At 46.4% G+C, this 141,481-nt stretch overlaps 1 protein-coding gene across 1 annotated transcript; it reads right to left on the bottom strand.

Annotated features, from left to right (window-relative positions):
• Positions 1-22,823: 22,823 nt before the first annotated feature.
• Positions 22,824-134,210, bottom strand: PRKCH (protein kinase C eta). Its single transcript, XM_085061120.1, has 14 exons — positions 133,589-134,210; positions 107,368-107,431; positions 88,882-89,032; positions 88,032-88,066; positions 86,985-87,073; positions 85,228-85,357; positions 84,220-84,347; positions 82,125-82,268; positions 81,196-81,369; positions 67,597-67,751; positions 42,509-42,647; positions 41,393-41,581; positions 25,234-25,377; positions 22,824-23,828 (listed from the first exon to the last, which is right to left on the bottom strand). Exons 1-14 carry the CDS (start codon positions 133,946-133,948, stop codon positions 23,682-23,684), a joined length of 2,049 nt encoding a protein of 682 aa, XP_084917246.1. The 5' UTR covers positions 133,949-134,210; the 3' UTR covers positions 22,824-23,681.
• Positions 134,211-141,481: the final 7,271 nt, after the last annotated feature.

Here is a 141,481-nt window from a genome sequence, read left to right as displayed (position 1 = left end):
GAAGTCAGAACCATCGCTGTTGGGCTCTGAAGCACCATGTGTTTGTACACGGAAGCCTGGTTTTGGTTCAGCTGCTGTTAGGGTTATTCCAGCATCTCTAAAGATGGATTAGCTCTGGATATTTCCAGGCATAGGGGTTTGGCACTGGAAACCCTAGAAAAAGTACTTTAGTTAAGGCAATGGTGGGGATTTTTTACATTAATATTATTATTTTGTTTTCCTTGTTACAGCTCCAGGAAAGGGAGCATGCATGGCATGAAGGCAGAGTTGATCTGCAGAAAATGAATGACAGCAAAGCAGCAACTTCTGCTGGGCACAGAGAAGATTCACCCACCTTCAGCACAATGTGATAGCCAGGAATCCCTGGAAAGCTCATTTTCTGCTACAAAAGGGAAAGAAGAGATTAGAAAAGAAAAATTACTCTAAGAGCTGCTGTCAAAACTCTGGTAGCAGATTGAAATGTAATCTCTGATTACTTCTTCACTTCCACAGCTCAGCTCAAATTCCTCCTGAGTGTTTCCTTTACATCAAAGACACAGAAACTTGAAAAAAATAATAATAATCAAAGCAGCAAACAAATCATGAAGGAAAAAGGGCTTCTTAAAGCAGTGAGTGAGCCAGGCCTCCATTTGCCTAAGGAGAGCCCACAGACAGAACCTTGCAGTTGCTTACTAAAATATGGGGTCACATGGGAAGGCTCTTGGCTAAATCCTGTGCCCCAAAACCCACATCTAGGCTCAGGTGAGCCTGGTTTAAAGCCTGGCTTCCAAACCGGGCTGCTTGCACTGAAAAACAGCTGGGGGCACAGGAGAAAATCAGGAGTGATTGCCAGGGGCTGGGAAAGGGGTCAGGCACCTTGCCAGGGGTTCCCAGAGGCCCAACCTCACCTACAGTTCCCCAATTAGCCTGATGGGAAATATGAGTTTCCATAAACAGAATCCAGGGTGGGAGGATGTCACTGTGTCACAGCTTTGAATCATCTGCTCAATAGAGGGTCACAGCATCAGCCAAGAATAAATATTTCCATCCTCATCTGAGATCTGCTGTCATTGGAGGCTGATGTGAGTGCATGAGGACCCACAGCCATCTAACATAGGATCACAGAATCACAGGATGGTTTGGGTTGGAAGGGACATTTAAGATCATCCAGTTCAAATGCCCTGCCATGGGCACGGACACCTTCCTCTAGACCAGGTTGCTCCAAGCCCCATCCAGCCTGGCCTGGAGCACTCCTAGAGATGGGAAGTCCACAACCTCTTTGGAAAACCTGTGCTAGTACCTCACCACCCTCACAGTCAAGAATTTCCTCTTAATTTCTAGTCTCACCCTGCCCTCTTTCAGTTTTAAAGCCATTCCCCCTTGTCCTGTCACTTCATGTCCTTCTCAAAAGTCCCTCTCCATCTGACAAGCTCCCTTGTCAGCCCCCTTTAGGCACTGAAAGGTGCAATAATATCTCCCCAAAACCTTCTATTCTCCAGGCTGAAAAACCCCAACCCTCTCAGCCTGTCAATACGGGGCACAGGAGGTTTTTTTCCCAGATGGCCTAGTGGGAAGCAGCCCTCAGAATGTGTGGGTAATTCATTACCCAGCCCACAGTATTAAATGCTGCACAGCGTTTGCGCTCCTGACGTGGGACTGATGGATCTGGCAGCGAGCAGTGCACTCCTGGGGAGTTTCCTTTGCATTAAGTGCTTTTGACACTAATGTTGGTGCCTAAGCAAACACATTAGGATGACTAAAACACCCGGGCTGCTAGCAATCACAGAGCACACAAGCTGGAAATGCATTGGCAGACCTGGAGCGAGAGGAAAGCAATGTGCTTTTGTTTTTAAGGCTGGCCTTTGCACGGGTGTGTTGGGTTCCATGAGGTGCCTGTGGGTGAGACAACGACACTTCCTTGCAGCACTCCTTTGCTATTTATGAAGCAGACCTAAATATTCTGCATTAAAAAGTCACATATGTGGATTATGCTCATGTGAAGAGTAATTGGATTTGATTGTGCTCTTCGTAGATACAGGAGGTAAACCCACAGCCTGCACTCAGTAGAATTAGTGTTGTAAGTACTGCTAAAAGGAGAAGGAATTCAGCTTCATTACCCATATTCCTCAGTGCTGCCACACAGCACTAAAGGTTTTGTTGCTCAGATCTGCAGCCCAGATATTCCCATTTGGAAGAACCTGAGATTCAGGGGATTATAAAGGATGCGTGGGAGTACTAGGCAGATCTCCATGCTGAAGATGAAAAAGACTCTCACAGAAATACTTAATGGCCTTTGAAACAAGAATAAAGCACGCAGGATATTTTTAGCAGCCAGCCTGCACTTGCCAACACCTGCATCTGCTGATGGCAGAGGCTCCCCAGGATCAACACTCAGCACCTCTCATTGCCACTCCGCTCCAGAGAGTGATACAAGAAAAGTGGGAAACACATCCTTGGCTGAAACAGGGAGTGAACCCTGACTAAAGCATCCCAGAAAAATAACCTCCAAAAAATGTCAAGGACTTTGGCTCCCCTTCTGCTAACCAAGAACCTGCTTGTGCTTCAAAAATGCCATCCTGGAGCACTGGAGGTTGCATGGTGGGAATATCCCATGGAGCTTGAGAAGGACCAAGGTGGGATTTGTCCATCAAAACACTCCACAAGCTCCCTCTTTCACCTGCCTCTTCTCTTGATTAAGGACACAGTATCTCCAACTAAATCCTCAGTTTTGGGCTTCTTTCTGGAAAGCCCAATGGTGGCTGTTGCCCCAAGACACCAGCACTACCCAGCTATGGAAATGATGAAGTGATGCGAGTTAAAATTTCTTTGGAGCTCACACTTCAAAGCATCATAAAAATACAGAGTGGTTCAGTGTTTTGCATGTTTGCCTACCACTCCAAAGAGTGGTTAGGAGCAGGTTGAAAAGTGGGGCTTTGTAATTATCCTGTGTGTTTTACCTCTCACCCCATCTGCCATTATTTTCCTTAGAAACAGACACACACACTGGAGTGAAGCATTTTCCCATGAAAAACTACCAACACCAGATTGTGTATGTTTTTAGGAAATTACTTGGTTTTACTTGTTTGGTTTTTTTGACATTAAAAATTTGTAGTGTCTGAATTTTCCAGCAATAGAAACTTAATCTTATTGTATAAGAATTATCCCAGGCCAGTAATAACATTTCTGAAGGAACCAGTCATGGAGAACATGTTTCTCAGAACTGTTCTCAGGACGAGAAATTTCCTAGGCAAATCTAAAACTCACAAAAAAAAAAAAAAAAGGAAAATGGAAGCCAAGGGGTTTGGGATAGAGGGATGGCTGGAACTGCTGTTTAAGATTGATAAATGGGAAATGAGTATGTTTCTGGTCTTAATAAGAGAATTTTCCTGCTTCAGCATGGTGGCCAACCATTGTGGTTTAGATTACAAAGGGTCATCTCAAATGGGAATAAAACTATCAGTTTTTAGGGGCTGTGCCATGCAAATCCACACACCAGTGTTCATCACCTTTCAGGCTTGATGAGAAAGTCCAGGATGATTTTCCTGGTTGCCCAGAGAAGCTGTGGATGATCAGTCCCCAGAATTGTTCAAGGCCAGGTTGGGTGGGACTTGGAGCAACCTGAGATAGTGGAAGGTGTCCCTGCCCATGGCAGGGGGTTGAAACTGGATGATCCCTTCCAACCCACCCCACTCTGTGATTTTATGACATCCAGCATCCCCAAGGGCTGGCTGTGCCCTGCTCTGGGTGGGCACTGACACAGACCCTGTCCCCAGACCTCCCCTTGCTCACCAAGTGTAGCTGCAGGGATGGGCTATTCTCCGCCCAGAGCCTCACACAGAAAACACATTTTGCTGACAAAGTCATACTTCTCAGTTCTCCTGTTAGAAGGGGAGACATGAGTTTTGTCTCTGCTGAGGCTTGTGTGTGCAGCTAAAGCCCTTCTATCAACAGGCACCAAGGAAACAAGCTGGCTGCATCCCAACTAAACCATTCAAGATCCAATCTACACCTCGCAGCCTGTTGGATTATTGCCTGCCTGAGCTGAGGGCATTCAGCTGGAGCAGGGTCTGCGACCAGGGCTCAGGGAAGAAAGGAGCCACGTCACCCTCAAGCCCTCTTTTGGGTTTGCCTTTGCTTCTGCTGCTGTGCTGTGTACTCACTGTGCTCTTTTCCATGGAGAGAGGACATCCCTCCTCTCCATCAGGGCATCCTCACTCTGAACTCTGATTATCCAGAGAAAGTTTGGCCACACAAGAGGGAGAAAAATTTTTAAAAAATTAAAAAATTTTTCATACCCACCAAGGAGTGTAAAGAGCAGCATCAACTTGATAAATACTGTTCACTAGTAGCAGCAATGATTTATTGATTTTTTCAGGAAACAGATTAATTTAGAGCCAGTCTGACACAGATCTGTGTTTTCCCTGTATTTATTGCTGCTGCTCAGAGTCTCTCACTGTGATCTGTGGACATGTTGTGGGGATGAGCACTGCAATAAGCATGGCTGTCCTGGATTATTCACTCACCAAGGAGGATCTTTGTAACAGGAGGCCAAGGGCAATTCCAATCCCATTCTGAAAAGCTGCATTTTGTTCGGGCATCCTTTGAGGTGCAGAGTTTCTCCATCATCTGAAGCTATTGCCTTATTCTAAATTGTTGGTTCAATTGCTTTCCATGAATTTAGCACTTAAAGGGATTAGGGCAAAAAAAGCTTTAATTTTCCTTCTGACCTTTTAACATCACCAAATGAAAGTCGGGACATCAGTAAAGGGATTTTAAGTCAATAATTGTTTTGTAGTGACTATATTTGTGAGCCAAAAGCTATCCCTGCCCTAATCCTTGCTCCCTGTATGGAGCAGAGTCATCTGCTCTAGTCTTCTGGGTTTGGCTTCACAGCAGCCTTGCCAACAGGACAGAACTTGCAAACAAGGCAAGAGAGCAGTGATCCAAATAAAAATTGCAGAGATGAGGCTGCTCTGCTGGAGCCCCAGCAAGTTCTCTAAATGGGCTGTTGCTGAAATCCTGACCTTGTTTGCTCTTGGGCTGCCTGAGCTGCTGCCTACCCTGTAGCCAAGATTAATTAATTCTCATATTGATGTGTCGAGCAACTGCCATGAAATCATGGAATAGGCAGAAAGCTGTCAGCATCCTGTAAAACTTGAGGAGGAGACAGGGAATCAACACGTAGAGATTTACAGAGCAGCCTGCCAAGCTAGCACAGCTTTAATCTCAGGTTGTGTTGCCTGAAAAGAGGCAGATCAGGTACCTCATTCTGTGCTGTTACCTTGGGCAAGAGTTAATGGATTTACACAGGCAGAAAGCAGGCACAAGTGAAAGGACAGTAGCTGAGGAAACCAGATCCTTTTTCCTTTGATGTTTCTCCTCTTACACCAGGTAAAAAGCTGAACTGAGAAGGCTGCCTTTGGCAGACAGGTTTAGTTACAGTGATGGGCTGTAGGTTTAGATTTCCTTTTGGCCCCTGGTCTCCTCCCTGGCCCTGTGTTGGCTTCCAGTTTTGTCACTTCATACAGTTGCAGTGACGTTGCTGGAGTTACAGCAACTATTTCAGAGGGGTGTGGTTCGTGCTCATGGAGGGGGTAGAGAGGAGAGCAAAGCAGCTGGGCAAGAAACAGCGAGGCTGGAAGGAGGAGTGGCAGGAGCCTCTCATCCTCATCCCCTCAAAGAAGGTCCATGGGGGTTGTGCAGCTCGTGGCTATGCTGGGGTCAGGGAAGGTGGCTCTAGCCACAGTGGGGCTGTGACAAGGACCCACAGGCTGCCCACAGGGCCAACTCCCCTTCCTTCTCTCTGCTTTTGCAGGTCTGTTCTCTGTCCCCTCAGGAGGGAAATAGCTCTTGCGACATCCCTGCACTTCCCAGCACAATGAGCCCCTGTCAGGAGCCTTCACTTGCTCCAGCACCAAAGCACAAGGAAACCACAGACAAGAACCATGGTGTTGCAACACCATTGTGCTGTCACAAGTCATCTCAGCTAAAAATAATCTGCCGCTAAACAACCTTCACACTCGCTTTCCCCAAATGCCGTAAGGAAGACGCCCATCAAGAGCACCAACTCAGGGCACAAATAGCTTCAAAAACTCTGAGGAGTTTAATTTTTTGCCTCTCTTCTGAGGATAAGTCCCCCCAGGGCCCTCTCCTGCTCCTCTCTCCCGATCAAGTACCCTGGAGCACCTGTGGCTTCTCCACAAGCTCTTCAGTGTGAAGAGTTTTTTCCCTGCTCTCCTCACTTCAGGATACTCATGGAGCCCCAGGAGGGCAAATCCCCACTTGGGGACAGGAACAACCTCACCTTTGCTTTAGGCTCAGTTGAAGTGCCCTGAGAGCTCTGCTTCTTAGCTCACCCTGCCACGTTTTGCGGTGATATGCAAGTTTTGCACAAGTTTGCAGGGAGTGAGGAACCAGCCTTGCGGAAAACTGCCACCAGACAAAAGCTGGCAACAAAGCCCAGTGAGCTGTTTTGTCTGAGCCAGGACTGCTCTGCCTCCAGCTTTTGCTGGTACTGGCAGCAGTGGAAAGCCAGGCTAGTTTTCTCAGCTGATCTTGCTTTAGTTTTAGCAGGTTATCTGAAGTTCAGCTCTCCCCCTGTGTGAGCATGGTGTGTGATACCTGCCCTGAATCACAGCCACACATTGTCCTGCTGCTTCAAAAGCTGTGCTAGGCAGGCTCCTGTCAGCTCCTCACCTTTTGAAACAAGCTGGAGAGAGTGAAACTGTCCCATGATGCTCCTGAGGACACTTTTGCCGAGCAGTTCAATGTACATCAGATGGAGTCCCACAGCAGCAGCTGCTTCCCCTGTGACCAAGACAACAGCTCTCCAGTGTATCTCACACAAGGTTTTCCTTCCCTGTCCCACACACTTTCCATTATTTTCCAGCTCTGTGTGGAAGATGAAGAGCCTGAAAATAAAAAGTGTGATCTTTTTTCCCTCCCTCACTTCCAAATGCAGAGGTGGGCTGTAGCCCCACAAGACCCACCAGCTCAGTGGGAAGCCTACAATCCACCTTCAGCATCTCCTCAGTCCTGCCATCCTACATTCCTGCATAAGATACCTGGATGTGGTCTGGAAAGTCCTGGGATTTCACCAGTCTAAAATTGGTGAGGGGACAGCACAGCCCCTTCATCAACCCCAGCTCCACCACACCCCCATGATCCCCATCCATGGCACCCATTACCTCCCACCCTGTCTGCTTTGTCTCAAAATAGCCACAGGTGCTTAACCCATGGTGTCACTGAGCCATGCCAGGAGGAAATTCCCCACCCTTTATCCTCCTGCTTTGCCTTTTGGCCTTTTAAGAAGACTTGGACTAAGTAAGGGGACAGGACAGGGAGCTGGAGGGCAGGTCAGGCTGCCTTCCCACAGCACCCAGGCACTCCTGCTCCATGGGGAGGTGACATTCACTCCTCATCTGGACCCTGTGGAGGGTGTCTTGTCCTCAAAACTGGCTGCAGAATTATGGGCTGGCTTGTGCTGGTAGGACATGGGGAGGGCTGGAAGAGGAAATGCCCACTGGCTTTTCTGCCCTCAAGCAACATGTCCCTGTCACCAGCACGGAGCAGCAGTGGGATATACACTGGTGGGAGATGCCCAGGGCTCAGCACAGGCTCATCAGGAAGATTTACACAATGTGCCCAGTTTCAAACAGGACCAAGTCATGGAAAGGTTTTGATTCAGAGACACAAAACTACTTCCAAACTACAGCAAATGCATCTTTGATGCTCCTTCATCCAAGGGTTAAATTTTTAGCCTGGCTCAGCTTGACACCTCACTGGGACACTGCTGAGTGAGGGCAAAGTGTTTTCTAGTGCACAGGGCACTTTTTCTAGTGAGGCAGGGCTTTGGTGCTGCTGTGGGATCATTTGCTGCTTTGCCTAAAGACTTCATCTCCAGAGCTCCTCTCAGGATGGCTTAACAGGGAGCAGCACTGGGCTGAGGAGTGCAGTGCCAGAATGGGGCCAGACTACCTCCAAACACTGCTGCCCACAGAATCACAGTTGGAGCAGGCACAGGCATGAGTTGAGCCCATGTTAACAAAAAAGAAAAGGATTTTGACTGGGGCCTAGTGAATGGCAAGAGCAGGATGCACCCCAACTCCTCATATAAACCATTTCAGCTTCAACCCTGTGGAAAGATTTGTGCACACAGAAATCACTGAAAAGCCCTAGGCAGAGAAATCTCTGGGCAGGTCAACATGATCAGCGTGCTTTGACACTCCTTTCCTCAAGTTATTAGCAGATATAATGAGAATATTAAAAATACCTCAGCCCTGGTGGGGGAGATTTGGGACTGTGCCCTGCCTTGCTCAGACCCTGGGAAAGGCAGAGGTGAGGAGGGTGCAGGAGCAGAGTCCTCTCTCCCTGTGCATGGCTCAGGCTGCAGCCAGTCTGAGAGGCAGAGCAGACTATAAAGCCACACACAGCTGATTATGCCTTTTGCTCACCTTCATCTGCTGGTTGTAAGGCCTGGGAGGAGCGAGTCAAACAGTGCAACTAAAGCAGCTACAGGTTGTAAGAGATGCAAAGCAGAGATGCAACTCTCCAGCCTCTCAGCCTGATTTTCCCTGTTTCTGCATAAATGCTTAACATTCTTCTGAAATGGACTCTTAAAATTTTCCATTTTGAATAAAATCTGAAGGGTAAAAGAATAAAAAAGAATTTTTTTTTAAAAAAGCTGCATGTGGCCAAAACAGCCAAAATTTCCTGTATAGAGGATTTGTGCTGAATCATTGTTATATTTGGCTCTTCCTAATATCAATAGCCCCTGTGCTTTTAAGGCTCCATTAAAAACATAAAAAAAGGACCCAGACAAGGACAAGGACAGTTTGGGCCAAACTTTGGTACCATTGAATTGGTCAAATATACAAAGCAGCTGCTTTAAAGTCCAGAATCAATATTTTCACATCAGAGAGCTGCACAAAACACAAACCAGAGAAATTGGGGAGGTTTTGACAGGATTTTCTTTGGAAAGTCCTGGCTGGGCTGAGGCTGGGCTGGCAAGGAGTCAAGGCTGCAGGAAGCCTTTACAGGACCTTTGTGCAGGGAAACATCCAAGTCTTTTATGGCTTTGCAGCTGTATGGGCTGAAGTGGAATTTGCTGGGCTACAACTATTTTCCACTGGATCTACTGGGAGCTGTAGCTGCTATTCTGCAGGATAAATTTGGTTATGTGGTGACGTGAATTTCCTCACATGAAGGAAAACATTTCCCTGCCTAGTTTATGTGTCCTGAAATATACCAAGAAGGGGAAAGCCATGCCAGATGGTGCAGAGCAGATAGGAACCCCATGGTTTGCACCCCATAATATCTTCCTGGCTGATTGTGCTGCTGAATAAATGGTGCTGCAGGGAGGATAAGTTGGGATGCTGCTGCTTGGAGAGTAAATTACTGCTTTGTGAGTGAAAGCAGCAAGGTCTGTTCATCAGATATAACTTGTTCCTATTAGGGTGAAAAAGCTCAAGCCAAGGAGCTTCTCTCCACAAAAGCAACATTTGTGAAGCAATTCATGCCAGGGAGTCATTACTTTTCTGATCAAAGAGTGTTTAGGATTAATAGAGGCTCCCTCTGCATACAACATGTATATGCACATGAATACCATGTCTCAACTGCTGCGTAGCTCCAGGAGATGGGAAGGTGGGGCAGCAGTAAGAAAAGCTGGATTCATCCAGACAGCACACAGACAGCTGGCTTCTGAGGAGGAAAGAAAGAAAGGAAGTCGTTGAAAGAAAATGCTTAGTGTGGTGAGGCTCTGGCACAGGTTCCCCACAGAAGCTTTGGGTGCCTCATCCCTGGAAGTGTTCAAGGGCAGGCTGGATGTGGGTCTGAGCAACCTGAGGTGTCCCTGCCCATGGCAAGGTGTTTGAAATTAAATGGTGTTTAAGGTCCTTTCCAACCAAAACCATTCTGTGATTCTATGAAAACTCCAAATAAAACCAGTATTAAAACAAAAAAAAAATCCTGAGATGTGAAAGGGATGCACAGTGATGCAGTGCTTGGCTGGGTTTGTCTTTCCTTGTTTGAGATCCTCTCTCATTAGTTCAAATTACAAACTGAGAGAAGTCCTTGAAAATAAACCTGGAGTGAACTCCAAGAGCAAAGCTCACTGACCATGGCTTTCCAGGGTTTGATTTTGCTGGACATGCAGAGCCAGGCTCTCCAGCTGCTTCAGTTCTCCTTGCCAGGGAGGGAAGACACCATTAAGTCAGGGACAGAACAAATCCCTCCAGGCCACTGCTGGCCACTACAAACTGCCCCTGGAAATCACCACTCCGTGAAGGTGATCCAGGGGCTCAGGCAGTGTGAGGAAGGCAGGAGTGAGCCACAAATACACCCCAGCTATTCTCCAACAAGGCTGAGGAGCCCACCTCCCCAGCCTGTGACACCCCAGCACCTCCTATTTGTATACCCTGCATCCCATAATTGCCTCACTTGGAGCTTTAATCAGGCACAACACAAAAACCTGAGTGCAATGAGCTGCAAGGAGGGAGCTTCACCCTGCTCAGGCTCCCTGATGGCCCTGTGGGGTTTCCAACACTGTGATGTGGGGCAGGGGAAGAGCTGTGGCCCCTCACCAGATCCAGGCCCTGATGGTGGTTTTTGGATGCTGCAGGGGTGTGAGCACAGCTCTGGAAACATCTGCTGCACACCCCAACCTCAGCATGGCAGGGCAATGGCTGCACCCTCCCAGCTGGTGTGGTGTGGCCTGGTTTAGGGCCACATCCAAAATTTGGGCCTGCTCCTGCTGGGATGGCCTGTGAATCTGAGGAGGGCAACCATGAACCATTCTCCTGAGGACTCCATCCCTCCTGACCAGCAGAGGGGAGGAAAATGAGGCCCTGGGCATGCCCAAATACATGGTGTTTAAGGCTCATTTTAGGGTGGCTTGAGCTTCTGGGATATTTTCTCCTCACACCCCAGAGCACACTGGGGACCATCCAGGATGCTGTGTAGAGCCAAACTGTCCCAGGAGAGATTTAATGGGGTGGGCAGGTGTCAGAAATGTGCAGCTAAATCTTCCTAGGACAGTGAGATAGAGCCCTTAATCAGCCCTGACACATGCCTGGGAAGGCAGTGGGGATGCTGAAGGGAAGGCAGTGGGGATGCTGAGCCTGCCTGGTTCACAGGGCTCAGATGGAAACCCTGGCAGTTTGGAAACAGAGCTAGGAAATGCCTGGCAGGTCAGGAGATGAACCCTGGAGTGCCAGGAAGTGGAAGGGTGAAGTAGTAAAAAGCTCTGATAAGAAGAGCCATGTAACCAGAACAAATATTGAGTGATTCAGCAGCAACTCACCCAGGAAGGAGTAAAGGGCACTCCTTGCAATGTTTGACTTGTTGGCTGTGATGGCACAACAGCCTCAGACCAGGAGAAGCAGCAAAGGCAGCAAGCAGGCTGCTCCTCCAATCCTCAGCACCTGCTTGGCTTCTGCAGCTGGGACCCCAAAAAAACAACATCTGGGCTTCCCTCAGCTGGAAAGATGCCTCCTCCTGTTGGGCTTGGGTCTCCATCCCACAGGCATGGCAGCAGTCCTCGGTATCAGCTGCCAGGCAGGAGGCCAGGACTCACAGCCAGGTTGTTTGCTGCATGTGCCAGAAGGCAAACAGTGCCACAGCCCCTGTTCCTGCACTGGGGATGCTGTGAGGAACACAGTTCCTTCCCAGCCAAGCCTTGCTAGCTGTCAAGAGACAACTAAATATCCCCACAGCTTGTGTTACCTGTGACTTGAGAGCAGGTCTGCCTTTAGCCCTCATTTCTCAGTGTCAGGATGAACATCCCCACAATGTGCACACCACCTCAGCTCTGGGCTCAGTGGTTGGGTCAGTGCCCAGCATGGCTCTCGCCCTTTTTTTCTCCCTAAATCCCTGCAGAGGTAGGCAGGAGAGGGGTCACTCACTCTCTTCCCATGGGATGCATTCAGAGGGGTCACACAATGGGCTCAGTCTTTTGAAAGGTGATGATGTTTCAGGTCACAGGCAGGTTTTCCATTGCTGTCAATACAGGCTTGGAGTCCAGGCTGAGCATCCCCCTTCAGAAATTCAGGCCTTTTGATGAGACTTAGAGGTGCAATGGAAAACAGGAAAATGCCAACCCAAGCACCTCCCAAAACCATGACCCAAAGTTTACTTCTGAAAATCCAGGCTCTCACCCCATATCTAACCCACAGGTGTGCTTCCTGCTGGCTCCTCCCTCTCACCCAGGGCATGGCTGTTCCACAATACCCAGCTGGCAGAGAAATCTTCATCTTTCCAAGCTGTGAGAGACAGATGCCAGCTGGGGGTCTCTGACAGCAGGACCCCCACAGTTTCAGCCCCTTTGTGCTTGGCTAACACAGATGAGCTATGGATCAGAGGAAGGCTGGCAGGACAGATGTGCTTCCTGTGGAAAACTGGCAAAGTTCATGGGGAAAAACAGGCAACAAAAATGGTGGTGAATCCTATGGGGAAGAGTAGGAACAACTGTTCCCCGTGCTGGGAGGGAAAAGGAGAGCTTTTCCATTTCCATGGAAAAGGAGAGTGTGTCCAGCCTCACTGTTGTGTTGAGCGAGGGGAAGCACTGCCCTCCCCACCAGTGACAGAGAGGTGGCCATGCCACCTCCAGAGCTGGCCTTCAAACCAATGGCAACACTGCTCACACAGCACAGACCCACAGCAAAGACATCTCTACCCAGCTGGGCAGAGCTGTGCTTATTTTCACCACCCCCAAGCACTGACTGAGCACTGGAGTAGTTCAGCAAGCTGGGTGAATGAACAACAAACAAAACACAGGGACAAACAGTGATAAAATCAACTCTTCAGAGGTCACATTTACAGTTTCTCCTTGGTACAGTGCTGTTCCTTCCCAAATGGGGAGCTGAAATGGCACTGGAGGATCACAGATGGGCAAAAAGACAAAAGGAGGAGGATGAACAAGACAATGCAGAGATCCTGCAGGTACAGAGCGAGGTGTGTCTGTGGGCTGGCTTGGCTGAACGTGGATTTGCAAAGACTTGTCCAGTGGTTGACCAACCTACAAGTGCAGAGGTGCAGCTGACCATGACCTGCTAACAAGGCCAGATGGAAAGTCACTCCAAGACCTGCAGATACTGGCTAAAAATTAGGGAAAGAAAACCAAACAGAAGATTTTACTGCTGCTGGAGAGCACAGTTCATGGGACAAAAATGCTTCCCTGTGAGCATAAGTGAAATATTATTGGGGTTGGATGGGGCTTGGAGCAACTTGGTCTAGTGGAAGGTGTCCCTACCTATGGCATGGGGGGTTGGAACCAGATGATCCTTAAAGTCCCTTCCAACCCAAACCATTCTATAATTCCATGAAAACATTTGTCACAGGCTTCTTGCCATGGGCACTTGCTGCTAATGTAACTCTACATCAAGATTCTGTGCTCCATCTAGAGTCCCTCGCCCTTGGGAACGCAGGTAGTGACACACCAGGGACCTGCCAAGAAAATCAATAGTTCTGGCAGCCCCCCCAGAGCCTGGTGAGGAGTTCCTGCCATGTCCCACCACCCTGACCACCCAATGATGGCTCCAGAGACCACAGACACTTTCCCTGCCCGCGCCTGAGCTCCGGCGGTGCAAGAGCTGCGGCTCATTGCATCATCCTCACTCCTCCTCCCTGGGGCATGCTCTCCATCAGCCCCAAACCTGACAGCTTGCCCAGGGGAACCTTCACCAGCTGGGCCCAGCCAGCTGAGAGGAGCTGGGGCAATGCTTGCCCTGTGTCCCAGAAAATACCTAAAATTTCAAATAATTTCCTGGTCCCAGGACATGCCCAAAATTAAGACCTTTTCCAGTACCTGGTGAGCAGCACCAGTTCTCGGTATTCTCCTGAGATGGAATCCTAGAATCCCTGCTCCAAGCCCTCTGTGCCAGCTCCAGCCAGCTTGCAAAGACTTGTCCCAGAGGGATGGGGTTGATGGAAGTGCCTGGAAAGGGCTGTCATGGGCATGTATTCAGCTTTACCCACCACAAGCACGACAGTCAGACTCCTGGGAGACCAGAAATGAAGGCAGAAATTGAAACCTTTGAGGAAAGGATAGAGAGGGGAAGGTTTAAGGGCAGGGTGGTTGTTTTTCAGCCTCAAGCCTGCCAGAGCTCAATAAGTGTTTGGACAAGGCTTTCAGGCACATGGTGAGATTCTTGGGGCTGTCCTGTGCAGGGCCAAGAGTGGGACTTGGATGATCCTTGTGGGTCCCTCCCAACTCAGAATATTCCATTATTCCATGGAAGTGGAGCCTGAGTGCTCCCAGGAATGCCTCAGTAACACTGTCAGAGAAAAGCTACTCCAGAAAAGCTGCTCCCCTTGGGCTGGAGAGCAACCACAGTCATTGCACCCCCACTTCCATGGCCACCCCTGCCTTTCTCCCAGGCTGGGAGGCACTTGGAAGCTCCCTGTTCTCCTGCCCCCTGCAGCAGATGCAACTGCATATTAACATAAATTCATCAAGAGCTTTTGGCCTGAGGGATCCATGAAATCTGTAGAGAAGGGGCCAATGCCAGAGGCTGCTGAGGGCCTTGGACACTCACCTGAGTCTCAGGGTGTGGGGAGGGAGGGAGTGAAGCCGTCTCTGGGTATCACACCCACAGTTTTTCAGGCCTTCCTTTGTGGGCTTTTCTATTTTTGACCTTCTGCCTAATCGCATAAGCTGCTTTCCAGAGCAACTACAGCATTTGCAGCTTTTATTGACTTCCTCTGAGAGCACAACTGAGGGTTGCCAGGAGGGAGATTCTAGAGCCACACTCACTTTGACGTGGTTTATTCACCTGGATTGTTGTGGGCTTCAAATAATGCCAGGCAGGCAGCTGGGCAAGTGAAGGGCTGGCAGTGCCCAGCTGGCATCTTCAGACTCAGAAGCAAAATACATGTTAAAAGGCAGAGCTGTTTGCTTACAGCTCTCTCCACGCAGCAGAGACTGAGCTGGAAAGCCAAATCACCCTGCACTCCACAATAAACAGTGGGTGTTGGGTTTTAAGGAGCATCTCCCCGTGACCTCAGTGGCCCATTTTATGCGTGGTGGCATGGAAGGGAGCCCAAAGGTGAAAAGGCTTAATTAGTAATACTTGAAGCTGATTACCATGGCCCATATATAGGGTGACCTGCATCTACTATCACTTAGCATGGTAATGACTAAGTACAGTATGTGGTTTAAATATCTCCCTAACTCTAAAGCTAAATGCATCTATAGCCCTAACCCTCTAATTGACTGATTCTAAATATGACAGATTAGCTTTCCATCTCATTATATGTATCTAATCAGGGGATGAGGGCTCCTATACCCTTGGACACTTGGTTTTTCATCTCTACTGTCCTACAACAGCAATGAAAAGAAAATTACTTTTCTGCTCAGGCTTGTTGCAGGCTTATCTCATACCCTGTCTCAGGAAGATGCTGGATTTAGTTTATGATGATCACAAAAAACAGCTGCAGAACCCTGCTTTCTATCTTGGTGGACACCAAGATTTAGAAGCTTAGATGTTGTCTGTGTGACCTTTTCCTGATGACCCTAAATCAGCACGAGGTTCCTGCTGCCTGTGGTCATCACTCAGTAAACAACCAGCTCAGGGGCAGCAGTGACAGTGGGAAAGGCTGGAAGCAAGGAGCAGGGCAGACACCACCAACATCTTAGGCTTCAATCACCCTTTCTCACCTGCAATGCTCATTATTGTCTAAATGAGGGTGGTCCTCTTCAGGGCCAGGAGTTGGACTTGATCCTTGTAGGTCCGTCCAATTCAGGATATTCTGTGATTCTACACTTAAGAAGTTTCCTGATTCCAATCCCAGGTGCCTTTTCCTGCATTGCTCAAGCCCAAGGTCCTGCACACCAGGCAGGCTCCACTCCCCAGGGGCTGCTCACCATGGCCCCAGCCTGAGTGCATGGGTGGGTGGAGGACTAAGGCAAAGTCCCTGAGTGACCTCAAGTGCCTCTTCCAGCCCAGCTGAGCACTAATAAGCTTTCTGCATTAAGGCTTTCACTCCAGGCCTGGATAGCTCCAGGCAATTCCTTGCTCATGCCTTGTCTCTGCCTAGGAACCAAACGTCCATGGCAGGATGCTGTGGCCACATGCCTGGTGCTGAACTCCAGGTGCTCCAAACCCATTTTTTGGGGCTCAGGAGTCCTTGGGATACAATCACACTCCACCAAAACTGTGAGACACCTACATCAAGTCACCCTGAAAATTTGGCCACCACCACCAGGCTCCCTGGAACCTCCCTCTGACCCAGGAGACACATCCCCTCTTGCTGAGAGGAGAAAGCATCCATCCATCCCTCTGCCCAGGCCTGGCTAAATGGGAGGGAAGAGGAGATCAGTGGCTCTTTGCCCAAGATGCTCTCAGAGGAACTGAGAACCACTCCCCTCTAACAATTGTTAGGCCATGGGTGCTTTGTTTCCCCTATGTTTAACCCAGTGCAGAGGCCATGGAGCCAAAACAAAGGCTGGATACCTTCAGAGTCACCCTGGCTGCTCCAGACTATGTGTAGGCACAGAGTAATTGACCACCAGGAGATGAACCATGTTGTAATTTTGTCATTTTCCACTCAAGCGTCCTGGGCACTGATTGCAGCTTGGGGATTTTCCATGTCAGACAAATTACCAGATTCACCAAAATAGCTGAGAGACAGCCTCATTTTGGGTTACAACATCTTCACCAGATGGGCACCAGCAGAACTCCCCTCAGTGTGTGCAGGAGACTCGGGGCCATGGTAAATTGGTGCAGGGCAAGGAAAATTAAAGGAGTCAGGGCAACAGATGACAGAAGACATCCCAAGCTGGCAGAGGAAAGTCTTGCTCATTGTAAGGAGAAACAAAGAGCTTTCAGTTGCCAGGGTGTAATTTAGGCACAGGCTCTATGTGGCAATTTCCATGGGTCTGCAGGGAGCCCTAGTGAAACCTGGGGATGAAGGTTCCCACAAGTGCAGGGATTTTGTTGAAGTCCAGGCCTAGCTGATCATGCTTAAAGGTCATACTTGCCCTTTTTTCTCCAGTTAAAATTGGATTTTAAGCTACTGAGATTAGCATTTGAAAGGGAACACTATGCTGTGACATAGAGCTGACTTGACCTGATTCCTCAGGCAGCTGGAGACAGGTTTTCCCCACCTTCCAGGGAAGAGGCAGAAGCACCAAGCAGAACAAAACCTCCACCCAGCCTTCCCCTTGGACAAAGGGTTGGCAATGAGTGAGAATAAAGGGCCCAAGAAGAAGCAAGCAGAAAGGATGCCCCAAGGAGAGCAACATGTCCAGATATGTCTGTCAGATAACAATAGTGGAGCACAAGCCCTTCACAGGGCTTAAAAATAATGGTGACTCAGTTCCAGGTGAAATACTCACCTGTAATGCTGCCCTCCTGCCTCAGTCAGGTTCGAGCTACTGATGGTGCTGCCTTTGTTCCAAATTTGGGAGACACCAACACCCCAGAAGTTGGAGGACACACTGGCCAGAGGTGTCATTTGCAAACCCAACAACCCCATTCTTGGGGTAAACATGACAGTTTCAGTTCAGAAGAAAACTGTGGTTAGCACTGATCTCTAACAAAGATCTTGACATCCTGTTTCTTCCAGACAGCATTTGGGAAAGGAAAGCCAGACCTCTGTGCAGGAGGCATCTCTGGGCAGCAGACAGGCCTGGAATGACTGGGAGGTCTGGAACTGCTTCCCGTCTGGGTCTAGAAGCAGATAAGATGGAGATACATGAAATTGCCTCTCGCTCCCAGCTGAACTACAGCACACCTTGGCCAGCCTCCAGAAAGGGCTCATTAACAACCCTTGCAAGATTCTTCTCCTGGCAGATGTGGTGCTTATAGTGGTGGTGGTGAAGTCGTTGCAGTGGTTTGAAGATCTGGAGATCTTGTTCCTGGAATCAAGTGAGGTTCCACTTAAGAAGAATGGCAGTTTTAGTTGTCGCTGTTGTAGGAAAACTGAGGCTCTGACCCCAGTCCACATTAAAGGGTTGGAAATGAGAAACCAGGTGATGAATACACCTCATCTGAAGGAGGGGGAAGGAGGCACTGGAGGAACTGAGTCACCAGTTTTGAGCAATCCTGAACTCACTACTAAAATCTCTCAACTCCATTTTTACAAGACCTGCTGCCAACAACAGCCGTGGGAGCTCAGAGCTGGAGCAGAACTGACACCACGGGCAAGTTAAAACTGTTTCAGGGCTAAAACCTTCACACTGACACATAACCTGGGGGAGCCCACACAGGGAAGGCTTTGTCTTTGTCTGACCCACGCTTGTTTCAAGCTTCCTTCTTAGGATTAAAGGGTTTGGAGATGTTCCTTGGCAATTCTGCCCAGCAGCCTTTTGCCACAATGCCTTCTAACTCCCACATCCCTGAGACCTGCAGTCCCCAAGTCTCCTTGATCAAACTGCACTCATGGAGGGTCTTCCCCAGTGTGGATGGGACAGAGATTGATGATGATGATTGATGATGATGATGATTCTTGCATACCTTCAGTACCTGCAAGTGGCCTGAGGCACTTCCAAAATCCAGTGCATCCTCTCAGTCACAACCCAGAGCCGTGACCCCATTTCTTGAGGACACTGCTCTGTCTCCTCTCTATTTCAGCTTCTATTAAAGGCATGAGAGGGGACACAGCCTGACCTTCTTCCTCAGCTTCCACTCATGTATAGGGACATCACTGGGACACTGGTTGGAACAAAGTCCCCACGAGAAGATGCCATGGTTGCCAAACACCACCACCACTCCTTTTCCTCCACTTTTTTTGACTTCCTGCTCTTCCTTCAGGCCTGGCTCCATCAGCAGGACACTTCCAGCCCATGGCAGCCTGAGGGATGATGCCAAGTGCAGTGCCCAGGGGAAGGCAGGATGGGCAGGGTGGGATGCAGAAGGTGACAGGCTTGGGCAAGGGCTGATGCACGAGGTCAGAAATGCTGCTGGACAAGCCCTGCACAGTGACTACACAGCACATAAATGCCTGCCCCAGCCTTCCTCTCTTTTCCTTCCTCACTCCCCTGCCTCCTGTGTGCCCTGCTCTGTGGGTTTGGAGACAGGCAGGCAAGGGACCACAGTGTGGTGATTGTACATAAACAATAGGAAGAGATGGAAAAATACATAAACCTTCACAGTTTTATCACCCACCTCTTTGTGTTTGGCATTTTTCTCCATGCTCCAATGCCTGGCTTCACATCAATTCACAGACCCCAGCTTTCATCTAAAAAAAACTTATAATTACACGACATTCCAGCTCCTATTGATGTGGAGAAGTGCAAGTCAGGATCAAAAATATTCATAATACAGATGTTTAAAAATATAAAAAAAAAAAGAAGAAGGAAAAAAGAAAGATAGAAAAAGACTTTGACATTTATTATTTCGGAAAGCTCTTGATTCCTGAGTGAGCTGTGATTTTCAGACAACCTGACTCATCATTTCTGAATGCTTTGGTTTGGCAGCCCTGTATATATTTAGTAATACAAACCCTGACTTGCAGCTTCCAATGAGAATCCTAATGGCATGATAAGACAGATTTTCATCTCATTCACGTCATTTCCAAATATCAGGACATTTACTTAGCGGGAAGAGTTGTAAAAGCTGTGAAATGGTCTCCCTGGGGAGGAGCAGAAACCTTCTGGCCACACGCTTGAGCAGCTGAACAAACCAAGGGAGAGCAGGCAGCAGTGAACAGCTCTTTCCTTTCTGGCCAAGGGACAGAGCAGATGATCCCAGACATGTTTTCCTCTTCACTGCTCCTGGCTCTGGGCATTGCTAATCAAGTCCATTGCCATACCACAGCCACTGGAGCCTCTCTCCAATCCAACTGGAGAAAGAGCAGCTTCTGTAGGAAGAGCAGGCAGCTCCAAGGGAAAAACTATTGTTGCAAACCATTCAGGACTTCACAAGGAGTGAAGGAACCTGTGCCAGTCCTTGAGAATGCATTCAAAGCATCCTCAGCCAGCAGTCAGAATTGAATTTTTTACTATAAAATCCCTTGGGCACTGGAAGTGTCTGTGAGATTTTTTCCATTGCCTATCAAGCAGCGGTATTAAAAACGATGTTTTTGGCAGCACAGCCAGCATGAGTAGATGTGAGATGATTTTCATCTCTTCATTCCACGCCATCTGCTTCTTACCCTCAACTTTCAAAGGCCTTGAAGGAGACATAGGCCACTGAATTTTATAGCTGGATTTCATGAACCTCTTTGAAAATGAAAGGATTGCACCAAACACAAATTTGCAGACATCAAAGGGATTTCTTCTTTTCATGCAAGCACTAAAAGCAGTGCAAAGGGAACTAATTACAATTTGCTCAATTGCCAGTTTTCACACTGCAGCGAATACAAGCATTTTATGTTTTAAACCTCACAAACTTGTGGCTGCCAGTTTAATACGCTTCTCAAGCCAGAACCAAATTAACAGACTAAAACCATCTAGCACCCACTGAGGCAAGCAACAAAGCCAAAAGAGCTTGCAGGGTACCTCCTGGAAAACTCCTATTTTTTTTTTTTTTTAACCCCTGCCCTTTTTTAAAAAATACATCAATATTTCTTTCAATATCCGATGGCAGTACAAACCCTAATCCAGCTTTCTCAAAAGCAAAGCGATTGCATAGATATTTTTTATTGAGCTGATCTTCATCCATCCTGCTGACAGAATCTCAGAGAACACAACTGAAATGGCAGCTCCTCATAAAAAGTATGGGAGAGTTCAGGGATCTTGGCCAAATGTGGCTGACTCAGGATCTGCTGACTCCAGTGGCTGAAATCATCACACAGACATATGAGCTCCAGACAGGCAGTGGAGGGGAAGAGCTGCCCTAAATTATAATGCAGGGTCCAGGTGAAAATTGCAAAAATCAAGAAAAATCCCATATAGCAGAACCTTAGGCTTCCAAGTCCAAACACAGATCTGTCCATGAGTTTGCACCGAGGGTGATGGAAGGGTGGAGTGACCCTGATGCCACTTAAAATCAATGAAAAGTGAAGCTGGGGAAGAAACTCCTTTTGTCATTTGAACCCTTGCCCATCAAGCCAACAAGTCCTGGGCCACAGCAGGTACTTGCTGGCCACAGTGGGAGCTTCCCTGCTCCCCAGAATACCACCTTATATCCTCCAGAGATCTACAAGCTTTCTGGTTTGCAGTTCAGAACACCTCCAGAGGTGAATTAGTTTCCCCTCCCCAAGTTTTCAGGACACAGATTGGTGGGTATTGACATGAAATATGATACGTTATTGTCACACCAACAAAGGTCTCCAAAGGTGACTACTGCATATTTTTCATTATGTCAGTGATGTTAACACTCAGATCCCAGGGCCATGGAGATGGGATCACATTTTGAGGCTGAAGGCAACACTGTGACAGTAGCTTCTCCAGCAGGAATGATTCTATAAGGTCTCCAGAGCCCCAAAGAATAACACAACCAATGAAACCCTGGGATGATCCCACTGTGCTGGTAAAAAATGGTGTATCACTTACTGCTCTCCAGCCCTGACCTCCAGGGAGAAAAGGAGAGGTTGCTCACAATCCTTGACAGTGGGGGAGTCAAAAAGCTGCCAACACAAAATTCACAGTTTTGGGGTTCCCACTCTTGGTGGCCAACTTAGCTGCACTTCCCCCTTGCCAAGAGACCACTGCTGCAGTTGTAATGCCAGGAAACCAAGTGGGAAGTTGAGTGAGGAACTGCCTTGGGTCATGTCTGCAGCAGACAGGTGAACACCACCCATCATTCATGTGGTGTCAACAAGATGCCATATGAAATGCATCCATCCCTGCCCTGTTTCTTCCTGTGTGAGAAAGCAACTCAAGCCAGCCTGCACGACTGTTTCTTGGATCATTTTTCTGGAAATCTGCTCTTTTTCTCCCACTTATACAACACAACCTGTCTTTCTGCCTCTCTTGCCCCACTTTGGAGGAGCTGGGTATCTACAGACCAGCAAAAGATGGACTGCAGCGTGGCCAGAAGGTGCCCATGGGAGGGAAGGGAGAGCAGAGGATTAAGCTGTGCTTAGGTGGAAGAGGAGACACAGGAAAGAAAGAGAACTGCTGGAATACACAAACACACAAAGACAAGGAGACTCCAAGGGTAACTGAGCCTCTGCCCCACCTGTCAGACAGTTCAGCCATGCTTTAGAGGTAGAAGTGACTCAGCCAAATAGAAAGGACAGGAGTGGGAAGGATTAATTCTTGCATGTAGATCTCAGCTTTGATTTTGTATTTCTAACTTGGTCCCAGGGCAGGTGAGCATGCCCAGAGCAGGGGGTCTGTGCTGTGATGGGGTTGTGCCTGTGCAATTTCAATGCCAAAGGCTCCTGCTCTCCTTCACCACCTCCACAGCTGCAGTGGGGCAAGGGCTGTGCAGAACTGTCCCTCTCTGCTGCACCTCACCCTTCTCTCAAGCTAAAACATGTGAGGAGCCCTATACAAACATCTTCAGTTTTGCAAGAGGATAGAAATCCTGTTCTTTCTCCAGCAATTCATATCTGCCCAAGGAAGAGGCCATAAACCTGTCATACAGCTTCAAGCCCAGCAAGGAGTGCAAAGGTGTGCCAAGGAGCTACAGAAAAATCATCCAACTTCTAGGAGAGCAGGGAAAGCACAGAACTGTCTCCCAGAGCATCTGGTTTCCAAAATCTGCACTGAAAATTCATCTCAGTCTGCCTGCAGCGGAGGCTTGAGGATGCAACTGATAAGAAGTGCCCTGTGAGTAATGAGCCCTTAAATCCAAACCAAACCAAGTCACTCTGTATCTTAGATAATGTTTATCACTCTCATGGGAGAAAAGTTGTCCTTTTGTGTTACCTGTTGGTTGACAACTCTGCTTTCAAGCAGCTTGCCAGCTCTGTGGCTCGCATCGCAATAATGCTACAAATAATTTAAGTGCTACCACTTTGGATCAAAATTTTAATGAGGCACTAAACCCACAAAAGGGGCTCTGTATAACATAATTAAATAGAATGGGCCTAAATAAACAGTACAACAAGCTACATTATAGTTGAAAACAGCTGGGAGGCAAAGAAAGGAGCATTGAAGATGCATGATGTAAAAAGGCATTTCACAGAATGCAAACACTAAAACTTTTCAATGCACACAAACAGTAAAACACTACGAGCGCATGACTTCCCTTTGATTTGGAAGAATCTGTGTGGGGCACAGGGCATTTGTTTTTTTTTCCTTCTGCTAGTCAGCACAATGAAATATTTCACATGGGAACTCAAACAGGGTCAAAGAGCCATTTGTGCTTCAGAAAGAAATAAATACTGCAGGAAACAGGTAAAGTCAGTAGGAGCATCTGGTTCAGTCAGGCCATGGGATGCTGGATCACATCTCCAAAATGCTGGACAGTGCTGGGACTCCTCAAAAGAGTCTTGCAAACAATCAGCAATGTAACAAGTCTGTTTGGCTCAGGGCTGCAAGACACTTGTTTCATGCTCATGTCGACTCCTCGAATCCACTGCAAGTGGTGACATTCAGGCTGAGCCAAGCAGCTCAGCGTTCAATGCTCTGTCTGCATCAGCTATTTACAATATCATGTTTGTTCCACCCCTGTCAATATTTGATCCAAGAGCTGCAGAAGTCCTACAAACACAGGAAGGTTTCAATTTCACATTAAGGTAACATTGACAGTGGTGCTGCTGTATCGTTCAAGTCAGTGCACTGTTACTCCTTGAGAATGAAATTACTGGTAAACTTGGTTTTCATTTAATTTCCTCCCAGTCCTCTCAGCAACCTTTCTCCAGAGCCATAGCTATTGCTGCAGTTCTGGGCTGGTGAATGAAAAGTTTCTAAATTCATCTTGGTTTATCATTGGAAGGATCCCTTCTTCAATGGGAGTCAGGATGGGCTCCTCTTTTATAAAATCTGGATCAAAGTTGCTCACATCATCTTTGGATTTCTGTCAAACGGAAAAGACAAAGGAAAGACATGTCAAAAGTATGTATCATCAGCTTGATCCTTGCTCTGCATCTGAGTGCATTGAGCCAACACTTCCATCATCCAGGCTGAGCTGACTGAGAGCTTTTTCTGGGGCTGGATTGGAAGCAGCTGCCCCCACAGAGCCTCTTACAGAGCAAAGCCTTTTCCAGGCTCTGCAGGTTTCTGACAGGGAACCTCCTTTCAGATTTAACTGACAGCACCTCTGGGGGGCTTCTCTGGCCAGACAGGGCAGGGCAGGGCACATAAATCAGTCCCTCCCCTCAAGTGGCAGCACAGACCCTGTGCAGTTATCAGCTGTGCTCCCAACTGGCTGACTCCACACAGTCCCTCCTTATCTGCAGAGGGTTTTGGGGAGGGGGTGGAGGACACTCCTCCTTGTACCAGCCATTAAACTCACACAATAATGAATTACTGGGCTGTGGGAAGACAAATGGCTGGCCTCCAGGTGCTGGATTCCTTGCTGTGTGCCACAGAGTGGGGCTGTTCAGAATGCACACACACAAACTGGATTTGTTGCACATTTTCATGAGGCGTGTGTTTTTCCTGCACCCAGGGCTAGATGTTTTATTGACACTGAAGTCAATAAAATTTATTGACATTGAAGTCTAACATTCCCAGATCCTACCAGCTCGTGTGAGAATGAGCAGGCTCCCTTGGCTTTTGAGTCAGGCTAAGGGACAACTCAGGATTCTGCTTTTGAGCTGTCACACCTTCCCCAAGCACCTGGTCCTGCACCCAGTGTTCAGGGAGCAGGGCTGGGTGGACCATTGTCCCTGAGAGCTTACACAGTGACCACAGCATGAGACAAGCCACTCCAGGCAATTATTTCGAAGACAAGGAAGCCACAGAGACAACTTTGGAAAGGCTGTCCATGGGGAGCCTACTCTCACAGAGCACCCTTAGGGCTGTGGGCAGCACTGGGGACAGGGGCAGCATGGCATCCTCTGCAGCCTCTGTGCCACTGGAAGCACTCACTGACAGTGGCCTGAGCAGGGAGCACTGTGCTGGGTGCTGAACAGACACAGAGAGACAAGGGAGAGACAGCCCTGCTGGGAAGGGGTAGGTGGGCTGAGCAGGATGAGGATTACTTACCCTGTTTTATCTTTGGGGCAGGGCAAAGGGTAATGGGGGTTCTTTAACCTGCTGTTTGCTTTTACAAATCTGCACCTTTTCACCGAGCTGCCTTTGAAAACCCAGCATGGAAGGGATCAGAGGTGGCTAACCAAGTGACCAACCAGCAGCCATGCCAGGGCCAGAACACTCCCTTCCCCTCTTTCCTGTCTCACGGGAATAAATCTGCTGATAGAGCCAAAAAGAGGCAAACCCCCCCCCCCCAGGGATCCCCTTCCCTCCTCCCCACGTACAATCCTGGGCCGGAAGGGGGGCTCCATCTGCCGCTGGTTCAGCAGCTCCCAGTCCAGCTCTTTGAAGTAGGGGTGCCGCAGGATCGCGCTCTCGCCGCCCAGCCCGGCGCTGCCCAGCCGCATCGTGGGGTTCTTTGTCATGAACTGCAAAACAGAAAGGGCTGTTTGTTCCCTCCCATCCGGCACGGCCACGGGAGAGGGACCCATTAGCAGGCACACAAAAGCTTGTCCTCAGCTTTCCTGTTGAACCCAGTTGCTCGCCAGACTTCTCAAGTTCCGCGTAATGGAACCGCGTGCAAGGAACTTGACTCACTCCCCAGAGGAAGAAGTCAGGGTGTATTGCTCCCTGGTCCTTTTGCTTTTGGTGAAATCCTTGATTACCACAGTAAGAAAAGAAAGTTGAATTGCATCATTTGCAGCATTACAAACATTGCCCAGTGGGTTTGGTCGTTATTTGTTTCTGTATTAATTACTCAGGACTATGAGCCTGCTCTCAAATGCCACTGAGCAGCCAGCCAGGCTTTGGCCTGGAGTCAGTCCTGAGCTGTGCCTTTTTCCTAAACCTCACCCTGCTGAAGCACTGCCAGATGCCTACGCTTTCCTTCCTGTCATCTCTGGAGACAGAAGAAAACGGGCAAGCTGCTGGCTTTTGGAGCACCCCGACCCTGAGCTGATGGGAGCAGATAGGTGACTGTCTCCTCTCTCGCTGCAGAAACGCCAATTAAAGATTTCATTTTGCAGCACTTTTATTCTGCTGCCAGCGAAAGGAAATCTCAAACCTCAGCCAAAGTGGCCTGACTTGCCAGGGAGCAATGAGGAAAGCCATAGATCACACAGATGGTGTGAGAGGGCCTGGTGGGTGCCCTTTAGGTCCTGATGGAAATGATGAAGTGCGAGTGCTGTGGATATTCTTAAAGGGGAGGAGGAGAATCCTTTCCCCAGGAAGGAAAAGAGCTGCTTGGCTTGTTTTAATTTAGGATCACAGGTCTTGAAAATTCAGTAATAAACAATCTTTCCCCTCCCCTCGAGTATTTCCAATCCACTGGAGGAATCAGGTTATGTTTAAACTGGGAAAATAGCTGCTTTTATTTGCCTATTGAAACAGCAGCATAAAGCAAGCTGCACTCTGGTGGAGGTGTCCAGACGATTTCCTGGAAGATGAAAGAGCATTATGTTTAGCAAACAGCTGAACCAGCCAAACCAGACAATCGGTCACTGTTTCAGGAATGGCCAAGTCTGCTGCATCTCAGCAATGGGGAAATGAAAAGAAGGGGAGGTGCAGCAAGAGAGCAACTTCATTCTGACTGCAGGAGCCTTTCACAAGGTACAAATTCTCCTAGGACGAGTGGATAAAAGGTCTAGTCATTCCCCACCTAGAGAGAAAGTGGGGAGGAGAAAAATGACTGCCTGGTTCAGAGAATTCTCCCCAACACCCATTCTGAGGGGGCTTCAGGGACAAAGCAAATGGGGCATCTGCAGCTGAGACCCTGCAGGACCCCAGACTCTGCTGGCATCAGCACAAACCCCCCAGCTCCACCCTAACCCCCTGAGCCCTTCGAGGACATGTGCTGCTACAGGATTCCCTACAGCAGAACCATTTTCCAGCATTCCACCCAAAATATCAGCAGGAAGAGCTGCAGAGTGCACCCAGATGTGTAAGAGCAGTCACCAGGACAGAAGCAAAGCCAGCATGGCTGTCTCAGCTGGGCTCTTCCATGCTCCCTTGGCTCAGCCCCTGGCAGTGCAGCTTTCCAGGGTCAGGCCAAGGATAAACAGAACTTCTGCATCCCTCCAACCCTTCAAGCTTGTTCTCCCTTTCTACCAGCAGAACTTCAACACGATTTGTTTCCCAAGAGAATGCCCCAACATTTCTGTGGGATACTAATCCCCAGACACAGCTTGGTTTCCAAACAAGAAATGGGTCAAGCCAAAATCTCTGAGAGACCTGGTTCAGACAAGCCTTTGCAAGTGTTGAACTAGGCTTCTTTGTTTTGCAAAACAGGCCAGAAACCTCCTGGCAGCCTTGTCTTTTTCTAGAAATTCATTCTTTGTCCCCACAGATGGATATCTGCACCTCACTAGCTCTTATTTGCATTGCTGGAACACCTAGAAAGCTCAAACAAGACCAGAGCTCACTGGTGCTGGGAGTGGTATGGACCAAAACAGTCCAAACAGACAAGAAAAAAAAGGAAAAAAGATCTGGGAGTACATCACATGTCTCCTGGCTCCTGCCCTAGTGCCACCTTCATCACACCAGGAACCTTCTGTTAAATGTGGAAAGGGAAAAAATAATCATGAAAGAAAATAAACTCTGAAAAGGACTGGCAACACACTTTGCTTGGGTTCCCATTCATGCCCAACCATATAAGACCAAAACCTGAACCCAACTGCCCATTTCCAGACCAGTTCAGAGCCCTGGGATATAAAAGGGTGTTTACATTCCCATTTGCTTGATTTATTCCATGTGATGCCAAAACTGCACCAAGCAAAGGCATCCAATGCAACAAGTCAAGAGCCAACATAAATTAATTCCTGGCTGCTTAGAACACCCTTTTTGTTGGGACAATCAGGATTAGGCAAAGGCCATCCCTTAAGGTGGGCTGCTGTGAGGTCTAAGAAAGTAAAACAACACTCAAAACAAAACTGCTCAAATTTGAGCTGCCAGATCCAGTTTGTCCATTAGACCCAGAGATTGGGAAACCTCAGCTGGGTCACTCTAGGCACCATCCACCCCACAATGGGTGCCTGAAGGAGGCAGGAGGAGAGTGATCATCCACTGCTGGAGTACACTCCCCTGGTTGGCTGCTGAAATTGATGCCAGGCTCCCACAAAACCCCTCTTGAATTATTCCTTGCCTCCAACAGGAATGAGCTGATCTGTGCTCAGTGCTGCTGCCTTTCTGGCTCTGTAAACAGGGCTGTGAAGCACAAAGGGGTGCAGTGACCCCACAGCATCATAAACCACTCTGGAGAGGATTCTCTAAGCCTGTTTCCCAGGTACTGGAAGCACCTAATGCAAGCTAGCAGGACATTGAAAGTGAATTAGAGACCTTGCACTCTACCAAGAGTATCAACACAAGGTGAAGAGGCTCCCCTTTCATGGCAGCCAAACTCACACTGGTCTGCTTCAGAAAAATGTGGAACAGGTTGCTGAGAGGAGCTGTGGATGCCTCATCCCTGGAAGGATTCAGGGTCAGGCTGGATGGGGCTCTGAGCAATCTGGTCTAGTGGAAGGTATCCCTGCCCGTGGCGGGGGCTTGGAACCAGATGGTTTTTAATCCAAACCATTCTATAATTCCATGGTATCATTTCAAAGCACAATCAGTCTCTTATCATTAACTTACAACCCTGATAAGCACCCTGTACGCTGTGCTGAGACCTCTCTAATGCACCAGGAAATGGCAACTGGCCCTGAAATGTTGCCTTTGAACAGCACCATGTGGCACATGAACAGCACGTGAAGCACAGCCCTGTACTCCAGGCAGGGCAGCACCCTGGCAGCTCACCCAGCATGTGGATGAACACAACCTCTGCACCCAGGGGCTGGGATGGAAAACCACAGCCTGGCCATGGTTTGCTCCTGCCTTCCATAAAATCTCCTGCATTTTGGAGGCAGCAGGTCTGTCACAGCCTGGTGAAGGGGATGTGTTTCTCTGGGAAGAGGCTCCAGCCTTTATTTGGGCTGAAAAGCAGGAGTGCAAATGATGACTCCAACAGAGACAGCACTGATGTTCTGCATTGGAACAGTTGCCTGCTTTGCTGTAAGAGGTATGTAAAATGACAGAATGGAATTTTTGAAGCTTGTTTTCACTAAAATGAATAGCAAACCCTCTCAAACACTATTTGAATTTACCAGAAAATATTGCACTGACACAGAAATGGATGAATTTTCAGTTTGTGTTGCCCAGTAGGCAGGAAAACCCCAAAGACTCTAATGACCTCTCAAAGGCCCCAAAATCCACGAATCCTGCTTCCTCCCTGCCTTAGGCAGCACTGACATTTCTCTGCTGCAGCAGGGCAGCATCTGGCAGCCCATCTCGTGCTGCCCCTGCTGTCTGATGGCACTTCTAGCAAAGCAAAGAGCTCAAGATTTCTGAAGAACTTAATTACAAGCTCAGCCTCCCTCTCTGAAATGACTATCTGGAGCCCAAACCCCTGTCCTGACCATGGAAGAGGCTCTTGTGCAGCAGGAGGAGTAAAGCTGAGTGCCCAGACTGACAGACATTGCCCTCTGCACACACAGGGGAAAGGTTTTCAGAAGTGCAGCTCCTCTTCCCCATGATCCCCTTGGCTGCACTCAGAAACAGCTGGAGAATGTCTTACAGAGTGTTGGCTGTTCCTGGCATTCCTGGGAAGGGCAGAATTTGACACTTGCTTCACAGGTTTGATAGCCCTCAGTGTCCTTCCAGGGACAACCCTCCAGTGCAGGTGACGAGAGATGTTCAGCAGAAAGTTTTTCATGGAAAGATGTAATCTCCTAATGTTTAATTGAGTATCTCTAATTTTCCACAAGAGCCACGAATCCAGCATAAACCTCAACCTCTGGCACACAGATGAAGAAATGAAGAAATACAAAGAAAAAAAATTTAATGGTAACAACAACAAGGCAAACCATAGATGCTCCTGAGCAAAAAGAAACCCAAATCCAAGATGCCTGCCAGCAAAACCAATAGCAACACTATCAAGCTCAAACCTGAACCAGGCTGTCAAGCCCTTGCTCTGTGACCACATCCAGCCATGGGAAATTATCCCATTCCCAGGGTAAGGAGCCCCTTGGGAACATCCCCAGACTGGGATCCTTTGGGCTACACCAGTTTGCCGAGCAGAAAACTCGAGCAAGGTTTTCTCTGACCTCAGCTAACCCTTCCAGCAGCATCACAGCCAAAACCAGCAGCTGGCATGAGCCAAAACCATGACTTCACGAGATCATTTGAAAACCTTTACTGAGAGAAAATGCAGCAAGCCATGACAAGAAATTAGAAGCTGGGGATTAGTCCACAGAGGGCCCATGAAGTTACAAGGAAAAAAATGCTGCCAAAACGGTGCCAACCATTGGGGGAAAATCTGTGTCAGCCCTGGGAGCTCAGCCTGCAGCAGGTGAGGGGGATGTGTGCTGGTCCTCCCTGTAACCCACAGCTTGGACCATGCTGGGAAGGGTTCCAGGACTCCTGGTACACTGGGCAAGGCTGTAGTGGACTCTTCCAGTGCTGCTCACATGCAGCATTGCAATTCTGTCCCCAGAGGCTGAGTCTGCAAATCAGTCTAACGGCCCAGGAGTCACTGCAGGGATGTTTGCACTAAGCGGCCGTTTCCTTGCATTGATTTCCTTGAATTACAAGTCTCCTTTCTCAATCCTGGAATCCCTGATCGGTTTTACGTAACTGCTGTATGTGTTATTTGCATCAGGACTATTAATTTCATGAGTAATATCACAGATTACCAAAGATTGCATCATGTTCTAGGCTCAATCCTGTCATAGGAGTACTGCACTTCAGGAAGAGGAACACAACTTTCTGCTCAGCCAGTCCCTTCCCATTACCAGGCATCTGGACAAGGAAGAAATCACTCTTTCTTGTACTAAAGAACATTTTAGACACACCAGTTCCCACCAGGACTCTGGTGTATTTACCCTGTAAGGAAAAGCCTGTGCCCCAGCAGCTCACCTTTCAAAGACAAGCACACAGCAGAGATGGAGAATATTCCCAATCATTCAGGCAGGGAACAGAGACCCAGGAAAACTCATCATTTTGTTTTGCCAGGAGCCCAAGGGCAGCCTGCCACAGGTAGGATTGCAGTGCCTCAGTCTCACCTCCTCTGCACCCCACCACATGCCTCAGAGGGCTCTCCTCAGACTGGGGCAGTGTAACAGTCAAGTCAAACTGTTAAAGGAATGAAAGATTTCCCTGTTCATGCTTTTAAAATTTGCCTGTTGGTGTTTCTCCCGCATTGCTACCAAAGTAAAGAGCAGCAGCACAGGAGATTAATGCCCCACAGCCTCCCCTCCAGTAATGAGGGAGAGAGGAGATCAGGAGATACCCAAGGTGCTTCTCTTCATTAAGATTCATGAGCTAAACTAACAGGGCAGAAATTAACTCGAAAGGAAATAAGATTTCTCAAAGATCCATTTGATCTCAGACAAAAGGGAATCATTATATAAATAGAGCAATTACTCTAATTAAGGCTTCCCTCCATGCATCTCTCGACTGAATGCTGCAGTTGCTGAAAACAGTTTGGCTGCTTATTATGTAAGGCAAACAAACCCACGGTCTGGGGTGTCATTAGCCCTCAAACAAAGGAGAAGAAAGATTGTTCTATGGCTCTGTCTGTTAATGCCTGTATTATTTTTAATGACTGGAAGCCAGGAATCTTTTTTTTTTTTAAATAAAAAGCTTCTCATTTTGAGCCAGAATTGTCTCTAGCTCAGAGGCCATGTGGTAGTTCTGCTCCTCTCCAGCACACAGAGGGATCAATTGCTGAATGCCCTGATTCCTACCAGTGCAATTCATGGTGGTGCTGAGCCAGGATGTGACCCCACAGGGTGTGGTACCCCCACACTGCAGCCCTGGCTACACAAAAGTGGGAGCAGGTGAAATCCTTCAGTGCAGAGAAGGTCCAGCAAGCACACTGACAGGGTTCAGAAGTACAAGACTGCCCTGAAAGCATTTTAAGGAGGGGCAAAATGGGGGGAGGAAGAGACAGAGTGTGAAATATCTGTTATCTCCTTTACCAGATAAAAAGGGGAAGGGAGGTAAAAATAAGTCTTCAGCTCAGCTCCCTAAAAGCCAGAAGACTGTAACAATAAGCATGACAGCAGTCACATGTCCAGTGTGCCAGCCCCAGGCAAGAAGGACAAAATGTCAGTGCAGTGGGTATTAAGCAGATAAATTTGATCTTGCTTTCCCCTGGTGCAGACATGGCTGCTCGATGCTGCCCAGCCAGAGCTCGAGGGAACAAGAAGGATTAACTGGATTGCAAACAGTGCTGAGCAAGAGAATAGCAAAATAAATAAACCCAGGTGGATAGAGCAACTCCCATGTGGGACAGACACATCTGGCTCTGGATCTCCTGGCGATGTAAACTGATGTGACTTTGCTGACTATCATGATGAAATGTTGTCTGAATAGCCACAAACTTCCTTGATGTGCTAAAATCTACCTGTTTCCCTGCCTCTCCCCACTCATCAACAAATAACTCATCAACATTGACGTAGAATAAAAAGGCCACAAGTATCAAATGCATTGGCCCCTGAGGATAGGTAGTGATTTTTGACACTTCTGTTTTCAGTACTTCTGTAATAAGTAATAATAAGGAAAAATTAACTTCAGTCATTAGATACATGGAATATTTGACATAGGTTTTGGTCAAGATGTCACTCCAGAAAGCTGTGCTTTCAGAAGTGAGGAGTCACCCCCAGTTCCCACACGGGTCACCAGCTGCAGGGGCTGCTCAGACAGTATCAAAATCCTGCTGCTGCTGCTTTTCAATTACCACAGTCAGGCTAGAGGTACAACATGGGGATATGCAGGTCCATTACTAAATCAATACATCAATCAGAGCAGCACAAACATGAAGGCAGAATGAGCATCACACTTATTAATAGAGTGGGACTATGATCAAGCTCCCATTTTAAGCAGGAGTAAAATCTCCCTTGGGTTGCATGGAAAACAATTAATCCTTTTCTGATAGTCCTGTCAAGAGGAACTGGGAATCTGTTACACAACCCTGGGTGGTCTATTTACATAGGGTCAAGTACAAAGGGGACTAAAGTGCACCAGGCAAACCTGCAAAGGCCAATTAAGAAAAAAAAAGTACTTCAAAGGAGCCTTTTTTGTAGTCCTGGTTATATTTCAATTCTTTTAATTTTAAAGTTCCTGAAAAGACACAGCATGTCATAAAGTTCAAAGCTGGAGGGATGAGTAAGACCTAAATCCCTGAATGGCTCAGACAGTCAGAGTTTTGTTACCTCTGTCACAGTGCAGAGACCTCCCAGTTGGATGGACTGACCCCCTCTGCCAGGGGCTGCACAGCCAGACCTGGCCCCATCATCCAGCAACCATTCCCAAATCCAGGCTGGACCCACGTTCTCTCTTTGGGCTTTTCCCCAAGACTGGATTTTAATGAACTTCACCAAACCCCTTTCATGGGTCTGTAGTATCAGTTTAGCTGTGGCAGAGCTGAGGAGGGAGCCTGAGCCACAAGCCTTAGGCTCAGACATGGGAATTGCTCCTTCCTGAGCACCAAGGAGTGAGCAGGAAAAAAAGACAATGTTGGCACAATGAATACACCTTCATTTTTCTCCACCCCTATCAGCAAAGAGGAAGATGAGTCACACAATAGGCTGTGTTAGGAGCTTTTTTTGAAGGAAATCTGAGCTTGCACACTTAAATGAGAAGCTAATTTCAGCCTGCTGGAAAGGGAACGGTGAAAGACCTAATGACAATTTCAGGATGAATTTGGCCTTGGCAAGCTCTACACAGATATCTTTAGTTTTCTTTCAGAGTGAATTATTCACAAGCATAGGACTATTCCTGTGGGGAAGAGGAGCCCTTGAGAAAGAGGTGTGATCAATCAACAGCAGAGATTAAAATCACTGGGGAAAGCTGTTTGCTGTTTGAGAATTAGGAGGGAAAGAATAAGAGACAGCAGGTTACAGATATGGATGTGCAAGCTCAGGAAAAAGAGGTAAGAAGGCAACCTGTGGTGGGGCACAGTCCTGTCACCTCACCACGGTGTGTGTTCATGGCAGAAATGGTCAGAGATCATTCAAAACTGCAGAACTCCTTCCCAGCTGGGAAACAACAGGCTCCAGAGTCCTGCTTTTCCAGCAGTGGCTTTGGAGCCAACCAGGAAATGCAAGATGAAAGCTTTTTTGAACAACAAAATAAAGGAAAAATGTGCACACAGATCCAGCACGGAGCTTCACAGAGAGATTTAAATATCAGCCTCATGCTGAAAGCCAAAGCTTAATCAAATGGTGCAAGAGAATTTATGGAGACTGCCAACTCTGAAGAGATGCCAAGGAGAATAATTTACTGGCATATTTGAAGGCACTTTTAATATCTATCTGCCTGTGTTAGCAGGCTCCTCAGCTCTGAGGATAAAGCAATGAGCTCATCCTGCTCCCTCTTTGATTTCAGTGGGTCCACCATTGTGCTGTCCCTTTTCCTTTTGAACTTTGCCTAAAAAATACATCTGGTTCATTCAGAAACAAGTTCATTCTGGCTGTTCCAGCACTGAATGTGAAACAGATTATCTGCCTTTTTCTGTCTCTTGGAAAGGAAGAACCTGGCCCAGATCTGCAGGATACAAGTGAGAAGGCACATGCTTTTTGCAGAGTGACAGAAGGCAAACACAGGCAAACCTGCACCATCAGCTTCTGGCTGCCTCCTTCCACTCCTTGGAGGTGTTCAGGAGAGGGGTGGGAAGCACAAACACAGGGGTTTGGTCTGGTGTACACAGTGGCCAAACTGACTGCCCAGGACTTGGGGAAAAGGTGAGGCAAGGAGGCAGCAGAAATCACCTGTGTTATAATGAGTGAAGTGCTGAGGGAGGGTGCAGACACTCCTGTGCTATCTGAGCTGGTGACAGCTACCTCTGACCTTCCCATTTCCAGAAGTGTTTGACCACAAACAACTGCAGAGTATGAACAGAATAACTCCTCCAAAGTCCAGAGGACCTCACCCTCCTGCTGATGTCAGGGGTGAGCAGCTGCAGTAAGTAGGCAGCTTAGGTCACCCACACCTCTCCTGAGCTCAGACATCCTCATCAGCAGGTTGGAAACAGCCCTTTCCCTTCCACTCCTCTGTCACAGCAGACTGTTTGCTTTGATTACGTTTAAAAATCTGCCTCTAAGTCTTTCTGCTGTAAAATCTCTGTGCATTTTCCTCCTCTCCTCATTAAACGCATTTTCAATTTGCCCACAGTGGTGGGGCCAGTCTGGGTCAGAGAACTCATCATCCTCAAAGCCTTTAACAGAATCAGGGGTCCTCCCCAAGGGTTTGGGCACTCAGGGTGGCACCCTCAGGGGGGGCACTGCTCAGTTTCTCACTTTGCTTTCTCTCCTTTAGCAAACCCTGGATGTCCTAGGCAATTTTATTTTGTATCTGTATGTGGACACTTCCAGCACTTAAAAGGAGCTTATAAAAAAGAGGGAGAGAAACTTTTCCCACAGGCAGATAGAGACAGGACAAGGGGAAAAGTTTTAAACTGAGAGGACAGATATAGACTAGATATAAGGAAGAAATTTTTGACTGTGGGGTGGTGAGGCACTGGCACAGGTTGCCCAGAGAAGCTGTGAATGTTCCTTGGAAGTGTTCAAGGCCAGACTGGACAGGGCTTGGAGCAGTCTGGTCTGCTGGAAGGTGTCCCTGCCCATGGCAGGGGGTTGGAACTGGATAGTGTTTAAAGTCCCTTCCAGCCCAAAGCATTCTGTGGTCCCTTCAATCTTCTTCCTTCTCAGGCCATGATGGTAAGTGACTGCACAGCCTGAGTCTCCAAGGGCTCTGCTGGAGCTGTTATCCTGCCAAGCTGGACTGTCCTGTGCCCCAGCCATGTGGGACATGATGAGCTCCTCAGCATTTCTTTGGAATGATAACTTGTACTCCCCAGGGAGTCCTGGATTCAATTCACACACACCAACACAGTAATAAAATTTATCTCACTTTATAATCACTTAGGATTCCTGGAAAATGATGGGAAACACTGCTCCTTTTCACCACAAGGAGGGACAGAGGAAAGTACCCTTCAAATACAGTTCTTCCTCACCTAGCACCAGATGCAAATTTAGGGAAGAAGAAAACCCTAACATACACACACACACACACACACACACACACACACACACACACACACACTTTCCCACCTTCCACCAAACTTTTTTCTGTGCATGCACTGGGTACACATAGGAAATCCCAGCTCCCTCACCCTGTCTGACAGCCAGAAACAAATCCATAAAATACAGATCATCAGAGCAGGACCCAGCTCCTGCTGAACCCCAGAGCACCATTATTGCTGCAGGTGAGTCTGAAGTACCACTCCCAGACAGGACAGCCCCTTGGAGTTACCCTGACTGTGCAAAGGGGATTTTACACAATTCTGCAAAAACAAAATCTCAGTGGTATCTGGAAGGGGGGAAAGGAGCTCAGTGACACAAAGCAGGAGTGACCTCACTCAACCAGACCATTTGCCTTTTGAGTCAGCCTCACTTCCAGGCTGCTGTTCTCCAGAAAAACAGATCAACTTCAAGTTGGCACTGTAATGATGATGCAATTTTTCTCAGGCTTGCTCTCTAGCTAGCTCCCTCACTTTCCCACCCTTCTCACTCTTCACACTAATCCAGGTGCATTTGGACTCCCCAGTGCTGTTCCACCTGTGCTGAGTGAGATCACAGGCTGCTAAAACCACAGCAAATTTCCTCTGCACCTTCCTCTTTTCTTGTCCGGTGTTCATTTTTCACACAAAAACCACTTGGAGGCAGATACAACCACTTCTGCCCACTCTCTCAACTCCAGTAGTGTTTTTCTAAAAATGCAGGTGTTTAACCTGTTGGAGGAAGAACAGGCTTTAGTCTCATTTGTGTCCCTGAAATATAAAGCTACAGGCAAGGCTGCCTAAGCCTCGCTTTTGGAAGGAGCATTTCAGCTAAGCCAGAAGTGTTTCAGGGCTCTCACTAACACTGGGGGTTAGCATAAAAACGCCAAGAGACATCCTTGGCTTCGGCAAACTCAGCTGTGACAGGAGTTTGGAAATCCAGGGTGCAGAAGGCAGAGCAGTACTAACACTTCCCCAGGGAGATGCTGCTTTCCAGCCCCTGCTGTTACCAGGCTCTGAGGGTGAAAACATCTAAGCTGCAATTGCTCATCCAAATTTCCAAACCTTTGGGCCAAGCATTGCTACTTGAGATCACCAGTCCATGGAGAGACTCAATAGGCTTAGCCCTTCTCTCCTCATCTGAAAAACCACGCTCAGAAAGGAAAATCCCTGCAGCTTTCCCTGGGAATTTGCTTCCCATTACGCCATCGACTTCTGAGACCTGATTTTCACTGTGTCCCTCCATTCTGCCCTCCAGCTAAGCTGCCTGTGAGCAAGGCAGTGTGGCTGAATTGCATCTGAGAAAGCCATACATGAGGCAAGCGAACACACTGCCAAAAACCCACCCTGCTTATGGGAAGCAAGAGGATTGTATTTCATTTTGCAGTTCACTCAGCTGAATCTCAAAGCTTTTGGCTGCCTGGAAAGCTCCCCTCTCTGCTCCAGCAGTTTTTGCTGGTGACAATTAACAAATTCAGAATATTGATATGCTGTAACAAAGCTGCATTCTCACCATAAGAGATCTGGTGCAGCAGTCTCTGCTCTCTGCATGCTCACACAGTTTCTCCTCACAGTTTCTCCATCATCAAACACTGGTGACTGCTCTGTTAGCTGACAGCAAAGAGTATTTGAAAGAATTTATTTTACACACACAAACCCAATAGGTCCTGTGGCATAAACCCCTTGTGACTGCATTCAGGTAGGGTGATGGAGAAATCTTTTTCCTTTAGAAATTAAAATCAAAGCAAAACTTAAGTCCAGAATAAGCTGAAGTGGTCTGAATCCATGCAGCAGCAACTCTCCTCCTCAGCAATTTTATTACTTCTACAAGGAAATCCACGCCCACACAAGCAGAGGACTCACACAAGCAGAGGAGACCCCAGTTTGAGTCCTCTCCTCCTGCCTTGAAGCATCAGTACCTGAATTCCCCAGTGACACATTCAGACAGAGCAGGATACACAAGTAAGATGTTCAGCTTTCCTCCTCTGGGTGTATTGACTCCATCAAACCCTGCTGATTCACCTCTGACCCACCCACTCCCTCCCCAGCTCTTCAGGGAAAATTTCAAGGACAAAAAAACATTACAAAGGGAAACAGAGAAAAAGTTTCTTTTCTGAAGCACAAATATATTTCTGCTTTCAATTCTATACGAAGTCCCAGGGCACTTTGTTAGTTTTGTTTTCCTTGGTATCAGTGCTCACAAAACTTCCAGGAACACCCAGTGACGTAAATGAGGTCCTAAGGACGTAGTTTTGTTATTATCTAGAAATTGCAAAGATGAACAGGGTGCAATCTTCAGAAATTGTGTGGTTTCTGATGGGGGGAAATTGTTGAAATGCAATTACGCAAAATGAAAGCAAATCAAGGCAACAGCATTTGTGAAATGAGTCCTAAAAGTTACTAAAAACCTTGTTTGAAATGAAACTCTTCACAAAGGCAAATGGATCAAGTGCTTTCTAAACCTAGATATATCTATTTGTAGAACATCTCTAAGAATCTACACCTAAGCACACCCTCCTGGCAGAAGAATTTGGTTTTCATTTCAAAGCTTTGTACCATTCAGTGAATTCTCACTAGTCCTGTTCAAGGTTAGAGGCCAGAACTTTTAGCAAGGGGATAACCCAGTTATTAAGGCTATTAAGGCTTTAGCCTGCAATACAAGAGAACCCAGGTTTAATTCCCTGATCTTCTGCAGGCTTCTCATGCCATGTAATTACTTATAATCATTTATGTCACTGCAGTAGTTGGATGCTGATTCTCCAGAGCTCTTAGCATCATGGTTAGAAAGCACTGTCACAGCATTAAATCAGGGAGCTCAAGTGCATGTTTTGTTGGAGAAAAACAAAATAGCAATTAGTAGATGCTTATTTAGCCATAATGCTGTATCTAAGAGAAATATTAGCATCAGAAGTCTGTGTAAGAGAAAATATACATATTTAGAAGCTAGAAAATCTACTATCTTCCTCAAAAAAAACCCCAAAAAACCCAGGTTTACTACTCTGTGTTATACCAACACCTAAAAATACTGACCAGACATTATCAGTGCACTGCAAATGTAACACCTCAGCAGTGATAACATTTGTTATCACTTGAAAGAAATCAAAGTGTGTGTGTGTGGTTTCCATTGTAAGCTAGAGCCCCAGACAACTGCACGACAGGATGTTTCCTCCCCACTAGAGCAAACATGCTCTGATGCCTCTAAAAACCCAGCATAAGAAAGAAATTAGGAAAGAAGGAGCTCTTCCAGTGAACAGCTCTGGGGCTCAAAAGCAGCTACTGTGCAGCTGCACAAATTCAGGCTGTAGCCAACTATCACCAGAATGTGAAATAAGATGCTAAAGTCACTTCCAGGTAGCAGCCACCCAGGGAGCAGAAAAACTGAAGAACTGAAGGTCCAGTAAACATTTCAGTTCTAACTTCCCACTAGTTAATCACAAGACTCCTGGTGAATGCCCTAAATTTCAGCCTTTTTCCCCAGAGCAGACACAGTGCTTCTCTGGAGCAATGCATGTGCATTTCAGAGAGGCAGTTTTGCTTTCATTTGTGTGTCACCAGCAACACATAATACAGCAGACAAGCAGAAGGACTGGAGAGGAGACTTTTTCAGGCAAGGAAACAGCAGTTACTAAGCTGACTGTGTTTTGGAGATGCTCAATTGTTCTCTATTTAAATTCTCATCTCCCTCCTCAGTTCTGGCTCTCTTTCTCCAGTGCCCCTCATCCTGTTCCTTGCCTGTTAACCACAGAAGGGACCTTAAGCTGTTAAAATTTGGACTCTGAACACAAGCTAGAGCAGCCTGGGGTGATTGCAGCTTGCACTGGCTGTTTCTGGGAGGCCCTAGCAGTGTGAGGAAAACACTCATTTCATCAAGAGGCTGAAACACAAATCATATTTTATTACACCCTGAGGTTCCTGTTATGATGAGCATCTATACATTTTACCTCCATCTCTTAATTATGCAAGATACCTGCAACAAACCCACTCTGCCATTACTTGTCACTGCAGAAGAGCAATTGGTACTTTAGAGGTACTTAGGAGTCCCCATCCAACCACATGAATGCTGCTGCAGAAGCTGCAATGAGTCTGAACTTCACATATTTACGTTTTAAATATGTAGTGAGTTATTTCCAGAACCCAAAAGGGCCTCAAGCATGACAAACAGTCAATTCTGAGCACAACTGGTGATTTTAAAGCTCCTCTGACTCCTCCAGGAGTGGATTTTATTGTCAGTTGATTTCTGTGGAATTTATCAGATGTGTTTTCAGCTACAGGAAGTAGTTGCTTAACTCATATACAACAGAAACACTTCAGCAGAAAATTTCCAGATTTTCACTACTAAAAAGCCCATGAAAACAAACTCTCCTCTTTCCCTTAAATGATCTCATCACAGATTACCCCATTTCTTTGGATAAGTTCTCCACAAGTTTCTATAAATTACTACCTTATCCAATTATTTCTTAGATCCTCTATTACCACAATATTTACTGAGATCCATTCTTAAATGTATCTTTGTCCACAGTGCATTTGCAAGAACACTCTGATCCTTTTCTTTCCAAAAGGTTCTTAAATATATTTAGTGATTTGATGAGGGCCAGGAAGAAGTCAGTAGCAGAACAGCCAAGTTAGATCTCCCAATTTGTAATTTAACACTCTTGTCATAAAATCACCTTTAGACTCATTACAGAAAAGCCAGACAGTCCCAGTGCACTAGTCTCACACACAGCCCAAAATCTTAAAAGCTTAATTCCCATGTCACAGGCAAAGATGTGAGGCATGTGGATAAAAGAACTCATGGAAAAAGTCAGGAATATATGTGGCTGGACAAGGACAAAGTGTCACCAGCAACAAAGTGTCACAGCTCTCCCCGAATTTTGTGCTGTACAGCCCAGTTTTTTTCCTCCCAAACACACAAAAATCAAACCCCTGTCTTTGCATGAAGATAGGCAGCAATCCTGGGGGATGTCAGTGTTACCAGGGAGGATTACCAGGAAGCCTTCACTCCTTGGCCATATGGTTGCTACTGATTAAACTCTGTGTTTACCTGCTGCTTCTGTTCTGGAGGACGAGCACACACTGTCAATCATTAAGCAAGCAGGGGAATGCCCAGACACACAGACAGCTCACACTGTGCTTGCCAAGTTGGCTACTGAACCATGCAAAGGCCATAACTATGCAAACACACCTAAGTGTGGCAGGATGTTTTTTCTGTTTACCCTTCAATCTGAGATAAGAAGAGGGTCAGGGTCAGGGTAACTGTGATTTCTGCATGCCAATACCCTGGCCCTGCTCTCTTTTGCTGGAATAAGGCTGGAGAAAGCCAGGACAGAGAGCAAACAGCCAAAGGAACTCACTGCCTTGAGGATTGCCACTGCATCCTGCTGGAGCCACGTTGGGTAGACGACTTCATCGTTCAGAATGGCCTCAAAGAGGTCATCCTCGTTCTCGGCCTCGAAGGGCGCGTGGCCACACAGCATCTCGTACAGCAGCACTCCCATGGCCCACCAGTCCACATCAGGGCCATACAGCATCTCCTGCAGGATCTGCAGAACACGTGGGAAAGAAATGTCAACCTTGGAGCTGTGTGACTGAGCAGGGGAGGGAAAAGGGATTTGGAAACATTAATGCAGAAGGTCTTGCTGTGCCCTAGCAGCGCTCTCTGTTAGGCTGGTGGATGTCCAGGAACATAAAGTGATCTCACTCTGGGAACCACCAGATCAGCAAAAGGTACATCAGATGCTTTCAGCAAGGGCTGAATTACCTTGGCTGGGTCACCTGGAAAGGCCTTAGAATGAGGCTGGAGCTGAGCTGGAGAAGGGGCACTTCAGCAAAACTGGCTGAGCCTCAGAAGCAGCAGAGCAGCCATGTGTGGGAGCTGACATCACCTCCTCCTTGCCCTTGGGAAGAAAACTCTTACCTGGCCCCAACTGCAAGGCTTTCAGCTGGAGAGGGGAAGCAGTGCAAGTGTGTGGGAATGGTGCAAACATCGACCACAGACAGCAATTCAATTGTGCTGAAGGATCTGAAATCCTGCCAGAACATCTGGCAGCATCTGGAGGGGAGCTGTTCCTTAAAGAGGTGTTTATTAATTTTGTAGTGAGATTAGGGAATGACAGGGAGTGTGAGGAGGTAGAAAAAGAAACTGAATAATGAAGGAGAATTCAATCTCCTTTCAAATCAAGTTGGGACAGCATCTCTATGTGCCTCTCAAGATTTCTGCAGCTGTATTTCCATTTTCCACCTCACATTTTCTAAAGAAAAATGAAGACTTATTTTGGTGCATACAGCAGCCTGAAGATTTACTCATGGCTTACTTCACAAGGGGCTGATAATACATCCAGGAGAAAACCTTGAGCTCAGCAATCAAATAAGGCACAGCCAAAGACACCAGGGAGTGCACTGGCTATTCCAAAGCTAACCTACACTTCACATGGTGGACATTTTCCCAGTCAAAGAAAGGTTTCCTGTACCTCTGGAGCGATGTAGTCTGGCGTGCCACAGAAGGTGGCTGTGGTGATGCCATCGTGAATGCCCTCTTTGCACATTCCAAAGTCTGCCAGCTTGCAGTGCCCCTCGTAGTCCAGCAGAACATTGTCCAGCTTCAAGTCCCTGCAACAAGAATCATTCAGAGTCACCTCAGGCTTGCAGCATCTCCACACAGATGAAGGCAGCAACCTGCAACCTGGACAAGCCTCATCATCATAAAAAAATAAACAGAAGTCATGCAGGAGGGGTTTTCTTTTGCTTAATCTCTCACAAAAGGGAGGGAGGGACAAGCATCATTCTGCAGGTGCTGCAGGAGTTCGCCCACATGGCTTTCCAAACACACCACAAGCCTGGCTGGCAGGGCTCCTGTTCATTTAGCTCTGGGACTTACTGGAGCAGAGGTTGCCAGAGCTGTCAGATTGTGTAAGGATGTTATGATGCAGCAAAATGCTCTGCATGGGCCACACTCTGATTCAGCAAAGCTGAGGAGCTGGGTAGCAGAGCAAGGTCTCTGCAGAGGGGCAGCACATCCCCTATTCTCCTGAGGTGTTGGGGCTTCAGTCCCAGATTTCATTGTAATCAACCTGACTGATAAACCCCATCTGGAGTGTTATCTCAGCTGAGAAGAAAAGAAACTCCCTGCCGACTTCACTCCACAGGGACAGGGGGGATCTTCGGGCAGCATGGGATGCCTCCATCACAAGGAAAGGTCTTAAAGTCCTCCCAGCTGTATCAGCTCCAGCAGAGCACTAATCTAAGTAGTGAACATCCCCCACAGTGCTCACTGGAGTGGGGACTGCCTTGTCACTGTCACAGCAGACCTGCAGCCCAACAAACCCAACAAGCTGGAGGGACACTTTTTCCAATACGTCACCTCTGACAGCCTGGGAGCTCCTCATGGAAAGCAGAGCTGCCAAAATGACAGAGCCCTAACAAAGCTTATCAGCCTGCCCGACCTTGAGATTGCCCACAGGAATAGCCTGCAGCCAGAAGCACTGTCAGGAACACGACCAGAAAGCAGAGGGTCATCTGCAGACTTAGGCAATGCCTGCCTAAAAATACACCAGCTCATTGCACCTCTGCTTTGCAGCTGCCAGAGGAGCTCCAGGCACCACTGCAGATGCAGGAGAGGAGCTGCTCTGTGCAGCACAAAGAGGTTACAGTTCATTTATTGAACCATCTCAGGTGTTGGCCCAAGAGTTGCCCAGAGCCCTCACAGCAGCTTTGTGACAGGGCAGGGGCAAGACAAAGCCACCTTCAAAGTCATTCTGATGTCCACATCAAGATCAAAAAACTAAATGCATTTGAGTGTCTCAGGGTCCTTTCACAAAATCCATGCTGGATCTTGATCTATTTTGCCCTTTGGTTGGATATCTATTTCCCTGGGAAGGGGGAGCAATAGGGAGGGTCCTAACATCTCCATATCAATACAAAAACCTGTGTTGGAGCTGAAATCTGAATCCATCTTGATCCTGTTCATCCTCCATCTCTGATCCTAAAGTGAAAATCAGCGGGTTGATGGCTCTGTTGTGCACTGGCATTTCCACAGCCCACGGGACTGCAGACAGCCCTCCCTCAGCTAGACTGCAGCAGTGGAAAGATCAAGGACACATTGTGTAAGACAATCGGAGCCACATCCTCTCCTGGAGAGATAAGGGAAAGTATTCTTAGCCTCTTTTGAATGGATGGGAAAGCAAAGGATAGGAGTTCAGAAATTTGCCCATGTCCCCCAGAGACAAGGCTGAACACCAGCTTCCTGAATCCCAGCTCTGGATCTTAATCACAAGATCACACATCCTCTCTCTTCAACTTTAACACAGCTTGGCAACACAAGACAGCAAAAAGCCTTCCTGCTGCCCTTCCCAGCAGGCCCATGAGCTAGCCAGTGGCCACAGAAATTTGGATGCCAAGGACAGTGCCCATGCCTGTCTCATGCTGCAGTGTTTGCTCTGGGTGGGATGCTCAGCAGGAGACACTTATTTTTTCCCTTCTGAGAATCACAAATGATGGCTGAGGCATGTGGGCAAAGGCTTGTCCTGGAAAGGCTTTAGGCGAGCACAGGGAGAGGTTTGTGTGTGGTGGCCCATGACAGCTCGTCTTCAGCAGCACTTTGCAGCCAAAGCTCCTGTTGCTCTTCCCTGTGGTTCCTGGCAGAGCAAGGAAGCCCTCCAAGCATGAAGGCAGGCCTTGTTTTCAGGAATCTGCCACGGTGGGGTTGAAATGCACAGTTTATTCTTAGCTGGGGTTTAAATGCAGCAAGCACCTTCTCAGTCCTGGGCAGTGCTGGCTGTTGAGGTGTGCCCCTAAAGGTACAATTGGAAGGGTAATTTTGGTGAACTCGCTTGGAGATCCCCCTAGCAAACCTGCCCCTGTTCCCAGAAACATCCACCACATCCTGGCATGCTCTAGGAATACCTCAAAATACAGCATCCTTCCATCTGAGCCAGCAGAAACACAGTCACGTACATGGAAGAGCAGAGGCAAGACACAGCTATGGGGCTGGGCCAGCTCTGCTGACCACATCACCAGGGCATGCTGCCACTTCCCAGCCTCTGCCCCACAGGACATGCTGCAGGAACCCCCAGATCCCTGCTGGCTGTGGAATGCACCATGGTCATCCCAACTCTGAGATGGCAGGAGTCCTGCAGGTGCGAGAGCACTGCTCTGGCTGTGTCCTCCCAGAGAGCCTCTATCTCTGTAATTGCCATTAAATTTGAACTGTCTGCCTCTCGCTGGGTAAGCATAGTTTTAACCACACGAGGCAGAGCTCCAGCCCTTGGCTCCTCCACACTGCACGTTAAACCCATTAACAGTGTCTGTTGTCTCCTCCTGACTCCTGTCCAGCAGTGTGAAACCCAACACTTGTATTTTCTATTTTCACATAGCCCGTAATGTGACGTTACTCTGGCTCTCACTTGCTCAGGCCCTTGGCTACGTGCAGATCATTTCAGAAGAGGACCTCCCGTGACCACAGAAGGCTGCTCAATGCTTTTTGCTCAGCAAAGTGACCGAGATCATCCCACATGTCCCTCTCAGGGCAAGTCTCATGGGCCAGCACAGTGGCAGGCTCAGCCTGGAGCCTGCTCTCTCCAGCTGCCCCATAAGATAATTCCCTGGGAAAGCTGTGGTTTGAGCATTTGTCTCAAGCTATCCCAGCAGCTGTGAGCTCTGAACTCACTGCTTGATGTTGACAGGTCTCCCCATGCACCAAACCCTGTAAACCAGCACGGCCACATGAGAGGAAAAACACTGACAGTTCCCTGAGATTTACAAGGAGCTCTTCATTTTCACTGCAAGGATTCCGGGAAGCTGATGAAACTGGAAGCCATCCAGCTCAGAAAGGCCAAATCTACCTCATTTCCTTAATACTTGCATTTTCCATTCAATATTTTTAGCAGTTCCATGAAGCAGTAACGGCAGAAAGGTTTTCTGAGGCTGCGTTTCTAAGGTCCGGCTGAGATTCTGCCTTCCACTGGCAAACCTGCCCTGGAAAACAGGCTTCATCCTGACTCAGAAAAGGCTGTCTTTGTCCTCACCCTCAGCTATGGCACATTGGCTTAATGGCCTTGTTTAGTCTAGACCCAGAAGAAATGACAAAATGAGCTGCTTCAGCGTCACTCACTAGAAGAGGTGTTCTTTGCACAGCTGCTGCTCGAGTTTGACATTCGTAAAAAAACCCCCAAAATTACAATTGCAGATGATCTGGTCCTTTTCCGAAGCATCTGTCAAATGCAATTTCCCTGCACCAGGGAGTTTTGCCAGGAAAAGTGTGCTATACACGTATCTGCCACTTGCTCTACTCTGACCATCTCACTAATAATGTAGAAACTGTATTTGAAAGGATGAAGTTTGAGGTTTTTTCCCTTATCCCTGTTGTGGTAAGGACTGTACATGTAGTAAGGATCTTCAGAGGAGAAAGGGTGGCAGACACTGGCTTCCTGCCTCTGTTCAAGGTTATCCCAGGTTTGCTGATCTCAAAGGTCCAGTTTAAAGCTCATTAAAGCCTGGTGTTCCCATCTCAGTGCAAATCATTCAGTCACGAAAGCTGTGGGTGCAGAGCAGTGGGAACCAGACACAGAGGCAGGTGTGACTAACGTGGAACTCCAGGCAAAGAGTTTTCAAAAAATACACAATGAAAAACAAAATCCCCAAACCCGAAATTAGCTAAATGAGTAACTTTGGCATTTCTGAAGGGGAAAAACTTTCCCTTTAGACACTCCTTGGAAACACTTTTGGGTGAGCAAATCTGCATTCAAGTCCCTTAGCAAGCAGGGGTGATATTTTAATTTTTCTCTACCTCTTCTGCTGAAGTCATTTTATTTCACAGAAATACTGCAATCTCCATCATGATGCAGAAAAATGCATTTCTATTGCCTGCTCTCGTAGCCAAAGCAATACACATTTCCAACTCCTGCTCCAATGACATTGTAATTTTTGTTTTAAATTAAGCAATTTCAACAGAGAAGAATGAAAGATGTACAACCTGTAGAACAGCACAGTTGGTAAGATGCTTAAGGAAAAGGTAGTATTTTTCAAGTTGAAGGCTTTGCTCCAAATACAGTGGACTACAGATTTAAGCCCATACTTTGATTAAATAAGGAGGAGAACAGATGGAGGCCTCAGTTTTATGTAAATCCCTAAATACTCATGTGAAGCTGATACTGTTTCCCATTTTCCTTTGCATTCATTAGGAACATCCAGACTAAAATATTTTATTTTACCTGAAACCAACACTCTCTTGACTTTTAAGAAAACGTAATTGCTTTTAAAAAGCCTTAACATTTACTTTGGGCCCACAAAATTATTTTCTATCTTTCTTTCCATACCAAATTTTGGGGACTCAGTTAGGAAACACAGAGAAAATAATTATTTTCATTAATCTATTCCCACCAGCTTTGGACCAGGGACCCCCACATTTTGTCCTCAAGATTTTATACCACTTTGGGAATCAAGGCTACTTCTGCTGTATGTCTTGGGCTGTAGAGAACTCACTTATAAATTTCTTTACAGAAGATGGTTCACAAGTCCCACATTTTTCTAATAGTCATCAAATATTATTTATCTGTATGATCAAGTAAGCTTTTATAACCAGAAACTCATATCCTCACAGCCCAAAGGAAGAGTTATCCATATGTCCCAGGCAGTGGTAAAGCTGAGTGGCAGCAGTAAACACAGGCTGAAGCTGACACCTGCAACAGAGCTACGACATAAAAACCCAGGCTGAGCTGCTGGTATTTGCTTAGGTACATCTTCAGGGTAAGAGGAAGCACTGGAATCACAAATGAACCACCACGTTACTGGCCTTTGATAAAGGGAGCCACAAAGCAGAGATCAGAAAAAGATCAAGCTGCACTGAGCTGGAGAAAAAGTTGAAATCCTGAGGTTTGCTGCCAAATAAAAAGACGAGCTGCTGCTCCCTGCCAGCCTCAGAGGCTTCATTTAATCTGACTCCTGTTGTACTTTACAGGGGGATATGTTCAGCTGGAGTGACCCCCCGTGCTTACAGAGGGACCCTCGTGGGCACAGCACCAAGGGAAAAAACAGAGGCAGGACAGTGCTGTTACACAGTGCATAACCACTGTGTAGGCATTTACACACACTCCTGCTTGGGCACTGCAGGCTGAGATGGAAAGTGCTGCTTTACACACCTACAGCTTCCCAGCACAATCCCTAAAATCCCATGGGATTTAGTCTGTGCACCCCATCCTTCCCAGCACTGCGTGAAGTAATGTCAAAGCACAGCACAGGGACTGCAAAATGCGACTTCAACTCTCTATTTCCTTGAAAAACATTCCTTTGGGTAAAGAAAACATCTCTTCTGGTTTCCAAACAAACCTCTGAGGTGCAAACACACCCAGGCCAGCATCAGCCACACAGACAGCCTGGCTACAGCAGACTGCAACCTGCAGTGCAGCTTAACAGGACAGAAATGAAGGGAAGATCTCTCCAGCTATTTGTAATTTGTAATTTCCAGAAAGCAGGAATGAAATATAGCAAGTGCCCTTCTGCACTGGTCTAACAGCCAGAAGGTGTTTTCAAAAGCTGACCGTATTTAAGTGTTTAGGGACCATAAATACAGCCACCATGGCTCCAGGCTGACCTTCTCGTTTCTCACAAACAAAGTGATAGCAGAAATGTGATATAATGATTCAAGGATCCAGCTCAGACTCAGGGTAAGTGGCACAAGTAAGTGAAACTCCACAGAAAATCCGCATTCATTGCTGGGCCATTTAACAGGAGACAGCTGCCTGTCCTTGCTGGCTGCTTAGGGCAGCCTGGGGAGGCAGGGGAGGCTTGTGGGGAAGGTGGATCCTGCAGGCACCTCAGCACCTGAGCAGTACTCCAGCCAGGAGGAGCCCAGCACCATTCCTGGGGGTTTTACAGCCTCATCCCACCACAGCACATCCTGCAGAATCTGCAGAGAGCTAGGGAGGGGAACGTGGCAGAACACAAGAGCCTCCTGGTTTGTCTGTGCTTAGCCCAACCTGCCCTGCCAGCACACAGAGCACAGACCTTTGGAAATGCTCTGCACCCATGGGTTAGGATAAAGGTGTGATGGATTAGGGATACTCAGCCTCCAAAGCAGGCTCCACCTCTCTTGCAACACAAATGTTATAGACTGATGCAACACGGACTCGAGTTCGGGGTCAGACACAACACCAGAACATTCTGAAAACTCTCACCACAGCACAGGGCCAAGGACTGCCCTGAGGGCAAGGTCAGGGGGTGTGAATTAGCTCAAGACAGATCCTCACACCTGAGTCTGTGCTCTTCAGGATGGCCAAAGGCACTAGGTATCAGTCTCACGCACTCACTGTGGTAAGTCTGATTAAACTTTAAAATATATTCTTGCTCTGTTGCTTGGGCTTCAGACTAAACTCAGACTGGCAAGCACTGTATCCAGAAGTGCTCTGTTATTACTTTAATCTTAAAGTCAAGCAGCCCTTCAAGCACAAGGACAAGTCTCTGCAAGCAATCTGCCTGCATTTAGGCAGCACCATGGGGTTTTTGGCAGAGATGGGCTGGAACCCAGTGCTGCTGGCTGTCCATCTTCCTGACCCCTTCCTGCTGGCAAGGGCTCCCTGGCAGCAATTCCCCAGCCCACATCAGAGCATCAACCCTCTCCCGCCAACCCCTGGGCTGCTGCTCCAAAGACAAAGCAGTGCCCAAGGCACTGCCTTCTCCTACAGGAGATAGCATTGCCCGGCATCCAAGACCTCTCCAGTGGTTTGAAGCACCAGCACTCCAACCTCCCCTCCCTCTGGGCACTTCAGAAGAGCGCCTGTGGAAGCTTAGCACAATTACTCACACAGGATTTCATTGCTGCTGAGACGAGCAGGCGTGATTCATCCTCCAGTTAAAACAAGAGTGGTAGGCTCAAGTATAAATGCAGAGACTAAAAACCCTGGGCATACCACAAGAGATAATCACAGAGCTTCCCCCACACTGGTGGGTCTGAACCTGTGGTGCAGATCCAGTGGGACCTCACGGGTGCCCTGAGTCCCTCTGGGGTCAGGCACACCTACAAGCTTCCCCTTTATTACACCCACGGCAGCTGTGAGAGAGCTGATGACAGTGTGCAAAGGCAGCTTTACAAGGGCAAGAAGACACTCTTGTGAAATGGGGCAGCCACGAGCCAGAGCCATTACTGGTGAAGCACAGACGCGCTGGAGATTGCCACAGTGGAGTAATCCCAAAGATGGCACAATCCCCGTAATGTATTTATACATCCAAATTGGTGTGCGTGCATTTTTTATAGATACTTACATGTAATCTATGTGTTACTTGCTGCACTTTCATGTGGGACTCTAATCAGGAAAGAGGAGCTACACTTGAGATATTTCCCTGAATTCCAGAGCAAATGTACACCCATTTACTGCAGGAAGGGGAGAGGTGCACAGAGAAAGGCTTCGTGTCCAGCTTTTGGTATGCACACCACGCTTTCCCTCTCCGGATGAGCTGCCAGCCTAGTCCTGTGATAGACTCCTCAGTCCCACTGGGCAGCAATACTGGAATTTGCTGGCCCTGAAACATTACTTGCTGAGTTGCTCCCAACAGAGCTCCTATTTTACCGTTGCCAGAAAAAGAGGGAAAAAGGAAAAAAAAGAAAAAAGAAAAAAAAGAAACAACCACAATGCTTCTTTCTGTGCATCCCATTGCCTGAAGTCTTCAGAGGAGGCACACAACAGACTCAAGACTCAAATGCAGGAACAAGAATCAGGTGACTGATGGAGCCAGGAGAGGTTAAAAAGTATAAGCCTGTTGTGTCACTTTGACAAAAATAGATCAATGTTGATTTGAAGCCTGATATGGAAATTAAAATGAAATCCAGTTTGTGCCCGCAGCTCAGCGTGGTCTCAACACTGCAAGATGGAGTGAGAGTTATCCAAGATTAGTCACCACCAACTGCCCAAAGCCCACCACAGGGCTGCTGAAGTCCCTGTCCCAGCTCCAGGATGTCCTGTAGGATCAGGGTAGGACTGTGCTGCTGAAAAGGCTCCTCCTTCCATGGCACACAGCGACAGGTCCCCATTTCACCACCCTGTGCCACTAAGCCTGCCCTGGGGGAACGAGCCAGTAACCCACACCAGAGCAACTCTCCTGCTCACCCCACAGCTGCCATGGAATCCACCCTCCCCACACTCCAGTCTTAGGAGGAATATTTTGCTCCCAGAAATATAAAAGAAAATAAAAATCAAGGTGTCCCTCTCCATCAGGTTGATGTGTGCAGACTGCCTCTGGCCACGGCTTGGGCAGCAAACCAACCCATGCTGGTGCTGGCAATGCCAACAGGGCTCTGTGGGAAGGACACTCCTGCCTGCAACCTGCAAATCTGGTCAGGCAGACTTCTCCACATTCATCTGATGCAGGTAAGATCCACTGTGCTCTGAGCCTGACTTGGAATCCAGGGAAATCAGTGGGAAAAAAAAAAACTCCTGTCAAGTTCACTCATATTTGAAACAGGCCCTGAGGAAAAAAAATTTACTTAACCTTATTAAGGCTCTGAATTACAGATCCAGATTTATAAAGCTAAGGCTATAGGTGCTAATCTCCTTTCTATAATGGAATAAACAAAGCTGAAGGCAGAAGTACTGTATTTTTAGACAGGATTTTTAAAAGCACCTTGCTTTGGCCTGTAGATTTCCACTGCCAAACTTACTATTAACTTTTGAGGAAGCATCCGTGCTGGCCCAGTGTGGATGCTTTTGAAAATCTCACCATCTGCACTGAATTTTTATGCACAGAGCAAAAGAACAGTCTCCCTGCTGGTGACACATTGTGGGCACAAAGCACACAGCCACCCCAGTGCTGCACAGGAGGGGGTACGGCCTGGTTCCTTTTGGAACAAAGTTTAAATGAATTTCCTGGGAAATGCTGTCTTGAGGGTTTCTTAAAAAAACAAACTGACAGCATCATTGATATAATTGGCTCTTCTTTTTTTTTAAGACTCCAGGGAATATTTGGGCAAACAAAGTGCTTTCTTGACTGCTCTGATCTCCCTGCTTTTGGCCACAACAATCACTTAAATATAAGATGGAAGAGGTATTTGTAGGAGCCTAGCAGATGGCTCATTATCCCAAGATTTAGTTTCTCATTTTATGTGAATTACTGTTGTTATTCACTCATTACAGGTGATTCACCCAGTGCTGTGTGAAGCCCAAGGATCCTGGATAAGCAGGGCAGAGCCAGGTGGAATTCCTGGCTGGGCATGCTGAGATCTCTGCAGTCCTGCTCTGACTCCTCCCAAGCTGCCTGCGTGCAGGAGACAGTGACACTGACCTTTGTGCCAGGCCAGCAGGGACAGACTGGGTCCCATGTGTCACCCCAAATGCCACACAGCATCAAACAGACCCCATGAACGAGGCTGGATGGTGTTGTCCCCACGTCACACCAAGTGCTTAACCCACAAGTCACATTGGTCTGGGCTCCCTCTCCAGCTGGCACAGGGAGACATGTGCTTTCCCAAGACACTTCAGCCCCTCTAAAATCTGACTCACCAGCTGACAAGGCTGCCAAAGTTCCCAAATTAGGTGCCTTAGGTGGCTGCCTGATTGCTAATGAAGCAGAAGTAACTCAGAGCAGGAGTCAAGTGATGCTCACCTGACATGGCTACCACACACAAAGAGCTGCCAACTCCCCTGTTCCTGTTCTTTGTGAAACAAATGAATCACAAAATGAAATAAGGACTGTCCCCACTTCTCAAGAAAAAGAAGAGAAACAGAACACAAATGAGTAAAGTCTGTTTTTACACTGCTCAGCCCTTGAATTTTTAGCACTTTGATACGTCAAGTCCTTGCAAGTCCCTTTGGCTTCTGCAACATGTGACCACAGAGAAGGATACCCAGGGTACTGTGTGTCTGTGTACCTGGGAATATGCCTCTTGGCATATTCAGATTTTACTGATTTAGCAGTGGAAGATCTGAAGCTCTCAGGTCCCTCTTGCTTACACAGGCTTTTGCTATATGTCTTGCTTATAAATCCCTTTGGTCAGGAAGAAGACATCACAAATCCCCACTGAAACTTATTTCTAGTCTAGGGAGACAAGAAACATCAGGAAAAAATCTTGGTACCTCTTGCTGAGGCGCCACATCAGAACAAAGCTCAGAATTACAGATCTTCCATCAAGACCTCCCATGTTTACAACACAGGCCAGAATTGCACAACTATACACATTTTCCATCATAATACAAAAGTTTGTCAACTTGAAGGCAAGATGATTTTCAAAAAGCTCCTTGTCTGTGCTCACTAAAGTTACACCCAGGTGACATCTAAAGTGCATTGGTTTTTAGCTCATGTCCTCAAAGTTTTGCACTCTCCACCTACAAGGCTGTATTTTCATTTTGTGGCAGGAAAGCAGTTCTTAATGCTATTGACAATTCCAGTGGGTTCAGCCATCAAGTACTTCAAACTCATCTACACAGCCAACTACTGCTGCTCTCAGGCTGGACTGCTGCTTTCTCTCATGAATAAGTAATTGATTGAGGACTAATGGAAGACCATGGAGGCTCAGGGAAAGCAGAATGCCTGTACTGTCCTGAGAAAAAGGAATAAAAAGGGCATTATTTTAGTAATAACCTGCTGAAATGTATCACCCACAATAGACACATTAAAGCTAATGAACCCCTGGAACTTTTCTAGATGGATTTGCAGACATGGAGCAATAGATGATGTGTGTCCTCTCTGCACTTTGGGAACATCATTTTTAAGTGGTTAACCTGTCCTCCATCTCTGTTCTCAAGCAGACTCCACAACACTTTACTTCACAAATGGTTTGCAAACTTCGTGATTTTGCATGAGGAATGATTTCACAGTACCTGAAATGATCCCATGGCTGTGAGAGCACAGAACATTGTGGTGGTGTGGGTGCTTCATGCCAGACTGTTAACAGGAAAGCAACCACACCACGACACAGCAGCTGCTTTCCCATCAAGGATACATCCCAGAGCATTTGGAATCAGCTTTCAAACACTGGGTTACTTTCACTTCCCACCTCCCATTGTCCCTGGGGTGACTTGGGAAGCACCACAATGATACAAATGCAAACCCATCCTGCTTCCTCTCCAGCCAATCCCTCAATTTTGCTTTGCAGGTTTGGAATCCCTGAGATTCCTTTGCATCCCCACAGCCCCCTGGAACTCGACCCTCGGCTATTTGGTTTGCTGCCCACACCCCAAGCGCTTGCTGGCACTCCTGGCACCACCACCAACCATCACCATGGTGGGGATGACTCAAACCAGAGAACACCCAACAGGATGACAACGTTTATCAACAGCCTTTCATCCCTCCACAGCAACCAGGGCGGCTCTGCCCAGGCACGGAACAGGAGCAGCCGGCACCCAGGGTGATGTTCAGATGCAGGGATCAGGCAGAAACACTTTTCCTGCACATCCCCAGGTGAGCCTGCCCGGCAGAATTCTTTGCCAAGTGTTTCTCCACCTCAAGGAGAAGCCCTGCACAGCCTGCCGGCTGCAGTGGCCAAACGGCACCTTCACAGCACAGGAGTCAGAGCCGCGGCGCTGGTGACACATGACTCAAACACGCGGTGAACTGCCCTTAATCCCTGCAGCAGGGAGAGCACAGCTCCCCTCTGTCCTCAGCTGCCCTTTTCTGGGCAGCTGCAGCTTTTCCTGGCACCTGACTAGAAAGCCTGTGGCTTTTACCTCATGTGCACGAGGTGAAACAGGGATTTGGGCTTACAGCCTTCCTGCACCTTGAAAGGGAAGTGTTTGGGTTTAGCACTGTCCAGCTGCTAAGGTGGCATCAGGGATGCTTTTTAGAACCTAGGGACAGCAAGGTCCTTTTTTCTGGTGATTTAAGCCTCCTCCTCCAGCAGCATAGCCACACTGCTCTCTAGCCTGGACCTGCCCTTTCATACCCTGTCCCATTCATGCTTTTCAGGGCAGCGAGGGTGCTGCATGCCTGGCAGGGAGCTGCAGTGATGGAGGGGGAACCCAGTGCTTCCCCACACCCTACAAAACCTCAGAGGCAAGAGGAAGGCTCTGTGTGTGGCACAGCTGCAGGCTCAGCCCCGGGCAGAGGACAGCACTTGGTGTTACTCATGTTACAAGCACTTACAGGAACTGAGACATTTCCCGGGTGGCTCTGGCCAAGCTCCCACCACGGCTCTGAGTGGTGCCACACAGGACTTCAGGGATTCACAGAACAGAATCACAGAACACCTGGGGTTAGAAGGGACCTAAAGATTATCTCCTTCCAGCCCAGTTGCCATGGGCAAGGACAGCTTCCCCTGGAGCACATTGCTCCAAGCCTCACCCAGCCTGGCCTTGAACATTTCCAGGGATGGGGCAGCCACACCTTCTCTGGGCAGCCTGTTCAGGTGTCTCAGTGACTTCAGCTGGCCCCTCTCTCCCCTGTCACACACCCCAAATTCTGCCAGACCCAGCTTGCATCACACTCCACTTCTCCGCAGCACTGTCCCCTAATGTGGGCTGAGACATTCCTAGGACCAAGCTGAACCATTCCTAGCATCAAGTACCACTCCGATGAGTGAGACTGGAAAAATCTCACTCCTCCTCCACACGAGTCCTACATTGGCCTGTTGTTGGTATAAACCACAAGTTACTTCATGACTTTCTGGCACCCACAACCAGCATCATCAGCCAGCGAGTGGGATGGGCTGTACATGCATGAAGGCAAAACCACAGAGGGGTTAACCCTGCAGTGGGCTGGAGAAAACCCATGGTACTGAGAGCTCTCAGAGCAGCCAGAGCCAGAGGCTGTGACTCACCAGGAGAGGCTGCACAAAAATAGGGCTTTCAGCAAGGCCCACAGGAATTTCTGCAGGGAGATTCTTCCCCTAGAGACAGGCAAGGGAACTCGCCTCACCTTTCCCATCAGGGAGCAGATCCGATGACTGCTCTGCCAGGAGAGGAATTCACTATTGTCCGGCTGGTTGTTTCCAGTCTGGCTAAAAATGGGATCACAGGAGACTAATGGCTTCACTGGAGAAAAAAAAAAGAACCAGTCTGGAGTGATGGAATTATTTTGTAGACTGTTGTTGTTTGGGTTTGTTTCCATCCTGGCTTAACAAGCATTAATGACTTCAGATGGGAGGGAGGAAAGCCATTAGGGAGAACCTGATCCACACAGATATCCCTGGCCCAGCACACACTTCTGTCCCAGCCAACCTCTACAGCCCTGATGGCAACAGAGCTGCATCTGCCCATCCATCCCTCCCTCCTTCAGCCCTTCAGAATGGAGGAAGGTGGCTGAGAGCAAAGGGAAATGTTAATTTTTCCCTTTTAATTGCCCTGACTGGAAGTGCCAGCCTCCCTGCAGCTCAAATATTTGAGCATGTTAGCTATGCTTGGCAGCACCTCCAGAAAAACTGCTGTCCCTCCTCAGTGGCAGAGAAACAAAGGGAAAATCCAGAAGAATGGATGCTCCTGGCAAAAAGCAGCAGAGCCCAGAGCCTGTGAAATAAAGTTTGTTTGTTTTGTTTGCAGAAGCCACGCTCAGTCTTCTGAGACTCACTCTGGTGTCTGGAGAGACAGAATGAAACCCAGAGCCAAGACAGGTAATTAATGTTGAAATTCCTCCTTATGTAACAGTGCTGGGACAGACACTCACTTGGCCAGTGCTGTGCATAGCTGTGCCAGCACAGCCCAAAGAAAGCCTGGGAGCAAGCAGTGCCTGTGCTACACCCAGTGGCTCCAGGCACCTTGCCATACTCACTGTGGGCTTCAGGGAAATAGGGATTATACTGGAATGGTGGGCTTATTTCTATAATCCAACTATTGAAGGACAGTTGTCTTTTTACAGGGAAATAAGGATCATAAGGGAATGGTGGGCTTATTTCTATAATCCAACTATTGAAGGACAGTTGTCTTTTTACAGGGAAATAAGGATCATAAGGGAATGGTGGGCTTATTTCTATAATCCAACTATTGAAGGACAGTTGTCTTTTTACTGTGTCCCCCAGAGAATGGGAGAACAACTTGAACTACCCCAAACCACAGCAAGGTCTCAAGGAAAACACAGGCAGAGCAAAGACTGGGAAATATGAGGAGCTTCCCTGAACAAGAGGTGGAGAATTTCAGCATGAGCCTGGCTGTAATAAAGTGAAGAGAAAGCAGGGAAGGCTCTTCAGGCAGTCAAACAGGGACTTCTGTCCTTCTGGACAGGGCAGAACGTGAGACACCCAATACTCCATGCTACATTTAACTCATGCAGAGGCAACATTCAGGCCTCCAAAGATCATCCCCTCTCTTCCACGTCAGCTTACTGGCAATATCTGGCATTTGCTGCCTTGCTTGCTGGCTAGCAGGGATCCAGAGATGCCACTGGCTGATGCTGGGAAGCAGCATCCAACAGCTCTGGCAGGAATTTCTGCTGACTGTCCCATGGCTTGGGAAAACTGTCAGTCCTGAAGGACCCCAAGGCAGCTCTGAGTGGAGATGATGATGTGCAGTAAATAGGGTAAGCTGCAAGATAGTTTCCCATTAATTTTATTACACCAAATACCTGTCTTTCCCCCTGGGGCTATCCCTGTCAGGGCAGTCACCAGTTTGAGTGAGCAGGGCAATTTTGCAAGATCAAAAGGGTGTAGGGGGATCTGTGACATAGAGACTTTCCACTCATGAATCCAACTTCAGCCCACTCAAGCCACAGATGACTTGTGGCTTTAGGGGTTTGAAAGCCAGCCTCCCTTTGCTCTGGCTCATTTCCAAAACCTCATAAGAGTTCCAAGAAGCAGCACAGTTCAGTATTGCCTTTTTTGAAAGCAGACAGGGAACTATGTTTCAAGTGGCTGTCACTGATAAAAGCTGTTTATTTAACAGATATGGTGCCACAAAAGCTTATTTGGGCATTTTCTCTTTGTGTAGGGATAGGGGAAAAAACCATAATTTCAGATAGAAGTTTTACTAGTGCCATCTCAAACCCACCACCAGCAGATCAACTGCCTTCCACTGGCCACCCCAACCTCAAAATTAGCTCTGCAGTGCAAGGCATGAGCTGACTGCCTGAATCTCCCCTGGCTTGCTGCATCCCAAGGACACTGAGAGCTGCCACCCTCCCACTGGGGTTGGCCCTAGCCCCAAAGAGACCCCAGCAGGAGCAGGACTGGCAGGAGCAGCTTTGGCTCCACGCTCTGTGCTGCTGCAAGGGTACAGTGGCCGGGCAGTGCCGCCTTCTGACCTTCCCAGAGCGTGGACTATCTCTTTGGGAGCTTGGCCAGCTGGCAGGAGTCAGAATGTCTCCTTGGCTTTCTCATTTATCAAGGCTGGGCAGAGCAGCAAGAAGCAGGAGTCACTGCCAAGGTTTTTGCTCCCTCTGTGCTCAACAGGGTCTGAAGGTAGAAATTCTGGCTGCAAAGCTGCTGTTTGGGCACCAAGTTTCAAGCTGCTACTCAAAATGTATAAGAAATTATATGAGTAATAGTGGAATGCAGAGTTCCAACTAGGAAGACTGGTTATATAAAGTCAAAGAAAAAAGATAAGAGAAGGTGCAGGAAATGTCAAAGGTTACATTAAGTTGATAAGATTGTGTCAAAATCCCCAAAGCATAGATAAGCACACAATTCCTCAACTTATGGTTAAGAGATACTGACAAACAGAAATACAAAGCACAACTAACTCAGCTTTTAGGCACAAGTCAACAAAGACATGGAACCCTACCACATTTTCATACCCAGGTAAATGTCAAAAGGAACGTAACAAGATCCAGAGAAGGGAGGAGAAAACCCGAAGCCTGCTTGCTAAATGTCACACAGCAGCTCAGACTCTTAGCACAAGTGCCACAGAGTCTGGGCACTGAGACACACTGCAGCCTCTCTACCAAAGCCCACACTGGCTGAAGTGAATGTCCTTGGAGAGTCTGCAGGAAGCACTGCCTACTGCCCCTGCTACCACACAGGTTTGCACATGGCATAATTTCCCCCTGCTACCTTGCCCAGCTAACCCTGCTTTTCCCAGTTTATCCCCTCCTCCATCCCCTTTCCTTTTCCAGCACAACAACTGAAGATGGCATGACCCACTCTGGCCAGGCACCATGACAAGAATGCTTCAGATCAGAAAGGCTTCAGATGTGGATACACACATCCTATTGGATAGACTTAGCCATGGCAGTGTGCCTGGATCAGGGATTTAGCTAGTAAATAACCTCTCCTACTTGGAAGTAATTTTCCTGATTCATGAGCACTCCTCTACCACGCTGCAGAGAGATTTGTGAAAGCAGCTCTGGATGTTAATAATAAATAGTGCTTGTGAAACTTTAATTGATTCAGGAGAAATCAGCTCAGAGCGTGGAGGATCTCCATGGCTTTGAATATATCACATTTGTACACGGTTGAGACTTGAAGGCTTGCTCCCCTTTCCATTGTTGTCAGCTGGAAAACTGCCACTGCTTCAGTGGAATAATAACCAGGTAATACAATTCCAAGATTAAACTGTGCCCTTAGGCACAGCCTCATAAAAGGGGAGGATCTCCATCCTATTAACAGCAAAGGTGCCATGACTCAGAGGCCAAATGATGAGCAATGCTTTCCTCTTGCTCCATGGGAACCAGCCCCACAACCTGCATCCTGGCCTGCACCAGCAGCTAAGGACAAGCCCCAGCACCAGTTCAGCTGGCACTCAGAGGGCAGAAACAAAGCTGTGCCCACCATCCTGCCCAGGGTACCACTGGCCGAGAAGGGAATTCTCTCCCACAGGAATTCTGAACTGTAAAACAGACAGTTATTACTGCAGCACTACCATGTAATAGTTGATATCTTCCATTGTGTTATCATTTTTAGTTTATATTTGTATCATTACAGGCAGCTCTGAACTAGAATCTGCAGACAAGGTGTGACAGTGGTGCACCATTGATACTAAAAGTTGCTGGGTGGCTTTACCAAATTCCTCTGTTTGCATAAAAGCAGAGTAACCCAGCTGCTCCCTGGCATAAAGAACGAGATCTAAACGTTGGGATTATTGACCAAGGAAACATCAAATGCCAGTCTTGCTAAAGGAGTAAGTCAAATTCTCCCAGGATAGCTATGGCTGTTGCTGCAGGCCAAATATTTCAACACTGAGTCTCTCACTGTGTTCCTTACAAACACAGGAATTTCACTCACTGCAACATGTTGTGATGCAAGAAATCTTCCATTTCGGCAAGTCAGAGGAGCAGATGCAACAGCATTTTGTCAGCATAATCCTTGTTTCAGAAAGTTGTACGCAACATTTATTAAGGTTGACAGGGAGACCTTTTCCTCAGCTATATATATCAGCCTCCCTAATGCCAACCCAGGGCTCATGTTCTCTGACAGTGACACTGAAAGCTTCCTCATTTTAAGATGGGTACAAAGATCAGTAAAATTACTGGATTAAAGCTGGGCAATTCTGGAGATCTCAGAGCAAATGTTTTCAAAATTCATAAAATCATAAACCTGAATGCTCTTGGAATCAGGGAACATGTTAATAGTCAGATAAGCAGTTCTGGCTAAAAACATAGCAGCAATATTTAGGGGCAGTTTTAAAAATAAATTTTAAATAACATCAAATGTATTTTATTTTTTTTCTCCTTCTCATGACCTTTATGCCTTTAAAATAGGAAAAAGAAAGCAGGAAACACAGAAAGCCAGTAGTTTTGTAGAAAAGTTTCTTAGTTTCAAATGTTCTAATTGAAATAATCCCAGGTGCTATGGGACTTAAAGATTGAGCCTAATTCTGGATTCTGAGTCTCCTTTTTTCATGAACTTGTCTGTAATTGTTACACATAGCTATTTCTTAATTGCATCTGCATGCTCTTTAATTGTGAAATGCCTCCATGAGAATGTATTAGTCACAAAAGGAATGCCAGAGCACAACTCACATCTAATCACTTATCCCCTCCACAGACAAGCAGCACTGCTTATTTTTATTGCATCAGCACCAGAATTCTCAAACAGCACTGAGCTCTCATTGCAGGCATTCAGTAAATAAATCTGTGCCTGTAAGAGTTCACAAGTTTTTATATGCAAATGCAGCAGCTACACCAAAAGAGAAGAGTGAAAATATGAGAGACTTGCATTCAGGTAAAGGTTCTCCAGCCTTGGGGCAGGTGGATGAACTACACAAACTCCTGAGGCCCCTCTGAGCTTGGCTTTTTAATGATTTATACAAACTCATTATGTGCAGGGTTTGCAGGTTTCAAATCAATCCCTTTAAATAACCATAAAGGAAAAGTAGACACCAGCAGAGCCAACAACTTCTGTAGGCTATTCAGTAGTCCTTAGTCATGTGGAAAGTTCCACCAAAGTTCACAGACGATATACAGTGGAGTCAATGGGGCACAGAGATCTGATATGTGGATCTCAAAACAGGACTGCTCTTCGTAAGCATAACTGTAAATCAGGACTAAACTGTCCTGCACTCTGACTGATTAAACATGACACGGAAACGTGAGAGGCTGGGGTTTTTTTTCTCTCTGCACTTTCCATTTGATCAAGTGCAAAGAAACAGCCCTTTAAGCACTGTATGCCAGAGGCTGTAAAAGAGCCCATCTCAAAAGCATGCAACAACCACATCTGAGTGGAAAACTATGTGGAAGATGCACTGTCTAGAAGCACAAATCAGTCTGCACGAGCTGTTGACTGTCAGATAAGATAGCCACAGACATCACTACACTCCTGACCCTCAGAGACATCCCTTTATGTTTTCTAAAGCTGAATGAAGCGTTTCCAGAGACTGCAGCACTAGAATTCCTCCTCTACACTAAGCAGTTATTGTAGGGGTGGGACTGCTGATATGCTATTCTGTGCCAGTTTGCAGCTTGTAGCTGATTTGCTTCACTCATTCACCAGATAATCAGCTTATATTTCATCCCTTCTGCTGCTCTCAGAATGCACAGCACATCCTTCATTTTGCTCTGCTTACATATGACCACTCTGGTGGTCAGGGCCTCAATCCCACACAGCCCCGAGCCTCAAATAGAGATTCTTGAGGTGACAGCAAGCAGATCCCACAGCTGAGGTCATGGAGACTCACACCCATTTTGGCACTGCCTGAGTTGTTTCCTACCCTTTCCTCTCAGATGCAAACAACTCTACCCACACAGCCAAATCCATGGTGAAGAGGGAGGCATAAAATACATCCAATCATACTACAGAGGCATCGACTGCAGCACATTCAAGCAAAAACTTTCACCCGAAACAGTCTGGGTTGGAAGGGACCTTAAAAGATCATCTCGTTCCAACCCCCCTGCCATGGGCAGGGACACCTTTCCTGTCCTACCTGGCCTTAAATACTTCCAGGGATGGAGCATCCACAGCTTCTCTGGGCAGCCTTTCCCAGGGCCTCAGCACCCTCACAGTAAGGAATTTATTTCTAATACCTAATCTAAATCTATCATTCTTCAGCTTAAGGCCATTCCCCCTTGTCTTATCACTGCATACCCTTACAAAAAGTCTCTCTCCAGCCTTCTTGTAAACCCCTTTTAGGTATTAGAAGGCTGCTATCAGGTCTCCAGGCTCCTATAATGTCTTTCTCTTTCAGAAAAGCTTAAAAACACCTCATGGAACCAAAGGTTTATCTTTATTTGCCAAGACAACAAAGCTGTGCACAGCACCTAAGCAAACCAGCAGTAATCCCTGGATAGCCCCCACCCAGCCAGTTTGCCTTGCAGAGCACTGCTGCTGTCACTCACAGATCCAGTTCAACTGCTCATTTACCTCCCTGGGGAAAGCCCCTTGACTTCAGGGAAACAAGATCTGGCTCCAGATGTGAAAAAGGGCATGGGATGAGAATAAACAAAACCACCAGTTGCAAAAAAACCACCAAACAAAAAACCAACAACTGAAAAACAACAGAGAGGAATCTCATGGCCACACTGTCTTGACCCATGGAAAAAGCAAATAGCACACTAATAAAAGTTGCTCTTTTAACAGTGGCTGTATGTAATTAGGAAAGGCATTCAGCTTCTGTTTTCAGCATAATAATTTTTAATTGATTTTGCTGAAAGAAACCCTAGTGTTGTTTCAGTTAACAGGAGTCTTTCCAGCAAAACTGGTCTCCATAAAAGGCTTATGTAAAGTTTCCTTCAGGTGTCACAAGCTCATTGTTTGAACTGGAAGGGAATTAACCTGTTGCAAAAAGCCCATTCCCTATAAAAGCCAACAGTCATGAGACACACAGCTGCAGACCTGATGGGTCTCCTTTTCTAAGGAAGGGGGATGATTTCAGAGACCTGGCCAGCATCCAGCAATCTTGCCAGATCCCAGAGGACAAAGTTTTTTCCCTGTCACAGGGAGTAGCACACACACGAAGGAAATGCTCCCAGGTAACACACAGAGGTGTATACACTTCCTGTTAATATGCTTATCTTATTTTCCCCAAGAGCTGGAGTTCAGCCCCAAGACCAGACCATGTTCTTATCTGGATAATTGCTTTTTTTTTTTTTTTTTGCCTTCCAAAGGGATCACTCATGCTATTAAACACCACCAAGTCACAGGACCTACTTAATGGCGGCTGGTGCCACACCAGAGCACAGGGATTCCCTGCACACCATCCCACATCCAGAGGTGTGATGGGGCACCTGCAGAGCCCCAACATCTGCAGATGGGTTGGTTGCATAGAAACATCAATAAAGGCACAAAGGAAGTGGAATGAGCTGACTAGCATGAGCCCTCAGGATAAAAAAAAAAAGTTCTTCAGCCAGCCAACAACCAATCATTCTCTCCAGCCTTTCAGCTCCTCTGGGTCCTGGTCAACCACATTACTTCCATGCTACACTACCTACAGCCTCAATCTCTAAGCCCCCTCCTCCAAAAAGCCCGACCCCATAACAACCAAATTTAAGGGAATATTTGCATTTGCCCTCAGTATGCAACTAGGTGACCTTGGCATGCAGATCCATCCACTCCCAAAGCTGTCCATGGGCCTGTGCCAAGGTCTGAATTTGAGGGCAGCAGGGCAGACCAGCCATTTTTACAGCAGCTACCCAGAAGGAAATATCCTGCTTTCAAAATAAGCCCTTATAATCATTCACTATCTCTGCTTTCTAGCAGACTGAGTGGACCAGCTCACCTGCACTGAGTAAGCCACAGTTCAACCTAATTCTGCCAAAATATGCTGGGGTTTTTTTGCTTCTGGCACACACAGAAGCCAAAATATGCTTCCCCTACCCTGGGAACTGCTGAACTGGAAAGGGAAAGTTGGGAAGAGCTGCCTCAAGACAAACAGCACATACAGCCATAAGATAAAATGACAAAACCAACCTGCCTATCTGCAACAGAACCCAGCACACTAATTTTCTTTAGAAATAAGCTTAGAGAGAGCAGCAGTGCACAAATATTGCCCTGTGAGCAAAGATTTTATTTACAGTAACCATGATTATTACCTAACATTTTCTTGACAACATCCAGCATGAGCTGATCCCAAACATGGTCTTGTCCTCCTCTGTTGTTAGGAGTGTACAATATACTGTGATGTGACACATTAAAATATTGTTTTCATGTCTAGATGCATTCCCCTGTATGATGGGATAAGGAACCCCACTGTACTTGCTGATTTTTTTTTCAGGAAGCAACTATAAATAGGTGCTGCTAAGTTGACAGCTGAACCTGAGCTCAGGGCAAGACAGAAATCTTTCCTTGATAAGGCCAGAAAGCCATCTCTCCTTTGTAGTGCTGCAAATGAAGAGAAGAAATAAAGGGTTTTGAAACTGAAAGCTCTCTTTTGAAGAGCCCCAAATACATACTATGTATGCTTATGCTTTCTATTCTAGCCATAGCTTAGTAACAAAAAAGGAGTTTCCTCAAAGTGAGGAGCAAACTCACTGGGAATTTCAGTTGAACCATGAAAACCATCCTGTGAGAGCACCAATCCAGCTGTAAGCCCAATTTTAACATTAAAAATCACACATAACTAAAATGCGTCATCTGCCTCAGCAACCCCATTCTCAGGGATTTACAGTAGCAACTGCAGAAATATTGCACTACAGCTATTTCAAATTGCTTGTGTGTGGCTGAAAAAGGAATCAGGGAATATCTGATTTTAGCAGCCCCCAGCACCATCCTGCCAGGCCACAGTGACATGTTTCAGCAACTTCTTGATGAATTTTCAGTGCTGGCTCTCAAACCTCTCTGGCATTTCAAAGAAGAGAAAACTCAGCTTTTGGCAGCTATCATGACAAATGCAACTTGATTTACCAGAACACTCATTGCATTGGTAAATGCAGATTCTCTCCTGAACTGCTCAATCTTGAAGGGGGCAAGTAAAAATACACTAAGTTTAGCCCAGAAGGAAAACAAATGACCCAGGGTATTTTAGGCCAGCAACTCTCTTCCTCCACTGACACTGGAAATCCAGAAAGGAGAGACACCATGGAGAGCTTGTGGCAAAACCCTTTCTGGTCAGGCTATTTCTGGTGTCTCTGCTCCCTGCTTCCTAGGCAAGCACTCACATTCTGATCATATAACCTGATTCCAAACTCACTTACATAAGTGCAGTGATTCCATTCTGAGTATCCCCTTTCCATCCTGCACACTCCCTCCCAGAGCCTGCTGTTTGTGACCCAACAGAAGCCACCCCAGCTCAGTACAGCCCCAGCCAGCAGCTCTCTCCTCTTGCATCTCCCAGAACCCCAACTAATTATAAGACACCAAGTCACCCCTCTGCAGATCTGCCCCATGCAGCTGAAGCTACCTGACTCCACAGCTTAACCAGTTTCTCAACAAGATCAAAGCCTGTGCAGCTGTTCGAGAAGCTTTTCAATTACTCCTCCAGTTTCTATCATGAATTACAGCAGCACTTGAAGAGTGCCAAAACCCAGAGGGATCAGTTACTGCTGCCCTGTGACAGGCAGCAGGCTGGGGCAGACAGCACTAGCTGTAAGCACATGGCATTACATTATGCACAGACCCAGTTTGGCTGCTGAATGATTGACAATAACTACTGGATGTCACTATTTCAAGGATAATGTCATTTGCGTAATTATCTGGCAGGGTCTCTCCTCAGAGGCTGGCATTATTCACTAGGGAAGAATTAAGACTGAAATCCAGCTGTAGAGTAAGGAGATTTGCTATTCTATACCGACAATCACTGTGCTTTAGGAGCCTGATACATAGGGTATATATCACCAGTCATTTTCATACTCTCAGGACCTGGAGAATATTAAAATGACACTGCTTCTCTATTTCACTGTGCCATATATGCCATATGAGTTCATACTTAAAAATATGTTAATATTCTCTGTCCTCACCTGACCATCTGTTCCTTACTGGAGCTCAAGCTAGGAAGAGACAGAGAAGCTGCTTTTACTTGACTGATCCTATCATCTCACCATCAGATAGGAAAGTGCCCCTCACACAGCCCCCTGAACTTCGGTCATTTTAGTCCTCAGCTATTCTGGTTTTAGCGAGCTCAAACCTTGGCTTATCTGCCACGGGAGGATGCCCTACAGCCTGGGACAAACTATGTAAAGTTCCAAATCAGACAGCATTTGTCCCAACCCACAGAAATGGCACTAACAGAGCTGAACTGGGATTGGAACTGGTCCCATCCTACACCAAACTCTGGGTCCCAGCAGTTCAATTACAACCAAGAGGCAAAAAAGAGAGACCTGATATTATTCTTCGCAGTGCTGGCATGCCACAAGTGGGACTGAGCAGGGCCACAGCAGACCACGCTCAAAAATGCTACTGGATTCCAGGTAACAGCATTCCAAATAAACAATTGTCTGCTCCTCCTTCTCAGTGCTCTGGGCACAGGGATGTCAGAGGTGTTCTGTGAAGTATGGCAGAAAGAAACCTTTCTGTACAACCAGACTGCCTCAGTGCTGACACGTCCCTGCTCCAGCTGTCCTACTCCACCCCAGAAGAGTCCTTGCTCTGCCTCAGGAGCATAAGGGAGGATGCTGGTCAAATGGCCATGCTGGCCAGGGAGGGCTCTGCACAGCAGCCTGGCTCTGATCCATGCTGGCTGCTCTATGCCTTTATGCTTGAGCTGACAGGGGAGCACTTCAGTGGCACAGAAAGGAAAAAATATAAGCAAACTGCCCCCCTGAGTACAGAAAAATGATAAATAACAAAGGAGAGCTATGTATGGGAAATAGTTTCCTGAGAACAGCCTTGAGACTTGGAGCAGAGGCTGACACACGGAGCCAACGATGCTCTGATCCTGTTGCAAATACAAAGACGCCAGACATGGACAGGAAGCAAAAACTCCTCCTGTAGGACCATGGCAGGAATGAAAACACTTTTAGTGGATGAGATGAGTGGCACTGGGTAGATATGTGAAATAGGTAGGGTTTAAACACAGTAGCTGCTGCAGGGAAGCAGAGGCCTTGTTGTGACCAATGCATATTAGCCTTGAAACAGCATGGCACAGTATGGCAAAAGCAACAGATCCTTACATTCACCTCCCAGAAAATCTAGGAAGGGTTCATTTAATGCCTGTCCAGAAATTTCACTCCCTCCTGGAAAGTGGTGCACCTTGGCCAATGTGAGGGGGAATGCTGAGGTACTGTTATCCCAGCTGACAACTTGTTCCTGGTGGGCAGCAAGTGGCACTTCTTTATTCAAGCAGAAAACTCCAGCTCTCACCTCAGCCGTGGGGCTCAGACAAAGAGCAGAAATGAAAGCAAAGCTTACCTGTAAATGATGCCTCTCTCATGGAGAAACATGAGGGCTGAAATAATTTCTGCGGCGTAGAAACGAGCCCGATCCTCGTCGAAGCGCCGCGACTTCTGGATGTGGAACATCAAGTCCCCGCCGTTGACGAACTCCATCACAAAGAACAGGCGATCCTGAACATAGGCAAACACAGCAAACATGAACAGCATGAATCACATCCTCAGCCAGCCTTAGAAAAGTCTTAGGAAAACTGTTATCTCCCAAACAAAAAGATATTTAGTAAGCATGAGACAGTGCGTGGGGGGAAAGGCTGATTTCTTTCAGGAAAAGTCAATACCAGGAGGATCTAGCAGTACCTGCTTACCCTGCACTCCCCCCAAAAGTTTTGACCCCAGTTGTGAAACAAATTCCTGTTCACATGTGGACTGGCATGTTAGTAGGTGTGTGCTCATCACTAATCAGGCCCCATTGGGTTTCTCTGAATTATCCTTAGCCTCGATCAGCAGGGAATGATACCCCTCCACCAACACTCTCTGAGCTGAGTGGCACAAGAGAAATCTGCAAAAAAATCATTCACCCCCTAGTAAACACCTCAGATCTCTGGGGAAAGCTGCTCCATAACAATGTACATAACCAGACTACAGCTCTGCCACAACAGCACAACACTGTCTCGAGGATATCCCAGCATTATTTCTGGAGAATGTGTGTTGTTTTCCAGGATGGGATTTCCTGCCACACACTTGCATGGCAGCTGCTTTTTGAGCCCTCAGGTTCCAGCTTTCCTCTCATTAACCTGCAGAGACCTCTAGGCGATAGAGGAACTGATAAGGAGGAAGTATAAATAAAAGTTTCTGCCGAGCAGAAAAGCAACTTGTTTGATAAAGTTCAGTTTATGAACCACAGCTGTTGGTCTCTGAGGTTTCTCTTTTGGCTTTGTTCTGGCTTTTGCAAAAGCCTACAGATAGGGAGGCACTTGCTTAAGCTGAGTGCTCAGCAGTGAGTAGGGGTTTCATTCGTGTTCACTTGATTGTGACAGGAAGGACAGAGATATTTGCCACAAAAATAAACCCTAGAATTGTTGCAGTCTAGTTCAAAAATTTCTCTTAGCAATGGTTTCAGGACATTCAGTGTTTATTGTTTCAGTTTTACTCTGAATATCAGAAAAAAGTACATTGGAAAACAGGCATAGAATTCAACTGAGACCAGCCAGGCTTTTAATGGTAATATTTGCCCTTTTTTCCCCACAAGCCTCTTCCCAGGTCTGATATTAATTATCTACGAGCTACTTTTAAACCCTCTTGGAGTTTAAGAGGATAAGCATTGTTGTTTTCCACTTTCTGGCAGCCAGCCAGCTTGAAATGACTACTGGTATTAACATCTTGAGATGCACGTGGCAGAAGAAAAGCAACCAGAAATTCCCTCATTTCTCAATGGACATGAGGTGGAAAGCAAATGGCTTGTGACACAAGGACAGCTTGCTTCTCATTGCTCTGCCCAACAGTTCCTTCTGGGCTCCTTCCAGAAGGTAAAGATCATTAAATCATAGAATCATCTGGGTTGGAAAAGACCTTTAGAGACCATCAACCACTAACTCAACTCTGCCAAGCCCACTACTAAACCATGTCCCCAAGTGCCATACATCTGCATGTCTTTTAGATACCTCCAAGGATGGTGACTCCACCCCACCTCAGCCATTTGGCAGACTGTTCCAGGCAGCTTGACCACCCTTTCGGTGAAGAAATTGTTCCTAATATGAAATCTAAATTTTTCCTGGTGCAACTTCAGACCATTTCCTCTCACCCTGTCCCTTGTTCCCTGGGAGCAGAGCCAGACCCCCCATGGCTGCACCCTCCTGTCATGGAGTTGTGGAGAGTGAGAAGGTGTCCCCTGAGCCTCCTTTTCTCCAGGCTGAGTCCCCCCAGCTCCCTCAGCTGCTGCTCATCAGACTTGTGCTCCAGACCCTTCCCCAGCTCCACTGTCCTTCCCTGGACACACTCCAACCCCTCAATGCCTCAATGCCCTTCTTGCAGTCAGCATCCTAAAACTGAATCCAGAATTCTCACAACTCTACTGCAGCACCAAGGCCATGTGTCAAATGCTATCTCCAGTCCACATAAACAACACCACCTCATTTTTTCACTCTATCTTTATTACAGGACACTGAAAGACACCCAAGCTGGCTTGTCTAGGGCAGCACTCAGCCACAGCAGCACAGACTGTGCAAACCCACCAGCAGCCCTGGCTCTTCAGCCCACAGCAGCCCTCTAATGCCACATCTTCAGTGCAGCTGGTTAAGCTCAACGTGGCTGTGCTGTGCTTGCCTGCTCCTCAGCTGCAGCACAGGTATCACCTCTGCCTCGCCAGTCAGGCTGGCTTTTACATCTCCTTGTCATTCCTTCCCGCCTCCTTCCTTGCTGATCTCTCCACATGACACACACTTATCTAGCCCAGCTTGCCCAGGCATCTCCTCAAGCCCTTACTTAAAGAAGAAATCCCTCTTGCCAGATCCCCAACAGGAAGCAATTTAATTTACCAGCAGCCTGGTGAGGGATGGGGTGAGTGTGTATTTTTGTAAGTGATCTATATGCTTGTATAAACACGCAGGCACTTAGGTGAACACATGGATTTTCTACTCCTTCCTTAAAGGTGACCTTCAGGGAAACAAAGTTAACTCTTCCTGTCTTAAAACATATCTGTTTAGTGTCTCCAGTGCAGGCAAAGCTTCACAGCCTACCTCAGACTTCTGGTTGTACTCATCTCAACTGTGATGCTTAAAGGAAGACACTACTTCTTTTTCAGATTTTCAGGTGAGCACCAAAACAGCTGATTTTAAAATTCACATCACTGCTGGCATGGAATTAGCAGCTTTTTGCTATTAACTGCTCTTGCCTCAGACTAACTGCAAACCTGAGCAAGTATCATTGCACGTGTTATACAGTCACACCCACCCATGGGCTCATTTCACTGGTCAAGCATAAATACAGAACTTTGGGCTACCCCACTTTTTAAATTTTTTTTTTTTCAATTTATTTTAAGGAGGTCCAGCTTATTGTCTGCCCAATTTCCTAACACTTATAAGTCCCATAGGGCTGCTGAAGAAAAGAGCAGGATGGGTGTTACAACTGGTTTATAATGCAGCATTTGTGGACTGGTCTGCTAAATGCCTGGAAACAAGCATTAGGAAAATCAGCGCTAATGATCACCCTTTGGGGAAAAGCACCTAAAGCCAGGAAAGGCCTCCCATTTTTATTCTTTAGGAAGACCATCAGCTTGCCAAGCTGCAAAGACCAACCACTGTCCCAGGAATCATTAAGAAATAAAATAAACAGTGGAATCCCATTCAAAAAAAAATTAAAAAAGGAAAAAAGAGCAGGAAAAGGAAAGGGGGGGAAGGAAAAGAGAAGGGGGGAAAGGAAAAGAGAGGAAGAGAAGGAGGGAGAAGGAGGAAGGGGGGAATGGGGAGAAGAGAGAGGGAGAGAGGGAGGGAGGGAGAAAGAGGAAGGGAAAAAAAGAGGAAAGAAGAAAAATGAAAGAAGGCAATTTGCAGCCGGAGGAGTAAGCCTGAGTAAATAACTTTAAAAAGGGCAAGGAAAAAGTAAATCTTAAAACAGCAGATAGTTGCAGACACTTGTAAATTTGACATAAGAATCCGTTATGTGTCTCCTTTCTTGAGGACTACCAGTGGGAATTAGGAGGAGTTGAAAGCTGGATTGTTTTTCACAGGTCCCAATGCTGAACTCCTCACATGTCTATTTTTCTATTGTGCATTGCCCAGAAATCTCCCTGATCTGGTGTCTCTGTTTGACGTAGTAAGAAAGGAGCATTTGAGTCAACAGGAAACAGTGACACGAAAGGCTTCACAGCAAGTGGCAGCCACAGGAGGAAATCACATTGCACCACTCCTGGGCTGGGAACAAGATGAATGAAGTCTCAGAGCAATTGTTACTGTAAATTAAAGAAACACTTGGAGGAAACAGTCCATGGGATCAGGTGGGCTCATTTCAAGGCTGGCCTACACCTAGGGATTAACCCTGACAATTTCCCTGCAAGAGAGCTGTCTTCTTTTTTTTTTTTTCTTTAAAAAAATTGTTTCTTTTAATTTCAGTTTTCCATCCCTATTTCTTCACCTATTAGCAAGGCAGGGACTGTTGGAAGCAGAGCAGAGTTTGACAGCAGTTTCATTTACCCATTACATTTGTTCACTGTCTTAGGGGAGGTTTGGTGGGGCTTGAAGAAAGTCGCTGACTGCAAAAGCCACGAGAAGGATAATCCACAAACTGGTTAACTGCCCCTTTCAAACGCTGAAATCCAACTCAAGCATCACTTTAGTGTGGCTAGCACAGGTTTTTCCCATGAGAAGTTTTCTTGTGTTTTGTAAATAAAGATAAAGTTTGGATGTTGTTGGAACAGTGTCCCAGAACTTGGGCAGTGCAGGCCTGGCCAATCAGGCCTGGGGGAAGGCTTCTGACTGACCAATCTGGGTGACTTTTGAGAACTCTATATATGTGATGAAATCAAAACAATAAAGGTCATTCCTTCTTGCCACTGAGAACTGATGCATTCATTACTCTGCTAGCTGCTCAACAGCAACACTTTAGCCCTTTGTCCTCACCAGCTCCACCAAGCTATTTTGGATCCTCACACCCTTCTTCTTTGTCACCACAGGGGAAGAAAAAAAAAATCCACGTTATTAGAAGGGAATCCTTTCTCTCCCTGTGCCCAAAAAGGACAGTGTGATGGCCAGCTTCTACCCTCTTTTAGTTAAAAGCCATAGCTGATGTCTATGTACAACCCATGCAAGACCAAAGACTTCTGAAGGCAGCTTGGGACCTTATCTACAATCACAAGGGTCCAATTTCTCACCCCACCCCCCTAAAAAACATCAGCCTGGCTCAGGAATTCCACTTAGTTTGCATTTCATCTTTTTTGCAAATAATTCATGCACACAACTCCTTAGGAAATCAGCTTTGGGCCTAATCTGAGTTCACTGAAGCCAAAGGGCTTCCCCAAGAAAACAGTCATTTTTCCCTGTTTTGGCAGTTTATGCTTTGCAGAGCAGAAGGCAGGCTTTCCAAATCATCCCCAAACAGAGACAGCTGTGTCACTGCTTCCCAGAGAAACTTTATTGTTTCCAAAAAGAGTAGCAGGGCTTAGGGAGCTTGCAAGCAAATTATTACAAGATAATTACAAGAGCTGGCAGGCTCTCTCAGTGCTCCCAATGTTCTCCTTTCGTGGTCCACAACCCCCACACAAAGCAAATCTGCCCTAGGTCTTGCTGGGAGCAAGCAAATAAACCCTGATTTCTCAGCACTGGGCTCCAGAAAGCCACATGTCCAACTCCCCAGCAGTGCAAGTGGCCATCTGTATCTGGGTCAAGGCACTGCAAAGCACAGGATCCAGAGGAGGAACAAGAAACAGATTTGTAAATGAATATTTATCTTTGTAGGACTAGCAGAGCCATGCCTCACTCTCTGCTCTGTGAGGAAATGCCCATCCTCTATACCCAGTCCTCCACAGATTCTATGAATTCCTGCTGGAAATGCTTCCCCTCCCTCATTGTGGTCTTCAGCATCCTCATGAGGGGAAGCAGAGAGGCAGGCACTGATCTCTGCTCTGTGGTGACCAGAGACAGGAGTGAGGGAATGGCCTGAAGTTGTGTCAGGGGAGGTTTAGGCTGGATGTTAGAAAAAGATTCTTCTAACCCAGAGGGTGGTTGGGCATTGAGGGAAGTGGTCACAGCACTAAGCCTGACAGAACTCAGGGATGTTTGGCAATGCTTTCAGGGTGGGACTGTTGGGGATGGTGCAGTGCAGGGCCAGGAGCTGGACTCAGTGATCCTTGTGGGTCACTCCCAACTCAGCATATTCTATGATTCTATAATTCCATGCCCAGCCCTTCACAGAATCCAGAGATTATATGAATTCCTGTTGGAAATGCCTCCCCTCCATATCCTGCCCCTGGACCAAGGCAGTGCTGCACCCTCATGAGCTGCCTGCTGCTCCAAGGGTTAAGGAGAGCAGCCTGTCCAGGGGGGTTACACATGATTTCAAACCCAGGGAGGATCACAGGTGTCTTGTGAACAGACTCACCACAAAGCAGTCACTCCAACAACCCTTGTACAAATGAGTGTGAGCAAAAGAGCACATCTGATGAACTTAGCCCCAGATTTCCAGACAATGCCACTCTCGCCTGACTGCAATGGAGCAAGGCAGTGACTGATGCCCAGTGAAGATTTGGTCCTTTGATTTCAGATCAGAGCAACTATCAAGGAACATTTCTGCCCCATGCTGGCTCAACTGGAGCCCCACACATGTGATAGATGATGGCCACGCTGTGGCTCAGCAGAGAGGCAGCAGGTTTTACAGCCATCTGCTCACTGAGCTGTGCTGCTCTGTTGAGCTGCTCTTCCTCCCTGCTTCAGTGGCTGCAGAAGTGCCTGCCAGCCCCAGGAACCACTTCTGCCTCAGGGAACCAAGCCACAGACAGCACATCCAGCCCTGGAGCTACCCAGATGAGGGATCACGGTGTGATGCAGCTGAGAGGCTGAGAAAGGGAAGGTTTCTTTCTTCTGCTGGTTTTGGGTGTTATTTTAAGCTGAAAGGAGATGCAGAGAAAATGAAGCCAACTCAGAATGGGCATAAGGTGCATGTGGTGTCTCCTCCAGGCTGGGTAGCTGGTGAACACATTTCTGAGAAGCTCAGGTCACTTCCCCACACCAGGCTCGTTTTTAGCTCCTTGAACAGAGTCACCAACCACTGTCACAACCACGTGCACGGGGCAGTTCTCACCAGTGATCACCCACCATGCTCTGATGCTGCTGGCAGTGGGCACCACCAGGCTCCCAGGGAGGTCACTGCAGCGAGGCACAAGCACACTGCCCAGAGAATCATAAATTGGCTCTTGCTATTTGCATAAATAAACTCTGCAGGGTCCCTCGGGGTGAAGGCAGCCTCAGCCCTCGGGTGCACAGTGCAGCATCAGTGCTGAGCTCATTCCAGAGGAGCTCAACAACGACAGCCACAAGCCAGGGCGAGCTGAAGGGAGTTGTGGGGTTGCCACTTGCCCCAGGGAGAAAATAAAACAAAACAACTCAAATCTGACTCAAATCTAACTAACTAAATTTAAAAAACCTAACTGAATCCTCCAAACTCCTGCCCCTATTTTCTTAGTCACTTGACTGAAATTTCAAGCTTATAAGCTGGAGAGTTTTTTGTAACAGGCAAATTCAGTCATTTGTCTGGAACAATGCATGTTCTGGGGTATTCAAGTGAACCATACAAACATCCTTCCTCCTCATCCCCTCCCTGCAAGACAGTCTAATTCACAGCAGCATTACATTATCAGCTCATCTTTTCAGTAGAAACTTTGACACAGCATATGAGCAAAAAGATGATTATTTTTTTTTTATCTGTATCTGTATCTGTTCCACTTGAAACAAAACCAGACCCAAACTAGAAAAAAACCCAAAACTCAGATAAGCCAACCAAATAAATTATGTACAAAAATGTCTGTTTTTTTAATCCAAATTAAAAGACATTTCAAGCATCATTAAAATAAAATATTAAAAGGATACAAAACAAACTGAAAGATGAAGCAAAACAAAATCTTCCCCTCCAGATCTTTTAAAATGGCATCAAAAATACATAAACACTCCTTCCCACCTGAAAGCTTAAAAAAATTCAAAGGACTTTCTGAACTTATTGGGGAATAAATTGAGAAATAAGGAACTAGGGTATATCACACTACAGACATTACCTGGCAATCAAAGATTTATAGGACATCTGCACCCCTCAGCTGGCTGCTGGCATCTTGGTGTCTCAGAAGAGAATAGCCCTGTAAATACCATGCTTTTTTTACAGCCCCCAGTTCAGAAAAAGGCTACTGAAATTGGTGTTTTCTGTTTGGAGCGACCAACCTGCAGCAGCTCTGTCCTGTTTTACAAAATACTGAGCTCTGCAATATCTGCTGTTTCAGGCAGGGCTGGGGAAGGCTAGAGACCTCTACAAGCTCAGCCAAAGGTGTTCAGGAAAATTAAGAGTGCCAAAACACCCAAAAGAGACTTGTAAACAGCTTGCTGTGAGGGTTTGTGGATCACCTTCTCACCTTAAATATCACCTGGAAAGCAATATGGATTCAAAGAGACTGAAACCTAAAGCACCACTGCCTCACACTTCAGTTAGTTACCTCTTCTCTGAACTTTGCCTTTGTTTTTTCCTTCCCCTTCCTCCTCAATACTGGCTGGCACCTGCTTGCTCAGGCTGCTTGAGAGCTGCTTCCATTGTGATCCCTTTTTATGCCACAATTTCCTTGATTTTAAGGCCAAAAACCATCAGTTTCACATACTGTGGCTAACCATAGGCAACACACTTGGCTACCACTGAGCTGGATGATTTGTCCAAGCTACAGTCTTTCCCCTACACCACTGCAGATGGAGACAGGCATTTATATCAGCTTCATGCAAATGCAAGTATCCAAAGTCCCTCAACCATCTGGGGTCAGCAAGTGACACTGGGGAGCTACGACACCACGATGGCAGCTGACCCTTCCAACCCTCCAGCTCATGTTTACAAAACCTCAGCTTGCACGGTCTCAGCATGCAGCCCAAGTGTGGACACCCAGCAAAGTTCACAGACTAGAGTCAGAAATGTCAGTCTGATCCTGTTTCACCTCCTGCCTGCAAAAAAACCCCGGCCTTGAATGCTCCTGCAACGAAGTGACCACTGCGAGGTGTCACTGCACACGCCAAGGAAAGCAGAGCCTCGTGTGTCTGTTTTACTGACAGCTGGAACCAACAAACACATCAGGGGATTTTGGTGGATGTGAAAACACAGAAAGATGCACTTTTGACCAGCCTGCTTTTATTCAGTACTAGGCAGGACAGGAGGCAGAAGAAAGCAGAATCCAGCCATCCCTGCTGTGGTCACAAAGCACCACAGCACACAGGAGCTGCACTGGAGAGCAGAGGGGAAGAGAGGAAATTCCTCTGTACCTCCCTGTCCAAGAGCCTCCCAAAAACCAACCTGCCACCCTAGGTAAAGCACAACTCAAGCTCCTTCAAACCTGACTTGCAGAGCCTTCCAGCAGAGGGGTTTGGGGCTAACATGGGTCTCAACGCTCAAGAATAACAGAAAAAGTCTCCATGCCTGTAGAAAAGCACCCAAGAAGTGCATTTGGCTGTCACATGAATGCACGCATGGAGCTGTGCCTCCACGACATGCCAGAGAGGGAATGCTGGGGGTTCAGAGCCTGGGAGTGGATCAAAGCCATCCTCCCTGCTCCCAAAGGGCTCCCTCTCAAAGAGAACATCAAAGAGGCCTCACTGCTTCCTGAACGCCCACCAGCACACTCCAAAGTCTGTGTCAGGGCACTTGCTCATCTCCCAGAGCCCCAGGAGGCTGCTGCTGCCTCTCCAGCCTCCCTCACCTCCACCACACCAGGCTCTGCCCTCTCTTCTACCCTTCTGGTGACACTGGAGTGGCTGGTGGACAACCAGGCTGATGGTGGAGATCTCCTGGAGGGATCAAGATCAAGGACTCCCCTGGACATACAAGGGCACTTACACCTCCTTTGTGGCACTCGTGGGCCCTCACTTGAAAACAATGCCCCTGCTGAAGGCTCCAGGTCAGCTCTAACACTCCTAGGAAGTGAAATACAGGCTCATCTCTCTAAACAACTGCATGACCCACAACAAGATGCCCATGCTGACCCTGGAAGAGCTGCCTGAGTGCCCCAAGAGTCAGAGGGGATGCAGAGAAACCTTTCCCTTCCATGCTGAGGGCACAACACCAGTAAAGGGGACAAAAATCTGCGTGCCAAACAGCAGGCTGTCCTCATAAAATGGGACCAGTTCCATGATTATACTGTCCTGGAGTCCCAGGCCAGCCCTGCCTGGCTTCAATAGCACCCCTGCTCATTATTATCTTGAAGGACGCTCGTTATAGAAAATCATATCCCTCTGCCAAGTTCTTGTGTCTCACTATTTTTGGAACAAGAGGGGCAGGCTCTGAGCCTCAGCAACTGTCAGCAGAGCCAGAGGGAAAGCAAATCCATATAACGATCAGGCTGGCTGACGGGGACAGTGCTGGGAACAGCATGGCCTGGGGGACAGTCCCCTGGAAGGACCCTTTGGTCATGAGAAAAGGGATAAGGGCAATAAACATAAAACCCAGGAGCTATTCGACACCATTTGCATGGGAAGCTGATCTCCCCCAGCCCTTTTCATTATCATGCATATGAGTGGAGACAAAAGGATTTAAAAGCAAACCACCTGTGCAGGAAGGATGGCTCCTAAAGCCCAAAGAAGACAGGACCTACTTACTGCAAACTGATTTTAATTAAAACATTCCAGGATTCGCATTCCCCAGGATTACATTACTGACTTAGCTATTTATACATATAGCCTCTTTCACCCCTTCTAGGTCTGTATTGTTGAGGTGTTTGATGACACCAGGTCAAAAGAAACAAACAGTTTTTGGTGCTTGGGACCCTTAATGCAGGATCCACAATTATCCACAGGTCCCAGCACCTGTCAGCAACTCACAGATTACTGGAGCAGAAGCATAATCCCCTGATACTAAAGAATTATTCTAAAGCCCTAGAAAAAGCAGAGGTAAATGGCTTAGGCAAGGCCATCAATTAAAAAAAAAAAAATTACAAAGCAAAGGTGGTGAGCAAGATCTCCCACAGATGCAGCTAGAGCAGGACTTAAATTGGCCCCCTGTAATGCAGCAGTTGGACTCTTTCCTTGCCTTTCACAGCAAAGAAATCCAGAGGCGGAAGTCCAAAACTGCCTAGCCCAATGCTGGGCACACAGATGGCTGTGTCCAGCCCCAGCCAGCCTGCTGAGCAGCTGATATTTCATCTTTAGGCTCTGAAAACTGTGACCCACACCAGGCAGAGCCAGCCCTTGCAGCTCCTACCACCTAGTGGCTGCAGGATTCAGCCCTGGTGGAGCGAGGAGCTCGCCTGGAGGTCAGGCAGTCTCAGCCCACCCTGGGCAAATAGAGCTGCCCTCGCTGGTGGGAATCACTCACACTGCAGCTGAGACTAATGCAGGCTCACACTGAGCACAAAGGCAGCACAAGAGGACAGAAAACCTTTCTGAGAACCATCAGTGGCTAATGTAAGCTCAGAAAAACCTCAGCCAGCTCTAAAATAGGCAAGCAGAAGTAGCAGCAGAACAGATGAGCTGGGGTAATGCATTGCTGTTTCAGGTCCTTGTGCCAGCTCAGCTAATCATACAATCACAGAACAGTTTGGGTTGGAAGGGATGTTAAAGGTCATATACTTCTAACCCTCTTTTTAGATAGATAATGTTTTATATTTTTTTTTTTTTTTCTGCCAACTTCTTGTTAATAGAGGGGTTATCCCCATGCCATACAAAGAATAGGCAGAAACCCCAAGTTTGTAACCCTGGTTAAGCCCTCCTGGAAGGATTCTGTCCACTCAAGAGCTTGATGTTGCAATCATTTGTCTACTATAGCAAAAGGGTTTAATACTGCTTTTATAAGCAATTTAAATCTGGTTATTCTGGATTGAAGTGGGTGTCACTGAGTGCAGACCATGGGCAAAAGACGTCATGAACCACCTTAATTTGAAATCTATATTTTTTTTGTAAACACTTCCCTTTTTGGTGTTGTTTATCTTCAGAGGGAAGTGGTTTTTCTGTTACAGACAATCCAGACAATGAAGCAAAGTGGGATTCAAGTAAAAGAGGAACCCAGGAAAGACTGGAAATAGCAAGGTTCTGCTACACAAGCACCACTCCCTTGGCACCATTTCAAGGACTGACCAGCTCTGAGTTCAGGGCACCAAAGGCTGAGGGGTTCTTCCCTCTGATCCTCTGATGACAAGCTGGTCCAGAAATTCCTGTTCTAGGCTGCTCTACTGTTTAGAAACTCCTTTTCATTTCCAGTCTAACTGTACTCATGGCCAGTCTAGACTTACTTAATCTAAGCCAGCATCTTGACAGCTTTGTTTCCCTCCTCAGTGTTTGACATCTGCAGACATCAATCAGATCCTCTTTTTGCTTTCAATTTGCTAGTCTAAACAGGCTGAGTTCTCCCCTTTTCTTCCTCTTTGTAAAAGACTCTGCAATTACTTCACCAGCCCTGTAGACCTTGTCTGCACCCACAGCAGATCGCATTCAGTTTTTCTGAACATGACAAATGATGATCACACAGTGACCTTGAGTCTTCCCTAAGCTCATGGGAAACACTCTGCACAGCCCAGGAACTCACTTTGTTGATGTTTTCACATCTACAGGGCAAATTCAGTCAGCAAAGCCATAGCAACGAGTGGCAAAACCCACATTTGACCCCAAACAGAACACATCAATACTGGACATTTCTGATATTTCATGAAAGCCATTACAAGTTGAAATATCATTAAATAAAAGTTTTCTTGGTTATTAGTGACAGCAGTAAGCTTTAAGTTTCAATTCTGCTATACAGCACAGCTGCTCTGTGAACCATGTGAGCTGTGTATTAAATAAAAACCCAACACAAACCATCTCATTTCTATTAGGTGAGTCTACTCAAGGGCTCCACCCTAAATGAGCACAATTCTTCACCTCCACAGCCGGCTGTTGCATCACCCCAGTGAAAAGAGAAATGGGTGGGTGGCAGAATACATTTGTCTGCTCTTTTTTTTTCTGTTTTTTTAAAGTATTTTGGGTTTATGTAGGAGGAGCGAAGCTGCAATTAGAAGGGCAAGTTTCTCCTGCCTCAGTTCTAAGAGCAAAACAAGCTCTACTGCCCTTTAACAAAGAACAAAATGCAACTGGAAAGGAGCCCAGGCAGTTTTGAAGAGCTCCACTGCAGAAAATGCTTTGGTCCTATTAACAGCTTAGCTGAGGGACTCCCAAATTCACCTTCCATACATGGCTGTGGCCACTGCCTCCATCTCAGCCAGTCCTGCCTTCCCCAGCTGCACCAGCAAGAGGCTCCCAGACACCAGCACACCCCAAATGAGGCTCCCAGCCAGGCACTCAGCCCATGTCAGTCCTACACTGTCCTTCACACAGGGCACAAGTGACAGCAATGCTGCCATTTGGCTTCTCTACACAAAGAGAAATACCAGCTGTACATGGATGTGACTCAGTGTCCACCCATGTCAGGCAGATCTTTTCTGGTAAACCCAGAAGGATCTTTTGTTCACTTCTGAGCACTCTACAAAGGTTGGCAGAGACAGGAGGCTACAGCTGGTTCCAAGTGCAAATCTTTAAGTTTGCAGAAAATTCAGTGCAAATACAGTCCTGTTAAAAATTAAGGCAGCAACAGAGCTGAGCCTGAGATCCCACAGCAACCAGAGGACACTGCAGGTGTGTAGACATTTGCACTTGGAAACATTCAATAGCATGGAGATGTTTCTAGGGAAGACACAAAGAAAGGCTTTGTGCCTTACCAATTTGTTAGGGAGCTTAGAGAACGCCAGGATTTTGTTTGTCAAATGCCCAGCAGATGTCAGAGGTGGAATACAGTGCTCTGTTCATCCTCGAGCACAGAGGTTTCTCCTGGGTCTGAGGTGGACATTTATAACAGGCCAGGGGCCAAATACACAGCAGGGCTCCTCATGCCAGCCAGTGTCAGGAGGAAGGCTGGCCTGGGCTGTACTTACAGGGGTCTGGAAGCAGCAGTAGAGCTTGGTGAGGAAGGGGTGGTTCCGTGCTAAGGAGAGGATGCGTTTCTCAGTCATGGTGCACTCGACATCGTCATCCTGGAGAATGACATCCTTCTTCAGCACCTTCACTGCATACAGCTGCCCACTCTCTTTCATCTTGGCAAGCATCACCTGAACCAAAAGGGAGTGTGAATGGCAAGGGCTGAGCCCTGTCTCTGAGCAGCACAGAGCCTCTCACACCTTCCCAGGCTGCAAAGGTCACCTATCTCATGACCAGGCTTGTGGACCAAAGTGAGTCAGCCTCTTAGCATGGGCATCAGTGTACAATCAATGACACACACTACTGCCTGCAGCAGCCTGCTCAGGACAGAAATACCCACACAGGCTGCTCCAGTGGCTGGCACAGGGCTGGCTGGTCAAATGTCACCCACTGTGCCAGGACAAACTGCCTGAGCAGTGCCATTCATCCCACCTCCTTCCTCAGTTACAAAACTCAAACTCTTTCCCATCAGGCTCATGGCAAAGCAGAGATACAAAACTACCATCTCACCATATTTGAAACCACTGCCTTGTTGCCTTTAAAGGAAAAGTCTTTACATGCTCCAAGAAATGCTGCCCAAACGAGTGTTAATGCACACACTTGCAGCTCCTGGTATGGGCCCTGGCATGCAGCTGTTCCTTCAGGTATTAACTTCTTTCTTTTTTGTGATATCCAAATCTTCACTTTGCTGTCAGCTTTCTTCCTCTTCCCTTCTCTCCCTGCTCTCTGTAACCAACTTTGTTGCACAAAGCAAGTACCACTCAGCACTTGCTCTGGAGTACCACTGGACAGCCTGTGTGCCATGTTATGAAATCACTTCACCTATCTTGAGGCTTCTTAAACAAGGAATGTGGTTTCTCACAACAGAGCCATGAGTAACTCTCACCTTTCCAAAGCTTCCCTTTCCCAACACACGAAGGAAGGTTAAGTCTTTGATCCCAAGTTTGCTTTCTGAACTTTCACTAATGTTGTTGCCATCCTTCAGGCTGCCTTTTCCCTGGTGTTTCAACGTTGATCTCGAGACCAGTTTCTGTGGAAGAAAGCAAAGAAGTGTCAGTCTGCATAGGAATTGTACTTCTACCTCAGAGGTGCTCACAGGTGGTCAACCCACCAACCAGGGCATTTGGAGTCTGTTCAGGAGCGCTTTGTGGCTCCTGGGACAGAAGAGTGTGTTGGTAGCATCACACAGCTGCCATGTGTGGCCACCTGAACTTGGCATGTCAGCACCAGCTCCTGACCAGGGAATTTTGGGGTGTGAACCCACTGCTCAGCAGATCATAGATCATCCCAGAATATGCTGAGTTGGAAGGAACCCACAAGGATCATCAAGTTCAACTCCTGGACCTGCACAGGACTATTCCCAAGAGCCCAGAGGCAAGGCTGACTCTCCTCATCCTTATTTCCCACAAAAAAAAAAGGAGAACGAGTGAGGAAATCTGAGTCTCCTACCTAACAGCAAAGCAAGGAGGACTGCTTAATTTCTGCAACAGGCAAAGTGCTGGTGAGATCTTGAACCCTGTCAGATTATATCTGAATTTTTCACATTTCTACCTGATTTTAAAACTCTTACTTGAAGTCCAGTGGGACCCCAACTTCAAAACATGCTTCTTTCTCACAGATGGCCTTGCTCCACTGCTCTAAATTTGATGGAAAGCTGTTCATTCCCATTCTAGCAGTGAGGTGCTGCATGTTCAGGAGTTGTACCAGTATTAGCACACATTTCTAGAGATCGTCATTTTGAAGTACACACAGATCAAGCCAACCTCCAGTGCCCTCTGCTCGCAGCCCTCCAGGTGTGCATGTGCATACAGAGGAGCACTTTTACTCAGTTTATTGGTCTGAACAAAGTCTCACGGACTTCGTGAGCTCCATCTTGTGACTGCTGTGGTGTACAGCAAAGTTCCTCCTGCACAGGAGAGTTGTCACCGTGGGCAAAGCAAGAACAGTCACAGAGGCACAGAATGGTTCTGGTTGCAATGAACCTTCAAGACCATCGAGTTCCAACTCCCTGCCATGGGCAGGGACACCTTCCACTGTCCCAGGTTGTTCCAAGCCCCATCCAAACAGACCTGGAACACTTCCAGGGGTGGGACAATCACAGCTTCTCCAGGCAACCTGTGCCAGGGTCTCAACAGCCCTATAGTAAAGAATTTCTTCCTGATATATTATCTAAATTCACCCTCATTCAGCTTAAAGCCATTCAGGGCTGTCCCACAGCACAGTCTGAATACTTTCCTTTAGCTCTCAAATAACAAGAAGAGATCATTAAACACCAAGCAGAGATTTGTTTGTTTGTTTGTTTGTTTTTTCATTTGTTTTTTGGTTTTCGTTTTTTTTTTTGTTTTCATCTCCTTTTGATGTGCAGATAATGAAAACAACCAATGTGAACAAGTGCTGATTTTTGCAGAACGGAGAAGGGAGTATGGGATTTCCCTGTAATTCCCAGGATAACTGTCCCCCTGAACTGCTACAGAGAGAAGAGCAAAGGTAAGGGTCTGCTATGAACCAACTGAAATCAAAAGCAGCAGCACAGCCTAATGAGCCTGCTAGGCTGATATGGCTGATCAGTGTAGCTGGATAATTGTATGAGAAGATTTAGCACCTCTAGAAATTATGGTTTGGGTTTTAAGATTTTCTTTTTGTTGCATTGACAGGGACCACAGATTTTTGGCCAGGGATGTAGTGAAGAGTGAAATGGATACCCCAAAATCCCACAGAAAAACACTGATGAAGCTGGGAAGAGAAATAAGCTTCTTCACAAGCTCTTTACGCAGAGAGCATTTACACTTGCAGTAAAAAATAAAAAAATGCATGGCATGAATTATATTGATCACTAATTAGGGTGTCTTTTTCTGCTCTCGTTTGTGACAAGCAGATAAAAGAATGTCCTATGGGAAGTCTCTGCCCTCTCCTGCACCCATATAAAAACTCAGTTGTAAATGTTTTAGATAGAGAAGAAGGAAAAAAAATGAAAGACTCACCGAATTTGGGGAGATGCTTCCTGGTTGCAGACCCATGCAGGCCAAGGTTTTTGCAAGTTCTGCTGAGTTCACCCCACAGTTTGGAGCAACATTTGCTTGGCATCGGATGTGGACGTTCATTTTACAGACTGATAAGGGATGGAAATTAAAAGCAAAGTAACAGTTAAAATTACTTGGAGGGATTTACTGCTGAGAAACAATTTAGCAATTCTGCTTCAGGAAATACAGCCATCTGGATCCTCTGTGTATCTTTAAACTAGTGGGATTTTTGCCACTGATCTCAGTAGAAGCAAAATTGGGACTCTTGTAAGAGAATGACCTCCTGAAAACCAGGAATAGATCCCCAACTCTCCAAGCAGGATGCCACATTGCCTAAAGCTTTTCATAAGCATGTATTTTTGAGCTACATGACTACCATTGCAGCTATACCTGTAAGTACAATTAGCATTTATAATGCCAGGGAATTCACAATAAGTGTCCCCTGCCTTTTCATGTATCTCATTTTAAAGACAGTGTTCAGTGGGAAACCAAAATCATTCTTGCTCTAACTCATAGGCACACACACACCCTCTTGTGGGAGGTGAAGGCAAAGATTTTACAGTTTGGATCACTGAAACAAAAACGAAACACCATGACATGCTTAGTCATCAATTAACAGACAGGGTAGTCAGCCTAAAGCAATGACCTTTTTTTCCCCTCAGACGTCTTTTCACCGCCTTATCTCATTAGCTGAGGAAAAACCTTCAGGTAAAGGGAAAATATGAATGCAGGAAGCAGAATACTTTTAATAATGCAAGTTAAACAAAGCTGTGCTGAGAGTGCAAAGTAGAGTCTTTCCGGCAGCCAGAGATTAAAAAGGAGATCAGCACTTTTTTTTAACCCTTACAGAGGTGAATATTCATCGCTCAGCTTTCTCCTGAAGGTTGCACAAATCAAGCCCACATGGGTGCATCAAGAGTCTGAAAATAAATGCAGTTTGTGAAAAGGCAACAGTGGGAAGCTGCTCACTTTTACACTGCAGACCCTGTCTCATGATCCCCCAGAGCAAGGAGCCGCAGTGGTCACAGAACGTCGGGACTTTGTAGTTGTGGACGCTGAATTTATGAGGAATGTTGATCCCAAATCTCTGTTCAGTCACCTGAGGCACCAAAAGGAAAGCACAGGTTTAAAATTCGAATAAAGATATATAAGCTGGTGGTCATTTACATACAGGCATTTAAGTGCAAACCTAAGAAATAATTTCAATTTAGAAAATGTCCTGATCCACCACCTCACTGAGGTTTACTGCAAGTGAATATTGAATTAACAGCCTCACCTGCTGTGAGCCAGCCCTGCTCTCCTTGCTGCCCAGGCCAGACTACCTGGGAAAGCAGATTTTAAAATAAGGGCTGCCTAGCCAATTTTAACTTCTAAAAGACAAGTTAGTATTGAACTATATAGAAGTGTGGATCACCTCAAAACAAACCAATCCCACTGCAGTGTGAGCTACAGCATTTTGTAATCACACAGTTTTGAAATTACTGACTTACATACTATGTGCAAAAATATGTAGCTTCAGGTCAAACTGTTGATTCTATTAAATTTAATATAGAATAGCTTTCACAGCTCCTCCTAAAATTCTCATTCCTCTTCTCACCCTCCTTGTTGTTAACAGGCTTTCCTTCAGTCACATATTTCACTTTATCACTTGTACATCCCCTTTTTAACCTTGTTCTTTTCCAATTGTAAATCATTCCTATCTCAAGGACACCTTTAAAAAAATGTTCCAGTGATGGAAGAAATCAGTCCCCATTTAGTAAATTCATCACTTTTTACTTTGTTTCTCAACATGCAGATCCTGGAAAGCTGAGGTGGAGCCCTTAACTGTATTAAAGAAAAGTCAGGGGTGTGACTGGAACAAGAAGTTTAATGTGAGAGGTGCCTCCTCACCTTTGGCTTCTTTTAAAGTAGTTTAAATGTGTTATAAAACCTTCATAATCCCGAGAGAGGGGTGAGGACATTCATTATTTAACTTGCACTTTACCCTTAGGCTTTTTAACTTATTTTCATCTGACTTGTCAGGGAGTCATTTTAAGGAGTTCAGCCCAGCAGTTGGGAAGCAAGAAATAACAAAGGCAATTGCATGGCACATAACACAGAGCTGCCTCGTGAATAAACAGATTTGGTTTGATTTTTCCTCCAACAGTTATTGAACCATTTCCAGCTCCAGAAATGAGACATGCAATGCACAGGGCAGTGTTAGGTGGGGATGTTACTCCCATCAAACACAGCCAAAACTAGCAAGAAGGAAAACCTTCAGAAACACAAGTTATGCAAGGGTTCTTTATTACAACATATTTCATAGAGCAAAGGTGTGGAGAGACAACTAAATGGGGTCTTCAGGCAATCAGAAAAGAAAAAAGAGGCAGAACAAAAAACAGTGGTTGGCCAGGGATATCCCAATTAAGAACTGGGCACCAAATTTTGATTGCACCACAGTTAACCATGCAAGAAAATTACCAAGAAAACAAGTGGATTTGCTAGTTTTTGATGTTTCCCAGTGAAGATATCCTGACTTCTTAAACCATGTGCTAGTCCAAACAGTTAATGGGATCGACAGAAGAACAACTGGATGACATTGCATGGCCTTCATCCATGTCCCTATCACTCTTTACCACTTTTAAACCCATGAAAAAAAAAAAAAAACATAGAGTAAATTCTGCTATAGGACAACCCCAGCAACCCAGACAAAGTATGATGACCCAAAATAAGCAACATGACTTTACCTTGAGATCGTTCTTGTTAGTATTGTTTTGGCACGTGCAAGCTGTGACAATGAGGTGATGGCAGCGCTTGTGTACAACACAGGTGCACACTAGGAAATAAAAGAGGCAGGCTGAAAAGAGCCCTTGGAAGACTCAGAACACATCAACCCAACAGCTGGGTTCCTTAAGGGTCAGCTGCATCATCAGCACACAGTAAAGATGGGAAAAATAATTGGTGGCTCGGAGTTAACAACAGATCTGGAGATGTATCTTCAATCCACTGCACTGGATCATTCACACAGCCTGGAAAACAGCTGCCTGCATCAAATATGAGTGATAGAAGCAACAGTGTAGCTTCTCAAACTGCTCAAACAATGCTGTTGAAATAATTATCCAGTGGAGAGTGTTTCACACAGCAATACCCATCCTGTTCACATGCAGCTTCCTTTCACAGGAGGACACCATGCTATATTGCACTGCATGAGAACAGGCTGTGTTAGGCTATACTGAATGACCAGGGGAAGCAGGCAATTCTGGGGAAAAGGGAAAGGCAAAAAAAAAAAAGGTAGAACAATAATTTAATGCAAACAAGCACCACATACATCTCTACAGCAAATCAGCCAAACCATGCACTTGGACATAATGCCAACCCATGAGGCTGCCCTTGGACGTCACTAACTCCCTAATTTTACTCTGTTGAACTTCATAGGAGAGAAAGGAAGATGGGTTGGCCATTCCAGCAGGGTACTTTCATCCCAACACCAGCTGAGCACTGTCCTGAAGGGACCCTGTGTGCCTCAAGCCTGGCTGGGTGTTGCATGGAGCCAGCAGCTCAGTGGACTTGGACAGGACCAAACAGCAACTCAACACCAGGTGTTTGCAGGAATGTCAGTGGCTGCTCCTGCAGCCATGCAAACCTGACAGGAGCTCAAAAGCACAAGTCTGCCTGCCTGGGGAGGAAGACGAATGACTCCAGAGCAGCTCTGAGCTGCAGGATGTCCCAGCAGCATGGGAAAGCATTCCCAAAACAGCACATCTTACACACACAGCACACAGGAGAGGACTTACCTTGGCACTGGTATCCCTGCTTTCCAAACACGCCCCTGGCCAAGACAAAACATGGACACAACTTAACAGCAGAAGGACTGGTGTCTTGCAGATTGTTTACAGCAGACAGAGGCAAAATGCAGGAGGATCCCAAATTATCGGATCCTATGGCAGAGCTGCCCAGCAGCAGTGGTGCAATCCAGCACAGGGGTGTGAGAGCACAGGAGAGCACTGCACAGGCCATGGCTCACAAGGCAGGCTGCCATCATGCATGTATTCCCCATATTCCCCCTCACTCTCGTTTCTCAAATACCTCACTTCATTTCAACACACACCACACACATTAGGCTGATCCCAGCAGCCCACACCCTGTTATTATCTCTCCCACTCCATGTTCTTTTGAGACATATCTACGTTTTTCTCCCTGCTCTGCCTACTCCTCCACGTGCATCACCCCACACCTCACACCTCTCTGATGGCTGCTCTGTTCTCAGGAATCTTCTCTAAACTTTCAAGCAATTGTTTTTTTCTCAGCGTAATCTCAATGCTCCAACGAGTGAGGTCTTTCTTCAGATTGCCTCGTTACTTTTTTGTCCCTTGAAATAACATCTGTGGTCACGAGGGAGGCACACTGCCCTATCCCCACACCAACCCAGTTTGCTTCCAGCATCCAAGGTACACATCACCTCTGGCCTGTCTGCAGCAGAGTCCAGTTTGCAGCATAGATGTTCCCTGGCAAACCTGATGACCAAGGGGCGTGACACCAGTGGCCCTGGGTAAAGCGCTAAGTGACCGATTCAGGATTGGGGGTGATTGTCCCCAGAACACTAAGCTGGGAAGCTCCAGGACAGGGTGTTTGAGCTGCTCTTACCAGATGAACTCCCTGCAGTGAGAGCAGTAGGTGGGCTGGCGCAGGTAGGTGGCCATGAACTTGTGCCCATTCACCTGGTGCACTCTCCTCCGCATCGCCCGCTGCCGCTTCCGAGTGAGGTTCTTAAAGATCCGATCCCTCTGCAGAGTCCCTGTGTGGGGGAGAAGGAGAGAAAAGGACAACAAAATGTTAAATCATCCCATGCTGTTATTACTCCTGGTTTTGCTGCGGCCTTCAGTCTGGGGCCCTGACATAAGGAGGATGTGGAGCCAGGCTGGGAGAGCTGGGACTGCTCAGCCTGCAGAAGAGAAGGCTCTGGGGAGACCTTAGAGCCCCTTCCAGTACCTTCACAGGCTACAAGAGAGCTGGAGAGGGACTTTTGACTAGGGCATGGAGTGACAGGACAAGGGGGAATGGCTTCTCACTGAAAGAGAGGAGGCTTAGATTGGGTATTTTGAAGGAATTAATGACTGTGAGGGTGGTGAGGTCCCAGCACAGGGTTCCTAGAGAAGCTGTGGATGCCCCATCCCTGGAAGTGCTCCAGGCCAGGCTGGATGTGGCTTGGAGAAACCTGGCCGGGTGCAAGGTGTCCCTGCCCATGGCACAGGGGTGGAATTAGATGATCTTTAAGGTCCCTTCCAGCACAAACTGTTCTATGATTCTATGATAAAATGCGTTCAAAATCCACAATTACATCCCTGGTTTATAAGTCAGGGGACTGTGGTCTAGAACAAGGATGGCATCTGGGACAGGTACAGAACTTCACTGCAATGGCCTCTTCAGCTCAAAATTACATTTTTCATCTAGAAATATCTGCCTTTTCCCCTTCTTCTCACAACTCTCCCATGCTGAGACATGTCACTAAGCTATTAATTTACAAGCTGTAAATAGACCAGAAGCTCAGAGCTAATTAGTTGTTATAACTCACAGCTTTTTGGGCAATAACTCCTGAAGCCATGACTACATGTAACCAACTGACCAGCACCCCACTTGGTGAGAGAAAGCAGTGCCTTGCTTGGTGAACAGTGCTCATCCACCTTTGGTGTTCTCATGCTACACTTCTGTATCACTATTTGCAGCATTTTTTCTTCCTGTAATGGAGAAAAAAACTCCACAGTCTACTTTTTCAATAATAATTAGTTGTTTGATATGTGCCATGTTCTGCTTTCTTTAAAGGGTTCATTTTCCAAAGGTTAGATAATAGTTGATGGTTCTGGAAAGCAGGGACCCAGAAACTACTGACATTCAAATCTGAATTGTCCCAAAATTTAATTTAATTTTAGAACAGAACAGACTCTATTTCAGTTAAAAGGGCCCTACAACAATTGTCTAGTCCAACTGTCTGACCCCTTCAGAATGGACCAAAAGTTAATATATTTTAAGAACATTGTTCAAATGCTTCTTAAACATGACAGCCTGTGGGCACTGACCACCTGTCTAGGAAGCCAGTTAAAATGTCTGAACCACCTCTTGTTAAAGAAATGCTTCCTAATGCCCAGTCTGAACTTCCCCTGGAACAATTTAATATCACAATTTAATTATCTATCAATATAATTTAATCTTTTTACTGAGTTTAGTTCAGCCACATAACAATTTCCTAGCAAAGCTCAATTTACACCAAACATGCATCTCTCAAAAGGCAGAACTGAGCTCTTGATCAAGCCATTCCCATTTGGCAGCAGCCATCCAAATTGCATATCCCAGCCAGCTGGTCTCTGGGATCCTCACAGAGACCTGGTCAGACTCAGCTGAGCTTCCCAGATCAAAGCCTCATCTGGGGCACACTTGCCTCAGAAGAAAGAAACGAAATTCAGAGTTTTCAAGTTAGTTATTTTTTAAAGTAAAGGCCCTGAAAACAAGGGTGTTTTGGGGGGGACATGGCAGAGTCTTCTAGAGGTGATTGTGCACCAACATATGTATTCAGGACTCTTGTTTTGAGCATTGACTGGATGCAAGACAAAAGCCAGCTCTTGCCAAAGCCTCAGCATGGATATAATGCCACAGGAAAGGCCAGGCAGTCTGTAAACTGCTGGAGTGGTGGATCAGCAGCAGGACCCAAACACAGCTGTCACCATCCCACACATCTTCCCACAAAAAGGGGGCACAGCAATTCCCTGCTTTCAACTGGCTTTGCTGATTAACCACTGGGAGGAGGGGGGTGGTGGAAATAGAGGAAAAGCTGTCAAGCTGATCAAGGCCTGCAATGTAGGAGTCCCACATCACAGGCATACTTCCCAGCTCTCTTTGTAGGAGTTGAGATAAGGGAAACCATCCTGTCAGTACTGCGCCCAGCCACTTCAAGGGGTCATGAGCCACAGGATGTGTTCCTCTTGGTACTCTTGCTACAGGTTTAGAAGCAAAGCCAGCCAGGAAACTCAGGGTTTTTTTTCTGCTGTGTTCTCCCAGCCATTTGTGCACTTGTCCCTTCCTTAGGCACTGATGGAAACCTCCTACCCGATGGCATTGCTGCCACATGGAGCATGGCTTGACTTTGGGACAGCTTGCATTCATTTTTTAAATGGAAGCACATGCTCTAAATTAGGCTTTTCCCATTTAAACACACCAAGAAAAAGGATGTGGTAAGGCTGATCCAAGCCCTTAACAGAAACCTGCCTTCTTCAGTGCAGAGCTCCAAGCAGCTGGGCAGAGACTGGCTCAGAAGAGCCTGCCTTTGCAGGGAAGTGCTTAAACATGTGTTTCATTCCCCGTGAGGTCAGCAGGACTCAGGGGACCACAGGAATTACCAGACTGAATCAGAACATTGGTCCATCTAGCTCAGCATCCTGCCGCTGCCAGTGGGCAACCAGAAACACATGACAGCAAGATGGAGAAACTCTGCAGCTGGGAGATAATTTGCCTCCTTCCCACACACAAGATGTAATTTTGATCTCCTGAGGTGAGATCTGATTTGAGGAGGCTTAATATTCCTTCCAAATGTTCAATCATCATTGCACAAGTTCAACTGCCTTGTTATCTACCACAGGAAACATGCCTAAGAAGAACATCAAGAGGTCAACCAAAAGGTCCCAGTTGTTTCGTTGAGCTCGAGCCTCCTGCAATTTCATGTGAGAATAAAAAAAAAAAAATTCCTTACAGTATTACACAATGTGCCCAACTTCAAATTCAAGAGAACAACTCTTTGATGTAGGTTTAAGCAAACACTTAAGTGTTTTTCCTGGATCAGGGCCAAACACCTCAACTGGCAATGTGTCCTGTAGTGGTGTTCAGCATGTTCAGGAGAACTTGTGAGGCATGGAAAGGGAAGCACAGGGTTTGAGTAGGTGGTGAGCACGTAAGTAAATCACCTAAGGAGCAATCCAGTTACCAGCTTGCTCCATGCCAGCTGCTCCATTAGAAGCCCAACAGCTGATGCCCTTTAAGCCCCCATTTAGCAGAGTTTAAAAGAAGATGTTCCCAATTTAGTTCCTGCAGCTTCTGGTTTTGTTACAGTTCCCAGCAAGGACCAGCATGGGACAATCACCTCCCTGGTGCTCTCTCATGCAGTACAGACCACACATGGCAAGAGGAAACCAACCCTTGGCACCAGGAACAGGGGGACACTTGAAGACAGCCTGCAAAGCCACCCATGGGACACTGCTGTGCATCCCTGTGGTTTGCCCAGCTTCAGGCTGACTGCAATTTTGAAACAGTTCACAAAACCCAAAGAATTACAGGCATTTGCTTTTCCCTGGGCAACAGAGGAAGCCACCATGCTGTCTGCAGTGGTGGATCATATCCAGGGCTAACCTGGAGCCTTCTCCCCTGAGCTGTACTTTGCCTCCATCCCCTGTTCTCCAGACACCAACATCCCACAGCACAACAGTTCTGACGTGCAGACCTGCTTGTCATTAAAGCACATGGTACAAGTTAGGGTTTTTTCCTTTACCAAAAGTTAATTCATATTTAAAACACTCCTCAAATTTCATGTTTTCTCACACAAGTTGGCTGTCAGACCCTAGTAACTTTCTGCTGATACTGCACATCTTCCAGGTGATCCTCACCTATGCTTATGTTCATCTCAACTTATAACAAACCTGAGTGTTATTAAGCAAGTGAGTGACTTCAGGAAGGCCTGGATTACATTCCATATGCCATCAACTCTCTTGGACACTATTCTTCCCATTTCCTGGTGCTGCCTCAAGTGAAAGGGAGAGGGAGAGCCCAGCCCAACCCTAGCCATTCCCTGAACCCAGGTGTAGCTGCAGGAGATATAAAGCCATCAGAGACATTTTCCCAGCTCATGTTTTGCATTCTGGCCAGTTTTCTACAGGACATATATTTTCCTTCTGGACACAGAGAGTGTTTTAAAAAACAAAGCCATTCTAGACCGCTGAAAGAGACCCAGACTTTTAAAAGCCTCTAATCTCTGGTAAAGCAACAACCACCATGAACAGTTCAAATGTCCAAATGCTGCCATAAAAGCAGACAAGAAATTTCTCAGTGAAGGGAGTTTCCACATTTGTGGTTAAACTCGGACATCTGTAACTATGGGGCATTTACTGTGCCTGCCAATGTGCAAAAGTTAAATACAAAGTTCAACACCAAAAAGCCTCTTCCCCTTTCCTCCTCTCCACTCCTCAACACGTGTTCATGGCAGTGGAAATTATCCATGCAGCGGGAGAGGAGAATAAATAATCCACCGAGTCATCTGAGGACACATGCAAGAACCAGCACATCCTCAGCCACTGGCAGCCTCTAACACCACCCCACCTGCCCCCTGAGCTCACCTGAGCCTGCCCTTCCTGGGCAGAGATCCCTTCTTCCCCCCACATTTTGTATTCCAGGGGGTTATGTCAGGTAAATCCTTACAGTGGTGGCATAACTACAGCAGGAAAACAGGGGGAAGAGCTGCAGGATGAAGTGGTGTGTTTGGAACTATTTGACTCAAGTGGCTAAATCTCATCAGTTCTGATTTATTGGAAATCAATCTCACTGTCGTGCTATTGACCACTGCTGTAACAGCAGCATAGCAAAGGTCATCCAGGCACTTCCTCACCATGAGAATTCCTAGTGTCATACTCCTGTATGCAACAGTGGCATTTTTCTTTGAAAGAAATAAAGATATTCAAAAAAGTAATGTAAGAAGCCTTAAATCAATAGTGTTAATAGGTTAAAACTTAATCAAGCATTTTTTTATCAGCACCAGGAGCAGTAAACATGTTATCCCCCACAGGAGCACTGCAAGCAAGCTCCCCTTGCGCTGAGTGACACACAAGCATGGAGCAAAGATCCACTGACCTTACTGGAGAATAAAAATCAAGACAGGGGATTAAGAGACCTCTCACCTCCTGCAAGCACTGCAGCACTGAACAGCAATCTCAGATCATGCTAAATGCTAATCTAGCCCTTGCCCAAACGGTGAGTAGCAGTGGGTGTTTTATAAAAAGGAATACATAAATCAGACCAAGTAAAAGAATTCACACTCCCACCCCCTCCAGCCATCAGTGTGTAGGTGTTCTCTCAATATTTACCTAACAGTGGGCTTCCTCACATGTACTGAATGTAAACTGAGGCTAAACCAAGATGTTTATTTCCCTTGCTGGAAAACATGTAAGTCATGGCAAAAATCCCTTACTAAGGTTTTGCATCTTTTAACCAGGAGTTTTATCAGCATAATCCTGTGGATGGTCAAAACCAGGGGAAGCCTTGCTAATTAAAATGTTATAAACACAACACAGCATTGAAGAAGAAGCTGACAGCCTGATCCTGAAAAGGGAAAAGGATTTAAATACCCTGTTCTGCTTCCCTAATATTAATGCTGCAGAGTGAAAGCCTAGTCTCTCCAATTACAAAGGTTTTTTTCAGTTCCCCTCAAAAATAAGTTGGATGCACAAGTCAGCCAGGTGGAAAACAGCCACAAAGATCATGCAGACCACATGGGGTTTTTCTCTCCCAGCAGAAGTTGATCCTTCTGCAGCTTTTGCCACCCTGTGCACGATCTGGTCTCTGCACTCTGGTTCCAATCCCAGGAGAGGCTCCTAGCAAAGCAAACATGTGGCACATCAAACACAGGCTGGGACTTATGTTTGATCCAGCTGCTGTTTTGCCCTCTGAAACTGGATAAAGTTCTGTGTGAAGATCAGAGAAAGAGCCAGCTAAAGCTCCTCTTGCACTTCACAGCAGAGCTAGGCTAATGGGCAGCTCATCTTCTAAGAACCCAACCTATCAATACTGTCTGAAAGAGTGAGAAGGAATAATGATGCTCTGAATACAGAAAAAGTTTTCCCCACTCATGGGTGTGAAACAGCACTATCAGCAGTCTTGGAAATCCAAACAAGTAATCATCCTTGCATTAAATCACACAGAACTGTGTGCTGCAGGCAAGGCCTCTGTTTCTTGTCCAAGTGCTGAAGTACAGCAGATCCATCTTCCTTGTTTCCTTGCCAGATCTAGGACATCAATTCATCTCAGCTCTCAGTGATTTGGGGTCTGAGTCTGAAGGATGATATTTCAGCACGGCAGCAGTGAGAACAGGATCAATAAGGCTCACCCAGCAAGACTGGTGAGCATGACAGTGCTCAGCTATTGCTACAAAATCCCATCACAGGCTTCTTTCTAGAATTACACAACCATGCCAGAGCTCTGGTGGTACCAGTAGGTAAGACAGAAAAGCACCTTTTGGGGGGCTCAGTTTTCTTCAGTGTCTTGCACTTGGCTATAGCAGTGCCAGGGAGAGCAGGACAGCTCTGCAGAGCTGGAGTGACCAGGGTGTGGCTGCTGGAAGAATCCACATATCCAGGAGGGAAAGGGGCTGCAAAGCTTTTCACTGCAAAGCCAAGGGTACAGCCTAGTGCTGAGGCTGAGAGAGGAATAGCTGCTCTGTATCTGTTTGCATAAGCTCTGTGAGAACTTGAGAGAGCAAGAGGAAGGCAGCTTGAGAACCTCTAAAACAAGCACTCTGCTGCCCCTTCAAGTCTTCCAACCAGTTATGAACACCATACATGTTATTTTGCATAGAGTTTTAATCCCAATTGCCACACAGGTTTTCAGATGTGCACAGAGCAGCTTTTCCACATCTGCAAGAGCTGGATACAAGATTTTTTCTCGGAAAAGTTTTTTTTTTTCTAGGAAAGCTTTTTTTCAGACGCTTGCTTGTGGATATTGGCAGCTCTGAAGTGAGGCACCACAGCATGTTGCACAAGGCTGAAAAATGTCAGTGGAAAAGTCTTTCTCTGGTGAGTAACCATGAACTGAGCAAATGGGAGAGAGAGGGTAACAAAAGATTTCACCAGACATGAGCAACCCCATGCTATCAGAGACTAGGCTCTCAGACAGAGATCACTGCATGCTGGATGCCAAGGAGGCTGTGCTTGAAAGCAACAGCAACTTCCCCTCATTTCCCTCTTTCTTCTCCTTACAGCCACACCACTGTGAGAGAAGCAAAGGGACAGCCCCATTTCTCACCCTGGGCTTGTTTGTCTCACCATTCCATCTCTGCACATTTTTGCATTCATTTGCAAAACCTCAGGACACATCTGTTTGCCAGAGAGACCAGGCAAACGATGGCAAAGAACTGTCTCAGCCTGCACAGAAAGGAGATTGCAGGAGAGAAGGATTTTATTTTAAAATCAGAAGAGGGATTTGAGGGAGACAGGAGAAACCTGAGCACTGAATTGAGGCTGTCAGAGCTCCAGACTGGTACTGTGACTGGAAAACCACTTTGTATCTGTCCCACACTCAGCAGGACACAGTTTCAAAAAGCAAAATAAATTAGTCTGGTCATATTCCAGACAGGTGCTTCCCTCTGGCAGTAGCTGAACATGGTCTTCCAGCAGAAGTAGAATCTAAAACTCACCCCATTCCCCTGTTCCTTTCTCACAATGGAGCTCTCTCCCTGCCATCTCAAACTTCCCTATTCCCAAAAAAACCCCCAAAAACTAACAAACGAAACAAAAACCCAAGAAGGAAAAACAACAAAAACCAACCAAACAACAAAAAAAACACACAAACAAAAAAAACCCAAAAAACCGAAACCCCACACCAAGCAAACAAATAAAAAATCCCCCCAAAACCAAAAAACCAAAACCCTCCCAAACTTCTTACTGCATGCCTCATTACAGCCTTAACAAACTGATTCCTCTCCCTCCTCCCCTCCCAATTACAATCATTACTATTTCCTTGTGCTTAGGCAAGCCAATTTCCATTGTAAAACCTCCTGTCAGTCCTTCCCACTTACTAAACTGAAGAGTAAAAACGTTGAGATGTGATTTACTAGGGAAGGAAACCATTCAAATACATTATTCATTAAAAACAGGAAAATAAAACTAACAAAGCAACTTTGATCTTTTCCATGATTAATTCATGCGCCAGGAGCTCTCTGATTTAGAAGATCTCAAACCACGCTGGCTACAGAGCAGAAGCAGCAGTGACAGAGTGACAGCATTTGCAAGTCAAAGCTCCCATCACTCGTGCAAAATCCTTGAGAAAAGCAGAACTGGTGGCAGGGAGATGCTGAACCCTCCCTGCTCTCGCAGCCTTGGGGTTCCTGCATGTCACAACCATCAGCAGCTCACATGCTCGTGGGTGTTTCCATAGTAGGGATCACAGCATGCTCTCAGGAGGCTCTGCCCACACAGGGAAGCACGAGATCCAAGTCAAACCTATTTTTAACCAAGTGGAGTTTAGAGCTATTTTTGAAGTGGATGCTCTGGGGACATCCTCCTTTTGGGCTATGGGGGCAGTTTCAGAAGTTGGCAGCTTTGGTATAGAAACAAGGGTGTCCATGTGAGGTTTTACAATCAACTAAATCTGCTTAAAATTCACACCTTTATGTTCATGCACTGCCATTTGCTAGAGACATGGTTTTAACATCAGTCTCAAAGAAGGTGGTGCAGGAAAAATAACACGAGACAAAACACACAAAGAAACCAGGATGAACAGAAAGCCAGTTGAAATGGAAGTATCAAATAAATTGTGTCCAAAGGTCTCAAAGTTTGACAGCATTTTCAGAAATGGCAACCACATTCCTCAAGTCAGCTTCATCCTTAGGATGAAACCTCAAGCCTTCCTCACCAAGGGCACTACACCTTTCCACGAGAAAGCAAACTGAATCCCAAAGCACAAATGGAATCCAGTCAGGAACATATTAACTGGGAAAGCTAATTCAACAGGACAAGTTGAACATTCCCCTTTTTCTGCCACTGGGGCCTCTGACTGCTGCCATGAGATGCCTCAGCTTCTCCCCAGACCCTGGAGGTGGCCCTGGGCTCACCAGGCAGGATGACCAACACCTGAATCACCACCCTGCAACACCTGGATCCTCCTGGTGGACTGGTCACCCCACACTGCACAGCACAAGTGGTCCAGCAGCAAACTCAGCTCTGATCACACAGGGAACTTTTGAGATTTCCATGTGGCAGCTTGCTAATGAGTCCTCTAATTGCAACAGCCTCAAAAAGCAGGTTGTTTACCATGTTGCTCTCCCACGCAGGTTCCCACACACCATGGGCTGAGTAAGACACTGCCGCAGCAAAGCATCTGTCAAGAAAAATAAATTCAGCTTCTTGTACTCCCAGCTGATTGGGAAGAGATCTGCCAAAAAGCAGCACCTCTTCTCATCAACGCATCCCCACCTTGGCAAGGAAGCATGGAAATGGTCAGAGCTCAGGCTGGGGATTGCACAGTCCATCCTAAAACTCTCCTGCAGGAGGCAGGGACCATGAGTGCTCTGCCAAACACCACACCCTTCCCAGCGCCAGGGGATTATTGGGATTTCCCAGAGGGATTTCCCAAGGGCTGCATGCCAGGAGCAGTGCCTTCAGGAAGCACAGCAGTCCCCAACAGCTTCCCAGCAGCTAACACAGCCAGACATGTTCTATTTCCCTTCTCAATCTCCTCCCAAACATGGTTTTCACCCTGCAATACATATTTCTCCACTTCTGAAATATGTCTCTGGGATTTCAACAGCGGATGTCCCGAATCCAAACAAATATAGCTTTAAAAATGCTGGCTGCCACATGGAGAGAGTGCTGCTTGCCTTGGCTCAGGATCACAGAATCATTAAGGTTGGAAAAGACCTCCAAGATCATCGAGTCCAACCGTTGACCAAACATCACATTGTCAACTAAACCATGGCACTGAGTGCCACATCCAATTGTTCATTGAACACTTCCAGGGATGGCGATTCCACCACCTCCTTGGGCAGTTTGGTTTCAGCACCTCCATAATGTGGCACCACTGATTTCATTCTCCCAAATGGGTGGCCCTTTCCAGCACTAAGAGCAGCAGTAAGTACATGTCATGCCTCTCTGCAGGCTCTGCAATCTCACTCCTCTCAATTAACAAAAAAGCAGAGGTGGGTGAGCAGGAAGAAGTCACTTTCTCCCAACAGCTCATGTGAGACACCTAAAACCTTTATCTCTCTTCATCTTTTTTCCCAGTCCTTCAGTGGGGAAGGAACAACCAGGGAGGGAATTTGTTTAGGCTCAAAGGACAGGAGATGAAAGCCAGCCTGTGGTTTGATGGTCACAACACCTCTTGCCCAGGTTTAAGCAGTTCTCCCCCTGCCTTCCTTCCACACAGCCATTTCCCAGCCAGCTCTGTCCCACCAAATGGGACATAGGGTGCCTCTATGGCCAAGATGTCATGATGACAACTTGCCATGACCCTCATGTGCAAGCTGTCATCACCCCTTTTGGATTCAACACTGGACCTTTTCCCTCAAGGACTTGTTTTTCCCACTTTGCCTCCCACTCACAAGTGAAATACAGAACCAGAGTCAATGCAAGTAAAAACAGGTGTGGGACTAGACTGAGGCCCTGGATTCCTCACTCACCACCTAAGAAGTCTGAGCTGGGCAGGCTGGACAAGAAACATTTTTCTGCCTTTATCCTTGCTGACCTGCAAGTGTAATTTGCAAGTTTGTACTGTGAACATATAGGAAGGATACATTTTAGACACAACAACTGAGCACTGCATGACATTTGGGAGTTTGATTTTCTAGTGGTATCCTTCAAATGAAAACGTTTCTGGCTTTAAGGCAATTTCCTACATTTTATAAACAAAGAAAATTATCATTGGAAGCAAGTTCATCTGCTGGAACTGGAGCAGTCTCCACTGTCCTGGCTCAGCAGCAAGGCTGTGGTTTCAAGCACACAGCTTCAGGGAGAGAGGAGAGCACTGACACGGGAACACACACTTCTGAGGAAAGGTCTAACAAGAGAACACACACTTCCCAGGAAAGGACTGTGCTCTGCTGTGTGGATCAGTGCAATCAACAGACAGACACACGTGCTCAACAAGTCTGGCAGCTAGACGGCAGAAAAGAGCTGAGATTCTGGGATTAAAAACAGTTCCAGACTCTAGCAAGAAACAGGCTTTGATGGTCACAGCTATGCTGCTGCTGCTGCCTTTCCTTGTCCCCTGCAGCTCCACTACAATCCCTCTGGATATATTCTCTTCCTCCCACCTTCTTTAACCATTTGGGTTTCTTTAATCTGCGTCTTCCTGACAACTGCTGCCCACAGCCATCCATCACCACTCCCCAGACCAGTCTCCTACTTCCTTCTATCTCTCCTTATACTCCTTATCTCTGTCCTTCTTCCAGACCCTTATCTATGGATCTATTTCTTCTCAAAGCAACTTTCCCCAGTGTTTCTACCACCCACTGCCCTTGCCCCTTGTCTCAGCAGATGGGGCAAGGAGAGCAGGACACCTGCTCAGCCAGACCTCCTGCCTTCCTCCCTGCTCTGCCCCACTGCAGCACCCAGGGCAGTGCTGAGCTCAATAACTGGGGAGAATTCTACCCCAAAACCAGCCACAGCCCTACTCCCGTTTCCCAGACAGCTGGTGCAGAACTGGCCCCACTCAAGGCAGCCCCAGGGAAATCCAGGAGCCTCCTTTTCAGACAGACAGATTTACCCTCAATTACGAAACTGCCTCATTCCCTTATCTGCAACCACCAGCAGTGCTGGCAGTGCCAGGAGGAGCAGCCACTGAGGTGGGAATTTGCTCAGTATGGGTGGTGTCCATAGCACTCCGAGCCATGCTGATGTCATGCAGTTTATCCCAGATCACAAAGGAGTAGATTTTCCCCAAAGAAAGCAGGCAGAAGGCAGACAGGAACAGCAGAAGCTTTCATCCCTCCCTCTCTTGCCTCTGCCAAGCTTGAGGTCACCCTGGCCAAACATCAGTGGCTCTTTTCTCAAAGCTCTATTTTGATTTAGCATTTCATTCTGGAAAACAACAGAATCATTGCTGCTGAAGCACTCCAGGAAACAAAAACAGCTGGCACTGAAGAGCAGGAAACATTATTTTTTGCTGGGCATAGTCTGAACAACCTAAACCAGGGATGTATAAATTGCAAGTGAAGTATTCACCTCCTAAAGCACCACCAGAAGGTGAGCTCTGCTTCCTACTGCTCCATGCAGTAGATATAAAAACAAACAGCATGGTTTTGTTGGTGTTTTTTCCTCCAGTTTCTGGCACAGATTTACAGAGTGACCCTTGGTAAAGTACTGGGGCTTTTGGACAATTATTTACCTATTTCCTCACTCAGGCACCTCACAAACTGCAGTCTAGAGAAATTCAGGCACAGCCATGAGGTGTGGGAACAACATCCTTCATCCCAGTCCAGGGTATCAACCCCAGTGGGTCCAGAGAGGGATGGCCATACAACAGCACCAGGGTGCAGCAATCAGGGCTGCTGCCATCACCCCTGCATCCCAACACTCACCTCCTGCAGGTCCATGCTCATCTCCTTCCATCCCACACTCCCCAACCTGCAGCACAAGCAGCAGCTCCAGCACAGCCCTGTCCTCCCAGGCCAAGGAGAAGTAAGCTCCTCTGGCAACTACCGTCACCTCTTCCAGGAATCACATTAAAATAAAGCAAAGAAATCTCTGTTCCTCATTACAGCCAGGAACACTGAAATCGCAGGGCTGATTGCAAGCTTGCATATTTATCTCTAGGTTTCAGAGCCCAGACAAAACACAGCCCTCTGAGGAAGTGAAGTTAACCCTGATATTGCTGTTTGTTGCATTATTACAGTGCCTGGACATCTCTGCAGTTGGCAGATCCTGGCAAGTCACGAATTACTGACAAAAACCTCTTGGCATTAGACACACAGCAATAGCTGTGGGGCTCATGTGGATCATTTTTCTGAGAAATAAAAGTAGTCCTGTGGAGATGTAACAGGCTGGGGTGCTATTCTCCTCCTGGCTCTGAATTACAGTCCCTCCATAAAGCAAATCATTTCATTTCCCAGAGCCTGGCTCTTCCTGCTACCAGGAATAAACAGCTTTGTTCACTGGCTTTCCTGTTGGAATCCTTTTTCCCTGTGAAAACTCAGAATTTACCAAACTTGCTTTGTTTTTTGGGGGGTTTTGTTTGTTTGTTTGTTTTTTAATGGCAGAGAGGCATATGTGAGATACCAGAGTGCCAGGGTGCAAGAATAGTTGGGTTGCCTCTGCAATATTTACATGTGAAATGCAAGATGTACATTTTGAAAGTTTCACTTTGAAAAAGAAGAAGAGAAACTCACAGAGGCTTCAGGACAAGGACAGAGCTACTCTTGCTCCCACTGGCTTGGCTGACAAACCTCTGTTGGGGTGCAGAGTGTGACCTCCAGGAGAGCAATACCTGCTCAGGACTTCAAGAACTCTGGAAACCTTTTATTTTTTTCATCTGACATTTTATTTTTTAACCTGACAAGGCTGGGGATCCATTAAGTTCACCTGCATGCCACACAGAGATGCACAGCATCTATGGATTACATTCCTGGTCCCTGCAAGGGCTCAAATTTTCTCCAGGTTACACTTAGAGAGTGTTTTCTCCTCCATGGGACTCGACATTGTTCTGACTTATCTCCATCTGAAAATGCAGAGCTGAACCAACGTGGAGTGCATCTGGAAATCCCTTGCCTGTGGCACACAGGTGTGACAAGTGTAAAGCACTGAAAAAAGTGCTTTGAAATAAGCCTTTGGGCTAGACATTAAAGACTTCCATGTCCTCAGACTGTGAACCAAAGACAGCACAACTTACTTTATTTTATTCTGCACTGATTTGGCCTGTTTGGACCAGGAGGTTATCTAGGTGGTGTCTACTACATGCTTTAAAACTCTACTGAGCCAGCAAACCAAAACAGAAGAGTGGCCCAACTAGCCAGAGAATGAGAACGGGGCAATTTTTTATTCCTGGTTCCTAGTTTCCAATATTTATTCCCTTTCCTATACAAGATGGGCTGAAAGCAGTCATTACTGCAGTTTACAGAGGACTGATAAAAATCTTTTTTCTCCATCTTGTGCAGGAGCCTGATAACAGATCTGTCAATAGAAATTTTATGGGGCTGAGGAGATACATTACAGTGCAGAGAAGGGATCTTGTTAGCACAACACCTATGTGCCTCTTGAGACTTTAAGGCTGCAGATCTTTACTGGTACTCCTTAAGATAAAACGTTACTTCTTAAGATACAAACCACTTTGGGTTAGAAAAAATGTATTCCAAGAAAAATGACAGCAAAAGACCTAGAGTCTTCGTGTTTGAGAACAAACCCCTTTAATGTGGCAGCTGCAAAACAAAGCAGCATTTCCTGGTCTAGAGGCAAGTTTGGGCTTCCTGAACCTACTTAGGTTACATGCAGGTAAGCAGGTTCAGCCTTCCTCCTTGGTGGACCTGGATGATCCTTAGGGTTCCTTCCAACCCAAGCCCATGATTCTATGATTCCTTGCTGCTGTAAACCCTATCTAGATGAAATATTTAATACTGGGTGCTATATCTGCTCTACCAACTCACTTGGCTTTTAAATAGTCTCCTTGCTCTATTTCTTGCCCAGAACTCAAATTTATCATTGTCTTTACTGACACTGAAAGAAAAGAAACAACTATTACTTACCCCACAACGATAAAATTAAAATTGAACTTCAAGCCAGAATTATCACTTTGAGTGACAATGTGAAAAAAAAAATAAAAAAAGGCAAACTGCAAGAGTTCAAAGCACTAAAATAGAAGCACTCTATTTTCTACAGGGCTTGCTCCATTCATTAATTCAGTCAAATACTTGATTTGTATTAATTTAATTAGCTTTGCTCAAAATTAAACAGAGCAAACAGAAAGAGAGGTGGCAAACTGAGAGCACCCAGCACACCTTGCAGGCAAAGCTGTGAGGGCACTGGGCTGGCTCTGGGACTCCAGCATTGCAAGGAGTTGTTCAATCCATCCAACACCTGGGGCATCTCAGTGTCCATCCTGACCTTGCTGCCACCATCACCAGCTCTGGGTGTCTCTTCTAATTCCTCACAGAGCTCCAGAGGCACCAACCACAGCAGAGGTTCACCCATGCTCACTGCAAGCCTTTTTATTTCAAATCAATCATATCCTGCCCAAAAAGAGCTAATTCATGGTTTGCTCTTTCACAGCTGAAAGCAGTATTTAGTAGGAAAAAGCGGCAAGCAGTGGAGAGCAGGTGTGAATTCATGTCACCAGCTGAGCAACACCCTCTGGGGCACCCCAGGAGCTCTACATGTTTTAGAGAGCAACAAAGCAGATGTTTTCCCTTAAAGAAGGCCTGCAAGAGTGGAGATCTTGTGGATTATCTCAGAGATCCTGTGGATTATCTCAGATCACAGGGAGGGAGGCAAGCAGGACTCTCTGGGCTCTGTGAACCCACAGGGCTGGGCAGAGCTTGGTGTGTCCCACACACTGCTCCTGTGCCCAGCTCCTCAGCTGACAACGTGCCTCACATCCATGGATGGCCAAAACACACCTCAGAAAAGGCATATTCATTATTTTTAAGAGAGCAGAGGCAAGGAGACACAAACACAGACAGAGAGAGGTAAAAAATGCTAAAGACACCCTTGGGGGAAAAAATGTGTATTTATATCCAGAGTAAAAAGAATAAGGAAGTTTTTAAAAGGAATCTTATTTTGATTACTTGGAAAAGAAATCCTATTATCAGGCAGGGTGAAATAAAGAAAACCCAGGGAAAAAGCCAAATAAATTCATTTGAGAAGGGGAGGAAATCAATCTCTAAGCAATGCCTGAAGTCTGGCAGGCAAAAGTGAGTCCTCACCTTCTGTACAAAACAGCCTGGACTGAAACAGCTCTTGGGTCAGGGAGGGAGATGGCTGGGGAGGAGTGTGCTTCCCTCCACCCCAGCTGGGCACCAGAGCCACCAGGACCCAGGGATGTGCCACCCTTGGAGGCTTCAGGAGCTGGACTTGGTTGATCCTTGGGGGTCCCTTCCAACCCAGAGTATTCTGTCTGTGAGAGGTAATCTCCTCCCAAGGTAAGGAGATTTTCATTTTAATTTTGCCCTGGTTGCTTTACACAGGAAATGTCAGCTGAACGAGGGGAGTTAATATAATCAGATACAGCTTAGCACAGCAAGTATATCCAAGCAGAGAAAATAAAGAGAGGCAGGTACAATTTCTCTAGACCTCCCTCACTTCCTATTGCTCTGTTCCTTCCTTTTTCTGAAAAACTACATGTATTTTTAATTCATCAAACAGGCAGGTCTCCCTGCCTCACCACAGCAGGGTAGCACTGATGGACAGAAGAGCCATATGGAACCTGCAAAGAACTAACCTCCTTCCAGCTGTATGGCTTCTCTCCTGCCCTCACACCCTGACAGCACACAAATGCACTAATGCCACAGGACTGACACCCTGCTCTCCCAGCCCTGCTGCAGGTGAGCAGAACCAAATTCAGATTTTAGTCAGAATTTTTATTAAACAAAAAAACCACCACTCCTAAAGGCAAAGTCCAAGCAGCCAGCACCACCAGGATTGCCTATTTTGGGTAAACTGTCTAAAGGACAGTCTCAGGTGGGCCTAAAAAACCCAGTCTTTATTGTTTGGTTGTGCTTTTCGGTTTTGTTTTGGTTTGGGTGGGGTTTTTTTTTTGTTTTCTGTTTTGTTTGGTTGATTTTTGGGTTTTTTTTTTCTTCTTATCCCCCTATTTCCTCCCTCACTTTACCCACTTTTTGGACTTTACTGGAGGTAGACAATAGTGCCTGAGAACTCGTGAATTTGGCTATTTCCATAAACAAACCAACCAGCTTGGCATAAAAAGTCATAGGGAGCAGGGAGGATGTGGCTGTGGCTGTGGCTGCCCTCCAGATCAGGGGAACAAGTGGGGAGCTGCTTTCTGAGCTTTGAAATTGTGAATTATTCTCAGACTTCTTTCCAAAAAACCCTTAAAATTTCAAATACAATTCTGAGCCTCCACATTTACCAGCAAAAGAAACAAAATTAGAATTAAACATGATGTGATGTGTCTCTCACTGTGTATCAAGAGGAAACCCCTTCCCCATGAATGCCTCCTTCACCCAATGACTGGGAAAAGTCAGTACCTGCAGCCAGGCTTTCCCTGCATTAAGTCTTTTCTTGGAAACTCTAAATGTGACCATGCACAGCAACAATCAGACAAGACAAAACCCAAGAGCCATCTTTGATCTTCCCGTTCTGTAAGTCTACACATCCTCAGGAACAACAGCGCAGAGAGAAGTGAATTATTTCCAGCATTTCCCATTTCCCTCGGAAAGCAGTAGCTGTACAAACAACTGAGTTCTTCATTTCTCATCTCTGAGACCTTGTTAACAACATGCTCAGCCACCAGCACAGGATGGAAACACACTCAGCATTTATACTCATGCCCACCATCCCTGCTCACCCTGCTTTACATGGCCAAGCATTTGGCTCTTTCCAAAATATATAATATCTATAATCTATAATAATAATATCTGTAATCTATATCTTTGTATCTTGCATGTGGATACAAAATGGGATGTAAATCAGTAAAAGCCTTCCAGTTTCTTCTCTCTTTGCATCCCTGGCTCCATCATAGGCAATTAAAGCCAATTTCTAATGTCCTTTTCACCCCTGCAAGAAATTCCTGCAGGCCTCCCGAGCACACCTTTGCACTCTCCCTGTTCTCTGGTTACAAATACAAATATTTTCCAGGTTGGTACAGCACAGCTCACATCCAAACTCATAAGTGGTATCACAATAAACAACAGGGAAATCAAAACCATCACGCTGTAAAATAGTTACCAAAAAAAAAGCTGCCCAGATACTTTTTCAGGGCAGCTGTCACACTAAAAACTTACAAGTTTCCTGTGCGAAGTGAACCCAGGAAACAAAAAATGCTCGTGAAGTGGATGGGAACCATTATGGAATAAAAACCATCCAGATGTTTTAAACATGCTCTGTTTGAAACATGCTCTACTTTCTCCTTAGCTTGCCCTTCAAGAGGCACCCAGGTGAAAAGCAGGAGTGACAAAAACAATCTGTCTCAAGGACAGCTTCAGGGAAATGAAGCAGACTGAGCATGAAGCAGCTCCCCAGGTCTGAGATCAGAACAGAGAGCACACAGAGCTCCAGCTGCCACCAGCAGCCCCTTCCAGATCTCCCCCATCACTCCAGAAACCTCAGGCACACCACAGCATGTGGCCCCTGAGGAATCCAAACTTCTGCCCTGCTCTGGAACTGATGGCAGAACACAGACCAGAGTGCAGCTCCGAGTGGAAACAAACCAAAGCAACTCCCTTACCTTCCGTGAAGCTTCCTGTGAGAGTTATGACAACAAACACTTTGCCTTCTGGCTCCAAATCCACCTGAAAAAAAGAAAGGACATGTTAGAAGATTGGTTTTTTTGAGGCAGAAGTTCTTCTCGGGATTTTGCATGACTAATCCTGCCAACATCTGATGATATTTGAACCTGTTTACATTCTCATGCACACATTTAATTGAAAAAAAAAATCAAGCATCCAGTGCACAAATTGTTCAGCATTCAGGGCTCCATAAAAATAAGGAACTCGATTCCTTCTTTTTCCTAGAAGTGCTGATCAATCTCAACCTTGCAAGAGGAAATAGAGGTTTAAAAAAAATAAAATACAGTTAATAGTGTTCCAATTTGTGAGATAAATGAAGCAGGACTAACGCTAGATTCTCTGAAAAGATCAATGCATATCTGTTTCGAGAATTATATGGATATTTCCTCCCTATTATATTTTATCTGAGTGAAATTGTTTCAGTCTCTCAAAATACCATCAGTACTGAGGCAAACGCTGATTTCTTACATAAATCACCTTTTGGCCTTAAACCATAGGAAATAGAAAACTGTTAGTGCTGTTACCTAAGGACTTCTTGTCGTTTAATCTAAATTAGATAGAGATAGAGGTACAGAACATAATTTTCAGGATCAGAGATTCAATCCCAGTGTCAGTCAGCCTGTCCTTGAAAGAAAGCATTTATTTTTTGGTGAGTAGATTTTTCATTTTGAGATACAATTTTAATAAAGCTCTTGCTTTTGGTATGTTTTTTTTTTTATTCACCAGCTAAAATCACAGCTAAGGATTCCTGAAGTTTGAGTCAGGCTGTCACACAAAAATCTCGTTTAAAAAAACAAAAACAAAGAAACAGCAAGGCATTTCCCACAAGGTTAAAATTAGCAAAGAGGAGCTTTACACCTCATGGGTATTGATAACCTGTGCAGAACAGGAATTCTGAAAATAGAGGTCTCTGGAGGAATGAATAAACACAATAATCCAAACCCTCTCTGCTCCTCCTGTACAACCACAGGATGATGAGCTCAGGCTCACCTCCTGCTGGGGCAAGTGAAGGGGAAGCACAGACAGCCATGCATTTCCCTAGTCCACAATTTGTTGCAGAAGTAGAGAAATTGTTATTTAAACTGCTGGGAATTTGCTAGAATGAGCAGAATAAATATTTTCAGGAGAAAAAAAAAAAAGAGGAAACATCTCATTCACATGACTCCAGCTACAGTTCTGAGGTGCCACACACCTTTATCAGTGGGACATGAAACAGCTACAGCTGCTTGGGAAAATCCTACCAAAATGCTCATTTTATGGACATTATATTCTACACTAAAAAAAAAAAAATCACTCTCACAGGGAAAATTTAAAGCCAATATTTAGCTTTGACTCAATATTAATTTTTGTGCTTGTTTGCACTGCATATTATACTGGTTTTAGGAAGCTGTGTTTGAACAGCCCTCTGTCTCCATTAATATTGAAGACATTCCCCAAAGAGATTTCAACTCCAGCAATATCATGCATCATTTTTGCCTAAATTTCAGTACCCTGGAGAGATGTGCAGCTTTGTAAAGAAACAGTTCTTTCCAAAATATATAATATCTATAATCTATAAGGATAATATCTATAATCTAGAATATAATATAATATTATTATTATAATATAATATAATCTTGCAAATTGATTTATGGGATACCAAGCACTCAGGTTCTATGGAAAAATCCTTACTTACTGAGGTTTCCAAATTCGTTCTTCAGTGCTTATAATTTTCCTGCCAGTCTCCATACAGGATATGTCAGACTCCTGCTTCCACACTGACAAAGGGGATCCTTCCTCCCTTCTTCTGACACACAATATCTCTGGTGGGATGTGGAATAAATCCTGCACTCCTCGTTCAGTTTAAAAAGCAAAGGCTTGTCAGGACTCAAGCAGCAGAGCTGAGGCCAGGAGATGCAACAAAAGCATCACCCACCTTTGACAAGGGGCACAGATAAAAACTGACCCAAAGTCCTGACACAGCTTGCTCTCCATCCCTGCAAACAGGACTCCTCTGCCCCTAGCAGGCTTACCAAACAGAAACAAAATCATTCAGAAAGCAATAGCAGGAGATTTATGACAGTTATTAAAACACTCTCTCTCCTCTCCAGACTCCAAGATTAAAGATCAGTCAAATCCCATACACCTACAGAGCAGCTGTGCTCATGCTGTACCACAGCCCAGGAGCACTCAGCCCAGAGGACTTGAGCTACACTCAAGATCTGCTCACAGAATATCTAAGGAGGATCTAATTAAAAATTACAGCTGAAAGGCTCCAAAATGAGGCTGAAGCCCCAGCATGCCACAAGCTGATGGAATTTTGGCACACCAGCAGTGATGAATGCAGGACCAATGGGGAATTCCTAACTTAGACAAGAGTTTAAACCAGACAGTCTTAAGAGTTTCTCTGGTCTTAAATTGATAGCAACAGCAACAACAAAAGAAAGGATATGATGAAATTAATAACAGACCACAGTGAAAAGTCTGGCTTTTGGACCTGCTGTGATCTCCTTTAAGGATGAATTTGACCAGTTAAGTAGCAGCCAACACAACACCTGAGATAACTCTCATATATGTGGAATGTGCCTGAAACAGAAAATAACGGCTGACCCGAAAAACTGAAAGGAAAATGCCTGACCACAGACCTGCCCTTCAGTGAGCTGAACTGAGAAACACCAGCAGCTCCCCGAGAGCAGCAGCCTGACAGGATGTGCTTCTCACCATCAGATGGACACCCTGAGCCACAGCCACACCACCACAGTGGCCACAGCAGCAGCAGCCTGGGAACTGCTCACACCTGCTGGACCCAGTGCTGAGCTGGGTGTGAACAGCTCGGTCAGGCCCTGCAGAACAGCCCCTCCTGGCCCTGCTTCACACCTTCAGCACTGCCTTCACACCTTCAGCACTGCCCTCAGCCTTGCAGTGCAGCCACAGCATCAGCACACGCTGCAGGACAGCTCTACCCACCCAGCAACTGCAGCCAGAGTGGCAAGCAGAAATATGATCATAACCATCATAACCAGAGAGTCACAGATCAGGAGGCTGGTACCCTACTGCTTCCCCAAAAGGAGGAACTCCTGATGTAAGCCCTCCTTCAATCTTTTCAGTCACCAAAGCACTTCCATCACCAGCTCCTGCTTTCACAGATGGAGAGTCCTTCTCACCGTGTTCTGTTACCTAATAAGATCTGAGCACTTCAAAGGGAAGCAGCTGCCAAAGGACTGGCCCTGCAGCCATGGAAGGGATAACCCTACCTGGGCTGGCAGCCCAGGCCCTGACTGCACGCTGGCACAGCTCCAGTGATGCCAGTACCTCCCAGCATCAGCAAACACCCTCGGGATTCAGCCTCCCAACAGCAGTGTGGGTGTAACACAAGCACCACGCAGATGCCAAGTTTTGATCCTTTTCTATTTTTATTTCACAGCATTGACCATGGCTGCTTGAAGACAAAAAACCTGCATTTTTACAGAGAAACATGGTGTTGCAGTATTAATCTTGACAGAGTTATTAAAGTCCAAAGTAGATCATGAAATCAGTTTGGGTCAACAATGTAGCTGATGTTCGTTCTTAAAGAAAGCAGGAGAGGTTCAGAGAAACTCAACAGCCTGAAGGCAGCACAGATGATGCTCAGGGGAAACTCCTACACCAAAAGATAAGAGATAAGTGATACAGGAATGTAACCATCGCTGTGTATTTGACACAATCATCAAAGAGCAATACGTACAGAGAAAAGTTTCCTAATGCCAAGATCTATCTGGCATGGGATAACTTATTTTAGGGAATCACAGGCTTATGCCTGGAAGGTTTGGTATCAAAGCCAAAGGAAAGTCCTGTTGTATTGGGAGAAGCAAACAAGAAGTCTGAAATTCTATGCATGCCTGATATTGTGAATGCTGTGGGGTGATTTCAGAATAAATCAAACTAAACTGGTGGTGTGCAGCATCACACCACTGGCAGGTAGAACTGTAAACAATCATCACCCTCCCCTCTCTCCAGCACTTTCATCCTGAGCTTGGTGCCCCAGGGAAGAACCACGAGGAAAAACACAGACTTTCTGGCTGGTTCAGAGGTAACTTGGCCAAGTTTAGCTCACTGGGAGAGGAAAGTGTGCTTGTCAGTGTAGTAAATCTTTAGTCACCCTCAAGGAAATGAAGGCAGCACGTTTGTCCACAGCACAAGGGATGGAAAAGATCAACTGCTGGAGCTCAGCTGTACCTGCGAGAGCAGCACAGGATTTTGGCCCAGAGCTAAGCAGAAGCTTTAACTTCTGCTGAACTTCCCAGCCATGCCCAGGACAAGAAGCGCTGGAGGATTTTGGCAAGCGAGCTGGAAACGAGCAGGTAAGGGATGATGAGTTCAGCCATGGCTTTGTGACACTTCCACTGTGAGGCACAAACCTCGGCCAGGACAGTGTGCAGGGAGTTAGGAACTCCCCTCTTAACCCAAACTACTCACATGGTGCCCCATGCCTGAACTTGCCAAAATCCTGCTGCTCCACGTGACTTCAAAGGGAGCTGCCAGGGATTGGTTTCCCACAAGAAGAGGCCCCAGCCAAGCACCTCACACACCTTCCCCAGAAAAGGGCTGTACTGACATGGTTCCCAACAACAGGGCAGGAGTGATTTACTCCCCTCCAGTGTGTTACCAAAAAAAAAAAATAAAAGACAATTCAGGAGCAGAACAGATGCAGGGAGACCAAAACTCCTTAATCACATGCCTTCACACATATAATAAAAACTGGTCGTGGGTGATTCATCAATGGAAGAGGTTTGGAAAACAAATTCAGAAGGAGGGTAATCTCTCAGGCAACATATCAACACCCAGCTGAAGCATCCACTGAACTCGAAGAGCAGGTAGAGTGAGTTGGCTCCAAGAGCCCAGCCTGCCCCTGGGAAAGGATGGGAAGAGGCAGATCCAAAGGGTGGCTGCCTGTGAGTTGCTCCTCTCCAAAGGGGAGATGAGGTAGATAAGGTGGGCCTCCAGCATAGAAAGACATCTTCAACACTGCCCCTGGCACGAGCACTAAATCTGGCAAACGCAAGTTTAGAAGATTTATTTTTTTCCCCCTCCCATCCCCACAACAGATAATCCAGTCCGGGAAGTCTGATCTGAGGCACATCAGAATCAGTGGGAATCTTTTTATTGTGTTTGGATCAGACACAAAAGATGACTGTGTTTACCCTGGAGCCTAGAACATCCTTTCTCCCACTGCTGCTCCATCCTTCCCTCCCCACAGGCACAATCCATAAGCATCCTAGAAGCACAGCCTTTTTTCTAAGGTATGTCAGTGCTGACATGGCTTCAAAAACAGAGCAGGGCAGACACTTGCAGTGAGTAAAGCAAATATAAAAGCTACCTAGGGACTTCATTAGCTTAATTAAACAAGTAGCTATATCTTTTGACTTCCTACATAATTTTTAATTTTAATTAACAGAACTGCATATGTAATCAAGTCATTTGTAGAGGCAATTCCCAAGGCTCTGCTCAGTCGAAAGAGCTGAAAGTCTGGGTTAGGCTAAAGCTGGTTTTTCACATGCCTCTAGTTATTTCTTGTAATCTTTCTTCTTTAAGCTCTTACCAGATCATGCTTATGGAATGTCAGGTCTTTCTGTATTTGAATAAGGCAGCACCTCCTTGGACAGGTCAAATGGCAATTTTCTCAGCCAAATACATGGTGTCTGGATTAATCAGTCCCTCTTGTACTTTTTGAGGCTGACAGACACCTGTCTGTCAAGTCAAACACCTTTGAAAATCCTCAGGGCTGTCTAGCACAAAGGGGATTTTGCATTTCCAGACCAACAGATTAAATGTGTTTTTCCTACAAATGCACAGCATGCACTTTTTAAGATTCAAATTAGGGTGCCTACGAAAAAAAATAAAAAAAGGAAACAAACATACAGCAGGGTACCAAGTATCCTCTTATTCCTGCAAAGGCTGGCTAGTGCTTCAGGCAGTAATTCCCACTGCAGGTGCCAGGGGCAACCTGGACAGCACTGGGAAAAGGCTGCCAATCCCACCTGCAATCAGCAGCTCCACAACCCCTGAGTGCTGAAGCTCTCACAGCTCACCTGAACACAAGTTTAATACTCTGGAGGTAAACTCACACATGAGAGGAAAGTCAGTCTCTCTTAAAACTCCTATAACCAGTTATGCCAGCTATTACTGTAATATTGTCATTCTAATTTTTTGTTTCAGGACAGCTGTTTAAAATATTACTTTTGTTTTCGTTCAAGCTGCCTAATTATAAGCTGTGCACCAGCCACGAACAACCATGCATAACTAATGACTCTTAGCCAATCCTGAACTCTTTAATCAATTTTAGTCTGGTTTCATCCAAGAGATTACCCACCTCAACATGAGATTTGCTCAGGTGGGAACAAGATTTATTTATCCTGTGAAAATTCCTGCCAAGAAAACTAGCTTGAAGAGCTACAAATAAAATATAGATAAAAAAGAAGGTTTCAAATCTTATAAAAAAAGCTCAGCTTTCAAAAGCATGAGCCAGAGCCTGCTCCTAATGGTGTTACTTCAATTTATATTGCTTTTGAGAAATCTCACCTCTAAAGCAATGAATGATTTACAAGTAATGGTTGCAGGCAACTGCTCTTTAGTACATTTGGAAAATAATTTTAGGGTTATAGAGTTAAAAAAAGAGAAACACAGACACGACAGGTTCAGGGATTATTATGTTTTTATTCTCCTTATATTGTCAAAGAAAAACAACAGCAACTCTCCAGAGGGAATTTTTTACCTTTTTTCCCAAGTTATGTGGCAGGAGGAGGGGATCCAATTGCCTGTTTATAAATCCCAATTTCTCAAAGACCAGACATTAATCCCAACAGCACCATCACTGAGCAAGAACCCACTCCTTCAGAAATTTGAGTGAAATACAAAACAAAATGGGGGAGACATGGGAGAGCCTAAGAATCCCATACACACCCTGGAGCCTGCAACAGAGGAGAGCTTTCATCCACATCCTCCCACAAGTGTGGGGCTAGAAATGATGAGGCTGATAGATGGGCTGAGAAGAAAACATGAAGGATCACCAGACCCTACCAGTGAGGGTCCATTTTCTGAGGGCACAGAACATGCCAAGTGTGGGATGACCCTGCCAACAGCAGAGCTGCTGAAACCACCCCAGAGATGGCACATGGTGGCCAGGGGAGATGCCAGGCAGAGAGAAAAGGCTGCTCTGAGCCTCCCTGAGCAGAGAGAAGGGGCAGAGCACCACATCTGCCCCCCAGTTCCCTCCCACAGGCCCTGTGAAACCAGAACCATGTGGGCAGGATGGATGCTGCTGCCTTTCCCTACCACATGCACACACAAGCAGAGCTTTAGCTCTGCTGAGCACAATTAAACCTTAATTATTCACCCTACATCTCTGTAACACCACACCAAATACCACCACGTCCAGTCCATCACTGTATTTTCCTTCCAACTCCTCTTGTCTTCCTCCTACAGCTGGCTTTTTTTTAAGGGGTGGGAAGGAAAATCACAGATTACTTTTATTTCCCAAAGGCAAATACTGACATCAATGCAGGACCACTAAATTAAAGGATGGCAAATGCAGGGCTTCATTTTCAGCTGTCTGAGCACTTGATTACAGCAAATACACCCATGCTCACATTCAGTAGCTCCTATTAGGCTATCAGCTTTGCATATGCAGTGCATGGAAATCTGCCTGCAAACACCTGTGTGTGCCACTGCAGGTAAAAGAGGCTGAAATTGGGACAGGGGCTCTGCTCTTGGGGGGGCTTAGGAGCTCTGACAACAAATAAACAACAATAATCTCCTATTTCCATGCAATGAATAGTAACAACACATCAATAAATCTCAATAACCAGTTATTACCAGCACAACAAAAACCTTTCAATAGCTGTAGAGCTGGAGTTGCAAAGGGATGATGCTGACAGCTTACATTTTAGTTCCATCACTGAGCACACAATGCAGGGGTTGCCCTTCTCTATCTCCAAGATCTTGATATTATCAACAAGCATATTCTCTGTCTCCTACCTGAACTCAATACAACTTGGCAGAAAACCCAGGAAACTGTGCCACTTTTGCTGTTTACAGTAATAAAGAAATAAATTCATTGAGTGGTGCCAAGTAGGCAAGTTGGTGGCACTTCCCATCTGGAAGCATTCCAAGGGCCACCACAACGAGGTGGTGAGTGGAGCTTCCTCAAAGCAAAGCAGTGACACATCTGAGCTCAGCACTGAGGCAGTGTCCCCAAGGAGGAAAAGGGCAATGAAAAAGCAAGCCCAGGTAGCCCAAGCACCAGCCAGGGCACACCTGGGGTTTGCCCAGGGAGGAACAGAACAGGCACGAGGCAGAAACACAGAAGAAGAAACAAAAAACTGGGCAGAGAAGCAACAACAGTTCTGTCATTCTTTGAGAAGTCTTCCAAGGCACAGCACTCACCTTCAGTTTTAATTGACCTTACTAACAAATTTAGGCAGACTTTATGAATCATTTATGACCTCACATTCAGCAGCACAGTCTGCACATGGCTCTGTGTCCAAGGCACTCTTGCTGGTCACCCAGGGACCATCACTGCAACACCCAGCAGGACAATTTACACTGAGGTGTAACTTAGGGGGAATCCATGGTGTTGTACAATGTCAGGCAGAGCCCCCAATACCCTGTTCATGGACCCAACCCAAGCAACAGGGACCCCTAAACCAGCTGCAATACTCTGCAAGACCCCCTCTGTAGCTGTCTCCCCACTACCTTGCTCACTCACATACTTGTGTTGCCCTCCAGTGCTCAGTGCTGGGAAATATTTTCTCATTATTCATAGGTTTTATTGCATAATCCTAAACTTCTGAGAAATTATTCTCATTTGAGTCTCCATTAGGTGTGTCACTATTTTTAAAATATCTTCCTACTACACATAATTCATTTGGTGTACTGCTGCCTTTCCATTTTTGTCCAATAGCTCTCTCTTCTTTCTAAAACCAGGCCACAGCAGATGAGATCACGAACCATTAAAATCCATTAGTCCTCCAGATACAATCCATCAAATTTCTCAACACCTCAGGTAGAAAGGGGAAAGGTCACAACTTTCTCCTACCCCAACCATTTCTGTCAGACACTGAAGAGCCAAATACCATATTTTTAACAGCAGTTAAAAAGTTAAGTCCTGGTGGTACAGCAAAAGGCAGTCTGATGAAAAAGTTCAGTTATTTATGATGCTTGATCACTAATAATGAGCACTGTGAAACTGAAAAAGAAGAATTCTGGGGGGAGATGTGATCAGCATCTCAATGCCTGCAGCAGGATGGCAGGAAGGTGGGGTTCCACAGCACAGAGGCACAGATGCAAACCAACAGCTCTGCAGAGGACTTGATTTACAGGCACTTTCCTCCTCCTTCCCTCCGACACCAAGTGTTGAAAAGATCTTTATTGATCTTTACTACACTGGGGACAGCTGGACCCCTACAAAGGGGATGGTAGAAGTTTCAGGCAGGCCCACAGTGCTGGCTTTCCCCCAGGCTGCCATCCTGGTGTCACATCCCTACAGTGGTGTTCCCCCATCTCTCCTGGTGCCAGTGTGATGGATGGAAGGAGCTGCACACGAGATCAGACTCTCCAAACACACCACACACATCAAACACACCTCACACAGCTCCACCTTTCCAGCCAGAGACAGCAAAGCCCCCGCAGGTGCTGAGGAAATCTCACACCATCGGTTTTATACACAAGGGGTGGGGATGGCAGCAGCAGAGGTACAAACAGGGCTTGAGGTCTTCAAAAACCAGACCTAGCCCACTGCTCAGCAGGCTTGGAGAAGTGCAAGGGAAAGTCTGCAAAACCCACAACAGCAACAGGTGCCTGAATTCCACTGATGTCCAGACATCAAGAAGAGTCAATTGCTCCAAAGCACCAGAACTCTCTGTCTTTTCAGTGACTTTAAAGCCTTGAGGGGCACACAGCAGCACTCCTGCCAGCATCACAATGAATTAATCGATGTGCAAGGTCAAGTTACCAGAAATATTTCTGGCAAAACCTAAGATTTCAAATGGCATGTCTCAGGGGCATGCCAGCCTTCAGAAGTACAGCTCCCAACACAGACATCCCCATTTAAAGTCTTAACCACATTACTCACCCTTAGTGAGGATACAAAAAGGTGAGATTAAATCCAGTAACTTTCGATCCTGGCAGGGGCTGTAACACCATGGGGAACCCTAAGCACCTTTCTGCTCTGATAATTCTTCCCACATCTGGGATTAATCACCTTGACTTCTTCCTTCTTCCTCCTCTCACCTCCTCACCTGGAAGTTTCTTAACACTGAAACTATTAAGGATTAACATTTATAAGCAGCCAGTATTAATCCACCACATCCCCTCTCCATGTTGGAAGATGATCTGCTAAATGATCTGAGACAGAAGGATGAAAAGCAAACTACCAAATATGAGTGGCATCTCACAGGAGAGAACCTGCTTGGGACACAGGGAAGGATGAAAAGAAAGGTTTAAAAGTACTTTAGCTCACATACTCCCTCTCCCTTTCCCTGCCAGCCACTTATGGGATTGTCCCACATCCCTGGTGCACACATCCCAGAACATCATGTAAAAGCAGCAGCAGTTTCTGGCTGCATAGCCAATTAGAGGTTTCCAAAGGTACAAAAAAAAAAAAAAAAAAAAAAAAAAAAGAGGAGTGCCAAGGCATGCACTCCCCCAGCATTCCTGAAGGTATGATGCTTGCTCCTGGTGTCCAGATGTTACTGCTCAGTCTCTGCTCCAATCCCACGAGGTCCAGTGCTGGGAGCCACAATCAAGTCTTCAGGCAGCAAAAAGAATGTAGGTTGCAGCTGACAACACCCAGAAAGGACACACCATTGCCAACATTTGCTTTGCCAAGTTAGATCATATCCTATTTTGTAGAGTGGGTTTTGTTTATGGGTTTGGTTTTCTGTTTGGGTTTTTTTGGGGTTTTTTTTGGTTGTTTGGGTTTTTTTTTTGGTTGGTTGGTTTTCTTTTTGGTTTTTGGGGGGTTTTTGTTTTGGCTTGGGTTTTCTTTTTTTTTGTTTGTTGTTTGGTTGGTTTTTGTTGTTTTGTTTTGGGTTTTTTCAGGGTTTTTTTGGTGGGGATGAAGGAATAATACAATAAGAATATTTCTCTGAAAGAGCAGTTAGAAAAAAAGGGTGAAGAGGTCAGGTTTTACACTGGGAAAAAAACATGGTTGGATATCTGTACCCAAAATGATCAAGGGAAAAAAAAGAAGTCCTGAAATCCTGAGGCCAAGCATTACAATACGAGACAGACTGTCCAAGACCAAGCAATTTTTAGTCCCATCAAGTCTGTGATTACAGTTTTCCTCATCTACCTCATGAGAGAGATGACCTCACTTCCCGCTTGTGACCATCAAGTCACAGCTGTGACTCCAGCAATTAGGCTGAGCTGGGAAGTGACAAGGATGGTGACAAGGTGCAGTGTCACTGGGCTGTGCTGTTCAGCTGACCCAGCCATCTGCCTCCCTCTGAGGGACAGAAGCCTCTGCTGGGCTTTGTGTGCAGCCTGCTGGCACCCACCAGCAGCATGTTGTCACGTTATTTCCCCTTTTTAATATTTCTTTTACCCTTTCCAAAGTGTGGTTTCAAGATGAGGAACTGATGTGACCAAGATTTACCTTGGATTTAAAAAAAACAAAAACCAGAGGGTGGAGGCACCCAGAAAGGGTATGTGGAGGGAAAGGTCAGAGCATGGTTGGAGTGGTTTTGCTCACAAAATTGAGAGAACATAACTTGGTGCTCACCACATTTCCCATTCAAAACTCAACATCACCCACAAAGCTGCAGATAAACCTTCTTCTCTTCAAGCAAAGCTTTTGCTGAGGATTGCCACAAACCCTGGCACATGGCAATCCTGGGCCAGCCAAGAGCAGGACAGGCTTGCTTACAAAGCCAATCATATTTAGGACAACTGTTGTCATGTTCCCTCCTTGATAAATGTTTAGTTTCTTTGTGAATGGAAGGCCTGGCATTTTATCTGTGCCAGAGCATTGCATGTGTTTTATATACAAACACACATGCTTTTAACTCCAGCACACTAATGTGTTTAAAGTATAAATTCCCTCCTGGAGAAAAGCACATCCCCACCTGGGTGGCACTGCTAATGTGGACCTCATGCTCCTCTTCCTGCTGACAAACAGCCCTGGCTGAGGGGAGACACATTCCCTTAATTCCCAAAGCAAGACTTGATTCACTCCAGGAAAAGTCACATCCATTTCAGTCTTATACCTTAACTCTCACCCGCTGACGACAGAATTCCCTTGGACAGCATTTATCTTCTCTGCAAACAAAATCAATTCACTTGCCTTCTTTTAAGATTTACCAAGCCCTATAATATAAAGCCAAGAAGCCAAGCAGTTCCTGTCCTCTGTAGCAGCAGAATTCTGAGCAACCACCCTGGCAGGAAGCAAATGAAAGAGATCCAGTCCCTCTAATGACTAACCAACATTCATGGAAGGGGAACACTTCAAACACAGTTCCCTAAGAATGATAATAAAACACCTAATGCTGCTCAACACCTAATACACATTACATTGAAAGAGCCTGAGATAACACTACAGAAGCAAAGAGTTAGTTGGAACCATAAAGTGGTTCATAAAATGGTTGGAACTTAAAAACCATCCAGTTCCAACCCCTTTCCATGGGCACGGAAAGGTGCCACCAGCCCAGGTGGCTCCTAGCCCCATTCAGCCTGACCTTGAACAATTGATCCTCCACTGGAGCTGCTGACTAGATCCTGTCTGCACCATGAATTGTGGCTTTTCATGGTTCTAAAACTCTCCTCTTGCAGCCCAGCAGCATGTGAAAGGCTTCTGGGGTATTACTACACACAGCAACACGAAGCAGGGGTTGGTTTCAGATACTGAAAGTCTGATCAAGTACTGACCCACTGGAAAATTCTCAGCGAGAGATGGAAAGATCTGGTACTCTTCAAACACCTACATGCTCTGGCTGTGGCTTTGAAGCAAGCCACAACACTGCCTATTGTAAAGAGCACTGTTCCTGTGGAAACACTTGCTTAATATTGTCAGAGATGGAGTAAGAAGAAATGCTATAGGTGCACAGAATTTTGCAACTACTCGTTTACTGGCTAAAATATATATATTCAAAAGAAAAAGCATTCCTTTTCTTATTGTTGGCAGTGAAAAACATTACTGGGCAGTGATGAAGCCTATTTTCATGCAGCTGAAGTAATTTTTAAAAAAGCCCAAAAACAGCAACCCCAAATTTCATAGAATCATAGAATGGTTTGGGTTGGAAGGGACCTTAAAGATCATCTCTTTCCTATCCCCCTGCCACACACAGGGATATTTTACCTAGAACATGTTGCTTCAAGCCCCATCCAACCTGGTCTTGAACACTTCCAGAGATCTGCAAATTTATCTAAAAATGAAATTTCTTATGACCAGGACTATTAATATGAAGAGACAGTTTAGTCAACCTAGAAATAAACCACAAAACTTAGACTGAGAAAATGTTGACAAGCTTTTTTGAGGTCACAAAGATGTTTTCAGAGCAATCTTTCAGAAGCCAGGCACGGGGGCACCAAGGGCTGTTTAAAACCAGCAAGCTCAGTTACTCTTTTCTCACCTAATGTTCGTGTTCAAAACAGGAACAGGAGCTTCAAAAATGTTACTAAAATAAGAAGTGCATTGCTTAAAAACAATGAGTACTGCATATGCATTGCTGAGGCAAGTCTCTTTGCACTAAGCTTATTTATATATAGAAATAACACCAGTGACCTTATATTAATCACAGACACAGCTTTCTCCATGACAATGAGAAATTACAAACTTGCAAGGGCACACCAGAAACCTTCTGAGATCATATCCACATAAGCCAAAACATGTGACAACTCGAATGATCTTTGCTCCTCCTTGAAGAAATCCACTCAGACCCTGCAATATTATTCTTGACAAAATCACAATCTTGCAATTTTCAGATGAACCAAGTGATGATTTTAGATATAGTGTCAATCCTCCATTCTAAGGTTTTTCTCAAATTCTGGAACTTTGAAGCTTTTAATTCAAAGAATTTTAACCAAGATCGTGGTAACCAGAAAGAACACAACCAGCCAAAGGAGTTTCTTCTTGCTACACACAGTGCCAAGGGAGAGCAGAAATGAATGTATGTCGTCTCCTGTCTGTGTCACAGCATGCAGGAGTTCAGCTCTGCGCCACAGTGAGAACATCTTACAGCAACTCTCACCTGAGAGAGAGAGGGCAGAGCAGCCACAGCTCCCAACAGCCCTTCAGAGGAGCACAGGTAACCACAGAGAAGGACTTTGTGTCCAACAGTGCTCATGGGAAACTGCTGGGAAAGCACAGGGTTCATTATGGTTGAAGCTGAAGGAGGGGAGATATTATATGTTAGGAAGAAATTCTTCCCTGTGAGGGTGTGAGGCACTGACACAAGTTGTCCAGAGAAGCTGTGGCTGTCCCATCCCTGGGAGTGTTCCAGGCCAAGCTGGATGGGGCTTGGAGCAACCTGGTCTGGTGGGAGGTGTCTGGCAGGGAGGTTGGATGACCTTCCAACCCAAACTGCTCAGTGATTCTGCAAACTGATAAATCACTAACCAAGCTCTTTGGTAGACCCAAAGTACAGGGAAAAGTCATCCTGGCGTCAAGCTTTGACCAAAAGCAGATTAACAGCCCCAGCCACCCCAAAATTCCGCCCCACCTCTTCTTCCGGCCGTCACCACTCCTCTGCAGAGGCAGCACAATGGACTGCTGCTTTCACACAGCTCCAAAACCACAGCTAACAGCCCCCCACACTGACTCGCCTGGCATTTGACTGATGGTTTCTTCAGCAAGCTCAGCTGTGAAACGGGGTAGGCGAGCAGCAGAGACACCAGCAGGAAGCTCTCCACCTCCCCTGCTGCACAGCGACTGCCCATGGGGCAGAGGAGGGCAAAAACCTGCTGGGTGCCCTCCCAGATCTGCCCTGGACAAACTGCCAGAGCCCACAAGGCACAAACCTGCTGAAAAAGTGCTCCATCATGTTTAAACACAAAACTCATCCCTAATCTGGATGACCTTGCAAGTATTACATTAGCCCAGATGGGAAGGTTCATACCAGCACATGAACCTGTCTGGTCTACAAGGGGCTGAAAAATAATCTGTGAGGATGTGCAGCATAGCCTGAATTTTTGGTGCTTTATTCCTTGAGACTTCAGAATCCAGGAGCCTGCTCTTCATTTCAACTCTGTCACTCCAAGAGGAGTGACAAGCCCTAAGGATGTGGATTCAGTGAGTCTTGGCCTGCAGAGACAGCACCTTAACAGTAAACATGCTGGGGTTCCACTGTCCTTCAGGTAGAGCTGGAGATCTCAGCCTCAACCTGGGAATGTGCCAAAAAAACTTTTATCTGCTCTTTTACCATTTATTTTGCCTACATCATACTCTTTTTGTCCCTCAAAGGGAAAGAATAAAGCCCCACTGTTCAGGCTCACTAGCACAGCTCCAGACATTGCTCCTTTCTTAGATATAAGCAAAACGAATTTTGATGATCTAGGTTTTGATAAACCATTCAGCAAGAGGAAAGTGGTATATGTTCCTTTCTAGAAGCAAGGAAACAGGGAAAAACATCATCTTTATCGGCAAGACAGGCTAGCTGTTACTAAGGCAAATTATTTGAGAACGTGGTCAAAATTAGTTACTGTCATTAAGTACTGATAGGGCTACTGTAACAGGGGAAAACTTTTGAGAGGAAGATGCTTATCCTAGCCCAGCTGGGTTTTTTGCCAATTGGGTTTTTACCCAGTTCTGCTCTGCTCTAAGCTGAGAACAGCTTAGTTGCTTTTTGAGTAGCTACCAAATGACCACAGTTACATCTCATTACGTTCAGGAAGACCAAATAAACCAGAATTTCTTCTTAGCTACCACATCACGAGTCCATTACACAAAAAAGGGACAGAAACTTCTAAAAAATGAAACTGATTGCAGGGTCACTACCAACAATTTCCAGTAAATTGCCCTCCCTCACAAGCCAGTCTTGTGCACAGTCCTTGGGGAGTACCCAAAGCTGGACTTTTTACAGTAACTGAGTAATCAGATAATGAAGTGGTAAGTGTGGAACTGTGCTGAAAACTGATTATCAGCAGCAATACTCCCACCAAGCCCTATTAGGAGATGGTGGCTCACCCTACACAGTCAACACCATGGTAGCTTTTGTATTTAAGAGTGTTCCAATGAGCAGCTTAGACAAGAAATCCCACCATGGATTTGAACTGCATGGAATACTTGCTTCACATGGTTATATTTTCTTCCAGGCTCAGGAGCAAACTGCCTTAGAGAATAAATTTTCATTGAATATATTAATGTGAAATACCTCAGTCTGCGAATGACCTAGATAATAAACTCATTGACAGAAGCCAATTCCTTCCTCTTCCTCAGAGCACCATGGGCACTCGCTGTGCCCAATAAATAATGTACAACCCAGGCATCATTATCAACTCTTGTTGCATGCAAGAAGGGGAAGGAAATGTGTCCAGCTCCTCTTCCAATTAGCCAGTGCAAAGCTGGCAGCACAGCTCCATCGAAGCCGTGGGGAATCCACTGACGTAAACCTCTCAAGCAACAGCAGAAGCAAGCACCAGGCTCCTGTTCTGCTGAAATCTCACAGAAGACACAGGCAAACTTTTTAAAAATGAGTGAGAAAGGAAGAAGGCAACTTTTGCATTGATGTTATAAAAAATTGATGCCAGAAGGAAGTGAGGTATGGAGAGCTCCGTGTGTGGGCCAGTTTAGGTGTGAGGGGAGGATAGCATTTAAAGCATGTAAAATTTAAAAGAATTGAAGGATATGAGATAGAAGAAAACATGCAGTTAATCAATCCCAAATTTCACTGCTTAGAACTTTATTTTTTCTGTGCTCTTCAGTCCCAGGGAAAAGGCCAACAAGCTATATGGCCTTGTTTACCAAGAAGATAAATGCAGGACAAAGAAGAAATTCAAACAGGATAAGCTGGTCTTTCATTAGTCATCCCTGATTTAGACAACCTTTGTAATTCTGAAGGAGCAAAGCCCAGAACTGAACACATTTAGCATGGGATGAGCACACTGACCAGCCAAGGTGGAGAGAATCCCTCTAGGAACTCAGACACTGACAAGCCAGCTCCAATGCTATCACAGACAGAACTGCTATGCAACTGTTTTGTCAGATAAAAGCACTTTGGAGCACAGACATCCCATGCTGATTTTTACTGTCATAGTTAAACTGTCATCCTCTTTCCTATCCTGACTGTGGAGCCAGCCAGCTCCAGAGAACTGCCACAATCCTAAATGATCCACTGACAGTGCACTTCTCTCTCTGACTCACACCCACAGCACTCAGCATCACTACAACTGGTCCTGCTTGAACCTACTACAGCATCTGTAAAACTGAGTGATGGCAAAGAGTTTTCTGTCCAAGAATGATAAAAGGATTCCCAAAGTAAGACCCCACTGCCATCACAGGAGGTTTAAATACTAAAGCAAGTGGAGATGTGCATGAAGACTTTCATTTACAAGGGATGTCTTGCTTACATGACAGAGTAAAATTAAATTTACTCATGAGAAAAAAGGCAGAAGACCATGTTATGCTAAAATGTAGATTAATGATAAGAAATTAAAAAAAAAAAAAAAAAAACCAACAAAAAACCAAGCAAAGGCAAAACAGAAACCACAGACCAGAGAGTGAGAGAGGGCTAGAAACCAAAGGTGCTGTAAGGGAGGTATGAGCTGCTTTTTCACACCAAAGGAGACCAGCTGGCAAGTCAAACTCCTGTCTCTGAGAATGGCTGACATAGAACACACAAGACAAAGGCAGGAAAAACACCTCAGTGTCAGATATGGAGCTACCACCTCAAACATCTCCTCAGCCCCTGGATGCACATCATCAGACAATCTTTCAGTGTGATTCTTGCTATTAGATGTAAAGTCCTGGGACAGCAGAGACACACAGCCTGTTTGTCACATCCTGTCCCTCGCCTCCATCTGAGAGATTACTGGGCTCTACTGATCTCTTAAGTGATTTCACACACCAAATGATTTTACTGATTTTTTTAAACCTACAGCAGACACGCAATATTCATACAGCACATCACGCATTTAGAAATGTGTCTTGCATGGATGTATTTTCCTCCTCTCCTCCTTTTGACAGAAATAGCTGTATTGTAGTAAAAATTTAAAAAAAAAAAAAAAAAAAAAAAAAGAAATTACACTACGGGCTAAGTAGCATTCTCAAGTTGGTTAAAAAATAGATTATTTATTCTATCTCCCATCTCACAAACTGAAGGCAGCTACCAAAGCTTCCCAACTTGTGTTTCTGCACCAATACTTCATCTCCTGCCTGTTCCACAGAAAGGAGATCTCTCCTGGAAGGAGTCTGGAGAGCTGCCATGGTATCACTGATACAACCAACTCACTCGTGAAACTCAATACTTACGAAACTGGTCAGGTGAACACCAAGAAAATATCCTTATGTAATGTCATCTAACAGATTCACACCTCCCTCCCTGTCTTCCTCCCCTGCCAACATTTTTTTGTACTGGCAAAGCTCCTGGGTAAGCACAGTCCCAGCAGCTGGGTTTTAGTTCAGTGTGAGGTGTGCTGACCTAAAGGACAGGTCCTCATCACATGATGGAGCACAAAAATTCCCATCCAGACCCAGGGAGGTCCAGCAGACAAGCGAAAATCTTATCCCAGACATGATATCCCCAACGCCCTGTGGCTTTGCAGCCCAGGATTGCCATCTTCCCCAGGCTGGGCTTCACTGCTTTGCATTGCAGCACTCAGAGGAGACAGCCCAGGGTGTGACATCCACCTGTCAGACAGGTGACATCCCCTGTCTCTGTCCCAGGGCTGCATCTCTCCATCAGGACACAGATCACCAGTGGGCAAGAGAGCACGAGGCTTTCTGAAGATGCAGAGGGTCCCACAAGGAAGACAAGAGCCTAAAAAACAATCCTGGCAGTTGTCAGAACAACTTTTCTGCCTGCAAGCTGCCCCACACTGGAGGAGCCCCAGGACAGAGCAGCGTGGGGAGCGAGGCCATCAGCCGGTCAGACTGCTCTGGCAGCCTGCGGGATAGATCTGGACATCGATTAGATGCCTCTGGTCTAGCACAACAAGGGCACAAAAGGTCTTGCAGGGGCACTGAAAAAGCAATTTTTTCCATCACCTTGGGCCCAGGACAGACACTGAATATCAAGAGCATGAGAACTGCTGAGCCATGCTTGCTGCCACATGGCATTGCTAACGTGACAAAAGCTGGCTTACATCTGCTCATGGTGATGGCTGCTAAATTAAAGCAGGATGGTTTCCTCAGCAGCTGACCTCCCTAAGTGATGAGAACATCTCATGATATCAAAGCATAAAAAAAAAATACCATTGGCACTGCAGAAATAGAGTTGTTTGTCTGGCTTACCCTAAGCGGCTTAGCAATGTTAATGAGACGCTTCAGGATGCACTTTGTTTGAGATACACATTTGTTATCTTTGATATCATTATTATAAATCAGGTCTTTCCCTCACAGCCAGCCAGGGATCTTGTACCAGCACCAGGGCATGGCTTGGGAGAGGAGCAAGCACGTGGTGAGCTCCACCAGGACACGGCGCCAGGCTTGTTATCCAGGACTCCAGCCTGGTCACTGCATGGCCCCACAAATAGCACTGGGGTGGAGCAAGCAATCAGAGCAAAGATTGCTCATTGTCTCCAGAAGAAATTAAATTTGCAGTGTGGTCTGACATGTCTTAACTGCACACCTAAACAGGATGAAATTTGGGAGGGAAGAAGGTGCGACGGCTGGTCCAGAGTCCTCATAAAAGCTGCCAGGAACTCTATTTCACATGATAACTCTTCTGTTCATCTTTTTCTCCATGGTTACACAAAAGGTCCCCAGTTTCCTGGCTGTATTAGCAAAGCACAATAGCTAAAGCCTAAAACATCAAAGGAGCTTTGATAGTTTGTGAAGAAAGGGTGGGAGTCTTATTCACTTCAGTAAGGGATATGTTTTTCATATTGAATTACCCTGTAAATCAGTAGACTTTCTAATGGCATTTCAATAGCTCAAATGGCCCCCTTGACGATCCGTTCTGCAGAGTTTATTGCCTATAAGCTCAAAATGGCCAGAAACCAAATCATTACTCAGAAAATACTCCAAACAGAAAGCCTCTGACAGCCTGGGTGAAACGTGCTTTACTGAAAGACCTGAAAAAAAGCAAAATACAAACCACCACCAAGGATGAGGCGAGGCCTGCAGGGTGCAGGGCTGGGGACAGAGCTTCCTGGGGTGCTGGGCTCACTTGTGCTGCGGTCACCCTGCTGCCCCCTCCTCCTCCTCACAGCCTCTCTGCAAGGAACAACCCCAGGGCTGCAGGTGCAGGTCTGCAAACACCCTCTCATGAGCTTCTAACATGTCCAGCATTGCCAAAAGCAATGTGGGCATCAGCCCTTGGCTGCCTATTCTCCCTCCAACCAGGGCTTTCAACTGATCCAGCAGCAGGAATGTAAAGGTACCTCTGGCATCAAAGTCAGCCCCCCACTCCAGCCAACCACACCAACACAGGCTTAACAGAATCACAGAATGGTTTGGGTTAGAAGGGACTTTAAAGATCACCTCATTCCACACCCTCTGTCATGCACAGGGACACCTTCCACTATCCCAGGCTGCTCCCAGCCCCATCCAGCCTGCCCAGGAATAGGCATCCACAGCTTCCCTGGGCAACCTGTGCCACCCTAGCTGTAAAACACTTCTTCCTTATTTCCAATCTAAATCTCTCCTCTGTCAGTTAAATGCCATAACCCTTTATCCTGCCTTTCCATGCCTTTGTCAAAAATCTCTCCCCAGCTCTATTTTAGCCCCTCTAGGTACTGGAAGGTGCTACAAGGCCTCCCTTTGGCCTTCGCTTCTCCAAGCCAAAAAACCCCAACTCTCTCAGCTTATCCTCCCAGCAGAGGTGCTTCAGCCCTTTGAGCATCTTCATGGGCTCCTCTGGACTCACTCCAACACATCCATGTTCTTCTTTTACTGGGGACACCAGAGATGGGTGCAGCACTCCAGTTCATCACCCCAGTCACCTCGAGGTGACTGCCACTGCACTTGGTGGCAAGGTCACTGCAGCACCTGATTGCCTGGACTCTGTCCTGCCTTGTCCTGCACTCCCAGGATTCTGGCTCTGCCCCTGATGAGTTTGTTACCATTTTCTCACGTGCAGGAAGAGATTAAGACAGATGAATGTACAGAATTCCCCTGCTCAACCACAGATCCAGATAACTGCAGTGACTGCCAGCATCTTTGAAGGGGACAGGAACACTGTCACTCCACTGCCCATATGGCTGCCCCATTACAACTCCAGAAAACCCTGAGAGCCAAACCCACACGTGGCTGCACTCAGTTCAAAGAAGCACACAAACTCCAGTCCCACACACCCCTACTGGAAACTGGCTCTTCTCATGCTTTGGTCAAATCCTCCCAGCCAAACACACTCCCAAGCAAAATGCCCATGTTCTCCAAGGATTCTCACAGTTGCCAGACAGGCCATTTATTGGGGAGGAGCAAGAAACAGGACTCCAAATAACTCCACCTGTGATGCTGAAACAGGGCAGTAAGTGTGCAGCTCTTCGTGACAGTCAGCTGTCTCATCTGCCTCCATCAGAACAACTGTTTTTAGCATCACACTCCCACAAACTATTAAATACCTGACAAACAGCAACAATTTTTCCCTCAGTTATCACAGCCTCTGTTTTAGGCTGCAGTGCCCTGCACTCAGGCAGCTGTTGTGCACAGGACTGTTGGCATTTTGTTGGCAACTGTATGCTAAAGGAAAGAAAGAAAGAAAAGCTGAAATTCCTGTAGTTTTCTAACCCATCTTACCTTCTGCAGTGGGTGTTTCTCTCCACAAGTCCTATTCAACATAATACCTGTGTATCAGTAATAATTACAGAAATAACCTAAAGCTTCCCAAGAAAGAGAGAAGAAGCTTATTTTACTCAAGACTAATTAATATGCAGTGTGACCTTCTCACAGATCAGAGAACTGCACTATGTACATCACTGTGATGTGCATGGAAATGGAAGTAAAATGGACTTCATCTCAGCCTGCTCCTGCCCTGTGGAAAGAGACACCACTTATTCCACCTCCACAAGCTGTAGTCCATCACCACAGGTAGGCAGACATAAAATACTGCACCACAAAATCCTCTGTCAAGAGCTATAAAGTATTTTGGCTTCCTGAAGCAAGTTTTGCCCACCTGAAGAGCTCTGCAGCCAAGCAGGAGTCAAAAGAAGCAGCAACCATACCAAATTTGACCTGCAGCACCCTGGCCCTCTGCCAGGGTCATGATGCTCTGGAGAAGTTGCCTTATCTTTTAGCTCTTCAGCTAAACATTTAACAAACACAATTGTACATAAACATGGGTAAAACACAATTATTTCTGCTTTAAGAAAGAAAAAAATCATAGGGAAGGATACAGTCAAAAGAACTCAAGTGAAGGAATGCACGAGAATTATTTGTGTTAATCTCTTCCTGCACACAAGCAAATGGTAACAAACTCCTCAGGAAGTTGCAACTGGCTCATTAATCTTATAGCCCATCTGCTATGTGATTTCCTTCAGTGTACTCTGATGATTTGCTACTTCAAGATCAAGATTTAAATTTCTACTACTTGTTAAAGTCTTAGAAATTATGACATCTCCACCCAGGGACTAACAATTTTTACAATTGTGATTAAGTAACTCCCTTGTAACAATGCCATTCAGTATCTGTAAAGAGTGTTTCCCCAAGGTTAAAAATTACTTCAGCTACTACATAAAAATCATAGCAATGTATTGTGAACATCTCTCCTTTCAGCTACACTGAGTACTCCATTTGTTTCACTGACAGATGACAGCTTTCTACACTGCACTCAGAGACAAAGAGAAGATAATACCTTTGAAAGGTGCACATGCCAAGTAAAAAGATCCTAGCACAGTCTAGAGCAAAATTAAATGCTTTAAGAGGCAAGTTTCAGCCCTGATGTAAATCACAGCAGGCAGCTTCGAAAAGCAGCCAGCTCAGCTCCCTCCTGCCCTGCACCTGGTCATGCGTACCTGGGGAAAATGCTACCATTCAGGTTTGCACAATTTCACACCCACACAGGTAAATACCTCCCAGAGACAGAACAGAACATGGCACCAGGGAGATCACTCAGTTTTGACTGAGCTAAAGCACGCTGAAGGCAAGGTGGCATTTAATTGACAATGTTAATGAAACCTGCTCTGCTGAAAGCTGACAAGTAAATATAAGAAAGGGGAAACAGCGAGAAGGATCTTGAAGTTAATAAGCTCTTGCAAATTTGATCTGTGGAAAAGTAAACAAATGTGTTTAACAACTAATACGCAAATTAGAAGATATCCAGACCATGCTAATGTGTTTACTAGAGAGACTTCGGAAAACAACCAAAACGGTTAGAAGGAAAAGGGTCAGTTTTGGTCTCTGAAACGTGACTTTTAAAGCGAACCACAGACAGAGAACTCTGTCCCAGACCGAGAGGGATGACTCAGGTGTATAAGTATTACAGATGAGACAGCTCATGTCCATACATTTACTCATCTGCATAAGTGTTTGGGGTCATAATTGCAGGGATGTACCTGCAAGTCATCTGGGAAGCACCAACTCTTACACACCAACTCCTCCTCCTCCCCTCTCGCTGAAACTTCCTACAATTCTCACAAGAAATGCTGACCAACGTTACAACTAATCACTTTTTTTTTTTCAGCAGGAGAAAATCCGTGTTTATAAACAGAGCAGCATGAGCCTGAGAGCTGATGGCAACATTGTCACAGGTAATTCCTGACAGCTCCCTCTCAGGTGGAGAGCTCAGGGAGCAGAGGCAGCCAACTGCCCAGCACTGTGTGCCTGTTATCAATCATTTGGAGTTCACCAAAATACTGTTTTCCCTGTCTCTGAAAAGTGAACATAAAAGTTCTATTTCAAATCAAAATGAAAAATTGTGCACAGCCAAGGAAGCAATAAACCAAGTTAAACTTTGAGGATCCACCAATTTTCCTCTCACTCAATTCACTCCTTACTTACCTACCTGTGCTTTTCTTTTGGGGATGGAGAAAGGACAGAACTGAAGGATTTCAGAGTGGATGTGATGCAAATCATCTACATTTCCTTGTGGTGTTTTGCATTGTGCCAGCAGTTCACGGACTTTGGGTTAGTACAAACCAGAATTTCCTATCCTTCTGATTACACAAACTCCCGTGACAGCCTCGCTGGATTTATCAAGACATATTAAATTATCAGGGCAAGATGCTGTTCCCTGTCATCATGTGATCCAGGCTGCACGCTATGCGAGATGCTAACAAAGCAAATCACAAGGGAGGGTAGAGAGAAAGGCAACAGAAGACAAACATTTGCTCATTCCCCACTAAATCCACCCCAGCTGTAATTTTTAGACATTGAAGGGAGAGCAGCAGCTCTTAGCCTTTGTCTACATGCTCAGATATAGCATCAGTTTGCATCAGTCTAGTTAAAAAAATTCACTGATTTCACACCCCATTGCACCCATCAGCTCACAGGTACAGGAGTTCATAAAACACATCTATCCTGCAAGGATTAGAAACTTTTCCCTCACTGAAGACTACGTTTGTATTTCAGGCCACAGACTGAATCTGCCCTAAAAATCAGCACTACAGGATGGACTAAAGGAACGAAATGTACGTGCAGCCACACCAGAGGCAGCATAATGACAGATATTTTTGTAATGTAAATAAGGCCACCACCTTTGCAGCAGAGCAGTCCCATCCCACATGTAGCCAGCCCCAGTGTGACCAGGAATTCAGCCTCCTGAGAGGATGGGGCCTCTCTCAAGAGCAAACATCCCCAGCAATTCAAACATCAAGAAAACCCGCAAAACCACAGTGCTCTATCCCAAGCGACCTCATTTGCCTTGCCCATGGGGGTCTGTTCTGTATTTGAAATTGGTTTAGCACAAATCCCAGGAGAAGATTCTCTCCAGGGGCACAGGCAGCTGGGCAAGCATCCATCCAAAGCTTGTGAACTCAGCTCTGGTTGGGCTGTCAGGAGCAATAGCTCAGCTAAGCCACTGGAGACTGGCTGGGACCCTTCTGTCCAACACAAAAATCACATCAGGGACTGACTGAGAAAGAGCACCTTCAGTGCATGAACCCCAACCCCATCCATAAGGTACCTAAGTAAAACTCCCCAATATACCCCTATTAATCATTATTTATAAACACCCCAAAGGTGTAACATCACACCTCAGACAGACACACTGGCTGAGAGCAGAAAGCCCCAGCATTCTCCCCAGTGATAGGATCTCTCTACACTGTCAGCTCTCCTTCCTCAACGTCTGGTTTTATTGTGGTGGTTATCTGACCGCATATCCTGAACTTCTTAGCCTCAAAAAGTTTCTACCTATCATAGCCTCGAAAATTCTCAGCTCTTCTGCACCTTCTCTACTGAGAATAAATGTCTTTTTTAACCTAACTCTTGCCAGAACACTGCTGTCTGGATCAATGCAATCACTTCCTCCTCCTTTACAAGACTGGAAGCAAAGGCTCAACTTCAGAGCCTGTACTGTTTCTCTCACCACCAGGACTAAGCCATGGATGAGGTTCTCCGGGCTGAAAAGTGACATTTACCCAGAAACAACCTAGAATTAGCTCTGAGTGAAACTGCATTGACCCAGGGCAGCGGTGTACATAACAGACACAAGACCAGTCCTGCCATTCTGCTAAGAAGTCAAAGAAATCCGCATGCACGCATCAAACTATTGTGCAAGCATGTGTAGAGCTGGGCAGAAATACATCCAACCCGGGTATCCAAGTCTCCAAGCACAGCTCTGCGTGCTGAGCAAAAGGAGGGAGGTGCACCTTTGTCTGGATTTGCTGGTGTCGTTTATGTATCACAGATCTTCCCTCTGCTCCTCGACAAAGGAGAGACTTCACAGCCCTCCACTCCTCCGACACCTGAGGCTCTTTGTCCTTAGGGTCGCTAAGGAGCAGCAGCCCGAGCACCCGGGAAGCGCAGGGGCACAAAGGGATGCGCCAAGGAGCACACCTGTGTACCTGCAGACACACCGCTGCGTGTCTGCGGCACGGGCATGCAAGGACAAGCCCCGGCTCCCTTCATTCATCGCACGGCAGCTCGGCTCCGGCTCTCCTCGGGACGCTACTCACCCAGCCCTCGAAGGTGTCGCTGGGGGCGGCGGAGCGCAGCAGGTCCTGGAAGTGCAAGGTGCAGTTGGCCACGAAGTCATCGTAGCCGATGGGGGTGTCGTGGAAGACGGAGAGCTCGATCTGATGGCCGTCGGTGACCGTGGCCGAGAACTCCTCGTTGTAGGTGGGCTTGTTGGTCTTCTGCTTGGTGCTGGTCTGCCCCACGCGCACCTGGTCCACGCTGACGGTGACATAGGGGTCCAGGAGCTGGTAGCCCTTGCGGAAGAGCGAGTGCCGGAGGGACCAGCGGGTGGGCTGCAGCCCCACCGCCTCCCCGATGCGCACCTTCAGGTACCCGCTGAACTTCATGGCTCCGGACATGGCCGCGCCCCCGGGCCGCCCGGGAGCCGGGAGGAGAGCCAGAGCCCGCTCCCGCCGGGAGAGGCACCCAGCCTCTCCTGCCGGGCCGGCTCAGCCCCGCCGCGCCTCCTCAGGGGGCCGGGCAGCAGCACCGCGCCCGCCCCCGGCTCTGCCGGGCTCCGGAACCGCCGCGCCCCGCCCGCCTCCGCACCGCTCTGCTGCGCTGTGCTGTACCGCCCGGCCCGGGCTGCTCCTGCCGCGGGGAGCGCCACGATCCGGCCGGGGACACCTGGGCGTGGGGCGGCGGCGGCGGGCGGGGAGGAGCCGCGAACCCGCGGCGGGAGGGCGGGGATGGGCGGGGAGCGGCGGATCTGCCCTGCCCGCCGTGCCCGAGGTGCGGCTCTGCCCGGCCCCGGGGAGCGCGGCGGGGACACAGCGCCGGGGGCGAGCTGCGAGACAAACCCGAGGGGCTCCGAGACACACCCCCCAGGGGCTCCGAGACACCTCCCGAGGGGCTCCGAGATACTCTCCTTAAGGGCTCCGAGACACACCCCCGAGGGGCTCCGAGATACAACCCCCAGGGGCTCCGAGCCCCTGTTCAGCCCCTCCCGGGAAGGGCTGAGGCTGCACCCGCTCGGACCTGCAGCCCCTCGGCCGGAGCAGCGACCCCGAGCAGCGCTGCCTCTGCCATCCGCACCTCTGCTTGGCAGCCGCTGCCTCCCCGCATCGCTCAGCCGGGAGAACGTGCGCGGAGAACATCAGGATGCCATGGCTTTGCCATATTGCAACGACTCCGCCGTTCGGGGGTTAATTGCGGCTGATTAACGCGCCTGGCAGTCGGCGTGCCGGGTTGGTTTTGGGGTGGATTTCTTCGGGGGTTTGATCGCAGTTAATAAAGTCGGAATTTAATTAGTTGTAATTGCTTTGCAGATTTCACTGCGAAGTGGTGTGAACTGGGCTGGGAACAATGAAATCCTGCTTTCCCGGTGGCACTGTTCAGCCGACATCATCTGAATTAGGTTGTGCTCCCCAAGATGTGGTCCTCTGAATGACCCCACCACAGCTGGATTGTGCCAAAGCCGGATGAGAGCTTGCAGCCTTTTCTTTGGTGTGTTTCTTTCATTTTTTCTTTCTTTTCCCAGACCACTCCTCTCACCGCAGCTCTTCCATCCCTCACATTCCCTACCAGACTGCCTCTGTTTTTTCCCCACTCCCTTTCTCCCCCTGCTCCCTTCTCCACATTGTTTTCTTCTTCTAGAGCTCAAAGTTTTGCGGGAGCACCAAGCCAAGGCTCCTTCCAAGCGTCAGACTGAGCAGGTTGCCTCGGATTGCCTCCTCTGGCGAGAGCAGGTGGAACAGCTTCAGTAATGTGATCACTCCTCACATGGAAGCAACTGTTCTGCCAGAAAAACTTGTACACTCTTAAATCAGACTTCTGACAGGTCTCCTTTCAAGGCTTTTAAGTTCCTTGATCTGTCACTATGAGCTGGAGAAGGTTTTTTTGAGCTTGGTTGGGACAATTCATCCTGAGGAGGAACACAGGCTTAGTCTGAGAAATTGCCAGCCCAGGTTCTGGGATTTCATTTCCAGGACTGATTGATCACTTCCAGATCTTTTAAGAGCAGATATGGCTAAGTAAACACAGAGTACTCTCTTCTCATAAAAGACTTGAATATTTAGGATTTTTGTGTATATGTTCCTTCTGAAATGCGTTTTAGCATTAGCTGTGATCATTCTGGGTAGTTCTATTTTCCCTGGTTTTCATTTTAATGCCATCTTGGATTCCAGTGTCCCACAGCAGTGAGCTGGCCAGAAATCAATATTTCTTTTTATCAGCTGTGTATCTGCTACTGTTTTTGTGTCTGGATTCACCACTATTCTTCTTTTGTGACACCATAAAATTAAAAAGCCCCTAATTTACCTTTGAAGAGCATCAGTATTTGTCATTTTGTACTTTCACCACTTTTTCCCTCCTAGTTATGAGCTGTCCCTTGGCGCCAGGGCAGAATCCATACTGACCATCATGGGCAACCCAGAGTTTTTACATGACTTCACCAGGACTCACTCATATTGCTGCAGACAAAGTTTAAAGCCAGCCTAAACTTCAAAGCACCCAGCGTGAGTGCTCACAGGATGAGGCTGAAGGCCTTAGGAAGAGTGGAGCACTCACTGTCTAAATTCCCAGTCAACAAATACAGATCTTCCTTGGCTTCAGAGGCCTCAGTGCAATAGCAGTGAAGAATGTTTGGAGGTAGGAGACTATAGTTAACAGATAAACATGAGTTACAATTGTCACAAACTGCCATAATACTGCCAAATTTTTTTCTTTGCCTTTTCCTCAGTTTTCTGAGGGAGCAGGGAGGAAAGCCTTCCCAAGCAACTTGTTAGAAGTAATGGTTGGCTCATGTATTTACTGGCAGAAACAGGGAGAAGACCAAAATCTGCTGGTTAAAGACTCAGACAGTGCCATTTCCTCTGCTTAATCACACGAGGTGAAATACTTTGCCATGCTGGAATTTCATCTATAATAGCAATAGGAATGAGGACTTAAAGAACTTTTTCTATAAAGTGGTTCATTGGAATCTCATGTGATGATGTGATTCCTCTACCCAGACTTCAAAAAAAACCAGCAAGTATTTTAAAACTCATGGAAAAAAGCAGGTGAGCTACAGTTTTAAGTATTTCTGGTGAGCAGCATTGCAAGCCAGTCCTCTGCTGGAGGAAAAAATCAATCCTGTGGACTCATATGATGTGAATCTAATTAATTTTGTTTATCCATTCAAACCAGTCTGGAACAGATCATCTCAAACAGCATCTGAACACACCCCTATTCTGAACTCCCAGCCAAAGCCCAAATGTCCTGTTCTCAAAGAGAACTGAGCAGTGACATGAAGTCAGAACATACCCTGCCTACTCTCCAGACATCCATGCAGTTGGAAAACATCCCCAGTTCAGTATTTTCTTCCAAGAGTGAAAACATCCCTGCACACGATGACCTTGCAGGGCTGAACGCAGCAGCACCATCTGGTGATGGCTGCATTGATCCTCCATGCACAGCTCTGGGTGCCAGTCAGGTCTGCAGGAGAAGGATTCTCTTCCCTTCCTCAGCAGGACCTCGGAGATCAGGCTCCAGGCATGGCAGGGTGATTTACTCTGTGCCCTCGAGTGTTCAGGGAGGCTGAGCTCTTCCCAGTGCTTCCTGCCAAGCTGGAGGGTTCCCTGAGCAGTCAGCCCATGGCCCAGAGTTATTCAAGGAACCCACTGAGAAGAGTGAACAGATCTCCTGATGTGCCTGAGCAGCAGAGACATCTCTGGTGGGAGACATGCAGTGGCAACAAATAGAAGGTAAAGCAAATGAGGCAGTGCAGTCTGAATTAGGGGTAAATTACAGGATAAACAAGCCAGGTTACAAGCAATCTTACTAATCTAGGAGAAGATTTGAGTGTAATGGTGGAGAACCCTCTGGGAAAAAAAAAAAAAACAACCAGCTTAGAGCTCACCAGCAATCAAAAAGATGAGTAGACTATTGGTAATTGTTCAAAACAACTGACAGCAATGCCAAAACTGTCACTCAGGCACTGTATAAATGGCACACTCATACCATTTATTGTGTGCAAGCCTGCTCCTCCCTCCATCTCAAAAAAACACAGTATAGAACTAGGAAAGGCACAGAAAAAGATGACAAAGGTGATGAAAGGCACAAAACATAGTTGTGAAGGGTAAGAGACTGTCTGCCTTAATATTTCTAAGTCTGGGAAGGAATGAATGAAAAGGAAAATATGAGCAAGATCTGTACAATCATAAACCACATGAGCTGTATGAATGGGAAAGGATTTTTCATTCTTTCCCAGCCAAGGCCTAAAGGACTCTAGCAATTGTTTTGAGGTCAGAGGTTTAAAACATACAGAAGCAAACTCATTTTCACGGAATTATAGTTATAATTTGGAGTTCATTGCAAAAAATGGAGGCCAAAAATATGAATACATTGTACAGAACTAGGTATGAATGGAGGATAGACTTAATTGTGGCTACTGACCATGAGATAAACCCTGTCCCAGGAACTTCTTAAACCACAAATTGCCAGCTGAGAGGGATCAACAGGAAGGACATGGAACAGCATGGCTGAGGTATGAGGAATCTAGGAGGGACCCAGTGAGCATATTATGTTCCTCTGGATTGTAAGTTCCATATCTAAGTAAAAAAACTGAGGAGTGACATCTCTTTAAACTGGCTCAGGCATCATTCCCTGCAGGTGGGTGAATGGTCAGAGATGGGAACAACTCTGAGTTTACTGCTGCATTCTTCCTTCAGGTCACAGTAACCTTAAGGATAAGTTTATGCAACTTCTCTCTGATGTTTTTGGGAATCTGTCTGAAAAACTTGCAATTCAGCTCCACAAACAAAGCCAAAGAGCTTGGCCAAGTCCTGTTGTAATGTTATGATTTAAGCCTAGCCCCATCTCACACTGCAGCTAGACACAAATTAGAGCTCATCCATTCACCCTGTAAAAACATCCATTTCTTTTTCCTACCAAAGTGTGCATTATTCCCTTTCCCAGTAATGTACAATTCTGTAATAATTTAGTATCATCCTCATTTGGCAAGTAAAGGAGAAAGGCTTAAATTGCTCCACTTCCAATTTCTACCAGACACTGGTTACATTCAGCAGTGAGTCTGTAAAGAGATGGGAAAACTTTGGCTTTCACAGCTACCACTGCAAAAAATGCCAGTGACACTTTTTGTAAGTGAAACTATATACACTGTAAAAAATACAAAAATTAAAAGAACTGTAGAGGCAATTGAAGTGGGAACTAACTCTATTTTGTTCCTCTATTAATTTTAGTCTATTTATACTACTTCCCTTTTATAGTTCTTTCTGTAAGACTGCTTGTTAAAACTTTAAACAATGACAGCTGCTAAAGACCCAATATCCCATATGTGGAATCATTTGTGGTCTAGGGAAAAAAAAAAAGATCAAATTCCTCTCTAATGATAGTAATTACAGGATCAATCCAAAACTCACTGAAGTCAAAAGCCAAGCTGCCACTCATTTAAGCTAAATAAGAATCAGTCCTGGTTTCTATGCTTGCTGTTGATCCTGATTTATTCCAGTGCAAAATATAAAAATATATTTTAGCCTAATATCAGCTTTTCCTAGTTGCCAGGCATACTTATTTTCCACTACTAAATTGTAGCTCACCTGATCCTTATTATTTTTTATTTTTTGGAAAACACCGGGTCATTTTATAAAGTGCTGGTATTATAAACTGCAGAATATAGTTTATAAGAGCACTAACTCCTACAAGCCAACCATTAATACAGCTAATGGCCTGTTTGTTGTATTAAACTGCTCTCATTTGTCTGGGTCCATTAACAAATGCAGTGGTCATTAACTGTTAACAGCAACTCAGTTATTAGATTTTATTACTTGTACAGGAAACACTGGAGAACAAACTCATTGTTCTGGTTTACTGGGTTTATTTCTTTCCCAGCAGTCTTGCTCTATTATTTATAATTTAGTTTCTCACTTATTCCCGAACATGACGGACACGCTCAGAGACAGGTTTGAAGCATCCATGTGGACAGTTAATTCACTTGCCAGCTCCCCACCCCAGAGCCCAACAAACCTCTCCTCCAAACCAGAGAGCTCAGAGGCATCTGCAGTGCCCTCTGCTTTCCTGATTTTTCTGTATCTTTGTGTTGGGCAGCAGCTGCCACCCACATAAGTAATAAATGGATTGAAGTCAGAGATACAGTAATGTGTATGTAGGAGGCTGGAAAATCTTCTGCTTCATTCATGGCTCTCTCTTTCTAATTCAACATTCAAGTTTAAAAATATCTTTTACTTCCTCTTCGTGGGGACTGATGCATCAAGTAAGGGTGAATGCTTTCTGTCCTTCATGAACACTTAGTCCAGATAATTGTACTGTACTCTTCTGGCCCTGTGGTTAACAAATAAGCCTGGAGCCACAATCTTGCAAATGCCTGCACAAGAGGAATATTGCCCAGTATTACCAAGATATGAAAGACCTTCCCTTCCACATTTCAAATGCTGAAGACCACGATCCGCTTTTCACTCTGCTTTTTTCACCTTTTTGCAGTTCAAAGCAATGGAAAAACTACACCAGTGTCAAAATGCCATGAAGGACTGGCAGCAGCTTGTCATGGAAGTGGCTTTCATCAGGCAGTCTGAGCAGTTTTCTTCAGCCTGCAGTGCCATGGTACACAAATGAGGGAGGAGACACCCAGAAATGCCTTGTTAGTGTTATTTGGGAACAGGATCTTCCAGACTCCCATCAGTGCTAGACCCAACTGGTGTTGCAAGACAACTATCAGCACTTCAGAGGTGGAGATACATGAAATGACTGTGCTTTACCCTCTGTGGGGTTGGGTACACTTAATGAGATTGAAATAACTCCATTTCTGAGCTGTTGGCTTGTTTCTACCACAGAGCAGTTATTAATGGTACTTTTAAGTTCTTCTCTCCTACAAAGGCACACCTGGTTTAGGTGATCCAACCAGTTCACTAAGGGATTGGATTGATCAGAGAGGGCCACAAGCAGCACAGGGTGTTGGTGGCACATGTGGTGCTTAACCCTCTGAAGAGGAGAGGTCACACTCCTCCAAATAAAGAGATTCACAATCTCTTTATCTGAATGCATTGCACTGGGGATGCCCCACCAATCCAGCTCCCATTTGGCTTCTGCAATGGGATCTGGTCATGGTTTGACTACACACAAAGTAGTCAGAGGACAAGCATGGACCTCAAATTTGGTCAAATTACAGCAGCCCAGTGCTCTCTGCAAGCCCATTCAGATGCTTTGGCAGCCAGTTGATCCAATATTGAGAGGAAAAAGGTGGGAGGTTTTGATAAGAACAGGTTCAGGACTGCTGGTTTGTACAACCAAGGATTAGGAAGTGCTTTTCTCATCCCTGGGGCAGAGGTTAAAGCCTCTCGTGTGTGCCCATGCCTGTGCCTCACATGGTGTGAGTGTGCATGGGGATGTTGTAGTGCTGGGGACTCAGAGATATGAGTCAGCTTATCTGCTCCTGCCTATAAATGAGGCACTGGGGATACAGCTTCCCTCCTATCAGCTCATGATAACAACTTCCTTCCTACCCTCTTTCCCAAGCCAGCACGTGCTAACATGTTGTGCAACAGAACCAGTTGGACAAGAAATTCAGAAGTGCTTGAGAAGCCCAAGGATGTGCACATTATGCCTTGAAGCAGCAGAGGCTTGCTGGGAATGGCTCCAGACTGTCAGGCATGTGTGCATTCTCTTTACCTTTTGGAAATGGGGTAGAAAAAAAGGGTATCTCTTCCTCTTTTAGCTTCTAGCCAGCTCAGAACATAAAAAATCCCAGGATTTTCCATGAGGAACATCAGGACTGGTCAGACACTGAAGGGATCCCAGAATCTTTGCCCACCTGGAGTGCTGCATCCAGCTCTGGAATCCACAGCACAGGAAGGACATGGAGCTGTTGGATATGATGCAGAGGAGGCCATGAGGATGCTCAGAGGGCTGGAGCTCCTCTCCTGTGAGGAAAGGCTGAG

This window comes from Lichenostomus cassidix, chromosome 5 (genome assembly GCF_008360975.1).
Source record: "Lichenostomus cassidix isolate B80296 chromosome 5, HeHo_3.0, whole genome shotgun sequence".
Taxonomy (NCBI): Eukaryota; Metazoa; Chordata; class Aves; order Passeriformes; family Meliphagidae; genus Lichenostomus; species Lichenostomus cassidix.
Note: the sequence above shows the minus strand (reverse complement) of the source record. Positions and strands in the feature narration are given on the sequence as shown.

Excerpts from the sequence above, each read along its gene's own strand:
- PRKCH (XM_085061120.1), bottom strand. The coding sequence starts at position 133,948 with ATGTCCGGAGCCATGAAGTTCAGCGGGTACCTGAAGGTGCGCATCGGG. Across the intron at positions 88,067-88,881 it reads CACTGCAGGGAGTTCATCTG|GGGCGTGTTTGGAAAGCAGG; the intron begins GTAAGAGCAGCT and ends TGTCTTGGCCAG. Across the intron at positions 82,269-84,219 it reads GAAGCATCTCCCCAAATTCG|AAACTGGTCTCGAGATCAAC; the intron begins GTGAGTCTTTCA and ends TTTCTTCCACAG.